The following is a 142,745-nucleotide window of genomic DNA, read 5'->3' on the forward strand; positions in this document are numbered from 1 at the left end:
ACGTAAAATCGTTTTACATACGTAAACTCGTAAAATCTAGATTTTACTTAAAATCGTAAGAGTTTACTTAAATCAATATTTATTTATATTAATAATTAAAAATTAAAAATTTAAAATAATATATAATCAATTTATATATAAAAAAAGATATTTATTTATTTTAATAATTAAAAATATAATTTTTAAAATAATATATAATAAATTTATATATAAAAGACTAAACATAATTATTAAATAAAAAATTAATACGCTCTAAATTATTTAACAAATTTATATTTTATCATATAAATATATTATTTATTAAAAAAAATTACCTAAAATTTTATTTACAAATATTAATTTCTAATTAATTATGTATAAAAGTTAAAGATAAATAATTTATTTATTAATTTTAAAAAAATTATCCATATTTATGAATATATATATATATTAAAATAATAAATAATTAAAATAGAATAATAAATATATATTTTTATTTATTATGATAAAGGATTATATTTTTGCGTAAGAAAAACCCTAATTAACATTTCTTACTATTTTCATTCTCTCTCCTTCTTTCTTTCTTTTTCCACGTCGGCGGCTCACCTTTCTCTCACAGATCTAACTCTTCTATTATTAACAATGACAACTAGGGATGGCAACGGGTACCTTACTCGACGGGTAGTAAAGTACCCATCCCCAAACCCGATTTTCATTTCACTACCCGACCCCGAACCCGACGGGTATCTCTACTTCTATACCCATCCCCGATTCGTTGGGTACCCGATCCCCGACGGGTACCCCATTACCCGATTAAATTATTTATAAGATTATAAAGTTTGAAAAAAAATAAACACAACTTTAATAAATAATTTTAACATAAGTAATATATCAAAATATTAAAAATAAAAATAAAACCATGACTTACCTACCTCATAATTTTTGTAAATCTTGAAGAAGATAAACTAGAGTGAAAAAAAAGTAGAATGAACATTGAAAAAAAACTAGAGATTGAATATGAAAAATTATGAGAGAGAATAATATTTTGTTATTAAAATAAAAATTGAAGTTATATAGAGAAATATTGTTTTGGGAATATAAAATAATAAAGTTGGAGTGTAGTGTATTTATGATTATGGTTAGAGTGAAGTGTGGATAAGATCAAATTAAATGATGCATATTTATGATACATTTGCAATGATGAAGCATTTTTGAAAAGTCACACATTAAATTTTAATAAAAAAAAAATCAATAATATTAATATAACCGGGTATCGGGTTTGGGTTTCGCACACTCCTCATCCCCGACCCCGTACCCGACCGGGTACCTTCTCCCTCTCCCCATACCCGACCCCGACCCCAAACCCGATTTAAAATACCCGAACCCGACTATCGGGTACCCACGGGTATCGGGCATACGGGTATCCATTGCCATCTCTAATGACAACTCTTACCCTCCGTAACTCTTACCCTCAGTCCTCTCCTCTTTCATTAACAATAGTCAAGATTTAGAAAGATACAAGGTAAAATCGTCTTACTCTTCTTTACAGATTTCTGTACATCCCGTTCACAAATCTACAAGCAATCGATTCAGGGAGATATTAGGTAAAATCGTTCGATCAAACTGATTTTACCGAGTTTATAGATTTCAACGAGTTAAATCGCGTCTTAACTACGATTTCGCTTCTGAACGAGTTTCTTTGACTCATGACTCGTTTTCGTGTAGTCGACTCGCAAACTCGGACGAGTTTACGAGTTGACTCGCGATTTTGACAACTTTGAGCAAGTGAGACATTATCTTTGAAACAACATATCCGAATTCATATTTTTCAGACCTGAATACTTAAAAAACTATATATATATATAATGATATAAATGTGCAATAGATTAAATTATTTATATTATATAAATGATACTTCAAAATAATTTTATCTAATATATATATATATATATATATATTTATTTAAAAGTTATATATATTAAAAAAACCGTTCAAGCAAAATTACAAAAACATATCTTGAAAATAAAAAAAATAAAAAAATGGTACTTAATAAATTATCGAGCTCGTAAATTATCGAGAAGAACTATTAACTCTCTAACAAACTCTATTGCTTTCCTAAACTAATTTCAGAAAACGTCATAATAATAGTATAATGAATGATACGCATCGGACGACTATGATCATTAAAAGTTCATCGATTTATCTTCAATCATATAGTTCACCAAAAAATAATTAAGATATTAACCCAAATATGTAGGTCTGACATATCAGTCGTATCAATCCAAACTTCTCAGCAACTATCCAAAGATTCAGGTATCACCCAATGAATCTCAGTACTACTCCACAAAATACTTCAAATACTAGTCACCCCTCAATAAGGCAAAAGTAAGTGAGTTGTCGATTCAACCTCTTTGTAACACATACGACAACGACTAGCCATAATATAACATTTTCATGCACATATCCTCTGTTAGAATTCCACCATGAATAACGTTTCATCCAAAGAAAAAGATCTTATATTGAATATTTGACTCTTAAAATTTTTCCCAACAATAATTATATGCAATCATCTTAGCGGACAACTTGTATGAATGCCTCACATGGAAGATATTCATATATTGTCAACGCATAACGACTTGTTCAGATTGTGACACTTAATTATGTCCTATCAAAAATAAAATTATATTATGGGACAAAGTCTTCATAATGTTTAATCTTCTTTTATATCTAATTCGGTTAGCGAAACCACTAGACAGATGATCAAAAATATCATTAACTGTGACATTTCTACGTACAACAATAGAAACAAGTTCAAGATATGTCGTAGCTAGACTTTTGACACTACATCAAATGTCGTCATAAAATCTAATTGAAGAATCATCCCTCACAATGAATCTAGATTATCACAAAAACTTTTCCACATGAAATAAATTCTCCTCTAAATGTTACACATCGCTGAATAATTAGACATTTTTGTGAACCAACCAGACCAATTATTACCATACTTATATTTGATTATCGATGCCCAAAGACTATTCAGCTCCATTACAAATTTACTACAACATTTTGATAGAAGAGCATTATTAAAATAAATAAGATCTCGAATATCTAGACCTCCTTAATCTTTAAAATATTTAACTTTATCCCAACTAACTAAATGATAAAACGATGAGTTAGAAGATGCTCATAGAAATTTACAGATTATTCTCTCAATTTTCACCACCACACTCTTAGGGAGAATGAATAACGACATCATATATATGAGCATAATTGACAACACACTATTATTGAGATTTAACCGGACCCTTTTTGAGTTTATTTTATTTTTACATCTAGACAATTTATATTCCATTTTAGTGAGAATCGGGTCCCAAGACACTTGGATAGTAATTTAACACCTAATGACATACCAAAATATGTTGACGTAAGACCACTAATTCTGAACCCCAAGATATTTGTCAACCTCATTCTTCTTCTATTCGAAATAGAATTTAAAAAAAAAAGATGTCTAACTTATTAAAATTAACTCAAAGACAAAACACATGCACCGAATAACCATAAAATATTTCGAAGCGGTTTAAAATTCCTATAAGTAGCCTAAACCATGACAAATATTTATTTTTAATTATAGTATAAATTATATCATTGTCATACTTAATTTTGAGAATAATTAATATTTAAATAACTCATTATCAATTTTATTTTATAGTTTAAAATATATCAAATAAAATAATAATAAAATTGAACAAATTTATATAAATGAGAAACAAAGTAAATATGATGATTCTGAATTTTATAAATGTCAAATGGTATTTAATTTAACTAATAATGTTAAATGGTATTGGACAAACTAATTATGAAGAAAATAAAAGATCGGTATTAATAGTGGAAAAGATATTGCATCAACTTAATTTTTTTTTTTTAATTCATACATATAAATATTATTTTTTGAAAGATACACCGTGGTAAGACATAACCATGGGCTGAGCCCCACCTAAATTAAAATCCTAAAAGAAAAACGGTTATATATGTGTTTGACATGTAAGTCTTAGCCCAGTTGGCTATGTTATTGAAATGTGAGTATGAGGTCAGGTGATCAAACCCTGGCCTCACCTTTAACAAATTATATTTATATAATAATTATACATTATTTTTATTTATTTCAATATAAAAATAATAATAATAGTGTTTTATATTTCTTAATTTTAAACTATTTTAAAAATTTATAAGAAAATATAAATTAATATTAATAAACAAGTTAAAATAAAGAATTTGATATCTCTACTCAAGAACTTAACAAATCTCCTAGAATTGATGTTGATGTAAGTTCTCTTAAACTTATCCAACATTACGTATTCCGATATGGAAATATCCTTTTAATCAAATGGATGAAATTAGACGAGCTTATATCAAGATGGGGTCATATCAACCTATTAAGGATGAGTACCCGCCGACCAAATTTGGAAATCAAAATCGACTGTTCCAAAGTCATTGGTTTAAGAAATTTACTTGGTTAGAATACTCTCATTTGAAAGATGCTGCTTTTTGTTTTCCATGTTTCTTGTTTTAACATAAACAACCCCCAAACCTACATTTACAATAGATGAATTCAAATATTGAAAGCGAGTTAATGATGAAGATATATGCTCTTTTGTTATGTATATAAGATATAATATTTCACCACATAATAGGGCAGTTGAATATCTTGATAATCTAATGAATATCCTTGTCATATTGACAAAATACTAAATGCACAGTCTTCAGATGAAAAACAAAATAACAGATTACGGCTTACAACAATTATTGAAAGCACTCGGTGTCTTACTTTGCAAGCGTGTGCATGGAAATTTTATTGAAAAAAAAAGCGAAACATAGAAAGTTAATTCTGAGATGTAAGTTGGAGTCAGCCACAGGTAATTTTTCATCCTGGCTCCGCCCTTGGACATAACTAATTTATATATTTAAATTTGTTGAGTTTGAATATTCACTCGACTATTTACAAATAAAATATATATATATATATATATATTAATAATAATAACAATTAAAACCAAATTATACTTTGTACACACTCTTGATTTGGTAAACCTACGGTTGCAAATGGTTCAGTTCGGTTGGTTTTTTCACTGAAAAATTCATTATAATCGTTGTTGTCGGTTTTTTCAAATTTTTTTCCGTCAATTGACAATTAAATGTCGATTAAATTTGATTGGTTATAAAATCGGTTCAGTCGGTTTATACAATACAGAGAAGTGATAGAATATATATATAATACAAAGAAGTGAGGGGGAATTTTGGAGAAGAAATGTGATGTCTAGTGTTTACCCTATCACTTCACTTGGGTCACTGACTAGATGAGGAGAGAGAAATAGAAAAAAATTGTTATTTTTTCAGCAAATCAAATTACGCCACGTCATTAAATCTTCCAAATTCTCTCCCCGTAACTTCTCACATAATATAATATAGTAAAAAATAAAAATATAATAAATATATATAATATAATAAACTAAAACATTGAAAAACTGATTAATAAACTTATTAGGAATAAAAAAGTAATAAATTAATAATAAAACAAATATATAACTTAAAAAGAAAATATAATAAAATATTAATTAAAAGTATATATTTACATGTTAATTTGGGTCGTTATTTTACCACCAACATATTTATTGAAACCAAAACAAGGACATACACAACCCAAAATAGCAAGCTCAAAATATTGGAGCCATAAAATGTTTAAATGACAAAAAAATCCTAAGAATTATGGAGTTTCAAAATATACAATCTAAGAAGTGCCTCAACAAAAATTAGAACAAATCAAAGTACAATTACAAATATACCAAAATAAACTTAATACTTGCAAGAAAACATAAGAAACGTCTATAAAATAAGAAGACCACTCAATAAAATATTACCATTTTCGTTGCACTTATCCCAAGAGGTAAAAGGAAAGGTCACTTGATCCATAAAACTACCCAGCAACCACACTTCATCATTTGTTCATTGCGAGCCAAATAAATGCATACCAAGTGTTATTGAAAGAAGACCACACATCACACATTTCTCAGTATCCTTTTACTACATGATGTGCTTGACCCATTTAGAAGAAAAGTCTCCACTTTTTACCTTCCTTATTAACACGCAAAGCAACACAAAAGCTCTTCACAACTATCCCATTTGCTCTCCAAAAAATACTCTTGCCTAATTAACCAAATTGCAGTAACATTTAAAAATACAAACAAACGTTACAAGAAAATAAAAGTGAATGACATAACAAAAGAGATGATATCTTGACAGTGTAGAATCATGTGAGACATGAGTTATGTTTGAGATATTATTGATTTCGAATCCAATTAATAAATTAAGTGATCTAATAAAGGATATTTAAATTATTGGTGTAACAATCAGGTAATATATCTATATATATATATTATATATTTTTAAAAAAAGTGTTGCCAATTTATTTAATGTTATTGAGTTTAGGCAAGGGTGACCTTGACATAATATTTTATTGACTATATAAAGTATTTTCATAGAATAAAGTAAGGTTAGAAAAAAATTAAGAGGGAGAGAAAAGGAAAATAATGGGCTTGGCTTGAGTGAGGGTTTGTCTTTTAAGTTAGGCAAAGAATAACGCAAAGCAGTTATGAGAATTTCATTATTTTCTTAGTTTTGAATAAGTTACATTATTTGATTTTAATAATAAATTGTTAAAGAAGACTAATAATGCATGACAAAATCTTAGACAATGAAGTATTAATAAAGAAAAATATATTTAGTGTTGAGGCATTATTTTAGGAGAGGCAAAGTGATGAAGAAATGATAGATATGGTTAGCATATATGAAATGTGAAGATGAATAGATTGATTTGACGAAATTATGTTGTTTAAAACTGTTTAAAAATAATAATGAAGGTATATATCAGCAATAGGACAACACAACCATTAAGAAGCTAGACAGAGTGTTTTTTATGAGCAAAGAACAAGTGGATGCATCTAATGTAGTGGTTTCAGGTACGATTCTCATATCATCCGTTTATGCCTTAGTATTGCTTAATTCTAGTGCGACAAATTCGTTTGTCTCTCAAACTTTCGTGAAAATTCATGGTTGGATTACAGAACCAAAGGAGATTGATATCATTATTTAAAATCCATTAAGTGACAAGATAGTTGTGAATTTAGTTTGCAAATCTTGTGATGTGTATATAGAGAATAAGAAGTTACTTGTTAATCTTATGGTACTTGATATGTGTGGTTTTGATGTCATATTGGGAATGAATTGGCTATCAAAAAATCTTGCTACCATTGATTGTCATAAGAAAAAAGTTGTCTTCCAAATTCCTGAACATCCCACCTTATTTTTTGTGGGTCGAAGTATTATCACTCCACCCCGAATAATTTCCACTTTAAAAGCAAAACGTATGATAAGGAAGGGACACCAATTCTACCTGGTAGCTCTTTGGGGATCCGAGAAGATGATGAAATTTATAGAGGAGGTAGCTATTGTGAACAAATTTTATGATATTTTTCCAAATGATCTATCAAGATGCCCCTAATCAAGAAATAGAGTTTTCTATCGATATTGCAACGGAGATTTTACTAGTAACAAAAACTCATTGTATGGCCCCTACAGAGTTATTAGAAAATATATATATTAGGCTAAGTGTTTCTCCTTGGGAGCCCCCAGGCCCAGTCCTATTTATAATGAAGAAAGATGGGACGACACGTCTTTGTGTCGACTATAAAGGAATTAACAAAGTGACGATAAAGAATAAATATCCACTACCTAGAATTGATGATATGTTTGATCAACTAAAAGGGACTCACGTTTTTAGCAAAATTGACCTACGGTCAGGCTATCATCAACTTAAGATAAAGTTAGACAATATATCTAAGACTGTTTTTCAAACAAGGTATGGACATTATGAATACCTAGTATGTCATTTGGATTAACTAATTCACACAATTTTTATGGATCTCAAGAATATGGTGTTTAAACAAATCCTCGATAAATTTGTGATAGTATTTATTGACGATATATTGGTATATTTTAGAGACATGGAGGAACACTAGAGTCATCTAAGAATAATACTACAAGTTTTAAGAGAAAATAAGTTATATGCTAAATTTTCTAAAAGCGAGTTCTAACTAGATAACATATCATTTTTAAGTCATATTATATCTAAAGAATGATATATGTAGATCCAAAGAAAGTTGAAGTGGTACAGGCATGGCCCAAATCCTCTACAGTTACAAAATACGTAGTTTTCTCGGTTTGGTTAGTTATTACATAAGGTTTGTGAAGGGATTCTCTTAACTAGAACTCCCATTAAATCGTTTGACACAAAAATACGTGAAGTTTGAATGGTCCGAAGACTGTGAAAATAGTTTTCAGAAATTGAAGAAACAGTTGATTACAACTCCAATACTCTCCCTTCCATCAAAGGATGAGAGTTTTAATGTTTATTGTGATACTTCACATCAAGGTTGCAGTAATTGATAATCGGACATTAATCGACACACACAGATTAATGATTAATTGGATTAATCGGGATTAATCAAAATTAATAGAATTAATTGTTTTTATCCTAAACACATTATTTTTAAAGAATAATATTAAATTTCATTCATAAAAAGTTAAAAACACACCCAAATTCATACAAAGTCGCATTGAATACTAAAATTATCGTCCAAAAACATATAAAGTTATAAACTAAAGTCTAAAAGTCTAAAACACATTCACAAACACATCAATCTTCATCCCATCTACACTGATCATCATTATTTTCATCAATGTCTTATTGTTTCGATACAAAATCTTCTTCTTCGCAAGGTTCTCTCAATTGGACATCATCGTCATCTACATATCTTGCGCTCCTTCTAGGTTGAAGTATTTCATATTTGCATGTGTCACCCAACTCCATATGTGTCGCTTCGATATAGATCCTGTTTGCATATCCTTAAATATGTTGCATTTGGACAAACTTTAACATTGTTTCCCACGCCAACAATATGTTGTTTTAGCCGATATATTCTCAAAGTGACCACTTTTGGGCAAAGCTTGCATTGATGTCTATTTTTGTCTTTAGGATCAATAATATTTCCGTAGTTCTAACCAACATCGTCAGAATCAAGTTTGAAAGGATTAGAACCACTCACACTTGAGTTGGAAGCCGCTGATGATGCTTCTACACCACTTTGAGTCATTTCATCAAACATTTTGAGTGCACAATGAGTACAAAAGAAACATTTGTAGATTTCTACTTCACCGTAAATAACTACCTTTTAATAAAAAAATCCTTCCATGTGAAAACTTAAGCATTATAGTAAAACAATAGCTTCTTTAGCTTTTGCATCGTTTTTTAAAATAAAGACATAATGAGATACATCTTACAAATATGGAAATTCATTAAGTTCTTTTGTAATGTATATCCACCCTAATGAGATACAACTTACAAATCTAAGTAGATCAAAATTGTATCATCATTCAACAACATAGAGCAGATAGTAACTTCAAATTTGTCTAGAAGCATCTCAAGCGCAATCATCAAAGTAGAATAACATAAAGAATTATAGATTATACAAAAATGTTGAATTAACCTAGAATAACAGCAAACTTGTGATATCTTTGTGTGAACTTTTGCAAAAGTATAAAGAAGTAACCACGGAGATGTTTCGTTATATAGTGGATCCTATAAACATATTTGTCTGAAACATTGATATCTACGATTGATGTATTAACATTATCTAAAGAATTAAAGCGGTAAAGAAGAAAATAGTGTCAAGAGTAGGCATGAAAGACTTAAGAGAGAAATATTTACTAGTGAGAACACGATTTGTATTGGAAGATCAACAATGGCGACGCCGGTTTTAGGCTAATAAGAACAAAAGTGAGAAAATGAAATTGGGAGAAAATTAGAATATAATTTTTACATTTTAATAAAAAATTAGACCGAGTTTGACCCGAGTTAACCGGGTTCGACCCGGGTTGACCGTTGACCAGACCTAGTTGACTGTTGACCAATTTTTGGTTACCGATTAGTAAAAAACGGGACGTTTTTTTTTCGATTTCTGATTAATCACTAATTAATCCCGTTTTTTGCAACCTTGCTTCACATAGTGAATTGAGTTTTGTTTTAATGCAAAGAGATCATATTATTTCTTATGCATCTCGACAATAAAAGCCACATGAGCGAAACTATCATACTCATGATTTGGAGCTAGGAGCAATTGTATTTGTTTTAAAGATTTGGCGACATTTTTGTACGGGCCTAAAGTGAAAATCTTCATTAATCACAAGAACTTGATATATATATATATATGGCCCAATTACCTATTGGGGCTCGAACTTTGAGCATTTTTACCATATGAGGTTCGAACTTTGATTTGAGCCATATGGGGCTCAAACTATCAAAGTTTTTCCCATTTGGGGCTTTTTAATAAACGGAGGTTATGTCCGTTAATTTAATATGACATGGCATTTTTAATAAAAAAAATATATGACAGCTGTAACTTGCACCCACACCCACACAAAAAGAACAAAAAAATCTCATTCTTATTAGTCTTTCTCTCTCTTCATTTCTTCTCTATTTTCATTGTTCTTCATTTTTTTTGGCCGACCTTTCTTTCTTCATCTTCTTCAGTAACTAGTCCGTTCAATCAGGGAATCGTGTGAATCTTCCATGAAATATTACGACTAACTATTATGACAACGAAGGTTAGTATTCTTTACTCGTCTCCCTCTCTCAATTTAGGGTTTGATTTGGCAATATTGAAGACGTGTTTTAGGGTTTACAATGATCGATTCGTATTTTAGGTTTTACAGATTGTTTGAGTAAAAATCATTTTGCCATTTTTAGCTCGGATGAGATTTATTTGAAACACTATTTTAGGAGAGGAAGTCTTTTCAGAAGGAAGAACTTAAGAGGTCTGGTTCATTGTTGGTTAGGTTTATATTAAATTCCTAAGAACTCATTGTTTGTTTGAGGATATACAACAATTTCCTTGTTATTTATTCTAAAAGGGCCTTAACTGATGAAAATTTATCCCATGACCTGTTCCCATATAAATTATACAAGAATACTTATGATCTGAAAAGTTGAAGCATGTTTTGAAATCATGTCTTTATAGTTGTTCTTAGACATATGTATTTACTACTTTTTAACTGTTCTTAGACTGTGATTTCTTTGGTTTTATTCTTAAGATATTTAAGCAATTGGAATGAAATAGAACTTGGTTTTATGGGAAAATGATGGAGCAAAGTTTTTAGGGGTTTCTAGGGGTGACAATCTATGCCTCAGTCCATAGCTTATACTTTGATGGTTTGTTTGTCCTTATAATTTGATTTGATTCAGATATTGATAAATTGTTGTATTTTTCTCATACAATTAATTTGTTTTATATTAGAAAAATGAAGAATTCTAGAGGTGAAAGCTCTAAAGACAACCCTTGTAAAAATACAATTGTTGGTCCAGATAAACTTTCACAAATTCCAAAACGGTATTACATTTTAACATATACAATTTATTTACATGACTTTTAACATTTTTAGCTTAATATTTACATTAATATTTTATTTTACTTTATTTTTTAGATTTGTTCGACTGTTGCACTATGGAAAAGAACATCTAATGCCAATTAAGGATGTTGATCAATTTTGTTTATGGGATGTGATGGATTTTGTGGTATCTTTGGGATATAGAAATAAAGAACAATTTCAGTTCTGGTATCGGAAATAGAGAAATTTTGTTCTCATAAAACCAAATTCTATTTCATTCCAATTGCTTAAATATCTCATGAATAAAACCAAAGAAACCACAGTCTAAGAACAATTAAAAAGTAGTAAATACATATGTCTAAGAACAATTATAAAGACATGATTTCAAAAAGCCTAATGATTTCAAAACATGCTACAAGTTTTCAGATCATAAGTATTCTTGTATAATGTATATAGGAACAGGTCATGGGATAAATTTTCATCAGTTAAGGCCCTTTCAGAATAAATAACATGGAAATGGTTGCATATCCTCAAACAAACAATGAGTTCTTAGGAATCTAATATAAACCTAACCAGCAATGAACCATATCTCATAAGTTCTTCCTGCTGAAAAGACTTCCTCTCCTAAAATAGTGTTTCAAATAAATCTCATCCGAGCTAAAAATGGCTAAATGCTTTTTACTCAAACAATCTGTAAAACCTAAAATATGAATCAATCATTGTAAACCCTAAAACACGTCTTTAATATTGCCAAATCAAACCCTAAATTGAGAGAGGGAGACAAGTAAAGAATACTAACCTTCGTTATCGGAATAGTTAGTCGTAATATTTCATGGAAGATTCACACAATTCCCTAATTGAACGGATTAGTTACTAAAGAAGATGAAGAAAGAAAGGCCGACCAAGAAAGAAAGGCCGACCAAGAAAGAAATGAAGAACAATGAAAATAGAGAAGAGATGAAGAGAGACTAATAAGAATGAGATTTTTTTGTTCTTTTTGTGTGGGTGTGGGTGCAAGCGACAACTGTCATATATTTTTTATTATTAAAAATGCCATGTCATATTAAATTAACGGGCATAACGTCCGTTTATTAAAAAGTCTCAAATGGGCAAAACTTTGATAGTTCGAGCCCCATATGGCTCAAATCAAAGTTCGAGCCTCATATGGTAAAAATGCTCAAAGTTCGAGCCCCAATAGGTAATTGGGCCATATATATATATATAGATCTCATTCAAGATTTTAATTTATCAATAAATTACCATCCTAAAAAGGCCAATGTGGTTGTTGATGCTTTGAGTAGAAGACCGTCACGAGTAGAGTTTTTTTTCTGATTTTAAGTTTAATGATTCGTTCTACTCTAGTTAAGAAAGTTAAAAGTGCTCAACAAAATGATTATCACTTAATAAATGTTAAAAGAGATTTAACAAAAAGGGAAAATACCAAATTTCGATAGAATAATGATGGAATATTGCGATTTCAAAATAGTCTCTGTATTCTGAATAACAAGGTTGTGAAGAAGGAAATACTAGAGGAATCACACTATACGTTTCACCGGGTAACACAAAGATGTATCTAGATTTGAAATAGAATTATTGGTGGAACAACATGAAAAGAGAAATAAATGATTTCGTCTCTCAATGTCTTACTTGTCAACAAGTAAAAGTAGGACATCAAAGACTAGCGGGATTGTTATAATTATTGTTGATCCACAATGGAAATGGGAATACATTTTTATGGACTTTGTGTCGGGATTACCAAAAACAAAAAGGAAATACCAGAGTATGGGTGATTATTGGCCGATTAACTAAATCAAAACATTTTTTGACAATAACAATGGGACTTTCATTGGACAATATAGTACGCTTATACTTTAAGCCTTCGTTTGGTTGGAGCTATAACTATCTAGATATAGGATAATAATATGTACAGTAAAGTTAATAAGTTGTTTGGTTATAAAATTTTATATCTATAGTAATTAAAATAAGTATAAACTATAACTCAAATGCTGTACAAAAGTATAACTAATACAAGTAGGCATAAAACTTACTAATATTTACTTTCCATATTTAACCTTAGATATAAATTCCCCTTTTCAATAAACCCTTTCATTTTATCTCTCTTCAACCTTTATACGTTTCTTCTTCTTAACCTAATGTGCAAATCTAAGATGAATCAATCCTAAATCAAACGAAGAAGAGGCGATTGTGGTTGAAAGTCTTCATCTTCAACCTAATCAAACACATATACAGTAGTAGTGAACGAAGTGAAGCTTTTGAAACCTAATCTGAGGACGAATATGAAGAATAACAAATTTCTATCTACGTCAAAGCTCCTCACATCATCAAGTAAACATGTTTTTACAGTATTTCTTTATATATTGAATAACATCTTCTTGTATTTGCTCAGAAATTAGAGATTTACAAAATTTTACAATACTTAGTTTAGATAATAGGGCACAAAACTAAGTTTGATATATTTAATTTGAGTTGAGTTTAACCAATACATCATTTCAAAAAGGTTGATTCATAAAAGAATACAAGATATTTAACTTTAGTATTACAGTATAGGTATTTGTAAATAGATGATGATATATATAGGAGTAAATGATCTTTACAGTATCTAACTATGTGTAATAGATAACTTTAGTATTACAGTCTCAAACTATGTGTAATAGATGTTGATCTTTATAAGGGTAACTGGAAATATATGTGTAATGATGATGACCTTTATAGGAGTAATTGATATTTACAGTATCTATCTACGTATAATAAATCATTTTAGTATAATAGACTCTAACTATGTGTAATAGATGTTAATCTTTATAGATGATGATCTTTATATGAGTAATTAATCTTTACAATATCTAACTATGTGCAATAGATAACTTTAGTATTATAGTCTCCAACTATAATAAATGTGATCTTTATAAGGTAACTGGAAATATATGTGTAATGATGATGATCTTTATAAGTATTTGTAAATAGATGATGATATTTATAGGAGTAATTGATCTTTACAGTATCTAACTATGTGTAATAGATAATTTTAGTATTACAGATTTTAACTATGTGTAATAGATGTTAATCTTTATAGGAGTAACTGGAAATATATTAGTAACTATTTGATCTTTATAGGATTAACTGTATTATCTTTATAGGGAGTAACTTGTAATCTTTATAAAGTAACTATATGGTTTTTATAAGAGTAATTAAAATATATGTGTAATGATAATTACAACAACCTCCAACTATGTGTAACTACAATCTCCAATTATATGTAATAGATAACTTTAATAATATTATAGTCTCCAATTATGTGTAATAAATGTTAATATGTATAGATAACTTAATATCACGTTGTTTTTTTAATAATATTTTACTTTTTAATTCTGACTAATAGATGGATGCTAATGATGTTGAATATGACAATAATGAAGCAGGTGATTATGACAATAATAATACAATGTGTATAGTTTTCAAACTACAAAATGAACAAAATTTTGTTGTTTGCTAAACATGGTTATGATATTTGCCTATGAGAGATATCAATCTACATTTTATTGTATTCCTCCATCTATCAATCATTCACAACTTATAACAACCATAATAAATAGGATAACAAAACACAATGATACTACATGTATTGACTTGTTAATAATGGATAGAAGGACATTCCTTCGTTTATGCAACCTTATGAAAATGTCAGGATTATCTCACTCTAAAAGTGTGTCTCTAGAAGAAAAAATAGTTATATTTCTCTATATTCTAGCCATCACATTAAGATAAAAAATGTTTCATTTACATTCCTTCGTTCTGGATGAACTATTAGAAAATATGTGCATGAAGTGTTAAAAATTCTTATGCGTCTTCAAGTTGATCTTCTCAAAAAAATCAGAGCCTTTGCAAAATTCTCATACAAATGAAATGTGGAAATTGTTTGAGGTAAATAAAAATGTTTCATTCTTAACAAAGACATTAAAGTTTTTAATATTTTTGTATACATTAAATAAAATTTCTTAGGAGCTCTAGATAGAACATATATTTTTATAAATGTAGGAGAAGATATGAAAGCAAGATATAAAAATTGAAAAAGAAACATTATAACAAATATGCTTGGAGTTTGCTCTCATGATATGATGTTCATCTATGTATTACCTGGTTGGGAATATTCTGCTAATGATAGTAAAATTCTAAGAGATGCAATTAATAGAAATCGTGATTTAAAAATTCATCGAGGTAAGATATATATTTATATACAGTATATATGACTGTATACTACTACAAAGTTTTAATAGAAATATTAAGCGATAACTACATTAACACATGATTTTATTAGTTAGTAGATGTTGGATACACAAACGGAGAAAATTTTTTAGCACCGTTTAAAAGTTATAAGTATCATTTAGGATCTTGAACCCACTAATTTTGAAGAATTTTTCAACATTAATGATTTTGCTGCAAGAAATGTTATTGCAAGAACATTTGGTTTGCTCAAACTTAGATGATTTGTACTAAGAAGCCCTATGTTTTATCCAATTAAGACACAACGTTGTTTAATCATTTCATTTGTCTATTACATAATTATATAAGAAGAGAAATGTCAATAGATTCTATGGAAGAATTACTAATAGAAGAACTTCTACAACATTTGAATCCTCAAATTGGAGACAATGTAAGTGCTATAGAGACATTTGATGATTGAACACAATGGAGAATTGAGTTATCCAAGACAATGTTGGAATTTTTAAACTAGTTCTATAAATTCCATTAATGAATGGAAATTAGAATATGGATAATAAATTCAAATCAAATTCACATGAAATTCAAACGTGAATTAAAAGGTGAAATTTGATCCAAATGTATAATTTAAATCAATTAATTTAAATTAATTGATCTAAAATGCCTTGATGACCAATTAACAAAATGTTGTTAATTTGTAGTGTAACTTACATGAGTTTGTTATTATTATTATTATTATTTGTTATGATAATTTATATTATTATTAACAAATTGGAAAACCATGTAATGTTAGTATTGAATTGTAAATGCCTTAATTGTTTTGGCAAACAATTACTCTATAATGAAGAGAAAAACGTTAAGACAAATGAAGAGGCAAGCAATGCCAACCGTTGGATCAATTGATGATTTAATTAACAGTTTATTATTTCAACAATCTAAATAGACATTTTATCTCACACCATTCGATGGACAAAAAATACACATCACTTCTTCATTTTCATTCTTTCTCACTCTAGAATTCCAAGAGTCTTCTTCTTGTTTTTGTGAGTGTTCTTCGAGTTCTTCGCTCGATATTTTCCGTTGAAACCCGGTGATAGTTCAGGTACTTTATCAAGCTCGTTGTGTAGTGATTTCGATGCTGAATCACTACTAGATTCGTTGTACCCTGGGAGACAGCCATCTGTGATAAGCTTTAGCACATGGGGAGACGGTGGAACTGTTTTAAGGGAAATGTGTCTAACACATGCCTCGAATCAACCATCAAATACGGTGATATTGTTCTTCGTATATCTTATTTTATTTTTATTTATTTGTAACATCGTATGTATATATATTTTTCTGTTATTTCAAGACATTATTTCTAACAATCTTAAAACAGTTTCATGTGTTAAGTTATTTAGTAGCTTTTTCCGTTGAAAATCTTTGTCTTTGATGTTTCAGAAATACGAGTCACGATGTTGCAAAAGAGATGATGACTCATTTCGACAAGTTGAAATTATTCATCTTAATAAGAAGAAGAATCGACTGATAAAGATAAGTCTTTATTATACACGTATAATGTTAATTATTAATATTTTTCTTGTATTATTAAAAGCTTAATTTTATAAGCTGATATATGTTTGACATATAAATTTTCTCAAGAAAAAATTATATATTCAATATACAAATGTTATCTTGAAAATAATTTAGAAAACAATAATTTGTTTTCTTTTTCATTAAAAGTTTGAGAGTTACTAGAATTATTATTATTAATAAATGAAAAGGTAACTAAAAGGTTAACTTATAATTTTCAAAATAAAATAAAATTTGTGGTTATATTTAATAGTAATTAAAATTAATTATAATTGAAACATATGATTTCAGTTTTAAAATAATTAATTATAATATATATATATACATTCTTAAATTAATTAAGTGTGATGATTAATAAGAATGTGATATGTTGATTAATAAGAATGTGATATGTTGATTATTAACTAAATATAGTCTATTTATATATGTACATATAAATTGTCTTATATATTTACCGTTTGAGTATTATACTAAGTTATCAATTTTGTTTGACAGAGTTTAAGTCAAAAATAAGAGAAAAATAAGTTTCTCTAAAGAGAAGACAAAAGGTCGTAAACAGTAATACAATAATAAAAGGGCGCTTTGGCATAGTGGTTCAAAGTTCAGACGCAAGGGTGTGAGGAGGCGAAAGGTCCCTAGTTCGAATCTCATTCAGCCAATGATTTCTTTGATGGAACCATTTAAACTTCTTTTATAGAAATTATTAGATGAATGGAGCCAATAATTTCTTGATAGAAATCAGACTAGTTAAAATGACTTTAGTCATTGATGTTGAAACCATTCGAATTTCTTGTGTAGAAATTATGAGATGAATGGGTAGTCAATAATTTCTTGGTAGAAATCAGACTTTTAAAATGACTCTATCCTATGATGTTGAAGATGAATGAGGTCGATAATGATTTCTTATAAAAAAAAACATGATTTGTTTAAATGACATTAATTATGAATGTTGAAATCATTATAATTTCTTATGTAGAAATTATGAAATAAATTGAGTATAGAAATTTTAATTTCTTAAGATTAAATAAGTTGTTTGTGTTAGAACTTATTCTAATCATACATTGAAAGAGACAATTATGTAAGTCGAAATATTTTCGCAAAAATTATCTCGGTGAGAATGATCCACCTAGATTTGTTTTGAGCATTGTCGTTTCACGTGGATTATCGTTCATAACACGATAATATAATTACTTCGATTAAGACATGAGGTACGTTTGTAGTTATGTTTTATTTGATTATATTGCTAAGTGATTATTTATATATATCATGCATATTAGCTAATAATATGATGATTCATGTTCATTCATAATAAGTATGATTATCTAAAAATTTATATACATATATAAATAAAGATTTATTTTTAGTCTATTTTATTTTGATAGATAGTTTTGAATTTTGTCACAAAACTATGTATTTTTTGATTGACAAATATTTGTTATAGAATGTTAAAGGTCATCTAATTAATTAAGAAACAAATAATTGATGACATGAATACTTATAATTAGTTAGTTAGTTTTATATTTGATTAAAGTTAAACGGTCAACATTCTAATTAATTATAATAATTAATTATTATGTATTTTATAAATATAAATATATATATATATATATATATATATATATATATATATATATATATATATATATATATATATATATATATGAATATAGTTGTTTTTGTCGTGGTGACTAAAATTAAAGAAGCAATAATATATAATATCATATATATGGATATATTAAATTTGGTATAATATAATATATTTGATATACATTGTTTAATTGTATCATAAATATTTATTGAATTTGATATTTTGAAATCAAATAATTACAAGAAAAGTCTTGTTTGATTTGAGAATAATGTGGCAAACGTGCCGATATTGCGGGATGCAAACGTGCAATCGAAAATAAATATTTAAGCGGCTTCGGTCAAAGATGCTTGAAACATTATGATTTCTTTTGTAGAAATCATGTGATATGGTGAATATTTATTTGATTAAATATTCTAATTTTTTTATAGAAATTAAGTGTTGAAATAAATATTTTAATTGATTAAATATTTTAATTTTTTATGTAGAGATTATGTGAAGAATGATTTATATATGAATAAACATTCTAATCTCTTGTATAGAAATTATATTTTATTCAATTAAATATTTATGATATAGTTATCTTATTCATTGTATGATAAGTATAACAAAAGAAATTTGTAAAAAAATTGTGTGACAATTTCTTGATTAGAAAATTATTGATTTAAATCATATAAGTGTGTGATTTAAAAAAGGGTACCAACACGAATGTGGGGGCAAATATTTTTATTGATTATAACACAAAAATAATTGGGTATATTATGATAAATAAAAAAATAATTTATTGTTAGAGAAATATGTTCTCTATAAAAGATAAAGTTGCGCAACTTTACAAAAAGAAAGAAAATAACAAGAAAATGTCTTGTTTATATTTGCTGAGTTGATGTTCAAATCGATATTTTAGATTTGAGGATTTTGAAATCAAGAAACGTGTCATATTTTGACATTATTTTCATAAAACTATGAAGAACCAATGTCTTCAAAATGATTTTATGAAATAAATGAAAAAGAAAGTTTATAAAGTCTTGATATGACTTATAACAAATTTTATAATAATGATATGAAAATTTGATCATACTTTTATTAAAAAGTGGATGTGAGAATTATATATATATCATGAAGACAATGAAAATTATTTCATTACGTGTCTTTTGTATGATATTTTTATCGTTAAAAATTACGATAAAAATGATTAAATACATAAAGGATATGAATTGCACTAAACGAAATATCATGTTATTATCAAATGATATATTGATATTATTAAATGAAAGACTTTACGTCTTAAAGTGAATATGTTTACACTTAGAAGTGCAATCTACGTATGGAAATCTTCTAAGAAATTTATAATGGATAGATTAAACATTATAATCTATATTTTTGACTTATGTCGAAAAATAAAATATTTTTATGTAAAATATATAATCGTTTACACGAAGGCAGAATAGTTCAAAGACATTTTGTCTACTAGTTAGCCAAGTAAACAATATTTTCATAAAAAATTAAATGATAAGCATGTACGAATGACTATGCTTCTTATTAGAAGATGTTCCAAGGTTAACTAAGAATGTAACAACATAAATTTCTAATTATTATGATAGTAATTAGAAATTGGACAAGCTTAGAGTCAGTGACAAGTCTAGACATACACGTCTTAGACATAATGTCATTAGATTATACTCTCTAATGAAGTTATCAAATTTGACTATGTAAGTCAAAGATAACATTGTGGATCCACTAATCAGATTATTGAATAGAGAGATAGTTTGAAGTCTTGTGAGACATTAGCCTACTATAAGTTGGTATGAAGGAAAACACAACCTATGCAGACTGGAGATCCCAAGAACTAGGTTCAATGGGACAACCTAATTGTACTAACTTGGAAAGTTATTGTTGAGGATTAATCCTATAACGAAACAATATATATTTTGACGAGGATAAGCATATCGCTTTTAATGATTCTTTGTGAGCAAAGAGATCACCTATGTGAGGGAGAAGTTGGGCCGCTTCGAAAGAATTGTACGGCTTAATTCTAGACCCTCTCACAGAACCAGACGCGTGTTCCATGGCCAAAATGGACACATCCATGAGAGTTTGACATGTATCAGGGAGAATTCTATGTGAAAGTGTGTAATCGTTTACACAAAAGGCAAAATAGTTTAAGGACATCGAGTCTACTAATCAACTAGTAAAGTTATATGCTTTCGCAAGGGAAGGTTCAAAGGGTTACACCTACCTATCCTATGTAGAATTCAACTGTTGAACCTTCACCGGGTTAATCTTTCAATTTCCATTAATGTGGGGGATTGTTGGAATTTTTAAACTAGTTCTATAAATTCCATTAATGAATGGAAATTAGAATATGGATAATAAAATCAAATCAAATTCACATGAAATTCAAATGTGAATTAAAGGGTGAAATTTGATCCAAATGTATAACTTAAATCAATTAATTTAAATTAATTGATCTAAAATGCCTTGATGACCAATTAACAAAATGTTGTTAATTTGTAGTGTAACTTACATGAGTTTGTTATTATTATTATTATTTGTTATGATAATTTATATTATTATTAACAAATTGGAAAACCATGTAATGTTAGTATTGAATTGTAAATGCCTTAATTGTTTTGGCAAACAATTACTCTATAATGAAGAGAAAAACGTTAAGGCAAATGAAGAGGCAAACAATGCCAACCGTTGGATCAATTGATGATTTAATTAACAGTTTATTATTTCAACAATCTAAATAGGCATTCTATCTCACACCATTCGATGGACAAAAAATACACATCACTTCTTCATTTTCATTCTTTCTCACTCTAGAATTCCAAGAGTCTTCTTCTTGTTTTTGTGAGTGTTCTTCGAGTTCTTCGCTCGATATTTTCCGTTGAAACCCGGTGATAGTTCAAGTACTTTATCAAGCTCGTTGTGTAGTGATTTCGGTGCTGAATCACTACTAGATTCGTTGTACCATGGGAGACAGCCATCTGTGATAAGCTCTAGCACATGGGGAGACGGTGGAACTGTTTTAAGGGAAATGTGTCTAACACATGCCTCGAATCAACCATCAAATACGGTGATATTGTTCTTCGTATATCTTATTTTATTTTTATTTATTTGTAACATCGTATGTATATATATTTTTCTGTTATTTCAAGACATTATTTCTAACAGACAATATTACTTGAAGGAAGATCGGGAAGAAGTAGTGGGAGTAGAAAATTGATGTTTATGTGTAATTTTATATTCGAATGTTATAACTTGAATTTATGTTTTGTTTATATTATGTGTTTTGATTATAGTGGAAAAATTATATTCTATTTTGTTTAATACTATCTATTTTTATTATGTTTCATATTATCTTTTATGTTATGAATGCATAGGTATGGATAGTCAAGATGATGATGCACATGCTCATCAAATTAATAAAAAAAAGGAAAAAGAAAGTTATTAGTAGAAGAAGTTGGACGGATAATGAACAACAAGCACTTATTGGAGCATTGAAAGATATCGTAATCTTAGGAATGAAGATAGATAACGCGTTTCAATCAGGATATCTAAATGTTTTGTATGACAAAATGGTAGTTGCGTTTTCTGGTATTGACCCGCGCCCCACGTCACATATTGACTCAAAACTTAAGGTTTGAAAAAGAATATACACTGATGTGGAATGAATGCGTACTTTATCAGGATTTGGATGGCATGATAAACAAAAGCATTACTTGTGATGCTGATGTTATTTGGGAGTCACATGTAAAGGTAAATCATTTTTAGTTAATATTGCATTTAATTTTTTTAGTGTAGTTTTATATTTTATAAATTTTATTTTGACTAGGTTGATCCTAATGCACATGGAGTGAGAGACGGACTGGTGTATTGTGTTTGGAAAAGATAGAGCGACTGGAGATTTGCTGAAGGACCTGTAGAAGCAATGACAACAATGAAGAATAAAGTTGGAATTGATGATATGGAGAATCAAAATGCTAAAAAAGAACCTCTACCAGGATTAGTTAATGTAAAAACTAGTGATGTGGAAGAAGGAAGAAAATGTAAAAGAAGTAAATATGATCCTATGATGGCATATATGAAGGATCTTAATGTCACATTGAGAGAATATTTTACAAAGTCATCATAGAATTTAGCTGCATTAGTTGCTAAACAAAGTTACCACCATGATTTATCAACGAAAAAAGTGCAAATATGTGAAATGATTTCTCGACTAACTCTTGATCCAATTGATGGGATAGATGCAATTATTGCTATCACGACTAAGTCACAACTTGTGGACGTATTTGCATCCTTGACCGATGTTGCTGACAGGTTATTGTTCATCGAAAGGTTTTCTCATTTGACTAGTTAAGAAAGAATAAACTTGCAATATTTATTTTTGATAATATAACATGTCACTTCTATTTTTGCAAAATATGCACTGTTGTACGGTTTTTAGACCATTAGATCATATTATATATGACATGTAGGCATATATAATATTTTTGTAAATGTATAACATGTCACTTTTGTTTGTACAAAACATGCATTGTTGTATGATTTTTAGATCATTAGGTGATATTATATATGACATGTAGGCATATATATATAATGTTTTTTTAATTATATAATTTGTGAAACTTACAAATCATGTTATCTAGTTTGAATATAATATATTGTGTCTATTTTATATACAGAATTGTGTACAATAAAATGAAGTTTATAGATATGTGAATGTGAGATTATTTTCTGACCATATGAAAATGAGATAATTAACTTGGTGTAACATACTTGTGTTTAGTGATGAATGAAGAATATGACCCATAATTGTGACATGATTAACCTAATCCAAGCCTTTCTCTGTCACAAATTCTCAAGTTGATTTTTCAGCTAGTCTTGGAAAGTGAATCATAACTAAATACAATAGGCAAGAGAAGAACATCATAAATGACTTGAGCATAACTTTACCAACAAAAGCTAATAAGAACGACGACAATGGAAATGAGAAAACCACAAACAAATTTCATCACAGTAGTCAACATCTGTTCATCAATTTATCCTTCACCTCATTAGCTAGCCATTTTGGGCTAGGAATGATAGCAGATACAGATGAGGTAACAACCCCTCGTTGTATATCGTTTGTGGTCATTTTTGTTCATTGTAACATATTCAATCAATGACATGTGGACTATATTTTTCTGGTTATTCATAAAACACACATGATGCGATAAATATCTAATATTTTTGTTATGATGCCACTTGATTTATGGTCATTTGTTTTTTTAAATAAAAAATTAATAAAAAATATATAATCATATAATAATATTATTATTTTTTAAATATTCATATGATAATTAAATATTATTTTAAATATAATTAATATTAAAAACTAAAATAAGATTAATATTAAAATAATAATTAAATATGATGCTATTGTTTATTATGGGTAAAAACCATATATTTTTTTATTATTTATGACGAACTAGATAATAAATAAGAGACAATATAAAAAGTTTTGGTCCTAATAGACACGACAATTTTTATTTCTCATAATCTTCATCGTTAGAGGGAAGGAACATATATTGTCTATAAAATTGAAAGAGCCAACATATGGTAAATCGAAAACTTTCGTTAGTGAATACGTTTTTCGCTTACTTATTCATCTCGGCTAATTGACATAGAGATTAAATATCTTGTTTATGATATTGATTTAAGATCAATACTAAATATTGTGTTTAGGATTATAAATCAAGATTAAACAGTTATATGTTAGAATAATTCTTCAAATAGACCGACACCAAAATTAAAAATGGCTTACCGATCCATGATTTATTCTAGAATGTCAATAATTTATCTAATGCACACGATATACTCGAATTGGCCTCCACAATTATAACGAGAATGAAACTCAATATCAAGGGATTCATATGTGATTTATTCGAAGAAAGTGCTCATGTTTCATTCAATCTATATCATCCAACAAACAAATAAAACTTTTACACTTATCTAACCAAATAGTTCAAAATGAGATGAAAGAGTTAAGCATTACTCCTCCGATAGATACATAGAGGACATTGGTGTTGTTATAACGGAACACGTGAGAATGACGTAAACAATAAATAGACAGAGATTTAACGTGGTTCACCAAGATAAAACTTGGCTACGTCCACCCAGAAGAGAGAAATTATTATTGAGAAGATTGTTTACAGAGATGATATAACAAACTAGGGTTATAACACGAGTTTATATAAGAAGGCCCTGAAACCCTAATACAGAAACCTGACAAATAGAGAATTGGATCGGCCCATTAAGAAGGCCCAACTATTCTAGTCTATTCAACAGGTGTGTTAAGTCAAAAGAGAGACATTCTCATTTAATTTCCCAAACTATCTACCAACTTTTTTTTGTATATTAAAATTTATTAAAATCGTTTGAACACAATGACAAAAACATGACAAGAAGAATAAATAAATAAAAACTAAAAAACTAAAAAATAAAAAATAAAAACGTTACCCAATAGATATCGAGTTCGTAAGTCCTAGAGAAGAACGATTAATTCCCCAACGGACTCTACTGACTTTCTAGAATGAATCTTAGAAACATCATAATAATAGCATTATGAATGATACACACCGGACGACTACGATTAGTGAAAATTCGACAATTTATCTCCAACTAGATAGTCCACCAAAAAATAATTGGGATGGTAAGCCAATTATGTAGGCCTGCCATATTAGCCGCATCCAAATTTTTCAACAACTACTCAAAGACTTAGGAATCACCCAATGAATTCTAGTGATACTCCACAAAAAACTTCAGATACTAGACACCGCTCGACAATATAAAAGTAAGTGAATTGTTGATTCAACCTCCTCGTGACACATACGACTAATCAAAATACAACATTTTCTCACGCACATATTATCCATAAGAATTCTGCCGTGAATAACGTTCCATCCAAAGAACGAGATCTTAGATGGAATATTTGACTCTCAAAGTTTCTCCCAACAAAAATTATATGAGCTCATCTTAGCGAACAACTTGTAACCATACCCACATGAAAATTATTCATGTATTGTCAACGCATAACGTCTTGTTCAGACGGAGACACTTGTTTGCGTCCTACGAAAAGTAAAATTATATTATGAGACACTCTCTCCATAATGTTTAATCTTTTTTATATCTAACTCGACTAACGAAACCACTAAATCGAGGATCAAATATGTCATTAATTATGGATTTTCTACATATAGCAATGGAAGTAAGCTCATGATACGTCGTACGTCGTAGATAGACTTTTGACACTACACCAACTGTCTTCCCAAAAACTGATTGAAGAATCATCCCTCACAATGAATCTAGATTGATCACAAAAACTTTTCCACATAGATTAAATTCTCCTCCAAATACTATACCCCGCTGGATAATTAGACATTTTGTGATTCAATCAAATCAATCGTAACCATACTTACATTTTATCATCAATGCTTAAAGACTATTCGGTTCGATTGCAAATCTATAACACTATTTTGATAGAAGAACATTATTAAAGGAAATAAGATCTTAAATATCCAAACCTCCTTGATCTATTCCAAACAGGATTTGAGAAAAAAAATTATGACTATTAAGATTCACTCGAAGACCAGAACATGCACCGAATACCCATAAAATATTCTGAAGGTGTTTAAATTTCCTGTAGGTAGCCTAAACCATGTAGAGTGTGTCATCAACGAAAAATAAATGAGATATAGAAAATGATATCTTTTTGACCCACAACTCACTCCACGGATGAGTCTCGAGTTTTCTGCGAACGATATCATTTTTTAGAGAGCTTCCATAACAATAATGAACAAGAAATGAGAGAGTGTATCACCCTGTCTAATCCCTCGGGAACTCTCGAAAAATCTCTAAGAACTACCATTAACAGTGACAAAAAACTTAGTCGCCGAGAGACAAAATCTAGTCGACCCAATCCATTTAGCATCCATTCTCATTTTGCCCATTACATCAAACAAAAATTCTCAATTGACGTGATCATAAACTTTTTCAATGTCTAAACAAACACACATTTGTCACTTCTTGAATTAGCTGAGTCAATGCATTCATTATTAATACACCATTATATATATTTGACGACATAAACGCAATCTGATTAATAGATATGTCTGTCTCTAATACCTTTCTCAATTTGTTAGTTAAACATTTTGCGACAATCTTATACAAAGATGAAACAAGACGAATAGGTCTAAAGTTTTTACACTAATAGTCCTTAGAACTTTAAGAATAAAATAAAATAAGAATTAATTTATCATTAAACTAATTAAATAAAATAAGAATTATTTTTAATATTATATATTAAAATAAAATAAAATAGATTATATAAATATTAAAATAATATATATTACATAAATATCAAAATAAATTATATCAATCTTTTTTTTTTATCATTAAACAAATAAAATAATAATTAATTTAAATATTATATATTAAAATAAAATACATTATATAAATTTTAAAATAAAAGAATTACTTTATTTATATTAAAAAATTGATTTTTTTTAACATGTCTAATATTAACCTATAAATGTGACTTTGCATTGCAACAATAAATTAGCGGAATTTTAATTTATTTTGTATTTTAATTTTTGTTTAACGACTTTGACAACCGTTGAACTGCGTTGATTTTTTTTAGAAATAAATAAATAAAATAAAATGTAGCACAATTACTATTTAACCCAATTTTTTCAGAAAAATTACTATTTAACCCGCTATAAATAAGATTGAAAAAAAAAATATCGTAGCAGGACGATAACATTGTCACATTAGGGTTTTAAGCTTTTTTTTCTGGAGGACTCATATCTTCTTCTCTCTTATCATCTGAGCGGCCATGGCGCAGTACGATCTCACACCGCGAATAGCTCCCAATTTGGATCGCCATTTGGTTTTCCCACTACTTGAGTTCCTTCAAGAACTCCAGCTCCATCCTGATGAAGACATTCTCAAGGCTAAGATCGAGCTTCTCAACCATACCAACATGGTCGACTACGCCATGGACATATACAAGTCCCTCCACCACGCTGAGGATGTTCCCCAAGGTCTTTTCCACACTTCTTTGTTCTCTAATTAGGAAGCCAAACATATATGTTTTTGTTTTCATTTATGTGTTCTTTCTCAGATATGGTGGAAAGAAGAGCTGAGGTAGTTGGAAGGTTGAAATCTTTGGAGGAAGCAGCAGCTCCCTTGATTACATTCTTGCAAAATCCAAATGCAGTTCAGGAGTTGAGATCTGATCAACATCATAATATTCAGCTGCTCAATGATAAATACCAGGTCTATTATATGCCTGCATCAATTTCTGATTGCTTAATCTTAAAAGAGTATTAATAATATGTGGTGTTGTTGGTTGCTTCTATTTAGAGGTTAACATTGGAGTTACGTTTTTCTATCACAAGGGATTTACTTTGGGTTATCTAAATGAAATGACTTTGTAAGGAAAATTCTCGTAGTTGTCTCTGTGTGCAAGAAATAACCTTCTCTAATTTCTAATAAATTGCAATATCATATGTTGCTTACAAATAAAGTGTGGATGGCTTTCACTTCATTTAGCTAATACATCATATGTTACCAAGGTGTTTGTAGACTCCGCGGAATCAGGGACTAATGGAAAAGCGTCTCATTTTTTCAAAAGAAAAAGTTTTTAGTATGATTAGGTGTAGCTTAAACTTCACTTCTGTTCCAAGGATCTTTTAGATACTACAACCATAAAATCGGTTCTCATCTAATGGGCTGCGGTTCCCTTGTGGTCTAATTCAAATTTGTTTAAATGTATTCAAACGCTTGTATATGTTAAAAGTGCGAAATCTTGGATAAAGAAAACAAATATTTGAAGCTTTTAGACATCCTGTTATAGGATTTTTTTTCCCATGCCTGTCATGTAATGTGCTATTTGAGTTTCTTTATGTCTATTTAAAACTAACCCAGTGTCATTTTATCAGATTGGTCCTAATCAGATAGAAGCCTTGTATCAATATGCTAAGTTTCAGTTCGAATGTGGAAACTATTCCGGTGCTGCTGACTACTTGTTCCAGTATAGGGCCTTATGCACTAACAGTGAGAGGAGCTTGAGTGCATTATGGGGAAAACTAGCTGCTGAGATACTGATGCAGAATTGGGATGTTGCCCTCGAAGAACTAAACCGCCTTAAAGAAAATATTGATTCAAAGGTTTTTATCATATGTCCAACTGTGAACTTTGTGCTTAATGTATATTTAAGCATTATGATGATCTCTCTGTGATGGTGATATATTTTTGTTGTTGTGCAGAATTTTTCTTCTCCAATGAGTCAAGTGCAGAGTAGAATATGGTTAATGCATTGGAGTTTATTCATCTTTTTCAATCATGAGAATGGAAGGACACAGATCATTGATCTATTCAATCAGGACAAGTATGCAATTTATTCTCATTTTTTATTTTGTTTTTCTCTAGTCATCATTTAGCTAACTTTGAAACAACCATTAAAATGCGCTATTGTTGATGTTGGTTGAAAATCAACAGTTATTTTTTTCTCCCTTACTTAGCACTAGTTTCTTCTTTTATTATCAATTTACACCCAGTTAAAACTCCATTTTTGCTATTCATTTACAATATCTGAAAAAGGTAAGTGATTTTTTTCCAGATACCTTAATGTTATTCAGACAAATGCACCTCATCTTTTACGGTATCTGGCTACTGCATTCATTGTGAACAAAAGGAGAAGACCTCAATTCAAAGATTTTATAAAGGTAATCCAGCAGGAGCAGTACTCTTACCAAGACCCCATCACAGAATTCCTGGCATGTGTATATATCAATTATGATTTTGATGCTGCTCAGAAGAAAATGAAAGAATGTGAACAGGTAATCTCCTTTTATCTGTGATTTCTGTGTTTCTATTATTAACCCATTAGCAATTTTAAAGTGTAGTCCCATTTTTATGCTCATTTATGGCAATACATTAGTGCAAGGACACGAGACAAGCTTTTGTAGCACATAAGCTTGAATGTCTGATTTGGGTTAAATTTAACAACTTCATCAATATAATCATTCAAATCATCAACTGAAATGCTAAAATATGCTTACATTATTTTTGTATAATATTTGAAAACATTGAACACATAGGAGGGTATTTATAGTCATTTAATCCAACTAATCCACTTTTCATAAAAAAAATGTTGAACTTTTTATTCAAATAATCAGATTATTCAAAACAACCCTACTTCAACCAAGCTTTAGATTTATATATAAACAAAGGAGGCATGTTTGGATAAACTGTGATGATTTGAGTAGGAAAAAAAAGATAGAAGTAATAAGCTATGACAAAGGAAATAATTTAATTATCTCTGGCACTTATTTTTCTTTGATATGGTTATGCTTTTGGCACAAATGATGGCAGTTAAATTGAGGAAGGTTGTCTGATTATCGTTTGTAATATTATTCTTTATTGTCTCATGTTTGTCATTGTTGTCGCATCTGCTGTGTAGGTAATTTTGAATGACCCATTCCTTGGCAAACGGGTGGAAGAAGGCAACTTTTCAACTGTACCGTTAAGGGATGAGTTCCTTGAAAATGCTCGCCTTTTTATCTTTGAGACCTATTGCCGCATACATCAGAGAATCAAAGTGGGGTAAGTGTTATTTGGTTTGTGCAACTTGGCAAAAACACTAGAACATTTATTAGATAAAAAAACCTAGGTAAATCCTTCTTGATTACATATCCATTTTTTTTATATATATAAATTTTCTGCCACATGTTTGTGCGTTTGTGTGCAGGGTACTAGCTGAGAAACTAAATTTGAACTATGAAGATGCGGAGAGTTGGATTGTGAATCTGATCCGAACCTCGAAGCTTGATGCTAAAATAGACACCACATCAGGAACTGTCATCATGGAACCCACTTATCCTAATGTGTAAGTCAGCCCCCTTGAAGTTAAATAATAATTTCTTTGGAAATGAAGTTAAAATTCATATAGAAGACAAGAAAAAATTATAGAAAAATGGGTGGTTGGTGCAGGTATGAGCAGTTCATTGAACAAACGAAGGGACTATCAGTAAGAACATACAAACTAGCAAGTCAGGTCCTTGAGCGCACACAAGCTCAAGGCGTGTGAAGTTTCAGGAACTTGAAGATTTTATCTTAGGACCGAAACGACTCTTTGTGTTTCTTCTTCTTCTATATATTAAACTTCTTGAGTTGAAGACCTTAACAAGAAAAAGCTAGTCAGCTGAGATTCTTGAGATTCTACTTTTTTGGAATTGATATTTTATTTTCTGCCAAGACATTATATTTAATACTTTTTTGATTGTTTCCATTCTTGTCTGTTCATTGATTGATGATGAATCTTCTTACAGTTAGGGGTTTAAGTAAGGTAAATCAATGATGGATAATCTTTTTTTTATTATCTACTTCAATCTTTTGTTGAACCAAACAATACAAATTCATCATATAGACATGACAAAAAAAATTACTGAGTTAGATATGATTTCTTTACAAATTTACCTCCTGACTCGCAAAATAAACCAACCAATACAAACTGTTATTATATTTCTAATTTGAAGTTTTTTACTCTTTAAACAATCTTTTAACCTTTAATTTTTATCTGATTAATATTTTTGACATTTAAACATGAAATATTCAATTCAAAAGGGTTAATATAATAAAGACTTGTTTAAACTGTTGCCCTGCCAAATTGGCATGCTACCACTATATCAATGTTCTAAGGAATAAAATCATGAGATCACTGGAAGAGTGTAAGATTGGATTGATGGACGATGATGCCTAATAGTCACTAGAAGAGTGTCGGCTTTGACTAATGGATCTCCTCTTACTCCTGCTCCTACTTCTCCTCGATGTTGTTTCATCATGAGAACGTTTATAGTGCTTGTGTTTCCTGTCCCCGGTTTGTTCTTTTTCATCATGAGAACGTTGATAAGTCTTTTCTTCATTATCGTATCTGCTTGATGAGTGTTGTTTATGTTCATCCACAACAACCCTTTTTCTTCTCGGAGGTGACGGAACCTAAAAATTAGAATGTTATTGTAGCAATTTTGTTCACATAAATAAAGAGAAAAAAAAAACTTAGGCATTTGTTTCGTTTGATGTAGGGTAATGAAAATAGGGTTATTTGAGTAAAAATACATTATTAGAGGAGGTATAAATATATAGCGAAAAACTTTTATTTTCTTTCATTTCAACAAAAGAGAGGGTACTTGGATTGTTGTTGATTTGAATTGGATAGTGGGTTATTTGAATATGATGAGTTTGTTTAATCCTAGAACATCAATCTGACCAATTAATTAATAAACAGTTACTCGGCATGAGATCTGAAGTTTACCTGAAAACGTGACATGTATCTTCCTTCTGGAGGAGGTGAGATGCCAAGTCTTTTCAATTCCTCCACGGGAATCGGCCGCCTGATCATCCATCATTTCCCATTCCAAACAAATTAAACGATTTAAGTTCAAATTGCATCACATTATTTTTACTTTTTAACCACTAAAAACCAAATAAACATTATTCAGCTATGCAAATAGACAGACACCTACAGTGGTGCTCGAAATGGTCTTTCTCGTCCTCCAAAACGAAGTTGCCCTGATTCTTTCCTACCACCGAGCCCCCCTCCTGTTTCAGAGTATGTCATAATAAATAATCTAAGAGAGAACCAAAAATATATTCTCAAATGAAGAAGAAAAGATGACTAACTAACCTAACCTTCTCGGAATCCAGCCTGACATCAACTGCTGTCTGTTGTAATCTACTGTAATTTCAGAATCATCGATTACTGTGTGGTGGGCTTCCTATAAGAAAAGTAAAGCCAATATCATGTTAATCGTCAGATTAACTAACTACCAGCAATATGGGATTGCAGACCATTTGGAAAGGAAACCTTTTTTTATTAATCAACCTAACTTCTCTATTAAAGATTGATGTTTAAGGGTAGACAATTCCAATGTTTAACCTCAAAGTGATACAAGAACTAAGGAAAATGGAGGAAACCTTCTTTATTTCATTATCCAATAATACATATGGGCCAAGGGCATATTAGTTACACAAAATTCTAACAATTTATCCCAAATGAAAAACATGGGGTCAAGCCCTATTCATTCACTTGTTTGATGTAGTTTTGTTTTTAAACCTTGTTTGGTGAAAAAGTTGATTTTTAATATTTTTACTATATGATTTAATTGATGAAGTGATTCATGATGGATAAAGGGTTATTTGGATTAAATCCCAATAACCCTTCATCAATTATGTTGGAAATGATTGTATAATCCCTTGTAATGTGATTATGATTAGAGAGAACTTCTAAGCTACCTATGAATGCTCGGTACAGGATGAAGATTAAAAGCAAACAAAGAACAGTGGTACCTCGTAAGCGCGTCGCATCTCTCTTTCAGTTTCAAATTCAACAAAGGCATATCCACGTGAAGCACCAGTAACTAGAGAACAATATGTAACGACAAGTTAGAAATAAGTATATCTTCATGTTGACAAATGAGACAGTAGTAATAACTAAACTCTGTTTTGGTATGGGACCTTATTCCTAAGTTTTGGCTGTGATTTTGATTCTCAATTGACACGATCAAATGAAACTATCATATATCATCATGGAATAGCTAAAGTAGAACACCTGTTTAAAGTCCATACCAACAGAGCTCTATACATAAGCATGATATACAACTAAGCAAACACAGCAATTACTTTTTCTTTTTCTCCTAATTGGAGGAATACATTCTTAAACTTTTTTTGTGAAATGTAAAAGATTCTTAACCTTCAAACTCAATTTGATAAATGATCAAAAAAGGGACCACAATTTTGTTAAATTAAACAAATCCAACTGCCAACTAAGCAAAAACTGGATATCTTTTTCTGAGGAACATAATAAAATACACTATAGTAGATTGATATAAATCCTATGTCAGCAAAGCAAAAACTTCCATGATTGTGTGAGCATAACTACGAGCATAACCATTGTCTGCCCTTAAGAAATGCATAAAATGCTATGTAATTAAACAAGCTTCAGACTTCGATTTAAAGAAAAAGGTCTAAACATAGCAGAAACAAAAAATTGAAGGGTACTTACTATCTGTGCCTAATATAACTCCACCCAAGTTCATGGAATTCGTGTTAGTCTGATAGAGAAGATATTGTTTAAAGAAGAACCACCAGTTTATTGTGACCAGAATGATGTTGAAATATAGTTTTAACATTAAGCTCATATGGGTTCAAAATCTGGTCCAGAAATCATATGCAAGATGTGATATTATTCAACTATGCTTTTGGTGCAAGATATCTAGATGGGAATCACTACACAGTAACATGGAATGCTACTGCCATCAGAAAATAAAAACTTGGACATTGTACCAGTTTTGAAGGGAATAAGGGTCAGGTTTATGTGAAAAAAGCTTTTTGTCACTGAGCCAACCAGTAATTCTTTTAGATAACGAGACTTCTTAGTAATACCGAAGCAAACAATATCATAAAATAAAAATAGTATGAGCTTCCAAAACAGCTTCAAACAAAACCAAGCATCATTTTTACATTCATATGAGCTTCAAAAAGGAGCGCTACTCTGTGTGAAGACACAATGTTTCCTCACTTAACATTATGACCTTCCCATCGATCCTTGCAATTAATTGTTCTAAGCATTTCTAAGGATCCCTGCTCAGTGTGAAGAGGAAATGTTTTCCTCACTATATGTTGTTAACCATCCAATTGAACTGGTTGGAAATACGTTCATCCTTGTTGGAACGAGTAAAAGACAAGTTTCCTTAGGCTCGGAGAGATTAGGATCACATAAACTAAAACCAAGCACTCTGAAAGGTTGAGAAATATCTACTCATCATGTCATATCCTAGAACAAGAATGATCGGCAAAGTTGCAGCTTCTCTAGAGGACTTCAGTAAAACCAATTTTAAGCTATCCAACAACTAAAACAAAACATAATCTATCGATTATAGGACAAACCTAACTACTTCTCTTTCTCAGAATTACTTGGATGTTCAAATTTACGACAACATTCTGTCTTCACTAGTCTGCAGCTTGGCTGCTCTCATAAATCCGTCCTTCCTCCAGTAATGCTCAAACTAGGAGAGAAAATATAACAAATACTCTTCTCTATGTCAAGAGTTGATTGCTTACAAATGAGGACTCTTCCCTCTAAAGGATGATGGATGCTAACATGAATACTCATCAATGAAGTGATTATCTACACACTCTTTAGACCATTCCATCCTTCTAAAGTTGCTATACATTTTTAGGTTAATTCATTCGAAGAAGATGAAAAGGCAAACATACCAATATGTCGAACCAACCGCAAGCTCTTAACCTTGCCGTATTTGCTCATAACCTGAAATAACGATATACATTTAATTATAGAAGAAGGAATGTGAAGTTTCTGTAATACGAGTAAGAAATAGCACCTTGTGAATTGTCTCCTCATTGGTGAGGTGAGAGAGGTGACCGACGAAGACGATACAATATGGATCTCCAGCAACCTTGGGATCGCCGAAGGCATCGTCTGTAAAGAGTAAACAGAGGAGAAGTAAGAAGCAATTTGAAGTCTGGAAAGATGTAAATGGAGAGAGTAAAAAGTAGTAAGGTACAAAGGCCAGCTTGTGAACAAAGGAGGGCTCTGTAAACGCCGTTGTCGTGAGGAAGAGTGTCGGTCCCGTCGATGCTACCGGACTGAATCGGGTGATATGTATCGGCGTAGAACACGGAGTTTATTTTGCCGCCACCGGCACCGCCAACGCCACCGCTCCGGCTACTACTCATCTTTTACCTTTCTCCCTCTCTCACACACACGGCGTCGGAAAGGTATCGTTGCGCAATGTACGAATTTCTTTTAACATTTTTTTTAATTAGCAAGAAATAAATAATTAATTAGTATAGTTAATCGAATCACATTTGTCGTCTCGAATTTTTGTAATTCGAATAATATTTTCATTATATGATGAACAGTATGTTATTCATACATTTCAATCGTATTTGTGATAATTTTTCGAATCCATATTCATTTCCTTCTTTGCAGAGACGATGTTGTCGAATATGTAGTTCTCAAGTTTTTTTTGTTTTTTTTTTCTTATAAGGAATTTTTGGAATATAATGTTTTTTTTAAAATAACTTCTTATAAATAATTTGGTTTTAAATTGTTCTTGAACATTTACTTTTTTTTTTTAATAGTTAAGCTCTTCTAATCTATAAAAAAAAAATTAAACTTTAAATATGAACCACTCTTATTTCAAATTTGAACTTTCTTAATAACTAATCTAAAATCATAGTATAAGTTCTAACTAAATTGTGTTTCTCATAGTTAAGTTAAGAATTATTTCGATTAACAAATTTACTTCGTCTTCAAACTATTTTTACTCTTGTTATTTTTGTGTAAGTTTTGTCTAGTCGACCAATTCAATACTTATGAATTTTGTATTACTTACTCATATTTAATATTTAATCTCTATCATATTTTTATATTTTAACTATATGACTATCAAACATATTAATTTCTTTCAATTTTAATATTTTTTATTACATAAATATAATTTTGGGGGCACAATACAAATACACAATATTTAAATATGGAGGATTGAGTTTAAGTGAGGGGTATGACTGTAGAATGTAATGCTAGTTTTCTTTTAATTCCAAAAAATAAAAAATAAAAAATATGAAGGAGACGAATGAACAATAACCTCGTTATCGTCTTAGTCTGTAATGTTATGGTCTAGAAATAGAACGGAACAAATGCTTCATCGTTTGATAATGGAGTTGAAAGATTCATTTAAAAACGAATATGAAAGGTTTGTCCGCAGTATGACTAAAAAAATAAAAATAGATATAGTACATATATATAAGGAATTTGTGCTTATTTTTAACACAAATTAACAATGTTATAACCCCGTAAAACTCTTTTAATTTCGAAGTTTTACGTAAAATCTCGAGATTTAAGAATTTCAACCTCAATTTGCGTGTCAGAAATTTTCTTTTAAAATAAAATATTATTTAAAAGATTTTTAAATTATCCTGACAATTTTTAAAATAATTAAAAATAATTAATTTTGGGATCCAATTTTAAATAATTTATGGATTTACAGTAATCAAATCACAATTTAATATTTTAGAAATCCTTAAGTTTAAATTAATTAAATATAACTAATTTAAAAGATTATTTATATTGAATTACAGTCGCTAATTGATTATTTTAAATCAATAAAAGTTCGCATACGTATACAAATGTATTGGCCAGAGTTTCTTTTAGTTTGCAGTTTGTGATAATCAGGAAAGTGCTTTCGCGCCATCCTCCGTACCCGTTTTAAAAGGGTCTCTACTTATAAATTTAGTTTTTAAAAATCGATTGTATCATGTTTCATTTTCACCCATTACTCTTCCGGTCCTAAGCATTCATAAGGTTTGTGCGTTATTTAAAATATTGTAACAACAATATCTAAAAACGTTGGTACATGTTATTAATGTCGTTGACTTAGAGGAAATACTTGAAAAATGTCAGTAATTTTTAAAGACATTAGGGTTTAAACATAAATCTCAAACGAGTCTTTATCAAAATATTTTGTGTAAATATTCCAAAAATATTTTAAAAGAATTTTCTAATTTTTTGGGATTTCTAGAAAATGAGTTGACATCCCAAAATTATAAAAATAATTTTGAATTTTAAAACGTAGAACCAAAAAGGCCTTAGGACCGGAGTCATATTCTTTGGGTTTAATTTTTTATTTTAAAGTTGTTTTGAGGAGAAATGAGTTATTCAATATTTTCCTTATATCTCATATACTTGATTAGTACCAAAATAAGAATACTGACTGTTCATTTTAACCAAATTAAGAACTCAAAATTATCAATTATTTTGAAAATTTTGATTTTGATCAAACATGATCGAGATAGATCAAACATGATCCAAAATGTTGCCTAACATGATTACAATCATGTTGGGAAGTTTTTAGGCTATGATTTAAGAGAATTAGCCCAAGAACAACAAATACATTTTTTTTTTAAATTCATATTTGGAATTTTTTGTTTTAGCTTGATTGATTATTTTTAACTTATCTAAAAAGTTCATAAATGATCCAATGATAGATTTCCAACCATAAAACACCATAAACAACAAACATACAAGCTTATGCAATTTGAAATATAAAAATTTCACATTCAAAATGTAAATATGAATTAGAGGGGGTTGAAACCTTGTCAAAGATTGGAGAACACTCCTTGATCCTTAAGGGAGTTTTTGGGATGCTCAGATCTAAACTTTAGAGCCTTATACGAAATTTTCAAAAAATCAAAAAGCTTTGAGCTTTAATGACAGTTTTTTGATTTTTTTTATTTAGGGCTTGAGATGTTATATCTTACATTCAGAATGACTCGTGAGATGTATTTATAGCATCTCTGAGTTGATGGAGGCTTCAAGTGGATTGAATCAGCCAAAATCCATTTATAGTATTTTGGTTGTTCTTCCTCAATTTTACCGGAATATGGATGAATCATCCATATTGAAGTAGCAGAAATGATCACCGAAATAGGGTGATCATTTTAGCTTTCAAATCAGCCGAAAATGTGGACTATCGACTGAGTTCCAAATTGGCAAAATCAAAGACGGGTCTTTGATGTTTATCCCTCCGGCGATCGCGATAAAGACAAAGGTGGCGATCAAAACAACGTCGTTTCGAGTGTAAACGCGGACGCAAAGCGTTCTGTCGCGTTCAGTTGACGGATATAACGTCTAGTTAGATGATTCGGTGCACCTCGGGCGTGCGGTTCCTCAGCTGCAATGGGCTATGCGGACGCTCCTTGGGTGTTGGATGAAAATCTAATGTCCATCTAATGGCTGCGGTTTTGGTTGTAGCCTTTTCACGGAATTTTGGCTACACCCGATTACAATTTTTTTTTTTATTTTAAAACCTTAAAGGCTTGTTTGAAATTGATTTTTCTTTCACCTTTTTTACTTTAATTTTGATCCTTTTAATTACACAAAATATTAAAATAAATATGACAAATATTTTACCAATTTTTTTTAATATTTTAGGGTTAAATAAATATTTTTTAGGGTAAATTATTTATTTTAATCCCTTAATTTTTTTAAAATTATTTTAAGAGAAATAAGTACAACATCTACCCTAAAAAAATATTCTATTATTTCGACCATTTTCTTTAATTAATTAGGCTTTAAATATCACAATAATTAGTCTAATTAATTATTTGATCAGGTTTTGGTACGAAGTTAATTATTTTAATTTTATTTATTTAAAATAAATTAAAATAATTTATTTTAATTTTATAAATTAATGTGTAAATTTTTAGTGCTTACAAGTGATATAACATTTAAATTGTTTTAAATGTTTAAGGTGTAAATTCAAACAAAATAAAATATATAAAATGCAATTCAAATAAAAATAAGTATATAAGAAGTAATTTCAAACAAAAATAAATATACAAAAACAATTTCAAACATGATCATACATATGAAAATATTTAAAAATTCATGAAACATTATATTAAATACCCAATAAAATTTATTAAAGTACTTAAAAAATAATTGAGATTAGATCAATATTTAAATTTTAAATTAATTTATTTATATTATCAACCCACTAAAGTGGTCCGTTGGAAATAGTTGACTTAAAATATCAAAATGTCATAGATTAGATTCTCATTAGAAGCGCTTTGAATAAGGAGTTGACTTAAAATATCAAAATTTTACAGATTCAATTATCACCGAAAGCGCTTTGAATGTAAGCGGATGTTATGACTGTGGGGTGTCTAATTCTCTTTATTTTCATAAAAAATAAAAGGATGGATTTATATTAGGGCTCATTTAGTTTTTAACCCACCTCAAAAGGGGAATTTGACGAAATGACCCTAAAAAAGCCTTAAATGCGTTGGTGAGCGCATAAATTAAATTGCGATGATGACCACTTTATATTTTTTGACGAAAATACCCCCTTCGCGTAATGCGAAGGGGAGAATCGCGCGATGGGAAGACCTATAAAAAGTCCAGAATACCCTTACTATTTAATATAACTTCCCATTTTTTTTTTCATTTCTCTTCTCCTCCTTCTCTCTAAACGAAGACCTAAACGACGGACAACCACGACAATCTTCAACGGACAGCCACGACAGCGATCTTCAACGGATAGCCACGACAGCGATCTTCAACGGACACAACCATGAGCACGAGCACGAGCACGGTGGCAACTGGTACTCTTCTTCCTCGATCTGCTTATTGTTTTCGTTAAAAATGGTATGGTCGTCTCGCGAATGGTGAAGGAAACAATCGTCTCGCGAAGGGGACAATTGTATCGCAAAGGGAACAATCATCTCGTGAAGGGTCTTCTAGTCTCGTGATGGGCCTTCTCGTCTCATGAAGGATCTTCTTATCTCGAGATGAGGAGATGAAGTGAAGTATAATAAAGATGAGGAGAAGGAGAATGAAAATGAAGAGATGAGGAGAATGAGAATGAAGAGATGAGGAGAATGAGAATGAGATGAAGAGATGAGAAAAAGGAAGATGAAGAGATGAGGAGAATGAGAATGAGATGAAGAGATGAGGAGAATGAGAATGAGATGAAGAGATGAGAAAAAGGAAAATGAAGAGATAAGGAGATGAGGAGGAGTATGAAGTGATGAGAAAAGGGAAGATGAAGAGATGAGGAGATGAGAAGGAAGATGAAGAGATGAGGAGATGAAAAGAAGAGAAGATGAGAAGAATGAAGATGAGGAGAAGGAAGATGAAGATATGAGGAGACGAGGAGAAGGAGAATGAAGAGATGAGGAGATGAAATCACATAAAATTTGTTATGATTCATTTTATTTTGTTAAAAATCACTTATATGTTTTATGATAAAATCACTTAAAATTTGTACATGATTCATTTTATTTTATAAATTTTACCAAATGATGATCCAAATTATAGGTTATTTTTTCTCTTTTATTTTGGTATGAAGAATATTTTTGAATGATAATGTATATTATAGTTTGATTTTTGGCTTTAATTAAACAAACATAGAAATGGACATAACATCTTTAAAATAGACATGACAAACAAACAATGCTAGTTATACAAAGGAAACAACACATGAGATTACAAGAAAAACTGAAGGCAAATAAATACTTGGTCAGTCTTTTGGCAAAAATAAGATGAGATTTGTAAACAAGAAACGCAAACAGTGTTGATATCATCGCCTTCTTCTTGTAGCATCAAATATGACGCACTCTAACCTACCAATTTTACAACCTTCCTTCAATAATCTAATGGATTTCAACTTCCCCATCCATGACCAAGTCCATATGCATCCATAAAACCACCATGCCCATGATCATCGTGAACATGGAGGTGTTTGTTATCAATCGCTTCATCATTAATCTTCTCCACACGCTGCTCTACCAAAATTTTCTCACTCTCCTTAACGGATTTTGGTAAACTTGACAAAACCCATAAATACTTTCAGCTAATTCATCAGCATTATCATCCTAACCATCATTCACAACAACAATAAATCAAGTATGAGATTTAGCCCATTTCTTAAACCATGTTTTTTTATCAACTATTATTAAGTAAGTTAGTTAATTACCTGAGGCCACCTTCCTCCCGAATGTGTAAGAATCGACGCATGTGATAAAAAATATATGTCAAACACAAAAGGGTCAATCAAAGCAATTCAATTCCTAAACAGTTCAACAAAAAGTAAAATCATACCAATGGACAATAAGAGCATCCCCATCCTTGTACCCATACATAGGTACAAATATGTGCCACATCAGCAGCCACATCACAAATAAATTATACCTCTCAATTTATACATCTATTCTCCAACCATCTCAAGTACAATTGTGGTCCCACCATCCACATCATCTAATTCATACAATATTTTTTAATTCAATAATTCAAGTAATCTTGTTTTATTTTTTATTATATTAATTTGTTTAAATTAATAAAACTAATATTTATAAATTATATTAAAAAATTTTAAAAAAATCAATAATTTTTAAAAATAATTTAGGAAATTATCATCACAATAATACTTGAAAAAAATAGACTACTAAATCATATTTTGTTACTAATTCTGGTAACGCGCCCAAACATGCTCAATCAAGTCCGATCGAAGTTGTTGATGCATTTGCTTGTCATGTAGTGCAGCCCGTCTCTGGCTATACTCATTAAATCCTCCGACGGGACCTTGAAATATCTCTATAATTGTATTGTTGTCATCGGGTTCCTCCAACCAGTTGAATGCTGTATCTCCTTCATCCTCAATTATCATGTTATGCAAAATAATACATGTATACATGATATCCTTCAAGTTACTCTGGTACCAAAAACGCCCCGGTCCTCTAATGATCGCCCAACGAGCTTGTAAGACACCAAATGCCCGCTCGACATCCTTTCTTGCAGCCTCTTGCATTTTCTTAAACAATGTTTTCTTGGGATCATGAGGGCACTGAAAACTCTTGACGAAAGTAGCCCATTCAGGATAGATTCCATCTGTAAGATAGTACCCTCTGGTATATTGTCTATCATTCACTTTGAAGTTGATCTCTGGGCCCTTTCCTTTTAAAACATCGCTGAAGAGGGGGCTTTGATTAAGCACATTGATGTCATTGTTGGACCCCGCAACTCCAAAAAAGGCATGCCATATCCATAAATCGGCAGATGCTACCGCTTCAAGCATTATTGTTGGTGTTCCATGATCACCTCAAGTAAATTGTCCTTTCCATGCGACTGGACAGTTCTTCCATTCCCAATGCATACAATCGAGACTACCCAACATTCCGGGGAAGCCGTGCCTATGCTCATGCATAAGGAGCAAACGTTCGCAATCAGTAGTAGTTGGCTTTCTCAAGTATCTTTCGCCGAAAATGACGATTACACAACGACAAAAATTAAACAATGATTCAATGGCAGTAGTTTCAGCAATACGTAGGTACTCATCGAATTGATCTCCGGGTCCTCCGTATGCCAATTGGCGGATGGCAACCGTGCATTTTTGAAGTGGTGAGAAACTTTGCCTTCCAGTTGCGTCGACTCTCCATTTAAAATAGTCATCACGAGACAAGGCATCGACTATGCGTGTGAAAAGGCCTCTTCTCATCCGAAAACGACGACGAAAAATATCACTCGAATATGTTGGATTTTCGGAAAAATAGTCAGCAACAAGACGACTATGACCTCCTTCACGATCACGCTCTACAACTCTTCTTTTTCTTCTTGTTGTTGCACCCCAATTCTTTGCAATTTCGTCACAAAGTTTTTGATGTACTGCTAATTGCATTGCCGACATCCCCGTGGTATCCTTCATGATAACATCATACTCCCATTTTTTGTTGTATTTTATTTGTTCCTTCAATTTCTCATTTGTTATCCTTTTGTATTCCTCCATGTTTTTGTCGATGCTTTGTTTCATCTCCTCGTACATGATATCCTTCGAGGGATGATTCATCTTACCCTTACCCTTACTCTTCGCTGCTTTCTGCCCGATCGGACGTACGCGTTCTTCATCGGCATCTTCCGGATTAGAAGAAGACATGTATCCTCCTTGAGCAGATGTTTTTGTCTTCTTCCTGCCACAATAATCACGATCCTGCTGGTTAATCCACTTAGGACTTTCCTTAAGTATATTCCACATGCCCAAGTGAGTAAACGCAGAGTTGTTGTGCGTTTGTGCCCACTCTTTCATTGCATGCATTAGTATGTCAACATCACTTCGGCCACTTCCCCAATCCCTCTTCATCTGATTGTACAATCCGTTAAAGGCACTCACAGACCTTTGCAGCGTGTAAAAATGCGTTTTTAAAAGGTCCCAACGTCTCACTGGGCAGTTTGCTGGTCGTTCTTTATTATAAACATCGGCAATCCTCTTCCACATGGCATCCAATCTCTGAGCATTACCGATTTCTGCATCTTCGCTAATATTCACCCAACTTTGTGCAAGGATCTCATTTTCTGGACCTGTGTACCTTGCAACATAAGTACGACTCTTTGGGCCCGACACATTTTCTCCATCATCAGTATCTTCACTCGCATCTAGATTAATTGCATCAATACCCGGTGGAGACGATATGAAAGTCATCCCAGGTGCTCTAGGAGGACTAATTCCATAGATCGGAGATGGCATATATGGATGTTGATATATTTCGGCAGAATACATGTAAGGAGGGGTGAATATGTGAGAATTCATTTGATGGCTCGGATGAAATAATAAATTTTGGGCATGAATGTTTGAATTTATTGAAGGGAATGTGAGATAAATTAGATAGTGTATTAACCTCTATTTATAGATTTTATTTAAATAATAAAAAAATAATCATATGTATAAAAAAATAATATAACGGTCATATTTTGAAAAAACGGTCATATTTTAAAAAACGGTCAATTTTTTAAATAAAAAATTAAATAAAACGATTTATTTTTTAAAATTTTTAAATGTTTATTCTTTTTTGCATAAAAAAGTGGGGGTGGGGACCACTTTTTTTGACTTTTTCTCATTTGTACCTAGTAGCAAAACTTTGCTACTCAATTTTCTCTCTCCTGATTTGTACCCATCTCCCCATTAGTGTACTTAGGTACAAATTTTGTCCACATCAGATTTGTACCTACCGATGGGGATGCTCTAAGAAATAATGTTTAGCAACATACACACATTGGAGCATGATTAAATGAAGGATCTTTGTAATAATCATGAAAAAAATTGAAACAAGTACTTGTCCATGGTACACAAAAGGCCCATACGCTGATAGGAAGATAGTAACAACCAAAGTCCCCATAGCCATTAACTTCCCAAAGCTTCTAAGGATCCCTCCACGACAATAATGGCGAAACAAGTAGACAAAATACATAGGCGCAACCACGAAAAAGAAATGTTTAAAGCAAAGAAGACCGGTAAAAAGAAATCCCCTCATCAAGTCATTCCCTTCTTCAAGAAAAGACAGGGAGAGTAATAATAGTGTGCCCTAAACCCTAAACCCATCGCGAGAAGCCCCATTGCGAGCAAGAATCACATGAATCTTCCCTAAAATGGAACCGAATTAGAGCATCATCTGCAAATATCACCATCGACAAGATGAACAATAAGAACAATCTAATCTGCATGCATCTACAAATATCATGGTTTAGGGTTCCATCTACATCCAACCTGCATTGAAGATGAACACAAAAATATTTAATAAAACTATAATGGAAATAAGAAATAAATCGATCCAATCACATGATACTAGAACAAGTTTTTGTCGTTAATTTGTATGATGTGTTCGTTAAGGGTTCTACCGCCGCCGCGAGAGAGAATGCGGAGTAGAGAGAGAAAGGAAAAAACGAAATGGAAAAAATTGAATATTTATATAAAGAATTATGGTCATTCGCCTGACGATCCTCTCATTCGCTACGCAAAGGGGTATTTTTGTCAAAAAAAAATAAAATATAAAGTGATCACCAGTGCAATTAACCAGCGCATTTAACCCCTTTTTATGGTCATTTGGTCAAATTTCCCCCTAAAAAAACATTAATTTTTATTTATTTATTTTCAATTTTAATTCTATATTTGTTTCTCTACTAAAAAAAAAGAAAGAAAAAATCATGTTAATTTATTAGTTTTATCATAATTTCTCTTTATTTTCTTAAGATTAGCCCAAAATTTTTTTAACCCATCTTCTATAATTATATTAAATTTAATTTTTTAAGAAAAATAATATAGATTATTCTCAATTACAATATTCATTATATATTGAATTTTAGAAAATTAAAATGACTCATGTTCTAAACTAGACATTCTTAATAATAATTGAAACTAGCATCTTTTGATCTCTAATAAGTTGATCAATCTCAATTATTAAAACTACTAAGCCTATAAATTCCAACAAATATTATTTGGTTTGAATTATTCAAATCAAACCAATTAAGAAATGTAGAATTACATCAATCTTGCATAATATCAACAAAATATTCTTAAGATCTGAGTTAAAACTCCCCAAAATATAATGACCATTTGCAATAACATATACAAAATAAATATAAGAAGTTATCAAAGTTACATGTTTTCAACTAAAATCATTAACACTAGATCTTTCATCTTTGATAGCCATAAAGTTTGTATTAAATAATTTTGTAACATGCCTTGTAATAATACAAATATATTATTTATTAGAAATCAATAATGCTAACATTATTTCAATATGTACACAATTAGTCACAAACATATGATCAGCCTCTTAAAGTGACTAAAGTCAAACAAAAATTTGTTTGTTAAATAAGGATCATCATCATCATCATCAATCAATCACCATTCCTTCTTCTTCTTCTTTTCTGTCATCTTCAATCACATTCAATCATTATTCAACCACAAACATCCATGTCCAAGCCAGAATCCCCAAATTAGGCAGCAGAAGAAGAAGAACAACAACCATGGGATTATTATACATTTCCAAAAATGAAACTTCCTCCCTATCTCCCTAATTGCATAATCTCACAGTACATGCCACAGCCTGTGCCCAATATTTCAACCTAGCTTTCACATCTTGTGGATCATCACCTGGAAGAATACCCACAACATATAATCAGATCACAAATTCACTCAAATCATTGTCAATTTCTAAACTAAGAACCCTAATATGCACATTAAATCTCAATTAACTTGACCGTACATACTCACCAGGACTAGAAATCTTCCAATTGGCAATCGGTCCAGACGAACTAGTCTCGGCTGCACGAGGCGAAGATGATTCCGGCGATCTCTGTTGTTCATCGAGGAACCTCTGTGTAACGGAATAACAAAGCTCAAGCGCAGGTAAGGTGTTACAGAGTTCTGGAATTTCTTCGTAACTGAAACCGAATCCTAGATCTAAACATCCTTTCAACTCTTCCAAATCGTCATCAGTTAGACTCTTGGTCCTCGATAGATCGTCTTCGTCAGCTGATTCGACATAGCCTTCGAGAAGAACTTGATTCTTCTTCTTCTTCGTCTGCAGTTGGTGCTGGAGATTGATCTCGCTCCAGAGACTGTCGTCGGTACCATTGGTGAAGAAACCGTTTCCAGATTCAATGGAAACTTCGTCAATTTCTTGTGTGAATTCCTTGGTTGATTGATGCTCTGAAGAAAAGTCGTCATAAGAAATCATGGATCTCCCCATAGCTTGCTTGATTTCTTTTTTTGTCTCTGGCTGTAAAATTGCTTAGAAGAAGGGCGTTGCTAGGTATTTAAAGGAAACCTGGAGTATGTGGTATCTTTTCATTTCAGGCCCTCAAAGGTTAGTAAATCCATAAACACGCCCTCAACTATATCACAATTTTAAAGTTTATCCTTGGATAATTATTTCTTATATAAAAGGTATTGTTTTAATATTTTATTTTATTTTATTTCCAATAAATTGAGACTACTTATCGGAGTCAATAAGGATTTCGAACATTTTTTTTTCAAACTTTATAATTTGAGTCTTCTTATTATTAAAATTATATTAAACGAGATTTTATTTTAACGATTTCAAACATTGTTAACTTATTATTTACGTAACATTTATAAATAAATAAAACATATATGTCACTAATTTAACTACCTAATTTCAGCGAACACTACTAATTCTATAAAATTCATAGTCAAAACTTTTCAATTTGCTGAAATTCGGTAGTTAAATTAGTGACATAGATATTTTATTAATTAATTTATTTATAAATTTTACGTAAATAATAAGTTAACAACGTTTGAAACAATTGAAGATAAAATCTTGTTTTATATAACTAGGGCGGCAAATGAGCCGAGCCGAGCTCTAACTTGCTAAAGCTCGAGCTCGACTCGAACTTGAGCTCGAGCTCGAACGAGCTTATAAATTTGAGTTCGAGCTCGACTCGATTATATTACCTACAAGCTCGGCTCGAATATATAATATAACTTTAACAATAATGAGTGAAGTTTAAAAAAAGATGTCTAAAATCTCAATTCTTATGTAGATGATTGTTAGAAAAAAGAAAAAGTAGTTGATTTATTGATGTTTAATTTTTCTTTTAAGGTTATTATAAACCTGAATTATTATAAAAGAAATATTCAAACTATAGTGTCTTAAGTTCATGAATCCATTCTTTAAAAAATAATAAAAATGCTTACATTCATTTGAATGCAATTTCGAAATAATAGTATTTCTAAAATATAAACGATAATGATGTAGACTCTACAAAGCACCGAACTTTATCTCTTTATACTTTCTTTAATTTTCTTAAAATATTTTAAAATTAAATTAAATTATAAAAAAAACAAAACAGAAATGTCCAGATAGAGCATATCTCTTTTATATTTATCAATCACACCTCTCTCCCAATCATTATCCAACCAATTTGACGTTATCTAGAGAAGACAAAAATTGGAGGCAAATAATGAATTATATATATATTTAATTAATTTTGTATACAAACTAAATTATTTTGAAATAACATTACACGTTTATTAAATTATATTATATTGGATAAATACATTATTTGGAGCCTATTATGATTCATCACATTATCACATTAAATGGATGTCATTTGTGTGGTTGTCAAAACAACACATTATAACAATTTGAAATCTCATATTCATCATAAGTTTTAAATGTAATAAACAAAAGTTTTTGGGTTGAATAAGTATGATCCTCATCATAAATTACTTTAAGAAACGAAAAATGTAAGTATATTGAGTCGATTAACGAAGATTATCAATAAGTTGAATAATGGACATCTGTAAAGAACATAAAATATGTATTAACTCATTTGTTTCGATGCCCTAAAAGAATAATTGGTAAGGTATCTGCTTTGAACACTTGTCTAGTTTGCACGAGTGATTTAGCTTTCGATTTATTCCTTTTTTTTTTAAATAGTATAGTGATCTTTTAGCGAAGATTCTCAATGAGTTGAATAGTGGACATCCTTAAAGAATATAAAAACGATAAGTTATGCTTTATGATTTTTATTATAATCTCTTTTGGTGTACTAAAGAAAATAATTGATAATAGAATATTATCTTTGAACACTTGTGTGGTTTGTTAGAGTGACTTAGCTTTCGTTTTATTCCTTTGTTATGCTTTATTTTCTTTATAATAAAATGATATGAAAAAAAGGGTTATTTAATTATAAAACAATAAAATAAAATAGAATTAAAAATACAGATAATAAAAAAGAGTAAATTAAAAATTAAGATAATTGTTGTGGATATGGGTGTGTTTAAAGAGAAGAAAAGGTAATGTTTATCTGCGCCGACGTGGTCTTGGGGGTAAAAGAGTAAAAAATGGATAGTAATGGACAGCTGTTGTCCAGCTGGACAACAGCGATTGGGGGTTGAAGAAGACACGTGTTTAATGTTTTGTTTGGTTCCCACCACAAGTTTATTGTCTGGATGATTCCTATTGGCTAGCTGTTTTTCTAATAGCCATGGGTTGTTGTCTTCAAGTAGGGACCACAAAAGAGCGGCTGTGGCTACTTTTTATTTGGTCTTTCTCTTTTTCTTTTTCATTTTTTTATTCACACTAATTTTATTTAAATATTTATTTTTTTAATTATTAAATTAAAATGATTTTATTTAATTTTATTATATTTAAATTTTAAATATAAAAAATATTATAATAATTTAAATAATTAAAAATTTAAATATTTTTACTTTTTATCAAATAATATATTTTATTTAAACTAGGAAATAAATACCCTTTTATAACCAACATCAAACAAGCCCTTAGCCTTAATTGGTTTTGTATAAATAATTTGTCAAATATCTATTTTTGTCCTCCAACTTTTATATCAATTTTTTCCATTATGAGTTAATTTTGTTAATTTGTAAATTTCCTTTCTTTGTTAGAAGTTAGCACAACTCTGATATTAATGATTTTAATTCCAACTTTATAGGTTTATAGGAAAAATTGAATTTGAAATTTTTATTTTTTTAAACTAGACTTTTGATACTTTATTTATTCTAATAAGTTAAAATTAATGAAGGTTTCAGTTATTTAAATAATTTAAACTAATTAAATATCATTTCACTTGTGTCTTTTGTCCATCACTCAACTCATTTATCGAAATACTAAAATATTTTTAATTCTAATTTATTAATTTTATTTTATTATTATATATTAATACTTTTAAATATTTTTTTTTTAAATCTCTACATTTTCTAAATTATCATAAATCAACTTATATGTCTCTCAAGTTCCCAATGGGAACTAACCTTATTTTGTTATCTAATACACACCTGTCTTTTTTGATAAAGAATTAAATATTTACATTTGATATGGAAAGATTTTGTAATTTGATATATACAATTATTTATTTTGGAGAAGTCAATGCATGTTTAGTCAAAAAAAAAACAGGTGGAGATTTACAATAATAAATTATAGAAGATTATGGAAGACCAAATTTGAGCATATATAAATCAAATATGAATGGGTTAATGACACGAGTTTATTGTTTAATCTTATTCACATATAAACATTTGATATTTTAAATAAGAACATTGAAAAATCTTAAATATATTGTATTCACAAGGAAATTGATACGGTATCAAGTCTGTATACCTAAAGACTAAAGTAACTTTTACATTTGCACAAGGTGATCACCTCTTAAAAGAACATGTAAAAAAAAAAAAAAAAACTTTTTCACAAAATTGGATCCCTTTATCCATTAGTCATTAAATTTACATAAAAAATAATTCACCAACTAAACTAAGTTAATTTTGTTATATATAACATTAAATTATTATATTGTTTTTAAAAAATGTTAGAAAATGTTAAAAAATAAAAGTTGCATAGAATCTCTCTTTATATTCTTTAGCACTGGATCTATTCGATATCTTTAAGAACAATTTTTAAAAAATAAGTAACTATATAATGTATTTTAATCAAATTTTTTTATAATGGTTTTAATTTGATTTTTATTTCGATTCTTATTTTATATTTTTAGATAATATAATAATGTAAGGAATATAAAATGTGATTTAACATAATTATAATTAATTGATTATCCTATCAAAGTCAATGAGGAATTATTTTAAAAAAAATAATACGTTGAGACAAGCTCTCTCTCTATATAATGATGCTTAATTTTTAAAATGTTCGGATTGTCGAGTCGAGAGTTGTGGTTAATTTGGATATATATGTGAGAATAAATGAATACTTGGGTCGGATTGTGGGTTGACCCGCCCATAAACTTAAAATGGTTAAAAATATAATTAAAAATACTATAGGTGTGATTCGAACTTGCAACATAGCAAAACAAGTACAACCATTTAACCAACTAGACTAATAACACTTTATATTTTAAATTCAACACCAAATTTGATGAACGCCGGACATTTTAACAATATAAGTTCAACTTTTTAACTAACTAATCTATATATAATAATCTATATATATAATGATGCTTAATTTTTAAAGTGTCCGGATTGCCGGGTCGAGAGCTGTGGTTAATTTGGATATATATGTGAAAATAAATGGATAGTTGGGTCGGATTGTGAGTTGACCCACTCATAAACTTAAAACAGTTAAAAATAAAATAAAAAATGTTATAGGTATGGTTTGAACTTGCAATCTAGCAAAACAAGTACAACAAGTACAACCCTTTAACCAACTAGGCTAATAACATTTTATATTTTAAATTCAACACCAAATTTGTTGAATGCGGGACATTTTAACAATATAAGTTCAACTTTTTAACTAATTAATCTATATATATATAATTATGTTTAATTTTTAAAGTGTCCAGATTGTCGGGTCGAGAATTGTAGTTAATTTGGATATATATGTGAGTATAAATTGATACTTGAGTCGGATTGTGGATTGACCCGCTTATAAATAATTTTTACTGTAATATTTTTTTCACGTTTTTTATATTATTACTCGTGTAAATGCACGGGTTACATACTAATTGTATATTATTTTACTTACTATTTATTGTAAAGTTTTTTCGAACAAAATTACATACAATACAAAAGAAAAACAATTGTTATTTGTTTATATTTATTTATAAATTGCAATAAATGACTTTTAAACAACAAAATAAATAAATAAATAGTTGCGCGGCTGGTAGGGGTCCACCTGAATTTCCAATAAAAAACGTACACGTGATGTATGTATGGGTGTGTATCATGCATGTGAGCCGTGACCAATCATATCATGACATGTGGGACCTTTCAGATGGATGACCTGTCAGGTCACAAGACGACAAATATTATAGGCCAACTACCCATGTGGATCTCGTCTCTATCCTTATTTATTTAATTCTTGCACTTATATGAATATAGAACACTAATGAATATATATGAAATAAAAACACCTCTCAACTTTCTCAAATTATTCATTGTAGCTTAACAATAGTGTCATTTTATTATTTTTAATAATGATTGGGCAAAAAAACTCATTCTCATATCTATTTTCTCAAAATCAAATCTCAATAATTATGAGATGAATTGATCAATCAATTTTCCATTTGTAGTTGCAATTCTTCTACGTGGGTGATTGCGATATGACCACATAGTTGTTTATATTATATTAACAATTAACATCCTATCATATATATATATATATATATATATTAATGATTAGATTGATTAAAAATTGAGTGAGATTGAAGTTTATTAAATATTCAATTATATATATATATATATATTCAATAATTAATATTCAACTCAATTAAATAAAATTAAATACAAAAATATTAATATAATAATAATTTAAATTTTTTTTTATTAGATAAATATTTAAAATTATGGACAACATTGTCTTTGCACCAGTCCAATAACGAGAGAAAATAAATAGAATTAATAAATTGATTAACCCGTGTACGCTGTTTAAAATATTCGCCCAAAAAATTTTTTTTTGACTTTTAAAAAATTAATTTTAAATATAAATATTAAAATAAAATTAAAAAACAGTGTATCACTAAAGAGGCAAGAATTATTAAAGGGCTATAATAGGAAGTCAATTTCACCTCGAGTGGCTTTTAAGGTGGATATTAAAAAAAACTTTTGATTCCATTAAATGGAGTGCTGTTCAAGAGTTTTTAACTATTTCTGATTTTCCTTGCATTTTTATTGAGTGAATTATGTAGTGTGTTTCGACTCCTCTCTTTATTGTCAACGTGAATGATATCCATGAATTTTTCAAAGGGAAAATGAGGTTAGACAAGGGGATCCTTTCTCTTTTTACCTTTTTGTCCTCATCATGGAGGTCATTGAGTGCATTGTTAAAATACTTCTAAAGTACCGTCCATTTACTCACCATCCATATTGTAGGGAAGAAATCATCACTCATATCTGTTTCACAGACGAGTTATTAATCTTGGTGCATGCTGATGTTGAATCCGTCAAGGCATTAATAATCTTTTCTAGTGAAACAAGTCTTAGAAATAATTGAAGTAAAAATTTGCCCTTCTATGGCGGTGTGAATAAGGAAACAAATGCAAGCATCTTCGACATCATGAGAATCAATGAAGGGTCATTACCAGTTCGTTATCTTGGTATCCCGCTCTCGTCAAAACAACTTCAAATCTCTCATGCAGGCCATTGATTGAAAATGTGAAGAACTCTATCATGGAATGGGCTACAAAGAGATTATCTTATGCATGACAGATTGAATTAGTCATGAGATTTGCTATGGGAATCATCGAATATTGGGCGCAGCAAATGCTCATCCCAAAGAAAATTATTAAAGGACTTGATCAATTGATGAGTAACTTCATATGGGGGACTCAAGGGCACGAAGACAAAAAGGTGAAGTGGCTTGATGTTTGTAAGCCGAAGGAATAAGGTGGAATTGCTATTAAAGACTGCATTACTTGGAAAAAAAACTCTCACCTATCGATATTTTTGGGCATTAGATAAAAAATAAGACTCGTTATTTGAGGTTCATTAGAAAGGAAATCAACATCTGGACATGCAAGATCAATATGGAAATGGCATGGTCCCTTACAAAAATTCTGAGGTTCAAAGATAGTGCTGGTAAGATAATTAAACTTTAGATTGAGAATGGGAACGCAACTTTGTTTTAGCAAGACCTCTAGTTCGAGGATCACCCTATTATTCATAATAACGTCTTCTCTCTTATTCGAATAAGATGGAAATATCAACGGACTATTGTCTAACAAGTCAAAAATGAGGAATGGAATAACCTTCTAAGGGGAATTCCAGAAGTTATGAGGATCCTCAATACTTTGTTTTCATATCATTTTAATAATTGTGAGGATTCTCGAGTTTGGAGTGTTGAAAATGAAGGCAGGTTTGACTCGGGATCAATATGAAATATTGTTCACGATAGAGGGGAGGTGGTTCCATAGTCCCATTTAGTGTGGTCCACGAAAGTTATTCCTAGATACAATTTTTATTTTGTGGTTGGCGTTCCGTGAAAGACTTAACATGCGCGATAAAATTAAGAAGTATATTAATATCCCGGATCCCAACTGCCTTCTTTGTATGGGAAATAAGGAGACCATTGATCATCTCTTTGGGGACTGCCAATTTGCTTCCTTGCTTTGGGGTAAGTTTTCCACATCAATGAGTCTCATTAACTTCCCAAAAGAATGGATTGCTATCAAGGAAATTAAAATCATCAAAACAAAGGGTAATGACTTTAGTTTAAATGTCTTTAAGTGCTTATTTGCAAACATTGTTTATTATATTTGGATGGAGAGGAATGCAAGAGCATTTTCAAGGATTCGAAATGATGTTTAAGTGCTTATTTGCAAACATTGTTGATCATATTTGGATGGAGAAGAATGCAAGAGCATTTTGCGTCCCACGAAAAATGCAATTTGCGTCCCTCGTCCCTCGAATACTGCACATTGTGACCCATGGAAAATGCAATTTAACACTTTGCATCCCCAACGCCATTAATCTAACAAACTGTTTCTTTACAGATGACACCAACCAAAACCATTATTAATAATTTTGTTGGTCGTGTTTCATGGAAATCCACTAACACCAGCTTGACAAGGATAAAAGAGAGATTTACTCACTTTGATCTTTTGGATAGGGCTTTGTAGACCCAATTCCAGCATCTATTCAAAGCCCCGACAATATTTTTCTCAGAAACAATACTCCATCAGATGTTGATCAGGAAAATCAACTAAAATTCGAAGGAGATAAGGTTCCTAGACAATGGTGAGGAGGTCTGTTGGGGCATGAATGATTATGCCTTGATGACATGACTCAACTTTGGCAGATTTCCTTTGGTGAAAAACAAGCAAGGTGAAGAATGTCCACCTTGGTCCAAAAATATTTTAGTGGTAAAATGATGGTTTGAGTGACATAGGTTGAAACATGTTTCCTTCAATGCTCTGATAAGGATGATGCATGGAAGATGAGGCTCATATACCTTATTTACAAGTACCTCTTCGCAGCTAATAATAAGAGGATGGTAAGTATGGAAATCTTCCGCATGGTGGAGGACATGGAGATGTTCCTCCAATTTCCATGGGGAAAGATGTCTTTTAGAGCAATCCTGAAGGGTATTGACAAAGATATAAAACACTTTCAGGAGGTATATCTCGCCAAAAGGAAAACTTGGAAGGGGAAAGGCGTTTGTGATGTCGCTTATATTGTACATGGGTTCGCACTAACCTTCCAAGTGTGGACCTATGAGTTATCAAGACATTTGTCCCCAAATCTATGGAAAGGACGGTGCGACCAGAGCCTACATGCCCAAGGATATTGCTCTATACATGCTTTAGGAGTTATTCCGTCTAGGAGGTAGACACTGCCCTCCAGGAGTGCAATATTTTCACCAAATTGATGAGTCTGAGGAGGAGAAGAGGCGGTACTCTAGGGAGGACTTTAAAGATATGTGAGACAACATTTATGATGAATTCTTTTAATTGGATGGAAGGAAGAGAAATAATTAAGATGAAAGGACTACCAAACTGCCGATCAAGAAGAGGAGACTTATTAGTCCCCAACTCATTAACCTTGAAAACTAGCAAAGACACCCCTCGGTCATCTCGGCTAGTCCCTTCTACGAAAACTCCCCAAACTATTGAAGACAATTCTAAATCTAGTGATGCACCCAATCGAGTGTTTGAAGCCCATACTGATGCCAAACTTGATGAGTTGATAGAGGATGTAAAGTAGCTTAAAACTGAAATGAAACTCATTAAAAAGAATCAACATCTTATAATCACATTATTGGGGGAAATAAAGGAACAAAAGAATGTTAATTTAATGTAGAATGAGGATGGGAAGAAGGAGGATGATGATTTAGCCAAGACGAAGAAGGAGGATGGGAAGAAGGAGGGTGTGAATAAGGAGGATGATGATTTGGTCAAGACGAAGAAGGAGGAGAGGAAGGAGAGGCTGAAGGAGTTAGCCAACAAGAGGAAGGAGGCTGAGTTGAGTAAGGAGGAGGAGAAGAAGGAGGTTGAGTTGGGGAAGGAGGAGGAGAAGAAGGATTTGACCAAGAAGAAGGAGTTGGCCAAGAAAAGGAAGGTAGAGATGGCCAAGACGAAGAAGGTTGATTGCGTGCCATGCAAGATGAAGAAGGTTGATTGCATCCCACGCAATCTCCATTTGTAGTTCTCATTCACACATTTCACAAACCAAATATCTTTTGTTGACTTATCCATTTTGAATTCAAAATGATTAGACATCGCATGTCTATGCAACTTCAATTAAAGTTCTTTTTTGTCTTTAAAAAACGAACTCACTTCCAATCTGTTTTCAAGGGTTAATTGAGCAGGTGTTTCAACCTCGATTGGTTCATATGAATTAAGCCACTCACTATGGCTAGATGTTTTCCTCATTTGGGAAGTGATTGGTTCCTGGGCTGCAATAGAAGGAGCGACGACACTAGCAACCAATTCACTCGGACGCAAACTAGGGCCTTGTTCTCATTCATCTACATGGTTTACTAATATGTCATTTTAACTTTGGAATACATCCTACTCAAATATAGGGAATTCGTCAAGATCAAGAACCTCTTCCTCTCCTGATATTTTTTTCTTTCTTGAGTTGGGTGTGAATTAGTGACTTGTCTACTAAAGAGACACACAAAGGAGTGCGAAGTTGGGGGAGTGAATTCTAAATTTCTTTTAGATAGAACATCACATCCCTATCTAGCCTGAAAAACAGTAGGATGAGCATTTGTCAAAACCATATTATACTTGACTCTGTTCACACTAAATCCTATTTTAATCTGTCCGCACGAATAACATCATAGACAATGTTAGTTAATTCGTCATATGTAATATTTTTGGATAGAGTCACACCCACACATGAATTTGAGACAAATGAAGTAACACCATCATCATCAACTTTCCACTCTCCATCATAGAGGACAAAACAACTAACAAATAAATTGTGATCTATAATTGATAGAAATTGACAAAAGTGAGTGGAGTGGAAAATACAATGTGTTGCAACTTTGCGTCCCACGCAAATTACAATTTTGCGTGTGGACGCAAGATGCAATTTGCGTGTGGACGCAATGTGCAATTTGCGTGTGGACGCAATGTGCAATTTGCGTGTGGACGCAAGGTGCAATTTGCGTGGAACGCAGACTGCAATTTACGCGTGGACGCTGATGGTACTCTGCGTCTTTATATTTCAGCTAATAACAAACATTTCAGTTAATACCAAACATATAAAGAACATACTCATTTCGATGGAGTCGCCTTGCCTTGCTATCGTTGTGGTCTCGTGGTGCGGCGATGTTACTGGAGTTGGGGCTCGCAGGGAGTCGGGGAGGGATAGAAACGGTCGCGTCGCCCGTGGAGAAGAGAGAAAGAAGAACTAAGAAATGGGGAAACGAGAGGGAAAAGAAAAAAAAAGGGAAATAAAAAATATATATATATTAAGAGTAAAATGGTTAAATTTTTTTAAAAAAAATGTTAGTTTTTGAAATATTTGTTAAGTTAGGTTATATTTTAAATAAGACTTCTGTGATCAAATTTCCCTACTCCATTCAGAGAGAGAAACTTGCAGAAATGGAAGAAGCTGTTATTGAAATGCTCTCAGTCTATTCATTGCCGTCTTATTCAGCCTTCTCCTCAATGGAATATTCCGATTACGGTGACGGAAGCACCGGTGTTTCCACCATTATGCTCTGTCGTTGGATTCGTCGGGAATGGTAAGTCCGGCCAGGCAGAGAACCGACCGAAAATGAAGTTTCTATATTATCCGGTAAGTTTGAATGAAGAATCTCAGTTTTGACGTCAATAATTTAAGGTTACTTAGTGTTTAGCACATCATATTTGATTAGTTTGGAGTTCGAATAGTTGAAATCCGTCGCAGATGGTAGTTTGTTTATCCGGTGAGTTTGAATGAAGAATCTCAGTTTTGACGCCAATATTTTGAGGTTACGTAGAGTTTAGGGCAACGCATTTGATTAATTTAGAGTCTAATACTTGAAATCCGTAGCAGATGGTAGTTTGTATATCTTCCTATAACTCTGCATTCATGGAATAAAATCTTGCAAAAGACATCTCGACATAATATGTTTTCCCTCATCTCTCCCTTGATTTGTTTGTTTGTATAATAATGGTGCCTGCATTATAGTGTGATGAAACTGGAGATGTAACACAATTCTGATTTAGCTACAGGGATACAACTTGAACTAATTTGAATCTCAACAAATTAGTTATGAAGCAATGTTTATAATCAGACAGCAAACAAAAGTCCTGGTATTAGATTAGCGTCTAAGAATACATATCTTTTCGGAGGATCTCTTAACATCGTTGACTATGCAAGAAATGATTTATTCTTTTGTTGTATGCACATGTATGACGAATTTGGATATGAATTTGATATTTGCTGGTATAGTGGTATTGAGAATCATCAGAAGGAAGAGGTGGATGAATTCCTTAACTACCTGTCTGAAAATTTTATGTTGACATTTAGTATAGGTTTTATTAGGAAGGGTACTATGAATTCCCCAATCATTATGTCAGATCAAGGCTTATTTGGTTGTTCATAATTGGACTATCACTTTTTCCTTTTATTTTCTAGCTTCTTTCATTATTAAAAACACAACATGTATTTTCTTGTCTTTATTGAGGGATGTGTATTTTTTGTTTGATGTGTCTAACATTGTTATACATAAACTTATAAAGAAAACCAGTTTTATCATGATCAGATATGTTGGGTACAGAAAACAGGTACCAGTCACCAAACATGAATGGAATGTTTGGAAACTGCTTGAAGTCTTGGAGAGTTTTCAAGTAGACTCGAGAGTGGGAGGAGGAAGGAGCTTGAAGGGACATGGTAACTGGTAAGGTATTTTTGTTATATATCTATCTGCTATTTTTTCAATAGTTTATGTATCTTTTTGGTCTTTTTATCCTTGATGGAATTTAACCAAGTTATAAGGTGTAATAATCTTGCATGCATAGTGATAACTGATAAATTCCCCATATCGATATAGGCTAAGTCGCTAAGAATTAGTGTGAGCATGTATGTAAGGGACATTAAGGTTATTGTGATAGTGAAGGCCCGGTGAGGAGCTTGGAGGGACGACATGGTAAGGCATTTCTCTATAATTCTTTGTTTTGTGTTTTTATTAAGTTATTGATCAAAAGTCATATAACTTTATAAAGGGGTTAAAATTGTGGCATTTTGAGATTTAGATTAAAAATAAGGACAAAAGTAATTGCACCAGCCGGGAATTGAACCCGGGTCTGTACCGTGGCAGGGTACTATTCTACCACTAGACCACTGGTGCTTATATAAATATCATTTTAAGGCGTCTAATATACTTGGGGTTACTTGTTTTTTTTAAAGTGGCCAATTTCTATTGCACCAATAAAGTTAGATTATTTGTTAGAAAAATGAATCTTTTTTTTTTTATATATTTAGGTATATACAACTCTTTTATTTTCATTGATTTTGGAAAACTAGGGTTTGTTCCAAACATATCATTATGTTTATCAAGAAAATTTGTTTTTTTTTTATAAATGGTGCTTGAATAGTGATAAATTCCCACATGGATATATTAAAAGGTGTAGAGTTAATACTTTTTTAGCTGGTGATTTTATTAGGAAGGGTGATAATTTGTAAAGAATAACATTGATATATTAGAAACTTAATCCTATGAATTTAATGGATTAGAACAGAGAAATAAAGTGATATGCGCAAAAGTATTAACAGTTGTTCCTTGCCAGTTGTTTTTTGCAACAGTTAATAACTCAATTAGGGAAGATGGGATAAACAAACATTTTCTAATTTTGACAAACAAAATCATTCATTTCAGAATTTAGGCAAAATCAATCAGTTCCATTTTCTGTTTCAGATGAGTTTTATCATCCAGATTTTGTTGAAACAAAAACTGGAGCTGATTCTGAGACATCTCATGAGCCTCCTCAATCTGAAGAAAATGAGATTAGTAATCAATCCTCCTAATGTAAAAAAAAATCCTCAAACTAGAACAGTGGAGATATAAAACATGCAGGGAGAAAGAGTGGCTAAATGATTATGTCACAAATAATTCTATTTATTGAAAAAGAAAACAAATTGTTGTCTGGAATTGTAAACTGACTAGGCAGCCTTCTATCTGCTATTTTTTCAATAGTTGATGTATCTATTTGGTTTTTTATGCTTGCTGGATAACATCAGTTTTCCCTTTATTGAATATCCATACATGAGATATTTTACATCATATTTGTGTTGTATGTTCAACAACAACCAATAGGTTTATTATGTTTGAGTAACTCAGTGATTTCTCATGTATTATTTTGTTTAAGATCTAATAATTCCGTGTTCATTGTTTGAACCCAGTCCTTATTCAAGCTCCCCTACTTTAAATTAAAAGGTTCAAATGAATTATTTACACTATTATAAAAGGAGGATTATATTTTGAACGAGTACTTTTAAAATGCCAACATTAGTTAACAATACGATCATTTAGTCATGTGGGTGTATGTTTTCTTTAATTCCTTCTCCCAGTCTGATTGTCTTGGTTTTGTTCATTCAATGATTCAGTAGCTCTAATCAATCGTGACATTCTGATAAGTATTTTCATATTTTGGAGTAAAAACGGAGAAATTTGGTGGTACATAATAAGGTATTTATCTTGAATTTCTTGTTTTTTATTTTATTTAGGAGTGTGTTACTTATTGATGGGTAAATTATGATTAAATATATTGACGAAAACTCATATATATATATATATATATATATATATATATATATATTTCTAGAATATGGTTAAAATTGTGATATTTTGAAATTAAGATTAAAAGTTTAAGGACATAACAATATCATTGCACCCAAATCAGATCCTCTGCTACCGATTCCCGTGTTCCCCTGTTGCGGACCAATCAAATTGCAGCATTATTATTATAATAATAAATCAATCTGGGTAGGAGACGGAGGAAGGGAGAATCCGGAATCCGGGTTTCATTCCAGGTTCACACCAGACGCCGTTAACGGCAGCGCTTGTTAACGCCAGGAAATAATATAATATTCATATGAAACCCGGATAAGATATCTTCGCTCCGGGCACCGTGTCAGAGGGAAGGGTGAGAAGCGATGGGAGCGAAGATTTCCACGCCTAGGAGCCCTGACTCTCATGTAAACCCCCCATACCCAGCCATGAGAAGACAACTTGCCTTTCATGTAAATACACTTACCCGTCTATGTAAAGACCCAAATTTCATGGATTTTATATTTACGTTTATTAAATATTAATTCAATTTATTAAAAATGACATGCATGAAACGAACAAATATTCGCTTTAATTACTTCACTCTTATTTTTTATTTTTTTATTTAATTTTTTTTGCGGGGAGACGCTGAGGAGCGAAGATATATTCGCTTCAATTAATTTTAATAAAACCTCATGTAAACCCCCCAACCCACCCATGAGAAGACCGCTTGCCTGTCATGTAAATACACTTACCCGTGTATGTAAAAACCAAAATTAACATTATTTTTATATTTTCATTCTTTAAATATTAATTCAATTTTATTAAAAATCACATGCAACAACCGAACAATCTTCGCTTCAATTACTACACTTTTTTTTTATTATTAATTTTATATTTCCGTTTATTAAATATTAATTCAATTAATTAAAAATGACATGCAGGACACGAACAAATATTCGCTTTAATTACTTCACTCTAATTTTTTTTATTTTTTTTACGAGGAGACGATTGAAAACGAAGATTTCTTCGTTTCAATTATTTTTAGCCTGACGTTCATGTAAAACCCCCTTCCCTCCCATGAGAAGACCGCTTGCCTGTCATGTAAATACACTTACCCGTGTATGTGAAGACCAAAATTAACATGAATTTTAGATTTTCATTCTTTAAATATTAATTCAATTTATTAAAAATCACATGCAGCAACCGAACAAATATTCGCTTCAATTACTTCACTCTTTATTTTTTATATTAATTTTAATTTTTTTTTTTGCGGGGAGACGCTCAGGAGCGAAGACTTATTCGCTTCAATTAATTGATTTTCATAGAGAATACCCTTTTGCCCAGATTCAATGGAATGAATAGACGCCTTGTGAGAGAATATTTGTTCGCCTAGACCATGTTCCATGTAAAACGGATTGAATAGTCGTTTTTCGAGAGAACAATTATTCACCCCTGGTCCAGGTGTCATGTGAAATTGAATGAATAGTCGCTTTTCGAAAGAAGACTTGTTCGCCCAGGTTCCATGAATATATATACACCCTAATATGATTATTTTATAATCATTTCCGCCCGATTCATCTCTCTCTCTTCCTGCCTTCTTTCACGGCGATTCGCAACCGGCTCCCCGTCGACCAGACCAGAAGCAACATCTTCACGTCTCCACAATGGTACGTACTCCTAAATAGTAACTTTTCAAATTTAGGATTATGAAACCACTAAATCCTAGATTATGTTATGTGATATCGTTATCTCGTTAATCTTTAGGAAACCCTACTCTCAAAATGTCACGTTCAATGAAAATCCATCGTATTTAGGAAAACTTACATAGTGTTAGGGCTTAGGATATTATTTCCATGAAACCCTAGTAAATACTAACAAAGACTGTTTTTTTTCATGCATGTGTAGGCAACCGCATAAGCATCCGTCCAAAACTTTGGCAAAGACTGGATTTTATGCCCAAATCAATTAACAAGTGAAGATATAGTACTATTCTTCACATATATCCCTTTTTTCCCATATTTTTTAAGTTTTCATCCTGTTTATTTTAAATATTTATGATTGTTCTTAAACAGGACTTGATGCAACAATATGCTAACACATGTGGTGCCACAGTGACAATGAGGTGGCGAGACGATGTGACCCACGTCATAGCATCCACCGATGCTAATGGTGGATGCGGTCGCACTATTAAAGTATTGAAGGCAATATTGAACGGGAGTTGGGTCCTTACCATTGATTGTGAGACTCTGTTATTCTTAACTCTTTACTCTTAACTCAATATTCATTTTCACATATATGAAATTAAAAATATCAATTGCTTTGTATAGGGATAAAATCATCAATCAGAGCTAACTGTTACGTGGACGAGGAACCGTACGAGGTGCAGCGAGATAATCATGGGACTGTGGGCGGTCCAAGAGCTGGCAGAATGCGGTATTTGAACAATGTAAGTTTTGTCTTATTCCTACTCCTCCTCCATATGATATTCAATTCTCCATGATTACTAAAAATGTTTTGTATTTTCTTTCAGCTGCCGAAACTGTTCGACAGTTACACCTTTATATTTGCAGGGGAATTCATCCCGGCTTACAAACTGGATCTTATGGGGTTTGTAATTGCTGGAGGAGGTACGACTAAAGAAATGGAGAATCCATTTGTTAAGCCCGAGAATGACAAAACTATAGTTATATACGACAAGTCTCGGCACGATGTTAATGAACTTGTTTAGGTATTTGAGGCAATGAATCCTTTGACGACATATTTGGATGTATTTGGTGTTCCTCACACAAGCTTGCTTGAATCCATTGCTGCTTGTGATTTGCAGCATTTGTTTACATAGACATGTGTTGGTTGAATTTGTTACTGAATATTTGAATATTTTACATTCTTGAATTTGTTAATGTTATTTTTGATTTCAGATTTCTCTTTTTTGTTCTTAGAATTGTATTTTTTTAAAACATCAGCATTATATTAAAACATCAGCATTTTTTAAAACATCAGAATTGTAGTTTAGAAATATTATTTTGACAATTGTTTTCGTTTAATATAATGCTGATGATCTGAACGCTTTGAGAGGGCTTTAAGATAAGTGGTGCTATAATATTTTTGTTAGTATGTAACCATATGGGGGCATTGTGAATATATTAATTAGAACTTAAAATTGGTAAATTTTTTAAATTTTGAGTTTAATTTAAAAAATATTAGTTATATATAAATAATTATTTTATACTTAACTAATTTTTTTATATATATTTAAATATAAAATTGTTTTAAAAATAACATTATAAGAATTTATTTTTAGAAAATTAATTATATTAATTTATTTGAATAAAAAATAATTATTTTTTAATGTAAAATATAATAAAATCGTAAAATCGAAATTATTTATAAACTTGTAAAATTTTAAAAATATTATTATCATAAATTTAAAAATTTACCTATTTATTTAAAATTATACTTGTTAACATTTTTCAAAATTATAAAATCGTAAGATTTTAAAAATCAATTTGAAATTTTAACAATCTTATGTGTATAATCTTATATAAATTGTTGAAAAAATAAATTCTAAATAAATAAATTGTACTAAAATATACTTTTTGTTAAACAAAATAAGATTTTATTTTTTGTAATAAATTATAATGTCATTTTTACTTTTACAATAATTTTTTTTTAAAATCATAAAATAAATATAGTAATTCAATGGGTGATGCTCGAGTCTTTGGAGGATAGTTGCGGAGAAATTTGGACTAATACAGTTGATAGGATCACAAACCTGTATATTTTAGTTAGCATATCAATTGTTTTTTTGATGAATTATCAGATTGAAGATAAATCGTTAAATTTTTAATGAAGTATTTGTTCAATGCGTGTAATTCATAATGATATTATTATATCATTTTTAATACTCTTTTCGAAAAGCAAATCGAAAAGCAAATAAAGTCCGTCGGAAGTTCATCATTTTTCTCGAGAACTTAAACGCTCGATAACATATTTAGTAACTTATTTATTTATTTTCATGTCAATTTTTTTTGTTACACTTAAGCAATTTTTAATATACATATATATTTTTTAAAATAAAAAATAAAGCTAGTAACAATCTCATGTCATGAGATACAATTTATTATATTTTATTTATAAAATTTAGATTCAAGTTAAAATATATATTTTTAAATCAAAATTTATTCTATAAAATAAGTTAAACACAAATACTTATTTTAAATCATAATATTAAAGAGACTTTATATTTTAATTCCAAGTTAAATAAATAAAATTTCCTTAATAAAACAATGTCTAATCACAAGTACAAATGAAAATAATATAAAATAGCTTAGAACAAATCAGTTTTTTGACAGGCGGAAAGCGTTATAAATTAACATTAAATTGAATTAGTAACTAGTGATAAACATGTTTTAATATTTTATAAGATTTGGACATAATATATTTTCTTATTATATACATAGAAAGAAAGAAAGCATTATCTATTTATTACAATGAATTGATATTTAACTATATTAGAACCAGACAGAATGAATAAATAAATAAATAAATTGATTAAATTTCAGGGTCAATAAAGCTGCGCGTTAATTCCAAGTTATAGAGACGAGAGAGGAAGCTCTCTCCTCCACCAGATATCTCTCTCCAATCTCTCTCTCTCTCTCTGAAATCTTATTTGTACTCTTTGATCGCCATTTTCATTACCATCTTCCATTTCTCCGCTTTCTCTCAAATGGAAGCGGTTCAGATGGAAGAACTTACATCCGGCGCCAGCAGTCGGATCATTCCGGTCTTTCAAAACTTCAGACGATCCTTCCTCTCATACCGATCTCTACGTCGTGTATTCATCTTCATACAATCGATTTTCCTTTGGTTCCTTCTCCTCCTTCGACAAAGCCGACTATTATCGCTTTCTCTTCTATCATCCTCCTCTTCATCTTCTCAACCTCTTTCTCCCACATCCACATCCACATCCTCATCCTCATCCTCATCGTCTTCCTTTAAACGGAGACCTGTTCTAAAGAGAGAGGAAGAAGATACTTTAAGGCGTCGAGCCCTCGCTGAGGCCTTACAGATGGTAGTGGAAACCGATGATGGAATCATTCAGTGCGAATGGAGCACCTCTTTGTTCTTTGGAGTTAAAAGAAACGCCTTATTTTGCCGTTCCTGGTTTCCTGTCTCCGGAGAAGTTAGGTTTGTTACTTCAACACATTTTTTATTTATTATTATTTAGGGTTTGAAATTAAATTATCATCATTACTGTATTGGAATTTCATTTGATTTTCCCTATGCATATAGGATCTTGTTCTTAGTTTATTATTATTATTTTTATTAAACCACATCATGCCTTGACATTTCCAACTCAAATGATAATCTAGAAATTCATTTGGTATTGGACTGTTGTTTCATTCTCTGTTTAGTTTAGACTTTTGTTATCTTATAATAGTAGCTTGATAGGAGAGATCATCAAACTGGAGTTACTGTCTTCTTCATTTATTAACATTCTCATGATCCATGTGTTGTTACAAGTTAGGAATCAATAAACTTGTCTTGCTTGTGTCTGCCACCCATTCTTTATTGTTTGATTCTATGCATCTTCAAGTTAACTACACCAATGCCTCTAAATGCAACATTGACTATAGAAGGTAGACAGAATGAGAAGCAAACTGTAAAAATTATCTTATTATGGTGATGTTCATTCTGATTTGTCTTTATAATTCATGTTATTTCAGATTCAAGACTGTAAATTTTTCTGTTTTGGAATTGATTTGTGCATGTTTATTGAGAGTAGATACCACACTTGATTTTCTAATTTATTTCTTTGCTCTGTAATGACAGGGGGATTATAGTAATTTTACATGGGTTGAACGAACACAGGTAATGCATGACTTAGATTCTCTTTGATAATTCATTTTTTGTTTCTTCGTATGTGTTTTAACTAAAGTTTAGATACATTCCTTTCTTTTATAACAGCATTTCTAAAATTAGTATCTATATATATACATTGCAGTGGGAGATATGCTCATTTTGCAAAACATCTAACTTCTTGCAACTTTGGAGTCTATGCAATGGATTGGATAGGTAACTTCACCTGCTAAATATTTATCTATAGTTTAATGGTTCTACATTTACATGATAATAAATTTTGTGCAAGTAACAACATCAAACTGATCACTGACATGTAAAATGGTATTATTTCCAATAGTGATCGACTGTTTAGGGGTTGTGCCTTTTGAGACAATTTGGGTGCGTGTTTTTGATGATTGTAGTTTATATTTTCAGTAAAAGAGCAAAAGAATAAGGCATCAATGGTTTTCTAAAAAAAAGGCATCATACGAGAAGACAGTGTCAAAAGAAAAAATAATAAGTGTCCAAGTTCAAGGAGCTAAAACAATTTAAACTGGGATCTGATTTTTGAAGGATTCACTTGCTTGTTTATGAAATTGATTGATGGTATGATATATGTCTAATTCTTTCAACAACCAAAGTTCATAGATTCTAAAATGATGATTCTGATTACCTTTTGTTTCAAATCATTGGGTAAAACTTGAATGTTGTTATATGGGAAACAAAAACATGTCAACGAAAATAGGTGAGACTTAGATTAAAGGAAGGAGAGAATAGCCTTTTAGCTTCAATTTTCACTTTTCACCCTACCCTAACTCTATTCCTTACCCACAATATACCCATTCTCTAATATCTTAAGTGGGTTACAATACCCAAACCCAAAATAACATTAAATAATCACATTAAATTATCCATTGGCCTTGTGGAATATAATAACATGCGACAGTTTCATATCCCGTTTTTCTAGGCTGTGTATTTTGAAGGGAACCAACCATTAGAAATATTCTTATTGTATTATCTTTATAGTAATTTATTATTGACTTCTTAGGTCATGGTGGGAGTGATGGACTGCATGGATATGTGCCTTCACTTGATCATGTTGTTGCTGACACTGTAAGTTATGCTGCTTTTATCTGGTTCATAAGAGGTTTTTATGCACATTTTTTTCAACTAGAATGAAGTTTGTATGTTGTTGTGGGTTGAAATGAACATCTCGTTACACAACAGTCACATCTTTAGACTTTTCCCAGGGTTGAAGTTAATTGCATAATGATCAGCCAAATTTCCACTAGCTTTATGCACTATTCTGGACTTCATTTTTTATTTCAACTTTAACATCTTCCTGGATTTTGTTATTTAAATGCAGACTCTTTCCTTGTCTTTTTGGCCCTACAATTGGTGAGCTGATATTTGATGATTCATTTTTTCATTCTAAATGTCTTTGTTCAACAGGGTGCTTTCTTGGAGAAAATTAAGTCAGAGAAACCCGCAACACCATTGTTTCTCTTTGGTCACTCAACTGGTGGTGCTGTTGTTCTAAAAGTAAGGCCTTTGTTTGATGGGTTATTTGTATAACTAGGTGGTTATTTTCAAATAACCCCGTTTCATGTAGGCTATGAAAAAACAGGTTATTTGAGTAAAAAGACCATAATAGGGGTATAAAGGTTTTAGGGCTCGTGGCCTGGTGCAGTCAATCCTAGGTATGGTTCAGTTAAACTCAGGTTTGTGTCGAGACACTGTCAACTGCCCATGACTATCGAAGGCCCTTAGGATAAACATGTGTTTTTCAATCTTGGCTTGGTTTAGCATCGACTAAGCTTGGTTGGGCCCAGGGCCTGTCAACGCCAACATTTTTTATTTTTTTATTTTTTTATTTTTTATCTACTACAATCTTTTGCCTATAAATCTTTTACTAATTGAACTGCATTATTTGTCCATAGGCAGCGACATATCCTCACATTGAGGAGATGCTGGAAGGAATTATTCTCACTTCACCAGCTTTGCGTGTGAAGCCATCTCATCCTATTGTTGGTGTAAGTTTCTTCTTTCTTGGTTCACAATCAAAAAATTTCTTCCCGGGGTTTGTTCTAAATAGGATTTTTAAATAACCCATTTCACATCCCAATTCAAATAATCAGTTATTTAAGGGTGTTTTACCAAATTACCCACAAGCCCCAAGTGCCGAGATATGTTGATCTTGTGTTATTTGATTATTTCAAAAACAACTCAACCATCAAATAATTTAATTCATCAACCGAAACATCTAAATATTATTCTTGACCATTTGATTTTGCAGGCTGTGGCACCTATATTTTCTCTTGTGATCCCCAAGTACCAGTTCAAAGGAGCAAACAAAAAGGGAATTCCAGTTTCAAGGGATCCAGCTGCCCTCTTGGCCAAGTATTCAGACCCATTAGTCTATACAGGACCAGTGAGGGTCCGAACAGGCCATGAAATACTTAGAATTTCATCTCATCTGATGCGAAACTTCAAGACCGTGACAATCCCATTCTTTGTCCTACACGGGACAGCAGACAAAGTTACAGACCCTTTAGCCTCTCAAGATTTATACAAAGAGGCTGCGTCTGAATTCAAGGATATAAAGCTTTACGAAGGTTTCCTGCACGATCTTCTTTTTGAGCCTGAGCGAGAAGAAATCGCTCAGGACATCATTGATTGGATGGAGAATCGATTGAATAATAATAATAATGCTGCTGCTGCCGCTGGTAAATCTTGAAAATGTTTTATTGGCCAAGAATGATTTGCGATTTTATATTTTTTTTTGGGTTTTTACCACATAAACAACAAAGACAGAAATATTCTTGTTTGTCTTTACTTATATATTATATTTTGGGTGAAACACAGTGACAAAGCCTCTTCGATGTAATGTATGTATAAAGTGGGGGAGGCTTTGTCTTAGAATTATAATATTATCGAAATAGAACTTGGTTTTAATTTTCATCTAATAATTATAAGATGTTTAATTATGTCTCTTCTTTTATATATATTTTTTATTGGCTAATATTTTCTCTTATTCAGTTTACTCTTAAATTAATAAACTCCTGTTATTTTTAATGTAATTTTAGTTCTAAATTTATATTTGATTTAAAAATATATTATTGTTTTACATAAATGATTTATATATATATATATATATTTGGTTTAAACTTAATTCGATTTACACTAGACTTACTTTTTTTAGATAGATAAAACATCATCTCATTTGTTATTTGTTACGTTTACATTTTGGACTATTTTTTTAAATTAAGTATTATTATTGAAATTTAAATATTTTAATTTGTAGAATTTTGTTTGAGTGACTAAAAAAATGTGTAATCTAATTAAAAAAGTTGATTTTTTTTAATAGAGACCGATAATTATGTGTATGGTCTACTAATTTGGACGTATTTATGTTTTAAATTAAATATTTTTTTATTAAGATATATATTTTAAAAACGGTTAAATACGGTTTTAATGTTATAAAAAATGTGTAGTATGTGAAAAATAAAAAAAATTATTGCATTGTTTTTACATGTGATAAATTATTTTAAAAAATAAAAATATTATATTGAGTAAGGAAACACAGCGTACGTCTCCAACCGTTTCTCCATTTCTCTCTCCAAAGTCCAAACACGCATTCATACGGTAGACAGTTGTATAATTTTTTTTATTTATATTTCAGTCCTTAAATTTTTATTTAATTAAATTTATATATTAAATTTATTTATATAATTAAATTATATAAGTTATTTACATTTTAATTTATTTATATTTTAATTTATTTATATTTTTATTTATATTCTATATTTTATATTAAACTTATTTATATAATTTAATTCATTTATATATATATTTTTTATATAACATAAATTTATTAATGTTATAATAAATTTTTTATATAACTTATTTATATGTATTTTTTTTTGTGTATTATAATTTTTGAATTTTTATAATTAATTTATAATTAAGTTTAAAATAATTAAATAATATTATAATATTATGGTGTAATTTATAAGTTGGTAAAATATATAGGGTAATATTAAAAAGTTATAAAAGTTGATGTAAAAAAGAATATTATTTGAATATTTTTTTTGAATTTGAGAATATTGATTGGTCGAAAAATAACTCCTTTGTTTGATTTTACATTTACATCAAAAATAAGTTAAAAAATGGGTTTGCTATTTTGATTGCCTTTGTTCGTTAAAATAAAAATTAGTTAAATATGATCTTTTAATCATTAGGTAGCTAGTTAAATATGATCTTTTAATCATTAGGTAGCGTTTGATACTTAAGAGTTCATCTTGAAAGACTAAGGGATAAAATATTGTTTTTTATACATTTAATTTTTAATTCTTATTATTCTTTTTTTAATATTATTATATAAAATATATTTTATTTTATTATTATTATATATAATAATTTTAATATTATATTTTTGTTTAAAATAGTCCAATACTATAATTTTATAATTAAAAAATATATTTATAATTATAATGATAATTCTATTAATTATTACTATTATAATTTTTTATATTTTAATTAAAATTTTATTATATATATTAATTTTATTTTATTACAATTATTAATAATATTTAAATTAAATAAATATAATTAAAGTTTATAATATAATTAATTTTTATATTTTAATTAAAATTAAATTAGTTATTAAATATAATAATTAAAATATTAAATAATAATAGTATAATAATTTGTAAAAATAAATAAATTAATTAAGAAAATAATAATTAAATAATAATTATATAAAAATAATATTAAATTCATATTTTCAATTTAATTAATTAAAAGAATAAAATTATCTTTTTATTATTTTATTATATTTTATAGCATATACCAAACACAAAATTATGAATCATATACTAATCATAATAACTATACAATTTATATGTATAGTACACTATATTATTTATATCTCTTTTAAATTTATGTTTCTATGTAAGTTATATGTTATATAATGTGTAAGACATACCAAATATTACTTTACATGCATTATATATATTATTTGGTAGGACATATTTTAACCATTAATGGTTTGAAATTATAAAATAATAATAATTTTATTATTTGAATTTTATTGTGAGATTGAAACAATTTTTTAAAAACATACTTAGTTGTTTAAATAATTTATTTATAGAACTTATAATATATATATATATATATATATATATATATATATAATTATAATTCGATTGCAAGAATTAATTAAATAAATTATCAAATATATACGTTATATTATAATTTAAAAAATATATTTTCCAATTAAAATTAATAATCAAGATAACATCTTAAATTATTTTTTTAATAACTATTCAATTAAATTAACAAATCACACAATTGAATAATTATAGTACATAAATAAATATTTTATCCCATTTTATATGAATTTATAATATTAATTTTCTAATATTCTAATTAACTATTTAAAATTAACATAAAAAAATATAACAAAAAGGATAAAACATAATAGCAACATTCAAAAAAATAGTCACATTAAATTTATATTTGTTCTATTTGACAAAAGTTAAAATGTCAAAATTTATAAACATTTGTTTTAAATATTTTGAATGTGTTTATTATTTTCTCACTATCTTATTCAAAATTAGGTGAGACTCAAACTCTAGTCTTAATTTGAAATGTTAATTATTTAACCATTAAATTATTTGGGATTGTTGAATTTTATTTATAATTTGATGTATATATATTTAATTATTTTAATTAATAACAAATAAAAAAAATATAATAAATAAAAAAAGTAATTATATAAATAATAGATATGTAGAGAGTATATATATAAATTATTATTTTTTAATAAATTATTTATATATTTAGATTAAAATATTTTTAAAATTATATATATAATTATATATTATAAAATAATTAATAAAAATAGAATTATTAATATATATATATAATTTATTTAAAAAATTAAATTAATAAAAAGAGTTAAAATAATGATTTATTTAATAAATATTGAGATAAGTAAAAAATATTTTAATCTAAATAAAAATATTAAAAATCAATTTAATAAATATATATAGTAAAAAATATGTTAATACAAATGAGAGACAAATAATTAAATCAAATTTATTTATTTATTTTTAAATATATTATGCAATTAATTTTTAATTAGATTGTTATATATATATTTAATATATAATTATTAATATATATATATATATATATATATATATATATAAATATTTATTTATTGAAAAAAATATAAAATATAATTAAAAGGAAACAAAACCTTTTAAATTTTATTAATATAGATATCAGTTAATGGTCAATTTTTGATTTAAATCAACCTATTCATTTTTTTCTAACAAAAGATTCAAATTACTCAAAACGCCGGACTTGTTAGTCCCTGTAAATCTAGAATTAAGTGTTATTATATATATATATATATATATATATATTTATACTACTCTGCAACTTGAAATTAATATTGTTTACATATTATTATCAATTATTTTATTAATTTTCTTTAAAGAAATCTGTACTATTCTCAATAATCATAATTAATCACCCCTTTAGTTTAAGGGATTAATTAGTATATATATATTAACTGATGATGTAAGAAAAGTTGGGCCGATTATGATAAAATAAAATTAAATATTTGTATGCTTCTTAATTAATATAAAAATGAGACGAGTCTTCATTACACACAGCCATCCACACAATCACGTCACCATGATAATTACACGGTCAATGATGATCCCGGCCTCCAAGGTGTTTTCATTGTTGACTTCAAATATGTAATAATTTTTTAATACTTTTCTTTTATAAAACAATGGTAATATATTGCAATTGTAAACGTAACTTCATTTCATATGAAATACCAAATTGCATAATATTGAATACAATGTACAGATGACAATTTATGTCGAGTTTTAACGAGATGAATGATACTAACCTGAATCTCATTTTGTTTAGTAATTCAGGTTAAAATCTCTAATATAAACATGTACCTGATTAACCTGACTAAACTCGAACGTAACCTGATTTAATCCGATTTAATTAATACCACATATCTTTATTTCATATTAAAATGACATTAATACACAAGAACAATGAAGCTAAATTTTAAACCCCTTTATAGAAAACTCTAAAAAAAAAATGAGTGGGTGAATAGGAAATGACAAACACAAGATCCTACAAGGAAAAAAATTATAAATGGATTAACGGGTCTACTTTGGGTCATTTCAGGTCGACCTGATTTTTGACATGTTTATTAATAATGTTAAATGAGTCGACCTGATTTTGACCCGAACAAAAAAATATATAACTCTAACCTATTTTTTTTCTTCTTCGGATCGGATCGTGTTTTCGTATCGGGTCAGAAATTCATGGCTCTAATATAACCTGACTAGTTAAAGCCGCAAAACAAGTTGTTTTATTCTATATTTGTCAAGAAAATCCAAAATGTTCTATACAAATAAAACAATGTACCCTAAATAAGAATAATGAAATAGGATTTTTCAAAAAAATTTACATGTCATGTCCCCAACAAATTATCTCACTTAAAAGATAATAACCAGTGCTCTAGTCCTTTGACTGCTTTAAAATATAATGATAAAATAAAAAAATAATAATTTAAAATAAAAAATATTTTATTTTTTATTTTAGATAATAAATTAAATAATGTTATTAATAAAATAGTGAAATAATGTTATAAAATTATAGTAATTTGAATAACTCTAACTAATAGAATGAATAAAAAAACAAAATAACAGCCAAAAAAAATTCAGAACTTCAAATTTAAAAGTGAAAATTCGATAAGAAACTTTCATTAAAGCTGCAAAGTTCTAAAGAATGTTTCAAAAATCAAAACACAAACATTTTAATTAGGCCAAAGCACACAACCTTTTAGCATTGAAATCCCAATAAAAATGTTGCCTAAAAGCCCGGTAGCTCTTTTTAGTCCTAATATTTTGTTATTTATATTTCTAAATCACACATATATATATATATATATATATAACTATTCATTTTTTAAAAGGATAAAGTAAATTTGATTCATCCACCTAATTTCAATCTTTATTATTAAATAAATTATTTTAGTTTTTATATATTTATATATATACCAAAAATAAATAAATTGAAACTCTTATATGGATATGTTATTAATATTGGATTCAATGCTTGTTTTCCTTCATGGTGCTAATTGAAAAGATAGGTAAAATTGAAAATATAATGGCATATATAAAAAAAAAAATTCAACATGGTGAGATAGAAGGAATCTCGAGATTCCATGTCCCTTCACAAGAAAGGATAAAATGGTCATATTTGAAAAATAAAAAATATAATTTTTAAATCATTTTGCTCTTCACCTGTTATGGCGGAACAAAGGAATCCCGTAACATAGGATCCCTTCTGAAGGTAAGTATTCGATGTTCAATTTCAATTGAGTACTTCTCATTACACATTAGTTATATTCTAGCTGGGGTGTTCATCGGTTCAGTTTCGGGTTATTCAAGTTCCTCAATTCGGGTTCTTTGAATTTTTATATTTTTAGCAAATTCAAAAATCGAACCAAATATTGAAATCTGAATTCGGTTTATTTCGAATTCGGTCGAATATTCGGTTTAGACCAAATATTGTACACACCTACACAATTGTACTCTTTATTATAATTATTGCAAATGCACTTTCTTTTACTTTCAGTATCAACCAACTTTAGATATTAGAGTCTTATAAATTTAAAAGGCTAACAACTTACATAATTTAATATATAATTATTTAATTATATCTAATAAAATATATAATTAAAATAAATAATAAAAAATGAATTCGATTTTTGGTTTGGTTTTCGAGTTGAAATCACGACTCGAAAACGTATTTAAATTCGAATGAGTTTAAAACTCGATTCGAAAACCAAAAATAAAATTTGAATTCAGTTAAATGTTCGGTTCAAACTAAATATTAACCCCTAATTCTAATTCTAGCTTTCTTACTTTACATATTTACATTCTTTAATTTTCTTAACCCATATAGTGACCCTGTGAAAGAGTTGACATAGTGATCAAAATCATGGGTTTTATTTCTAGTGGAAGTAGATGGCCACGAGTCACCGGCTAGTTTTCCTTAAGTTAAAAAAATACTTTAACTTTTTATATTTTGTTTTAATTTTATCTTTGCCAGTCATATATAATATGATATTTTAAAGAAAAAATCACAAATTTTGTATGAATTTTATAAATGTTTTTTTCCTTCTTATATTAAGAAGTTAACGTGACCTTAAAATTATGAAAGAATAACTTATTATTTAGTTAGAATTCTATAAAACCTTTGAAACTAGATTAAATATGATTTTTTTTTTGGATTGATTAAGTTGACTTTTTATGCACATTATATATGTATATATAATAATTCTAGAGTTTATTTTATGTCAAATTTTTATACGTATTTTTTTATTTAATTAGTGAGAATTAATTCTTTAATTAAAAAAAATGAGAAGAATCTAACTTAAAAGATCAAAATTTTATTATTAATTTTCAAATATAAAGATCATTTATTACAACATATGTTGAGTCAAACGGTATGAAACTGGAAAAATGATATGAATGCATGAACATATTCAGCAAACCTAAAGAAACATCCCAAATTTGATTTAAACTAAGGAACATTCCAGCTCATATGTACAATGCAGAAGCATTTAGCCATTTCGCTAGTCTCTTGAGAAATCATTGTATATGGACCCAATAAAGGAGGAAAGCGAACACATCACATATGCTAGGATAAACATTGAAGTGCATCCTAGAATCACTTTAACAACAAAGATGACAGTAGTTGACAGAAGAGGCAAACCCACATACATGGATATTACGTATGAATGAAGGCCAAACAGATGTGCGTTCTACAATACTTTTGAACATCCAAGTAATAAATGGTCAAAAGTAATTGAAGAACAATAAAAAAAACTAAAACTTCAGGAGCAAAATGAGAAAGTTGAAACTGAAGAATCAGGAAATCAGATTAAGGAAGCTAAAGATGGAGATGCAGATGATGAGAATGATGAAGAATCGAAGGAAAAGAAAGATAAAGAATTAGAGAAACAAGAAGAAGAATCAAATGATGAAAAAGAAGAAGAATCAGAAGAAGGAAAATGGGAAGAATTAGGGACTGGAGCTAAAGATGGAGATGAAGTGGAGGAAAGTGAAGATGAAACTTTGAAAGTAGACCGAAGAAAATTATACAAAAACGAAGCAAATAAATGTGCAAGTAAATGTGAAATTCCTAAAATACTGAAACATAATTCATTTTATCAAATTAGTGTTGGGTCATCTAAAACGAAACTAATCAAAGAGAATGAGGTTAATGCTCACAAACAGTCATCATCAAATGCAACAGTTCAATCACTAATAATGAAGCTTAGAGCCAAACAGGTGATTATGCAAAGTAGGTGAACTGCGAGAGTAGCAAATTGAGATCCGAAAGTAGCGAAAATGATATTGGCTAAATTGAACAAGAATGTTAAGTAGTAGTATTGGTATGTTTTAGTTGTCTGTAATCTCTATTTTTTTTAATCAGATATTTTATGTTCGTTTGATTTTTTTAATCAAAGTTAGAGTTTGTCTAGTTTTGATAATTGACAATTTCTCCAACTTTTGAGTTTTTAGTGAAATGACGTTAATCGGTTTAAAAAAAAGTATAATATTTTTTTATTAAAAAAAACCTTTTTAGACAATTTCTATATTATTAAGAATAAAAATGATACTGGATTCTAGAAAGCAACAAATTGTATCCCCACGAGCTAAAAAGGATAAGATTCCAATTAAGATGGGCCATTTGTGTTTCATAATAGGAGCAAGGAGGCAACTAACTTGAGTGTGTTTGGCTGGCTAGGGGCTATATACACACATAGATCAAGCTAGATAGTCAAAATCTAACATATTTTGACACCAACTTACATATGTTCAATAACTTTTTAAAAAGTCAGTCTTATAACCGACATTATAACCCTAAATGTCAACAAAAAGCAATAAGTCATCAATATGAAAATTGTGCAACACAAATTAAAATAGGTCAAAAACAAGGAATCTTAGGTCTAAACAAGTTATAAGATCATTCCTAAATGAAAGTACGAAATTATTTATTGTTGTGTTTTTTAGTTTAGAAAACTAGCACAATTCTATAGTCATGACTGAGTTCGTTCAACTTAAGACGGTTTTTTGATATAAATTAAACTCGTGACCTAATACTATAGACTTGTTTTCAAAACATTCATCTATTCATTTTTATAAGAAAAAATTAACCGAGATGGAAAACCACTATCTAAATTGTTTTGTGTATCAAGTCAAACTTTCAATAGCCCATAAATGATTTTGGCACACTTTATTCATTTATTTATTTATTAATATAATAAAAATAATGTTTATATGGTTATGTATAAACTACTTAACTTATTTATTTAACAACTTAAATATTAAATCGTGTTAAATTAAATTAATTTTCAAAAATTTATAATTTTAGAAAACAAGAAGAGTAAAATCAAATTTCACTAGAAAAAAAACAAGGTAGAGGGAAACCAGCTAGAACAAAATGGGCACAAACTGTAAAAAGAAGTGACTATATACATTACAAACTTTTGGTGGGGGTTTTTCAAAAGATTCAAAATGATACCAATAAAAAAAAAGTAGGAGCACCCAAACACAACTTAGACATATGGGTGATGAGAGTTTGAATAAAGTTCATATAAAAATAAAATAGTGATAATTTATGAAAAATAAATAACAACACAAAGATAATTAATGTGTTAATAATTTTTTTCTAAGTGTAAGAAGAACATAATAATGTTCACTTCAATTTAAAATATTTTAAATAAAAATTAAATTGATTTTTACAATAATACAAATATTACAGTCTTTTAAAATACACTGAAAAATTATTATTATTATTATTATTACTAATTAACTCATTAATTATTAATATAATATCACTTTATTAATAATAATTAAAAAATAAAATAAAATAATATTATAATAAATATTTATTTATTTAAATAAATATTATATATTTATATATATAATATATATTAGTAATTGTGAAAATATGTTTAATTTTCATATAATAATAAGTTATAAATAATATTATTGATAAATAAATGGTATAATTAGAAAACACTTGTATTTGATTTAATGATGAAAAACATTGAATAGAGGTTGAAATAGAGTAACAGATTATTACACTATTTTTTTTGTTACATTTCTATCAAATAAATTATACATTAGAATAGATATTAATTGAGATTATTTGGAAATTAATATTTTCTCACAATTATAATCATAATTACAATTTTATTTTTAAATTTTGTAAAATAAAATGAACTAAGTAATTTTGTTGTTATTTGATATGAAAGATATATTAAATTAAATGATTTATTTTAGATATTTTATTTTTAATAAAATTTTAGTTCAAGTTACCAATAATTTTAATCATTTTTTTATAACATAACATGATTATTTTGAATTTTGACAAATTCAAAAATTTATTGTATAAACAATCTTTCAAAGGTTTCTATTATATATTTACCCTACTTTGTTTCTCATGGAAATCTCATTTTAATTTGTTGCTCTCTATAATCTTAAATTAATTAAGGTTGTTTTGAATGTTCATCAATGTTTATGTGGCTATACTAAAAGTTGACACAAATTGTGTTTCTAGTAGAAAAAAATGGTTTCACTCTAAATACAAGAAAATGTAAAAATAAACAAGAAAAAATTGCTTTTCAAGTGGTACCCAAATAATAATAATAATTTTGTTTTTAAATTTAGAAAAATTAACCCGACTCTCAAAGTTATGAGTCACACTTTAATTTAAGACGTTATTAGTTGGAATTGAAATTGAGATCTTTGTTATATTAAGCAACTTGAGTGGAAGGCTTCAAATTATAATAATACTAAAGCAATTGAATTTAAAAATAATAAAATGTTTGACAAAAACAAACACAAAACCTATATCTTTGTGCAATGATATACTAGCTACAAAAATACTAAGAAATAACCAACAAAGTCCTAAATTCTAACCATGAACTAGTAAAAATATTTTTAACTCAAATTGAAAATAATTTGGTTTAAGAGATCAAAATTATTGACTTAAATTCTCACTAAATGTATTATTGTAAAGTGTGAATCATGACTATGACTATTATTATAACTTTTTAAAAAAAAATTACTATAATTTTATAAAAAGAAACAACCATTTTTTAAAATAAAAATAAATCCATAATAATCACTAATTGTATATATGGTTCAAATTTCAATCATATTACAAACTCTAATAAAACCAAACATATCATATTCTATTAATATTTAGCTATAATTATCTACACATTAGTCTGAAACCCTAATTATTAATTATGATCAACTAAATATACATACATACAAATCACTCCCACTAATAAAATGATCTGAAATAAGCTAAGGCACTGATCCAATCCCACACCAAATTGAGCCAAGTTTTGAGCACTCAATAACACTTGTTTAGCTCTATCATGAAATAACATATTATCATCATGATCATCATCTTCATATCTTGAAGTAACATTATCTATTTCTACCTTGGGAGATCTAAGAAATCTAATATGACTCTCCAAATCATGGACACAAGATGGATTTTCCATGTTGAAGAAATCAAGAGCCAACTCAGTTCCCACATGAGCATAACATGATGAACTATCATGCAAAAACCTAAAATTCTCATTCAAGAAAAATCCTGGAAACTTAGTGATTGGATCGTTAACATTAACAATTCTCAATACCTTTACTCCCAACTCCTCAAGCCTCTCCTTAAACGCTAGATTCCCAACTCGTGGCCCCGCAAAAGAGAATACCTTGATCGGAACATCTTTGTTTAGTTCGAGCTCGGCTATATCATATGCTAAGAGCAAAGCTAACGAACTCCCCATGCTATGACCAGCGACAGTTATACTCACTTCTTCTCCTTTATACTTATTTAGAAGTCTGGAAATTTCGGCTAGGAGCTGCTCACGACAACTCTGCAAGCCGAATTTTCCAACCTTCTCACTTGAAGTATAAAGGCTTAAAAATCCAGCCTCTACTTTCACCTCCGGCCGGGGATGATTAGGGTTAAGCCTAGCCGGAGTTAAAGAGCTCATGAAATTGACTAACCATTCATTGTAGGTAACGGTTCCCCGAAATGTAATAACAAAATCCCTCCGCCCGAACCTTTGGACTTCATCGTCCGACGAAACCGCCACATAACCAATCCACCTACTTTCACACGATGTACTAATGTTGACATCTGGCGTGGCGTAGATGTATTTGGTTACATCGTAACCTAAGTTTCCCAATCCAACCTCCTCCATCATTGTTTTTTTACCATATTTGCAATTTAGATGTCTTTTCGAAGATGGATCGAGATCAAAGGTTTTGTAACATGCAATTACAAGGTCCCCATAACGAATGATCTCTTGTCGGAGTAGAGGATCTAACGAAGGATGAACCATTTGTTCCCAATTTGTCGAATTGTGAACTTGCCTCCACATTTTCGTTATGCAAGAACGAGTTGTTTCCATTGCATTTGAAAGTGTTAGGGGCGTAACCGGGATTATTGACGAAGGAAATGAAGATGAGAATGTGGATATTCTTGTTGTGAGTGTGGTGGCTTCTTCAGCACTAAATGCATGGAGCTTTGAAGTTAGCACCATTGCACATGAAGAAGAAGCCATGATCATGATCAACAAGAACAAGTAGCTAGAGAGAATAAAGTGATCCAACGATCTATGTAGCTAGGGCATATATATATATATATAATTAGTTGATCATTATGTGCCCCCATTGATTGAGAATGATCAACATTTAACAGTAGATCCAGAGTCTCCAAAGCGAGGGAGGAACTGGAGGCATGTTTGGCGAGGATTTGACCAAACAATTCTATAATATTGTAATTAGCCCCACAGTTCCATTTTTTATTGACATGAGTGGTCGGTTAGGGTTTATATATTCATGCGGGACCCAGATTTTTGGATTATGTAGCATATTAGGTTTGATATTGGTGCATGATCATTGGATTGGTACAAAATCAAAAATTAATCCCTAAAGTTAAGATAATGATGATTCAAATCCTTTATTTATTAAACTAAATAAGTTAATATATTATTTGCTAAGTTAATCAAATGAAGCAAAATAACATTATGAGCAATTAAAAAAAAGATAATTTGATGTTCAGATGTGTCAACACAAATCCAAAAGTGAATCAAAATGATTAAATGATAAGGAATGAAGAGAGAGAGGAATTTAAGTTTAAATGTAACAAAATAAAATTAGGATTTTTTTTTTTTTAAAAAAAAGAGACAAATTTAAGATCAGATCAAATCAACACAATCCCAAAAGTTAATTAAAATGAAAGAAATAAAATTATGAAGAATTAAAAAAGAGAGACAAATTTAAGTTATATATATAAACATAAATCTAAGTTAATCAAAATGAACATAAGGAAATACAAAAATAGAAATAAATTTAAGTTCGAATCACATTAATAAAGACCTATAAATTAATTAAAATGAAGCAATATAAAATTAGATAAAAGAACAATTGGTCTAAAAGTAGTTCCTTTTTATATCTCAATTTTTAATTAGATGTTCTTACTTACAAATAATGTCATGCTAATTTTGTAGTAGTTTTGTTTTCTACTTTCATACAATTATTGTAGATCAATCAATTAAAAAATTATCATTATTAAAGAAAAAAGCTATATTCAACGTGCACTTGAAGGACTTGTTGACATACATTTTATACTTATTTGTTGACATACATTTTATCAATTTATTGACTTACATTTTTTTTACTTTTCTTTCTCCAATAATAAATGTTACATTTATCAATTAAACTTAAATTTGGTGATGTTTATCATGAGTTTTTTGTTTTGTTTTTTCTTTTCTCACGTAGTCTTGTTAATTTGTTAATGAAATATTCATCGCATCTATTTCAATCAGAAAAAAAAAAGTAAATTAAAATAATTATCGACAATAATATTCCTTTGAGTATTAATTGGACTCCAACTAGACTAGCTATTAGGTGCATGATATGGTCATCCTTGAGGGTTCCCTCATGGGAGTTTTAATTTCACTTTTGTCACATGATTCATCCTTGTTAATTATGAATGGGTCATATGAGAGATCCTTCTCATGTGTTAAAGCCCTCCAGTCCCAATTTTAATCGACAGGAAAATAGAAAGGCATGGATCTTATAACGTGGGGTCACAATTGGAGCTCATTGGTAGTCTTATGTAGGCAAAAGGCGAGTTACTTTATACCTAGTCTCATCTCTTAATTCAAAATGAACATCATCATGTATAGTGTAAGGGCCAACCCAATCCAAAGTAATGCAACATGTGTATCTGCATAGCCCTAACCTTATAGGGTTACGTAAACAAAATTAAAAAATGTGGTTGTTGAGTTATGAAACCTACACTTATAATAAATTTTATATAAGTTAATTAAAATTTATTGAGTTTGTGTTTGAATTTGAATTTAGGCTTGGGCCTAAACAATAGTTATTTAGGTTTTATTACAGGAATGTTTTAACCTATAAATATGTTATTGTTAAAGGTTTTATAGATAAAAATATAATTCTAGAAAGATAAAGTGTGATGCAAAACTATGTATTCATTCTTCTTATTTATAATGATATTCGGTGGCGGCTGAAGTGGACGTAACTCATTTGAGTGAACCACTATAAATCCGTGTCTTCTTATATTATTTTTTTACGTTTTTACAAATCGTTTTAAGCAGTTCAGATTTGAGGCATCCAAATCCTAACAACTGGTATTAGAGTTGCTAGGCTAGATTGGAGCATTAGAAACTATGACAAACAAGAATAGTATATGAGACTGGATTGGAAAATTTTGTGGAATTATGCATTCTAGAGGATGCATATTGAGAATTAATGATATGAAAAGAAGCTTCATGTTCCTTTGAGTGAGAAACCAGAGAAGATGGATGAAGCTGAATGGAAACTCCTTGATAGACATGTTTTGGGAGTTGTTCAATTGACGCTAACCAAGATTATTGCTCACAATGAAGCAAAGGAAAAGACCACCATGAGTTTGATGAAAGCTCTCTAATATGTATGAAAAACTATACTCTAACAACAATGTAGATTTAATGAAAAGACTCTTCAATTTAATAATGGTTGATGTTACTTCTGTCACTACTCATTTGAACGAATTTAATATAATTACGAATTAACATATATTTATTATGAATAGTTTTGGAGACGAAGTTTATGCCTGATTTTGTTAGCATCTCTATCAAATAGCTGAGAACATATGATGACAGTAATTAATAACTCTGTTAGAAATTCTAAATTGAAATTTATTTAAGTTAGAGATCGTATTTTTATTAAAGAGGTCCGTAAAATTGATTTTGATGAAACATTCAAAGGTTATGCCCTGAATATTGAAAATAGGGGCAACGGTAATGATAGAAATTTCAATCGAGGTAAGAGCAGGTCTATGTTGAGGGATAGGAGGAGTCAGTCCAAATGTGGGCGAACATTTAATTTTTGGATTTTTGGTAAGTAGGTCACTTAAAGAGGAACTATAAATCACCGAAGAAGAACGATGATGATAGAAATGATGCAACTAACGTAGTTATAGAAATTATCATTGATGCGTTGCTTCTGTCAGTTGATATCCTGAAGGATTCATGGGTTTTGGACTCGAGAGCGTCTTTCCACATCATTGTTCACAAAGAATTAATGGAGAATTACATAACTAAAAACTGATGGAAAGTTTATCTTATAGATGGTGAGCCATTAGATATTGTGGGCATGGTGGATATTAAATTGAAGATGGTAAACGATTCTGTTTAAAAGATTAATAATTTGAGACACATTCCGGGTCTAATGTGAAATTTGGGTTCTGTTACATATTTTGATGACGAAGTTCACAGTATTAATTGTGGAAACGGACGTGAAAGGTGATAAAGGAGCAATAGTTATTATTTGATGTCCGACTTCAACATATAGAGAAACAATTATTGTTGTAGTTGATGACTCGAAGAATATTGAGCTATGTCATTGCAAGTTAGGCCATATGAGCGAAAAATAATAAAAATTCTTTTTAAGACTGATCAAATTTCAAAACTGAAGTTTGTTTATTTTATGAAGAACAAATTTGATGTATTTGTTGTTTGTAAGAAGTGGAAGACTTTAGTTGAAATGAAAAAAATCCTAAAGTTAAGTGTTTGAGATCCGACAACGGAGGAGAGTACATCAATTCAGATTTTAGAGATTATTTTGTTGTGAATATGATTAGTATGGTGAAGATTGTTCATCAAACGCCTCAAGAGAATGAAGTAGTTGAACGAATGAATCTGACATTGAATGAGCATGCTAGAAGTATGAGATTGCACATCGGACCACCTAAAACTTTCTAGGTAGAAGCTATCAACACTACTGCCTACTTGAAAAATAGATGATCATATATTCCTCTTAAATTCAGAATTTCAGAAGAAGCCTAGAGCAATAAAAAGGTAAGCCTTTCTTATTAATGAATATATGCATATTAATGATTGTGATAAAAACAAGTTTGATCCAAAATCTAATAAGTATTTTTTTCATTGGTTATGGTGATATAGAGTTTGGTTATCGTTTATGGGATAATCAAAATCGGAAGATCATTCATAATATAAATTGTATCTTCAATGAACATGTTCCCTACAAAGATTGTGGTGGGAAGACATAAAATGGTTATTCCAAATTGGAAGAGACTGGTATGGTCAATTTGAGAGATTCTTCAGTTGAATATGTATCGACTATTGAAGAAGACTAATGTGTTATTGAAGATGAAATTGTTGAGAATGTTGGCCCAATGACAAATCAGCAAACACAAGTTATACAATTGAGAAGATCGCCAAGAAATCGAAAACTAGTCGAGAGGTGGTTCCCATCTTTAAACTATATCTTGTTGACATATAGAAGTGAACTTGAATACTATGAGGAAACAATACAATCTCATGAATCGTTTAAGTGAAAGTCTGCGATGAAAAATGAGATAGACTCTTTGATGTCAAAATAGACTTAGGAGCTCACTAAGCTACCAAAGGGAAGGAAAGCACATCATAACAAATGGATCTTCAAGATTAAAGAAAAACATGATAAAATTATGAAATACAAGACAAGGTTGGTTGTGAAAGTATTTTAACAAAAAGAAGGTACTGACTACGACAAAATCTTCTCTTTAGTGGTAAAATTGATGTCATTCAGAACTATTTTAAGTTTGGTTATAAAGAAGACCTTCATCTTCAATAAATGGATGTCAAAGCTGTTTTTTTACAGTGATTTGGATGAAGAGATTTACATGCGATAACCTTAAGGATTTGAAATCAAAGGAAAATATGAGCTTGTGTGTAAGCTTCAGAAAAGTCTGTATGATTTGAAACAGGCTCAAGACAATGCTACAAGAAATTTGGTAGTTTCATGACAAGTAACAACTTTATGAGGTGTGAATCTGATCATTGTTGTTATATCAAGAGATTTGATAAATCATACATTATTTTGATCATTTATGTTGATGACATATTGATTGTTGGAGCAAACTTTATGAAATTAACAATCTAAAGAAAAGTTATCTAAGAAGTTTGCAATGAAAGATTTAGATGATGTAAAATAAATTCTTGGGATAATAATTTTCAGAGATAAAGAAGTTCTTAAGCTTTCACAAGAAGAATATGTGAAGAAACCTCTTAGAAGATTCAACTTGTACTATGAAAAATCAAGTATTACCCCATATCTTTTGTGAAAAAATGATATAATAAAAGAAGAAACAAACAAAAGAACACACTAAGAATTTGATAACGAAGTTCGGTCAAATGTTGCCTACATCTCCGAGCACTAATGCTATCAACTAATAAGGAAGAAGAGATACAAATATTGGGTGCAATAAACCAAAGGGAGTAGAATAAGAACTTTTCCCACTCCCATCATCTTCTGATGTGGGATTCTAATTGTGAGAAGATTTTTTTTATATACTAAGAAACTTTCCCCACTCCCATCATCATCCGATGTGGGATTTTAATTGTGCCAAAAAACAACGAATATCCACATTGGCACAATATCCAATACAAATCTTCATTATTAAAAAATAATTCTTAAGTGCTTCAAATTGACACTCTTCAGCGCTGACTCAAACGCGCAAGATATTTATCAAATCTAAACAATGTTTAAATTTGGTTTTCCCCATTCATGTGTTTCATCTCGAACTCTCTACTCAATTGAGCCTTTAATTTGTCAATTTCATATTGACTCTTTGATTCTATCACATATCATCAACGTACAAGAGTAGATAGATATAAGACTCATTTTGCAGTTTACGCAAATACACACAAGAATCGAGTTTACTTTTTGTGTACTTGTGGTCCATCATAAACTTATCAAGTCGCTTGCACCATTGTATCAACGATTGCTTCAATCCGTAGAATGATTTGTTCAACTTGAAAACCAAAATCTCTTTATCATCAACTTTGAATCCATTTGGTTGAGACATGTAGATTTTCTCGTTCAAATGACCGTGTAAGAATGCGGTCTTCACAACTAGTTGAGCTAACTCCAAATTCATCTACGCTACCAAGATTAACAAAATTCCAATGAAAGAGTGTTTAACAACATGAGAAAATACCTCATTATAATTTATTTCTTCCTTCTAAGCGTAGTCTTTAGCTACCAATCTTACCTTGTAGCGAACATCAATTTTTTCAGAAAATACTTCTTTCTTAGTCCATTTACAACCAATAGCCTTCTTCCTTTTTGGTAGATGTGTCAACTTGTATGTCTCATTCTTATGAATAGATTACATCTCATCTTCCATAACATCTTTTCATTTTCCATTTTTAGTACTTTGAATGACATATGAAAAGGTGGATGAAACATCATTTACGACTAGAAGTGTATATGTCTTCATGTCAACCAACTAAATTGGTTTTCAAATAACTCGCCTTGGTTTGTTCATAGAAATTGATTCACATGATTGTGAAGGTTCCTGGGTTGAAATTTCTTTTTCATCTAACTCTTCGCCTGTCTTCGGAGAGTCACTTGTAGTTTCACTTATCTTTATCTACTTAAACTACACATGTTGTGGAGTACAATCAATCTTGTCTGATTTTACCTTATTCAATATTAAATAATCGTCAAAAGTAACATGTCTATTGATAATGATTTTTTTTGCATCAAAATACTAGAGACGGTATCATTTAACTCTAGTAATAAATCCCATAAAAAGAGTCTTATTTACTCGTAGATCTAACTTTGATTCAACTACATGGTAATATATTTTAGAACCAAAAATATTCAAAGAATCATAATCAATTGCAAGTTTTTCAGACCATACCTCTAATTATGTCTTGCCACCAAGTGTAGGCGATTTACCAAATGTTGAAAGTATGCCATAGCTCCTGTCCAAAATTTACTGTCTAACCCATCATTAAACAATATACAACGACATTTCTCCACCAATGTCATGTTCATATATTATGATACTCCATTCTACTGTGGTATTTTTCTGACTGTGAAGTTGTCGAACTATGCCACATTGTTGACATAAATTTTGGAATTGATCATTCTTGTATTCTCCACCGCTATCAGTTCAAAATTTTTTTATCTTTCTTCCTGTCTCATTTACAACTTGAGTTTTCCATTTAAGAAAAATCCCAATCACTTCAACTTCGTTCTTCATAGTAAACATTCATACTCTTTTGGAAAAATCATCAATAAAAGTAATAAAATAATGTCTACCTCCAAGAGATGGGGTTTTGGTAGGTCCCCAAACATCTGAGTACACATAATCCAAAATACACTTGGTGTTATGGATGATAGTGCCAAATTTTATTCACCTTTATTTTCCCAAAATACAATGTTCATAAAAAAAAAATTAAATTTACAAACTTTTATATTTTTCAACAATCCTTGCTTAACAAGAGTTTGTATAGATTTCTCAATAGCATGTCCCAAACGTATATGACATAACTTTGTTGCCTCTAATTCCTTACTACTGTCGGAAATTGATACAGCAGATGTTGTCTCATTAAATATATTACCATGATAGTAGTACAAATTATTACTTTTCCTTGTGACTTTCAACATCACTAGTGCTCTCGAAATTATTTTGAGAATTCCATTTTTCATTCTCACATGTAGTCCTTTATCATATTCGGTATGTACCGAATATCTTTAATAATTCTGGTGGATCCTTCATCATTTCTCAACTTGATTGAACACATCCCTTTTATTTATATGTATTAGAATATCCCATGTAAACAACTCTACCATCTAGTTCTTTAAAGTCAAAGAACCACTCTTGAATTGGTGTTATATGATAATGCAGGCTGAGTCCAATGTCCACGCGTCAAGATGTGATGTTGTGTGTGACATCGACAAAGAGATTCTGAATATGCATCACCTTTATTTTTTTTACAACATTTTCATCTTCAGAATCTTTCTCTTTCTCTTTCTCCTTCAACTTTTGGATGTTAATCTTCCAATGTCCTTTCTCACAACATAAAGCACATTCTTCTTTGGCAAGCTTTTGGATCTTCCTCCTCCCCCTTTTGATTTGCTTTGTTGACGGCCCCTAACAACCAATGTTTCACCTGTTGTAGCTATTTTGTTTTTCTTTTTGTCCTACATTTCAATTCGTGAATATATAAAGCATAACTCACGTCATCAAGAGATACATTTCTCATCCCATGAAGTAACGTTGCCTCTAAATGCTTAAATTCACCAAGAAGGGATGATAACAACATCAATGCTTGATCTTCATCCTCAAATTTCACATCAAGATTTAAAAAATATGCTACTAATTGATTAAACTTAGTGATGTGTTCATTCATGGTGGTACCTGACTGGTAATCAAACCGGAACAAGCGTTTTTTCATTAGGAGCTTATTCTGACCACTCTTCTTCAAAAATTTATCCTTCAATTCTTTCCATAGTTTCTATGCAGAAGTTTTGATCTTTACGGTATACTTCTTCTCTTTAGACAAACATGGTTGAATTGTTTCGTACGCCAATCCATTCATGATACTCCATTATTTTTCTTCTATACCATCTGACTTTTTGACCTCAATATAAACATTTAGATCCTGTTAGAAAAGACAATCTAGAACATCACATTGCCACATGCCTAAATGCCTTGTTCCATCAAATATTTTCACCGCAAACTTCAAATTCGACATTGGGTTCCTCGTCCAGGATGAAGAAGGAGTTGATGCCCTTTTGAAGACTCAGCCGCCATGTCAAGGAAGAACCTTCAGCTCTAATATCACTTTTTGTGGAATACTGACAGAATAAAAGAAGAAATAAACAAAAGAACACACTAAGAATTTGATAATAAAATTCAGCTAATTGGTGCCTATGTCTCTAAGCACTAAGGCTATCAATTAATAAAAAAGAAGAGATACAAATATTATGTGTAATAAACTAAAGGGAGGAGAGTTTCTTTTATAGACTATGAAACTTTCTTCACTCCCATCATCATCTGATATGAGATTCTAATTGTTAGGAGAGTTTTTTTTTCTATATACTAAGAAACTTACCCAGTCTCATCATCATTTGATGTGAGATTCTAATTGTACCAAAAAAACAACATTGTTAGTCACTTTAGACTATACAAAGATTAGTTGCTTTCAACAGAGGATGAGAAAAATTACATAGTCAATGTTCCGTATGCCTCTACTATTGATTGTATTATGTATGCGCAGTGGAAGTTTTTAATAGATTCATGAGCAACCCGGGTAGACAACATTGGGAAGTAGTAAAGTGAATATTACAACACTTAATAGGAAGTATAAGTCTCGCTTTATATTTTTCGAAAGTCTAATATGAGTTTTTAGAATGATATATTGATGCTAACAATGCTGGTGATGTTTTTTTAGAACGTTGGGTTCTATTTGTCCTTTGGAGTGTGATTAATCTCCGCGGGTTAAGCACATAGCACGCAAACACACTTAACCATTTAACTAGGCATAGAACTTGTCGCCTGACGGGCTCAAACCCAGGACCTTAAGGAGGATAGAGATATCCACCTCTTGTTACCACTAAGCTAGAAGGGGGATGATGGCGATGATGTTGATAGTAAGAAGAGCACAATATGGTACATCTATATTCTAGGAGGTACTACAATTAGATGGGTTTCAAAATTGTAAAAGATTATTGCTCTTTCTAATTTTAAAGTAGAGTATATTGTTGTGACAAAAGTTATTAAGGAGATGATGTGGTTGTAACCCTTTTTGCGAGAATTGGGTCAAGACTAAGAGGGAAGTGTGTTGCGATGCGATAATTAGAGTGTCATTCATTTGGCGAAGAATCCGGTTTATCATGGCAGGATGAATCATATACAGGTTTGTTAACATTTAATTTGATGAGTTGTAGAAGATGGAGTGTTAGCTCTTGAGAAGATTCTCAGGATTGAGAATCCAACTGATATGTTAACGAAAGCTGTGACAAACGAGAAACCGAAGTTGTGTGCAACTTCAGTTGATCTTCTTCGTTAAGACACCATATGGAGAGGCTCAAACTATTGAGAGAATATGAAGTTAGTCTCTAAGTGGAAGATTATTGAGTTGTAGAGCCTACATTTATAATAACTTATACAGAAGTTAATTAGAGTTTATTGGGTTTGTGTTTGAATTTGGACTTGGGTCTGACTAATAGTTATTTAGATTTTATTATCTAAATGTTTATCCTATAAATATATTATTGTTAAGAGTTTTAGAAATTAAGATAAAATTATAGAGACATAAAATGTGAGGCAAAATTTATGTATATTCATAGTGAAATTTGGTGGCTACTGAAGTTGACGTAACACATTTAAGTGAACCACTATAAATTTATGTTTTTTTTTGTGTTTTTACACCTCGTTTAAAGCATGTCATAACTAACAAAATTTTCTCTTAAAATAAAGATGACAACTAACTAAGACCCGAATTTGCTCCCACATATTGGGAGGGCACCCACACAATCTTATGCGGACAATGTTCTAACAGATCGATGAGGTGGTGTCAAAGTCAATTCACTTCCTAGTCTTCTCGAGATAGATCCAAATGCCTCACACATTTTTTAGGGCCTTAGGTCAAATAAAATGGAGTTTTGAATCCTAATAAGTATATAGAAGGTTATTGAACTTTCTTCACTTTACAAATGTATCAAACTTGTTGGATATTCATTTATCATAACTTTTTTAGAACACTTTCCTTACTTATCTAAAGAGCTAGATATATTTATAAACATTTTTTAATTGTAAAAAAGTAAAAATATCTCAAGAGGTCAAATTTCAATACTACATGAACTTATAAACACGTTTTAAATATATATATATATATATATATATATATATATATATATATTAATTAATTAATTGTTGATTCTAAAATTCTCCTTTCAAATTTTATTAAAAACAATTTAACATTTTTATAAAAAAAAAATCGTTAAATAGTTTAAATTGAAAGAGTTAAGAACATTATTAATTTTATCATCATTGTGAAAGTCAATGTTCTCTGTTTTTTCGATGTAAATAATTTTTTTTTTCTCTTTTATATGTTTAGATAATAAAATTTCCTATAACAAATAGTATGTCCTAGAATATATATATATATATATATATATATATATATATATATATATTATGAACAAAAGTTATATGAAGAATAAATAAATTAAACAAACAAAATATTTTATTTTATTTTAGTATCAGTTCAAGATTTAGACAATAGAATCCTTTTCGATTCAAGTTCTAGTGGTACAACAGATCACTTTTATATATCTCAAATACCTACCAAATATTTGCACACCCAATTATACAAATATATTTGATTAGGGCTTTCGATTTTTACAATGATTTTAAATGAATGAGACTCCTATTTAATGGGAAAGAGAAATAAACAATATTTGTCCTCCCCTTTTAGACTACATTTTCTCTAAATTAGTCTTGACATATTATTTTACATATTATCTTATTTGTCCTCCCTTTTAGACTACATTTTCTCTAAATTAGTTTTGATATATTATTTTAGAATTGAACTGGCCATTTAATTACTGCTAAATGTTGAAAATTTTAAAGAGAAATATAAGGAATGAGAATAATATGACAAAAATGATAGTCATTTTTTAGTGGATTAAAAGTTTAATAAAAAATAATTTTAGATTTTTAATCACTCAAAAAATAAATAAAGTATCTCAATTTTTTTGTTATATTATTTTGGTCTCCTATATATATATTTTTTTAAATTTTTTAGAAGTATTTTCTTTGGAACTAACGCCATAATCAATACGAATAAAAAATAAAATTATTAGTCCAATTTGGTATTTCTGGGGTCATGAGTTTTATGTTGCGGCTGTATGTTGAAATGTGGGCGGTTGAGAATTAATTATTAAAAAAAATAATTTGTCTACTTTTTAGAGGTTGACTTTCAATTCAATTCATATCAGTGGGGCTGCCCGTGTTTTATTTATTTGATTGAGTACAATTAACAATTGTTATATCATCGGTTCTTTATACTCATAGGTTTATTTTCTCATGAAATATTTTGTATTTATTTTGGAGGATCTTGAATATATATCAAGAGAGTTTATAGTATGTATGATGATCAATTATATAAACAAATTGTTGATCATGAAATAAACCCATTTGAATAATAAGATTATATATATTTGTACATGATAAAGGTGTCCTTATTTGATGTGAGAATTTGTTTAAGTTTGTATAATGGTTGAATATTTATCACTCAACATTTATATCAACAAAATTTGAAAAAATAAATTGATCCAACGGTTATATGGTCATAGTGAATTAGTTAGAGGTCATACAAGCCCCTCGGTTTACCTTAGGTGTAGTATAGAAACTATGAAGAAGACTCGTAAGCAACGACAACAAGTTTGGATGGCTTTATTGGATTCAGCGAGGCAGTTTTCTCGAAGTCAGACGACGGGTATTGGAGCAGTTTCACGGGCTCTCTTGCTCTTCAACTTGTGGTTTCAGTAGATCTTCATTAGTTAAATGGTTGGTGAAGGAATCCCAAACTTATATTTAGTGAGGTAGAACTAGGCCTAAGGTTTGAGGCCCAATTTGATTTGCCTCAATATTAAATATAAAAAGAGAAAAAAGATATGTGTGATTATTTGTTATATATATATTATTGTAAACGAGAAGAGTATGTGAGACTAAAACCTAAAACAAACAGAGAGATATTGTTTGTAATTCATATTATAACTTTATTGAATCGATTATCCAACAGTATGACGTATGACATTGTTGGTCCGAACCTGAGTAAGATTCTTGTGTTGTTATTTCGTTATTTTTTACTTTACGCTATTGTTGTGCAATCCACTACGGTTGCTATTATTCATCTTTCATTCATAGGATGATAGTTTTCACCACGAACTGGTATTAGGGCGAAGTTAGGCTAAGGCTGCCACGTTTCGATTTTTTGTGAGTTTTTTTATTTGATTCTGTCAATTATTTTGAAGATTTGAGATGGGGTCGACTTCTAGAGTTGATATCGAGAAGACCGATGGGCCGAAGGACTTTAGGTTATGGAAGATTAAGATGAGGGTACGCTTAGGCAACATGTAAGTTTTTAAAGCACTCAATGGGGAATCGCAATTACCGATATCAATGGACACGAAGAAAAAGATGGAGATGTTGGAAAGGACTTATGACATCTTGATTATTAGTCTTAGTGATAAGGTGCTACGATAGGTTGTTAGTGTCACGACGACAACTGAGGTGTGCCTTCAGTTGGAGTCTTTGTATATGACTAAGACACTATCGTCTCGGATCTACATCAAGTAGAGATTTTTCAAGTTTAGAATGGATGAGGGGAAGGACTTGCAGACGCATCTCGAAAAAATTCTCCTTAATTTGGAAAACATCGGGGATAAATACAAGGATGAGGATAAGGCGCTGATAATTTTGAATTCTTTACCGAAGTCGTATGAGACATTTGTAGACATACTTAAGCATGGGAGGGAGGAGCTTACCCTCGATGATGTGATGAGTGCTTTGAGATTGAAGGACCAAAATAAGAAAAATAAAGAGAGCAATGTAAGTGGAGATACTCTTGGTTCGAGGGAGAACCAAAACGAGAGACAATAAAAGTAAGAAGAAGATATGTTTGAAGTCTCTCAAGAAGAAATATACTAAGTGCTACAATTGTGACAAGGAGTGGAACTTTAAGTGAGATTGTCCAGATTTGAGTAACGACGGAAGAAGAGCAGAGAAGCGGTGGTTGTTCAAGAGATCGAGAATGGGTACGAAAGTGCGGACGTTCTCGTTGTCTCCACTAATTAGTCTAACAAGCGTTTGATTATGGATTCTATGTGTTCGTTCCATATGACATCTAACGAGAGTTGGTTCGAGACCTGTGAGAAGACTTCGATGGGCGATGTTTTATTAGGTAACAACAAGTCTTGTAAGGTGATGGAGATCGGAATAGTGCGTTTGAAAACACATGATGGAATCGAGAGGGTATTGACAAACGTACAACACGTCTTAGACCTTCGGAGGACTTTAATCTCTCTCGACTCACTAGACCAATTTTTTTTTGCATGGAAGGGTGAGAAGAACGTATTGAGGGTCACAAAGGGATCATTAGTGGTAATAAGAGGCATGCGAGAGAAGAGTTTTTATGTCTTTTAAGGCAACACCTTGGTTGGTGATATGGCGGTAGTGGTGGAGCCTCGAGATGTATCGTCCACGAGTCTATGGCATAAGATATTGGGGAACGTGAATGAGAGGGGTTTGAAGGAGTTGAATAAGAGAGGTTATTTTGTCAAAGAGAAACTTGATAATTTAGAATTTTGTGAGAACTACATATACGGTAAAGCTACGACTCGGGAGATGCTTAGTTATGTTCGCTCAGACTTGTGGGGGTCGACAAGGAATGCAACTCCGGGTGGAGGTCGGTAATTTTTCACCTTCATTGATGATTGTTCGTACAATGTTTGAGTATATATCTTGAAGCACAAGGATGAGGCATTTGTTAAGTTCAAGGACTGGAGATGTCACATAAATCACATAATCTTTACCCTAATTATGAATTCTAAAAGCCTATATATATAAATTGTAAACGAGAAGAGTGTGTGAGACTAAATCCTAGAACAAACAAAGAGAGTTAGAGTTTGTAATCCCTATTATAACTATATTGTATCGAATCTCCGAAAGTATGACGTAAGACATTGTTGGTCCAAACCTAGGTAAGATTCTTGTGTTGTTATTTCGGTTTTTCTTACTTTTATGTTATTGTTCTGCATTCCACTACGGTTGCTATTATTCTGATTTCATTCTTAGGGTGATAGTTTTCACTCCAAGTACAAAGGAATATTTTGGTATTTTAATCAAAGTTTGGTCTAACGATTTTTTTTGGCCGAAATGGGTCATGACATTGGACCATTTGGGCTGTTCTTGGGTTCGTAGAAAAGCCCAGACTAAGGCCTACATGTTTCGTTTTGATTTCATCTCAAAACAGAAAGCGTAGCTCATGTCATATTGATATGAAGTTTGCACTTGTATTTGGCTCGTCTAGTTGGATAGAAAGTTTGTCCGAGCTCTCTCGGTCGACTCAGGTCGAGACAGTCGAGTGACAGGCTGGACTTGGTATCATTGGAAATGTATGTTCAATAGATACACTTTCGGTTGAAATTCATCAAACGAGGTGGTTTGTAGGTCTCTCAATTTTTGATGGAAGACATGTGGCTCAAATCTGACTAAGGTGGTTTATGGGCGACCTCGGGATTGATGTGGATTGAATGGTATGTTGTGCTTGGTACCAAAAGAAAGGTTACTCAAAAAACTTTCGATTTTGATTGGTACCAAGTAGAGCCCAAATGGTTGGGTTTAGCTCGAGATATGACCGAATGAAATCGAGTTTATCACCTATTAGCTCCTATGACTGAATATGTTCATCGCTTATTCAAGGCTACTCGCGATGCATTAACACTTAATGATGCATTGAGATCGATGGCAATCTCTTGCTTGTTGTCTTAGCTTTAATTTTGACACCTTATAGGCTCAAAGGTACCCTACAACTTCCCCAATCATTCTTTGAACTCGTTCTAGCTCTTGACTTCTTTTGAGATATTCTTTTTGAGATTTCTGGAAAATTTGAAGTTGAATTTGGAAATCGGTCTGAACAGGATTATAAATATTCTTTGGTTCTTTTAGTACTGAAATCATCCAATTTAGTTAAGAATTTAGCATATAAAATGTGTCATGAAAATTTCCCTTCAATTCTTGATGCTAGAAATGAAGAACAAGTGAAGAACACCTTAAGGTATTCTTGAGCTAAAGCAATTTCCGGTTGAAGACCGAAAAGCACCCGACGATGACTCGGTGAGGACTCAACCGAAGAAGGAACAAGATAGCCTCCATCCTTCCGTGTTTGACCTTGAGTGAGAACGTTGATCAGCTAAGTTTTGGGTTGACTCGGGCCTAAACTCGCCTAGTTGACTCACCTATAGGTCTGCCGGCTGTCGCCCGTCTGCCTGGCGCATGCTACCTCCATTCCAGTGCCGGCCTTCACGCGCCACCATGTACGACGGAGCTCTGTCGGTTTATTTTTTTTAAGAAAAAATATATATATATATATTTTTTAATATTTTCCTAAAAAATGTAAAAACACAAAATATTAATCTCAATACTTTTCCAACGTTCACATTATCAACTATATTTATGTATATTTTGAATTATTTGACATTTTTTAAAATTTATTACGTTTTAATCAACTCAAAATGGGTTAAGAGATATCCGTTTTCACGTTAAATTAATAGACGACTCATATAATTATTATTGTTTTATGCGGTGTTATTTGGTTTGATTAATTTAAAAAATTAATTATTTATCATAAAATATTATTAAATATAAAAAAATTAAATACAACTTGAGACATAAAAATACCCATAAATTATAAAATATTTAAATAATTATATCAAATAAACCCTAACAAAGAATTATATCTAAGTTATTAAAAACACTTGCACTCAAATAACCCAAATCAAACAAACATTAATATACTTCACAAAATATGATAGGGGTGGGTTTAAACACGTACCTCTACCAGCCCATGAGTGACTCGGTCATATACATAGATCAATCTAGATAGTCAAAATTTGACATATATTAAAACTTACATATGTTCAATATTTTTTTTACAAAGTCAGTCTAATAACCGACACTATAAAGCCTAAATATAAAAAAAAAAACAAGTCATCATTATGAAAATTGTACAACACAAATTAAATTAGGTCAAAACAAGGGAATCTTAGGTCTAAACAACTATCCAACTATTAGGAGATGTATTTGAGGTGCCAAATCTCGTTGGTCTTTCTATCCCAACTTCACTTTTTATAATATTTTAAATAAATTGGGAGATTTGAATTTGGTTGTACTATGGATTTGTATGTTAACTATCTAATTTTTTAGGAAAATTTGAAAAATATTTTATGTATTTAAATATATTTTAGAGATTTTGTATTGCGATCTGGGGTTTAGTTACACTCCGAAAATGACTTTAACGTTTTGTAGTGTTTGTCAGGTTGATGGTCTCTGATTTAAATTTTTGAACAACTTTTAAAATTTTGTTTTTACACTTTATAATTATTTTTTTTTCTCTATCATAATTATTTAAGGTATTAAATTTAATAATTTAAATCATGTTGATAGGATTATAACAGATTTTGAACCTAAAATATATTAGTTTTTAAATAAATCACATAAAAAATATTTAATTTTAAAATTGTAGAATATTTTTAGAAGTTATTTGTATATATAAATGCCTAATAACGACTCTTAACCGTAGAAAAAAGGTCTTCCGTAACGACTCTTAGTAACGGCGCTCGAACGCCCTTACTAATACATTTTATCAGTAACAGTTATAATAAACCGTTACTGTTAAGATTACATCAGTAACGGCTTATTATAACCGTTACTGATAAAATGTATTAGTAACAGTCATAATGGATCACCGTTACAGATAATAGCGGCTTGATTTTTTTAATCGAATTAAATGAATCAATAACGGTTTTTGAGAAAACCGTTACAGATATGGCTTCAGTTCATTATTTTGAGTGGGATATTAGTAACGATTTTGAAGAAAACCCGTTACTAATAGGGTAATTGTAACGGTTCTCAACATAACTGTTACTGATAGTGGTTTGTCGTTTTGTCTTCTTATCGAGTATCTGTAACGGTTTTTGAGATAGCGGTTACAAATATGGCTTCAGTTCATTTTTTTGGGGTGGGATATTAGTAATAATTTTCCTCCAAAACTGTTACTAATATGGTAATTGTAACGGTTCTCAGCATAACCGTTACTGATAGTGGTATGTCGTTCTGTCTTCCTATCAAGTATCTGTAACGGTTTTTGAGATAATCGCTACAGATAGTTAAATAATATCAGTAACGGTTTTCGAAAACCGTTACTGATACTTTGATATAACTTCATCAGCGTCGCTCTCTTTCTTTTTTCTTTCTTCTCTTCTTCCTCCGTGCTCCCGTTTTCTTCTCTTCTTCCGCCGCCCGTTTGTTGAAGTCGTCGGCGGTAGAAGACGCCAATCAGGTAAGTTTTCTTCTTTCTGTTCTTCCTCCCGTTCTCTCTACCAGTTGAATCCGATCATCCGCCTATTTCTCTCTGTCGGTTGAATCCGATCACCTCCCGTCGCCGTCGCCTGCAATCAATCAGGTAAGTTCATCTTTTTTCATTATCTTCTTGCAATCTATTTCTAACACTATTCTTTGATTGTCTTTTGCAAAAATTTAGAATTTTCCCGTTTGAACTGTTGAATTAGTTCTTCTCTGTCGTTTGAACTGTTGAATTAGGTATTCATATATTTTTTTCCATTATATTCTTTCAATTAGGTTACTTTTTATGTTGAACTGTTGAATCGGGTATTCATTATATTAGATTTCCGTTTGAACTGTTTGAACTATTGAATCATGTTGCAAAAAATTTAATTTTCGCCGTTTGAATTTGCCCTTGTCTTTGCTGTCGCGGATTGTAGTTTGGCCTTTAAAATCCAGGTTAGTTCTTATTTACAATCAATTGTAAGATTAGTAGATTATTGATGTTAGGTTAGTGGATAATTTGTATGTTAGGTTAGATAATATTGAATGCTAAGTTAAATTATTTGATGTTAGATTAAGTTAGATTATTTGAATGTTAGATTATTGGATTGGTAGATTAAGTTAGATTATTTGTATGTTAGATTATTTATGGATTAATATTGGTTTATTTGATTAATTAAGTTATATTATAGGATTGTTAGAGTAATAGATGATTCATATGTTAGATTATTGATGGATTAATGTTGGTTTATTTGATTAAGTTAGATTAATAGATGATTTGTATATTTGATTATTGATGTTAGGTTATTTGATTATTAATTTGTATGTTAGGTTAGATTATAGAACTGCTATAGAAAAAGACTCGACTAGGAATGACCTGCAGTTGGCTGAGTATGCGTTCGGGTCTCAAGGACATGGGCGAATCGTGGGTATGGGCTCAGGTGTCACACCTACATCTTTTAGAGCAGATGCTCGTGGGGGTTCTAGCACACCGCGTAGTGACACGCAATAGATCCGTGAAGAAAATCGAGTTTTTACTTGAGGAGATGTAGAGAATGCGAGAGGAGCGTGAAGCTGAGAAACTTCAGTCACGGAGAGAACGCGAAGAAGCATTATTGGAGCGTGAAATGGAGCGTCAAGAAGCACAAAAGGAGAGACAACAATCAAATGAAGAGCGTGATCAAATACGGGATGAGATGATTGTGATGAGGGAGCAGATGAACTTCATATTATCCCTGATTCCCGTTAACTCTCGCCCTCCACGTCCACCTGCCCCTCCCACTAGAGATGATGCCCCTTCCACTTGAATTCTGGTTAGTTGAAGGTTTATGTAGTTTTTGAAGTCTAGTTAATTTTTTTTGTTATGTGTTCTTTGAAGTAGGTTAATTTATGGTTTTTGTGGATTGATGAATTATGGATTTATAATTGTATTTTGTGAATGATTGTTGTTTTGAATTGATGATTGTGGTTTTTGGTTATTAATGATTTTGCAAAATGGATAATTATTATTATTGTTGAATTGATTATATAGGTACAAATATGAAATATTAAAAAAAATAAATTTTTTTTTTTTTAGTAACGGTTTTATGCATTAGAAAACCGTTACTATAAGTTTATTTGTAACGGTTTAACAAATAAGAAAATCGTTACTGAAACTCATTGAATAATAGTAACGGTTTTTGAAAACCGTTACTGAATGTCCTTGAACAATAGTAACAATTTTCGAAAACTGTTACTGTTGTTGAATGAGTTTCAGTAACGGTTTAATAAAATAGAAAACCATTACTAATGTAACTTTATCAGTAATGGTTTAACCTCAGCTAAAACTGTTACTGTTGTTTAAGGAGTTTCAGTAACGGTTTTTGAAAGTCATTACTGATACTTGAGAAGTATCAGTAACGCTCGTTTCTGTAATGAATGGTAACAATTTTATTCGCCGTTACAGAAAGTTATCAGTAACGACATTTGATGCTTTCAGTAACGGTTAATATCCTTTTTCTACTAGTGTAAAATACTTAAAGGAACCAACTAACCCAAGCCAACAACTTTTTGATACTAAACATTTACCTGATTTAGTCAAGTTTCTATTTATTTTGTTTGTTTCTATTATATTTTGTATTTGGAAACAGTCCAGGTTTCAATTATTTTAGAAATTGATAGATACATATTATTTTAAAATTAATTGTTTATTTTAAATCCATATTAACGAGCCAATATAAGAATTTTTAAATTTAATTTTGATGACTTGAGATTATTTAAAAATTATAAATTAGAGATATAAAAAATTAGTGTCTAAAATGTCATTCAATAAATAAAACTGATAATTTAATTTATAAAAGATTCGTACTTATTTATTTATTTTTAATTTAGAAAATGAGCATAGTCGTATATCATGATATTATTTTCCGTTCAAATTAAAACGTTTTTAATCTAAATTGAACTCGTAACCTAGTACGAAACTTGTTTTCAAAACATCATCTATTAATTTTTATAAAATGAATTATTCACTGTAATAAATAACGGGATATTGTTTTGTGTATAAGTAAAGCTTTCCAAAACCAATAAGGGTGTGTTTGGTCACCCTGGAATTGACATTGAAATTAGAATTGGAGGGTCCAATTCCAATTTTTATGTTTTTTTAGATAATTTAATATTAAGAATTGAAATTGAAATTGGAATTAGAATTTCAATGGAATTCAATTTAGTGTAATTTAAAAGTTCTCAATTTCAATCTTTTTAGGTCGGAATTGTAATTCTAAATTAATACGTTTTTCACGTTTTTGACATGTTTAACATGTTTTTCACATATTAAACATGTTTAACACATTTTTCATACATTAAACACGTTTAACACGTTTTTAACACGTTTAACATGTTTAACATATTTTTCATACGTTTAACACGTTTTTGACACATTTAACACATTTTTCACTTCCTTGACACGTTTAACATGATTTTCACGTTTTTAACAGGTTTTGACACGTTTAACACGTTTTTGACACGTTTAACATGTTTTTCACATTCTGGCATATTTTGCACGTTTTGGCATGTTTAACAACTTTTTCACATATTTGGCACGTTAAACACGTTTTTGACACGTTTAACACGTTTTCGGGTTTTTGACACATTTAACACGTTTTTAACACATTTAATATGTTTTTAACACATTAAACACGTTTTTAACATATTAAACATATTTATCATGTTTTTGGCACGTTTTTGACATGTTTATTAGGTTTTTTTACGCTTTGACACGTTTACCACATTTTTGACATGTTTAACACGTTTTTCATATTTTAGCACGTTTAACAAGTTTTTCATATATTTGGCACGTTTAACACGTTTTTGACACCTTTTCATGTTTTTAACACGTTTAAAATGTTTTTTAACACATTAAACGCGTTTAACACGTTCTTGACATGTTTCACATGTTTTTTACGTTTTTGACACGTTTGACATATTTTTAACACATTTAACACGGTTTTGACATGTTTAATACGTTTTTAACACGTTTTTCACGTTTTGACATGTTTAACATGTTTTTCACTTATTTGACACGTTTAACACATTTTTGATACGTTTAACACATTTTTACATTTTTGACACGTTTAATACGTTTTTCACATATTAAACACGTTTATCATGTTTTTGGCACGTTAAACACATTTTGATATGTTTAACACATTTTTCATGTTTGTGGCACGTTTAACACGTTTTGGTATGTTTAACACATTTTTGGCACGTTTAACACGTTTGATAAATTTTGGCACATTTACCACATTTTGAATGTTTAATACGTTTTGGCCCATTTAACACACTTATGACATGTTTAAAATGTGTTAAACATGCCAAAAATGTGAAAAATGTGTTAAACATGCCAAAAATGTGTTAAACTTGTCAAAATGTGTTAAACATACCAAAAACGTGTTAAACATGTTAAAAACATGTTAAACGTGCCAAAAATGTGTAAAATGTGCCAAAAACGTGTTAAACATGTCAAACATGTGAAAAGATGTTAAACGTGTTAAATAGTCAAAACGTGTTAAATGTGCCATAAACGTGAAAACGTGTTAATCTTATCAATACGTGTGAAAAACATGTTAAACGTATTAAAAATGTCAAAAACGTGTTAAAAATGTCAAAAACATGAAAAATATGTAAAAACGTGTTAAACGTGAAAAATGTGTTATATGTGCCAAAACGTGAAAAACGTATTAAACGTGTCAAAATGTGTAAAACGTGTGAAAACGTGTTAAACATTCCAAAAACGTGTTTAACGTTCCAAAAACGTGAAAAACATGTTAAACGTGTGAAAAACGTGTTAAACGTGAAAAACATGTTAAACATGAAAAACGTGTTAAACTTGTCAAAACGTGTGAAAACGTGTTAAACTTGTCAAAACGTGTGAAAAACATGTTAAACGTATTAAAAATGTCAAAACGTGTTAAACATATCAAAAACGTGAAAAACATGTTAAACATGTGAAAATGTGTTTTAAGTGTGAAAACGTGTTAAACATGTCAAAAACGTGTTAAACGTGCCAAAAACGTGTTAAACGTGTAAAAAACGTATTAAACGTGCCAAAAATATGAAAACATATTTAAGAAGTTAACATTTTGAACCGATATTTTATTTTACAAACATAGGAATTGAAATTTAAATTACAATTTTATCATTTTCCCAAACATAGAAATTTAAATTAAATTATAATTATATAATTTTTTCAAACGTAGGAATTAAATTGTAATTCAATGCCAATTCTCATGAAATTGGAATTAGAATTTCAATGCCAATTCCAATTCTCCCTCATCAAACACACCCTAAATGAAATTTGGCACTTTTTTTTTGGGGAAAATATCCCGAATTAGATTAGAGTTTAAAAATATATATTAATTTAATAGTATTTTTTTTATTAATATAATAAAATTAATGTTTATACAGTTCTATATACACTACTTAAAGTTATTTATTAAATAAAATAAAATTACACTAGAGACAAATAATATAAAGCTAGAACAAAAATGAGCACAAACTAATAAAGCCAAAAAAATGTTACTATAATGGTCTTTTAAAAGATTCAAAATTATACCAATAAAAAAAATAGGAGCACAACACAAATTAACCATATTATGGGAGACAAGTGTTTGAATAAAGTTTATATAAAAATAAAATAGTGATAAATTATGAAAAATAATAATATGATAACACAAAGATCATTAATGTGATAATATTTGTTTTAAGCTAGAAAATTAGTATTACCCTTACAATTATTTTCACTTAGGGTGAAAATTTAAACATGTGACATTTATTCTATTAAACATTGATATCACTTTATACTAATAAAAATGTTATACAGTTTCAAAATAATATTGAAAATTTATTACTAATATTATCACTAATTAAATTATTAATTATTAGTATAATATCACTTTATTAATAATAATTAAAACAAAATAAATAATATTATAATAAATATTTATTTAAATAAATATTATAATCTATATGTAATATATATTAGTAATTGAGAAAATATATTTAATTATCATATAATAATAAGTTGTAAATGATAAATATAAATGGTATAATTAGAAAACAAAAATTGATAATTATAATAAGAGAGAGTTTAATTATTAGATTAAATGATGTGAGGCACCAAACAGAGGTTAAACTAGAGTACTAGACCATTACCCTTTCTTTTGTTACATTTTTATCAAATAAATGTTTATTTGGAAATTAATATTTTGTCACAATTACAATCATTTTTTTTTAAATGTAAGTAATTTTTTTTTATGATATGAAAGATATAAATGAATTTTTTTAAGATAGAAAATGAATTGTTAATAAATTTTTAGTTTAAGTTAATGTATTTTTTATCATTTTTTTTATAACAAGCCTTATATTTTTTTTTTGACAAATTCAAAAATTTATATAACAAATAATCTTCCAAAGGTTGTTTCTACTGTATACCCTATTTTGTTTGTTTTTCATGGAGAGATTTTTTTTTCTTTTTTTAAATTAAAAGATAAATTAATATTATTCAAATTTAATTAATTTAAAATTAGTTTTAATTTGTAAAAATTAAGTTTAATTTAAAATTTAATATTATATATATTTTAAAACTTATTAAATATTTAAAATTCAAAATTAATTAATTTTTTAAGTTTGAAAAACACTTTAAAATAATATATTAATTTCTTCTTAATAATAATTAAGTCAATTACACAATTTATCTAGTTAGTTACTATATATCTGTCTAAAGATTTAATTACACAATTTATCTAGTTAGTTACTATAGATTTGTCTAAAGATTTTATTTAATGTTGTGTCATATATTTTGCACGGATAAGAATATAAACAAATATTATTTTTCTATAAATATTTTAGATAAAATTAATATTATTCAAATTTAATTAATTTAAAATTAATTTTAATTTGTAAAAATTAGGTTCAATTTAAAATTTAATATTAACATATATATATTAAAATTTATTAAATATCTAAAATTAAAAAAATTAATTAATTATATAAATTTAAACACCACTTTAAAAAAAACATTGATTTCTTTTTATTAATAATTAAGTCAATTACAACATTTATCTTGTTATTTACTTTAGATCGATCTAAAAAATTTACTTATGTGTCATACATTTTACTCTTATCAAAAGTAATGTTAAACATGCTTAACATATTATCGACTTCTTATTCATTACCGTGACTTTTTTTCCCACCAATTCGACAAACCAACCACCAATCACATAATTCACATCGCATATTATGACTTCACACACTTTCATACACCTATTATCTCTCATCAAATCAACCAATCTCAATAGACCTCACATATCATGACCTCACATTTCACATGCCTCTTATCACACTCGACAAACCAACCGACCTCTAGTATCGTGAGCTCACATATTTTCACATTTCGGTCAATCAAAATTTCATTTATATTATTTTTAACCACTGATATCTTATTTATTATTAGTCTCTTATCCCCACAAATCTCACCTCTCATCTCATTAATTTTAACTCTTATCGTGGCTTCTTTACCACCAATCGACCTCTTATCTTGTGACTCACACTTTTTCATATTCCTCTTTATCCACTCGGAAAATTACCTACAAATCTCAATCAACCTTTAATCTTGTGACCTCACACAATTTTACAATTCGATTAATCAACATTTCATTCATATATTTTAACCATTAATATCTCATTTATTACCATCCTTTTTTATTTTACCGTGACTTCTTTTTTTACCCCCATTTTGGTAAACCGACCACAAAATCTTAACCGACATCTCATCTTGTGACCTCACACACTTTCACACACCTTTTATCTTGGTCAAATCAACATATATTTTTAACAAATAATATCTCATTTGATACCAACCTCTTAAATTATTCTTCACCTCCGGCAAACCAACCACCAAATCTCAATCAACATTTCACCCCATCTCATGACCTTACACACACTTTCACACACATCTTATCCCTCGTCAAACCAAACATCAATTTCCCCAATCAACGTCTCATCTTGTGACTCACACTTTTTCATATGTCTCTTTATCCCTTTAGCAACCACTCATCAATCATAATTTCAACCTCTAATCTTGTGACCACACACATGTTTATACTCCAGTAATTCAACATCTCATTTATATATTTTTAACCGTCGATATCTCCTTTTATTATTGGCTTCTTATCCCGACAAATTAACCACAAATCCTCACATCGCATCTCATCATATTTACTCTTATCGCGACTTCTTTTACATCTACTTCAACAAATCAACAACCAATCATCGACTAATTTTGTCAATCAACATCTCATTCATATATTTTTAACCATTAATATTTAATTTGTTAAGAAGACCTCTTATATTTATCCTCACTTCGGCAAACCAACCACCAAATCTCAATTGACATTTCATCTCGTGACCTCATACAATTTCACACACCTCTTATCCCCTCGGTAAACCATCCATCAATTTTAGTCGATCTCTTATGACTCACACTTTTTCATATATTTTTTATTCACTCGGCAAACCACCTAACAAATCTTAGTCGACCTTTTGTGATACACACTTTTTCATATGCCTTTTTATATCCCTTTGACCACCCACCAATCTTAGTCGACATATTTTACCCTCACTTCAACAAACAACAACCAATTACAATCGATTACACACCTCTTATCCCACGTCAATCAACCATTAATCCCCCAATTGACCCTCCTGTAGTGACTCACACTTTTTCATATGACTCTTTATCCCCTCACACACTTCATATCCCTTCGACAAACCACCCACTAATCTTAGTCGACCTATTGTGATTCAAACTTTTTCATATGCCTCTTTATCTATTCTGAAAACCACCCACTAAATCTTAATCGATCTCTTATGACTCAAACTTTTTCATATGTCTTTTTATCCCCTCATCAAACCACCCATCAATCTTAGTCGACCTCTTTTACCCCCACTTCAACACATCAACAACCAATTTTAATCGATCACACACCTCTTATCCCTCGTCAAACTAACCATTATTCCCTCAATTGATCATCATCTTATGACTCACACTTTTTCATATGCCTCTTATACACCTCATATCCTCTCGGTAAACTACCCACCAATCTTAGTCGACCTCTTATGACTCACACTTATTCATTTTCATATTTATCCACTCGATAAATCACCCACCAAATCTTAGTCGACCTCTTGTGACTCATACTTTTTTATATGTTTTTTATCCCTCGGTAAATCACCCATCAATCTTAGTGGACCAATTGACCCTCATCTTGTCAAACTGATTATTAATCCCCCAATTGACCCTCATCTTGTGACTCACACTTTTTCATATGTCTCTCTACCCCCTTGGAAAACAACCCACCAATCTTAGACGACCTATTTTACCCCCACTTTAATAAATCAACAACCATTAAAAATTGATCACACACCTCATATACTTCGTCAAATCAACCATTAACCCTCCAATTGACCATCATCTTGTGACTCACACTGTTTTTATACGCCTCTTTATCCTCTCGGCTGACAAACCACCCACCACCCGACCTACATCTCGTGACATCACACTTTTAAATGTTCATCAAACCAACCAAAAATTTGACATCACACTTTCACATGCCTCTTATCCCTTGTTTAAAAGTTGTGTTGTCATATATTATAATTAAGAATGCATTCTTTAACATTGATCCCTCAAATATTTATAATACTCACTTTTAAATTTGCAATTTTGGGGATTCAAACTCTGGTCTTAAACATGAAATATGAACACCTTAACCGTTAGACCACTTGAGATTGTTGAAATAATTTTATAATTTTGTGTATGTGTATATATTTTGTATTTAATATTTATTATCAATTAGTTAATTTGTTGACATCTTGTGACTCATAGTTTTTCATATGTCTTTTTATCCTATTTTCACACGCTTCTTATCTCTCGGTAAATCAACCACCAATCTCAATCACATTTTTAAACGTCTATTATTACTTAGAAAACCAACTACCAATCTCAATCATAGTTTCGCACGCCTCTTATCTTTCAGGAAACCAATCATTAATCGACCTCTAATCTCGTAACCTCACGATCCTTTATTACCCACCTCTTGTCATTTGGAAAATCACATCTCAGTCACACTTTCACACATCTCTTATCACTAAGAAAATAAATCATCAATCTCAATCGACATTAACCTCGTGACCTCACACTTTAGTCAATCAAATATTTGATTCATATTTTTTAACCACTCTCATTTGTTATCGACATATTATCCCTCGGAAAACCACACTCGGATCACACTTGGTTAAAATGTTGTACTTGTTTTGTTAGATAGCAAGTTTGAAACATATCTATAGTATTTGTTATTTTATTTTTAACATTTTCAAATTTATGGACGGATCAATCCACGATCCAACTCAAGTATATATATTTACTCTAAAATATATATCTAAATTAACCACAACTTTCACCCCGGTAAAATAAGCAAAATAAAGTTAAGTATTATTATTTATTATATATATATATAATAGATATTTTGAAACTCGTCTTTTGACTGTCAAGTTTTCATAGATATTTATGTTGATATACCAAAAAGTTGACACAAATTGTGATTCTTATAGAAAATAAAATGGTTTCACTCTAAATACATAAGCAAGTAAATAACCATACTCCCACTTTAATTTAAAGCTTTATCTTTTTGTTTAATTTTTAAGAAAACTTTATTAAAAATTCCAAAAAAAAAACAACAACCTGAGTTTATGGATTGGAGCAACACAACTTTTAATCTAATTTAGAGAATCAACTAACACATGAAGAGGAGTAAAGGAACAAACAACATACAAACATCCACACAAACAATCAATAACAAAAACAATAGAAAATTTCTCGCGCCTTGAAGTTAGATAGTTTGGTGACTTCCTCGTAATTGATTAACCATTCTTGACATAAGTCACAATTCTCTGGAGTTGTAGGAATTCGCCTCCATGTATGTATAAGCGCGTGTCCATCAAGAACAATAGACTGCTAAGTCCGATCTTCATTTCTTTTAACCCTAGAAAAATTCCGCATTTCTTTCAATCCACAATTGATAAATGTTGTTGGAATTGAAGTGATCGGGTCTTTCTTATTTTAGGCAAAACTCTTTTAACTTGAATTATTGTGTAGGTTTCAAATAATAATAATAATTATAATAATAATAATAATAATAATAATAATAATAATAATAATATAGTTGAATTTAAAAATAACAAAATGTTTGACAAAAACAAACACAAAACCCATACGGCATTGATCATATATAAGAAACCAAGAAAAAGTTGAAAAACCTACATTCAGCTTAATCGTATATTGGCTACAAAAAAAAATATTACTGAACCAATAGTCCTAAATCATAATTATCTACTAGTAAAAATATTTTAACTCAAATGAAAATAATTTGGTTTAATTGATCTGAATTATTGAATTCAATTTTCATCAAAAACATCTCATTTTAAAATTATTAAAAAATAAAAATAAAACGTTAAAAAGTACATAATAATCACTAATTGCATATATATAGTTCAAAATTTCAATCATATTAAAAGCTCTAATAAATCCAACCAAACATACAATCATAAATCATATCAATTAATAGTTCTGTACAAACTAAACCGAATTCATATTCTATAAATATTTTTGATTAAATAGCTATACATTGGTCTGAAACCCTAATTATTAACTATGATCAAATATACATACATATATACAAATCCCTCCCACTAATAAAAGGATCTGAAACAAACTAAGGCACTGATCCAATCCCACACCAAACTGAGCCAAGTTTTGAGCACTCAATAACACTTGTTTGGCTCTATCATGAAATAACATATTATCATCATGATCATCATCTTCATATCTTGAAGTAACATTATCTATTTCTACCTTGGGAGATCTAAGCAATCTAATATGACTCTCCAAATCATGAACACAAGATGGGTTTTCCATGTTGAAGAAATCAAGAGCCAACTCAGTTCCCACATGAGCATAACATGAAGAACTATGATCATGCAAAAACCTAAAATTCTCATTCAAGAAAAATCCAGGAAACCTAGTGATTGGATCGTTAACATTCACAATTCTTAATACCTTTACTCCCAACTCATCAAGCCTATCCTTAAACGCTAGATTCCCAACTCGTGGCCCCGCAAAAGAGAATACCTTGATCGGAACATCTTTGTTTAGCTCGAGCTCGGCTATATCATATGCTAAGAGCAAAGCTAATGAACTCCCCATGCTATGACCCGCGACAGTTATACTCAGTTCTTCTCCTTTATACTTATTTAGAAGTCTGGAAATTTCGGCTAGGAGTTGCTCACGACAGCTCTGCAAGCCAAATTTTCCAACCTTCTCACTTGAAGTATAAAGGCATAGAAATCCAGCCTCGACTTTCACCTCCTTCCGGGGATGATTAGGGTTAAATCTAGCCGGAGTTAAAGAACTCATGAAATTGACTAACCATTCGTTATAGGTAACGGTTCCCCGAAATGTAATAACCAAATCCCTCCGTCCTAACCTTCGAACTTCATCGTCGGACGAAGCCGCCACATAACCTATCCACCTACTTTCACACGATGTACTAATGCCTACATCTGGCGTGGCATAGATGTATTTGGTTACATTGTAACCTAAGTTTCCCAATCCAACCTCCTCCATCATTGTTTTTTTACCATATTTACAATTTAAATGTCTTTTCGAAGTGGGATCGAGATCAAAGGTTTTGTAACATGCGATTACAAGGTCCCCATAACGAATGATCTCTTGTCGGAGTAGAGGATCTAACGAAGGATGAACCATTTGTTCCCAATTTGTCGAATTGTGAACTTGCCTCCGCATTTTTGTTATGCAAGAACGAGTTGTTTTCATCGCGTTTGAAAGTGCTAGTGTCGTAACCGGGATTATTGACGACGGAAATGAAGATGAGAATGTGGATATTGTTGTTTTGAGTGTGGTGGCTTTATGATCAGCACTAAATGCATGGAGCTTTGCACTTAGCACCATTGCACGTGAAGAAGCCATGATCATGATGGATCAACAAGAACAAGCTAGCTAGTAGAGTGGATAATTAAAGTGATCCACAGATCTAAGTAGCTAGCTAGGGCATATATATATAAATTAGTTGATCATTATGTGTCCCATTGATTGAAATTGATCAACATTTAACAGTAGATCTAGAGTCTCGAAAGAGAGGGAGGAACTGGGAGGCATGTTTGGCGAGGATTTGACCAAACAAATCTATAATATTGTAATTAGACCAACAATTTCATTTTTTTATTGGAATGAGTGGTCGGTTAGGGTTTATATAATCACGCGGGACCCATATTTTTGGAGTATATATATTAGGTTTGATATTAGTGCATGATCATTGGATTGGTTCAATTTCCAAGTTAGCCCCTAAAGATAATATATAACGTACGTACGGTGATTCAAATCCTTTATTTATTTAACCAAGATATTATTTGCCAAGTTGATCAAAATGAAGAAAAACAACATTATGAGCAATATGTTCAGATGTCAACACAAATCCAAAAGTTAATCATCATGATGCAAAATGAAATTATGAGGAATTTTAGGAGGAATTAAAAGGGGGGTTAAACACATTTAAGTTCAGATCAAATCAATAGAATCCCAAAATTATGGAAAAAATAAAGAAAAGAAGAATGGCAAGTTAAAGATATAGAAGTTAATCAAGATGAAGCAAAATAAAATTATGAGAAATTCAATAACAGTTTAATTTATTTATATTTTTATTTAATCTATTAAGATAGTTCAAGTAATAAAGAGTGATTTCTAATCAATCAAACATATTTGATTCTCTTTATTTAAAACACATTAAGGTCTTGTTTGATTCAGCGTTTAAACGTTGCGATTTGAACGTTTGCCTAATAAGCTGCTACAATAACTTTACGTAATAAGCTCACACAAAAAAATTATAATCAAACACATTTTTGCGTTTAAGCTTATAATCTGAGTGTTTTTCTTTCTCATTAATTTTAAATATTTTTTTATTCATTCTCTCTTATATATTTCATTTATTTCTAATTATTTTATTCATTTTCTCTCATATATTTAATCTCTTTCGAATTATTTTATTTATTCTCTCTCATCTATTTCATATATTTTTAATATTTTTATATATTTATATAAAATTATTATAATAATAAAGTATACATTTAAATACATTTTTATTTATTATTTATAATATATGTATCTTAATATATAAAATAATTAAACAAAATATAAATACATTTTAATTTTTTTAATTTATAAATATAATTTTAAAAATCAAACTAGCCTTAATTAATTATCTAAAATTACATATTATAATTGAGATGAATTTAACCGTCACCTAAATAAATCATATAGAAAGAGTGTGAGATGGCCAAAAATAGAATTGATAATTAAAAGATTTAGTAGAGGGGAGTGTGAAAAAGTAAAAATATATATAACAATAACAATAAATTACTTTTCTTTATTGGATGAATCATCTAAATATTTTTTGAAAAAATTAAAAATAAAAATGAAGATGGAGACAAAAGAGTGATTTTCAAATAAGATAGAGGTTTTTGGAAAATTTAAAATATTATTAAATATTTTTATATATAATTATATATTTTTTATATCATATATATTGAATATATTTAAAATTATATATTTAAAAAAAATAATATATTAATATTATTTATTTTAAAATATATTATTTTTTAATTTAAGTCATTTATTAATATTTAAAATTATATATTAACAAAAATTAATATATTAATATCATTTATTTTCAAATAAGTTATTCTTTAATTTAAATTATTTATTAATATTTAAAACCAAATTAATATATATATAATATTAATTATTAAATAATATTATAAATATAAAAAATAAATAAATTAAGCGTATAAACTAAATCAAGCATACTCAGAATAAGCTAAATAAATTGATAATAAACTGAATTAAACTCGCCCTAAATAGAAGTGAAAGTCACCTAAGATCCTGGTGATTTCCTAAATGATAATAATAAATCACATTAACAAAAACCTGTAAATTAATCCAGATGAAAGCAATATAAAATTAGAAAACAATTAAAGAAAAATAGACAAATTTAAATTTAGTTCAAATGTTAATCAAGAATTTTATAAGAGAACAATTAAGCTAAAAGTAGACCTCCACTACTGTTATGATCTTTTTTAGCCTCACTTTTTTTATTAGGCCTGATTTGGATTACAGTTATTTGAATAACCTAACAGGAGAAAAGAAATAATGACAGTTGATGATTTTGAAGAGATAAAGATTGTTTTTGATAAAAATACTTAAAGTGTATTAATATATATAAATAAAAAAATATAATAATTTAAAATAAATTGTATTTTAGTTAATGAAATGAGTGATGTGATTTGTAATATGTGATTGATTGAAAAAATAATTTCGTATAGGTTAATTAAAAAACTTTGGCCAAACAAGGTCTTAGATGATCTTATTATGTGACAAATGATGTCATGATTAATTTTGTAATAGTTTTATTTTCTACTTTAACATTTATTTTAGGAAGAATGTCAATTTTATTACTAAACTATAATGGAATATTCACGTATATCACTGAACTAATTTTTGTTCGTTCATACAACTGAAGTTGAGATTAATATCCATCTATGTCACTACTCCATCAAACCTCTAACCCCGTTAAGTTTCTGTTAAATGAGACGAGAGGTGGAATTAACATGTCATCTTTTTTAATTAATATATTGACATGTCATCTTTTTTAATTAATATATTGACATATCATATTTTTTAATTATTATATATTATATATATTTTTATTTATTTAAAATTTTAAATAATAAAAAATTTACAAAGTCATTAATAATTTTCTTCTCCTGCACTAATTAACTAAACCCACCATTCTTCTTCTTCGATTCTTGTTCTTCAAAGGATTCGATTTCTCAAATAAAGGAACCGAAGGGAGACTGACGAGTCAGCGAGAAAATTGAGGGCAATGTGAGATGAGATTTTAATTTTCAGAACCCTACCACGACGAATTTTGACATTTAGCTGAGCCTTAGACCTCAACTTTTTCTTCTTACTTCGACCAGTCTCAAACAAAGTTCACAATGAACAATGATGATAGGTAATAAAGTTTACAAATCTTCTTCTTTCTGTTGAAAAGTTATTTCTGGATTATTGTTCTTGTTCTCTTCCTATATGCTTCCTTATCTGAGTTTGTTCTTCTTTCTCTTCCTATATTTCTGCATTATTGTTCTGTTTTAAAAAAATGAATTTATCTGATTGATTAGGGTTTATATTATCAACAAGAATGCATTATCAGGATAGCATTTATTTATCTCTGTTTTGTTTTAGGAAGGTGAATATTGAAGGAATTGTGTCCTTTAATTTAATGTGCAATGACTAAACTTGGATAGGACAAATTAACAGATATAACTTAATCCGATTATTTTAGGAGTCGTAGTGCTTTGCTAGAAGCCAACTACGATTATTGGGGTTAAACCTATAACTATTATAATCGGGTTCTATGAGGTCACACACTTAGAGTTGACCGACTAGATAAACGAGAAAGATGGTTAATTATTAATACATATTAGATATTATTAATAATAAGAAATATTATTTATTTGTGAAATAAAATAATATATAATTAATACATATTAAATATTATTAATAATAAGAAATATTATTTAATTGTGAAATAAAATAATATATAATTAATGGTTAATTATGGAGTTAAGATTGTGAAATAAAATAATATATAATTAATGGTTAATTATGGAGTTAAGATTGTGAAATAAAATAATATATAATTAATACATATTAGATATTATTAATAATAAGAAATATTATTTATTTGTGAAATAAAATAATATATAATTAATGGTTAATTATGGAATTTTATTTAATACAAAAGGATTCACTTATTTGCAAGAAAACGGAAGTGAATAGAGAGAGAATTGTTCCTCTTTTAAAACGGATTTTGCTATATTACGGTGAGAACTCCAAAAGAAAGAAATCATCTTTTAATCTTGCAATTGGATTGCTTCCCCTTTGTCTTTTTCGTCCTAGCAGTCGAAAGTAAAGAGATCTAGTCGGGCTCGTGTGGACCAAGTAGAGGAGCAACACGTGGGGCTCTCGATTATTCATTACTACTAGATCTGATCCGGTTCACGCATTAAAGGTATATTTCTATAAACTATATATCATTAATTCTATCAATTATGCATGATTATATGATTAGATGTTTATATTAGATCTATAAATTATTCCGCTGCGAACATCTAATTAACCAACAGTGGTATCAGAGCGCAAGGTTGCATATATTGAAAGGATCAATAAATTAACTGTTAATTTTGATGCGGATCTATATCGATGATATAATTTTACATAGATTAAGATGTAAAACTATCTTTAAGAAAATAAAAGAAATATTTATTTTAATTGGATTATATAAATATTTGGATCAAATAAATATGATATATTTGTTTTCTAAAAGTTAGAAAATCTCACTTATTAAAGATTAATATTTTTCTAGTATGGCCCAGAAATACGATCTGAGCATCGTTATGTTTTCTTATAACACGATCTATGTATCGTTATGTATTTTGTAATTTATTTTGATAATTAGATTATTATAAATAATTATGTAATACAAATAAGAACCATGAAGTTCAAGGATAGAGATCCATGAAGGGTGCAAGTATGGAGACCAAAGAAGTTTAGTTCTTTATATATTTATTTTTTTTTGCATCTTAGGGGCCATACTAGTATCACAATTTTCATTGCATTGTTTTTATTTATAATAATTTTCACTAATAAATAAAAGACAATCAAAACTTAAGTTCCTAAAGAAAATTGGGGCAATGTCTTTCCGTGTCATGACCCATGAAGTTTATGGTTTTGGTTGGATAGGTTTCGCAAAAGCGAGGGTGTCTTTTCTCAACCTTAGGCTCCTGAGGATGAATCTATACGGGGATTCATAAACCTTGATACGGTTGTACCCAACAAGAGACCAAAAGGCAAAGTTTTGGATCTTGAGGCATGGGGATGAATCCTACATTGGATGTGGATCATCAACCAAGAATTATAAGAAGTTATAATTAGTAAATGTTACTTACCTTGAACACACAAGACCTAAGGCAGTGTAAAAGTACGTTGGGGATTGTCTGTAATGGGATCTTGGAATCATTTTATTCATAAGGGACTATAGAAACTTGAATAAAATGTGCATTCACTTATTTTAAATTGTTCAATTATAAGTATTTTGCAAATTTCAAAACATAAACTGATTTGTATGTCATTTATATTCTGTAGAATATGTCGAACGATAATTTGAAATTCTCTCTGCGCTCAATTGTTGAGAAAAACAAGCTCAATGAAACGAACTTCCTTGATTGGGAAAGGAATCTGAGAATTATTCTCAGGTCTGAGGGACGTGAGGACTTTCTAACTACCCCTATCCCTACTGTGACCGGAACCTCATCAGATGAGGAGAAGGCAACATCAACTCGGGTGAAAATTGAAGTATTACATGTTACTTGCCTCATGCTAGCTGCAATGGAGCCTGAATTGCAAAAGAGGTTTTTGCATTCTGATGCTTATACTATCATAACTGAACTGAAAACGCTGTTTTAGGATCAGGCAAGGATAAAGCGATATGAGACTCACAAGGTTATACTTGATAGCAAGCTTGTGAAGGGAAAACCAGTGAGTCCTCATGTGATTAGCCTGACTGGGATTTTCAAGAGGATGGAAAATCTAGGGACTTCATATGACCAAGAGTTGGCCATTGATATTGTTCTTAGATCCTTACATGATGGTTTTGCACCATTTAGAATGCAATACCATATGAATGGTCTAAAGCATGATCTGAATGAGCTCCATAACATGCTTAAAAATGTTGAAGGCAATATTATTGATGACAAGAAGAAGGAAGTTCTAAATGTCAACAATGGGAAGGGGTTTAAGAAGGTGGCTAAGAAAAAGAACAATAACCAAGGGAAAGGCAAACAAGTTGCCAAAACCAAGGGTGGTGAGAAGCCAAAGATGGTTGCTGATCATGATTGTTTTTACTGTAATGCCAAGGGACACTGGAAAAGAAATTGTCCCAAGTACCTAGAAGACAAGAAGAACGGGACTGTGAGTTCCACTTATGACAACCGATATTCTCACATTAAATAATGGTCTTACTTGGGTATTAGATACTGCATGTGGTGCTCACATTATTTCATATGTGCAGGGACTTAGAAATAAAAGACAAGTGAAGAAAGGAGAGATAGACCTGCGCGTTGGAAATGGAGCAAGTGTTGTTGTACTTACCATAGGAGATTTAAGTCTATCTTTACCTTCTGGTTTAATATTAGAACTGAATAATTGTTATTATGTTCCTTGCATTACTAAGAACCTTGTTTCGGTTGATGTATTACATTCTGAAGGTTTTGAATTTAGCATTAAAAATGGAAATATTTCTGTTTTTAAGAATGATATTTTCTATGCGACTGCTCCAATGAGTAATGGACTCTTTGTATTGGATATCAAATCAGAATTGTATAACATAAATAACAAAAGACAAAAATTAAATAGTTTGAGTGAGGCCTACCTATGGCATTGTCGATTGGGTCACATTAGTGCGAATCGCATGAAGAAGATCCACAAAGATGGGCTTCTAAAAGACATGGAATTTGAATCCATTGATACATGTGAATCATGTCTGATGGGCAAGATGACAAGGTCACCTTTCAAAGGAACGTTTGAAAGGGCTACTGAACTACTGGGCGTAATACATACTGATGTATGTGGTCCAATGAGCACTGAAGCTAGAGGTGGCTATAGATACTTCATCACATTTACTGATGACATGAGTAGATATGGGTATATTTACCTTATGTCACATAAATCAGAGTCCTTTGAAAAGTTCAAGGAATTTCAAAACGAAGTAGAGACTCAAAGTGGCAAGAAAATAAAAGCACTTCGATCTGATCGTGGTGGTGAGTACTTGAGCCACGAATTTGATCATCATTTGAAAAACTGTGGGATAGTCACACAGTTGTCTACCCCAGGAACACCTCAGCTAAATGGTGTGTCTGAAAGGAGAAACAGGACTTTGTTAGACATGGTCCGATCAATGATGAGTTTTGTTAATCTTCCGGTATCCTTCTGGGGATATGCCCTCACTACCGCTGTACTTACACTAAATAGGACTCCATCAAGAACTGTAAACAAAACTCCATGAGATATGGACTGGAAAGGTTTCAAAGTTGTCTTTTCTGAAAATATGGTGATGTGAAACTTATGTAAAGCGTTTACAAACAGAGAAGCTTGCCCCAAAATCAGATAAATGCTTTTTTATAGGGTATCCAAAAGGAAGTTTTGAATATTACTTCTACAATCCAACTCAGCAAAAGGTGTTTATTGCAAGAGATAGTGTCTTTTTGGAAAGAGAGTTCCTTTCCAACAAGTCAAGTGGGAGAAATATTCATCTTGAAACAGTTCAAGATGATGAAGAGCAACAAACTCAACAACAAAATGACATGGATGATGTCGATGCAAAGATGATTACTTTTGAAGGCTCAGGGCCTCAGAACATCCAAGAACCAGAACAAGAGGATCTACAAACAGTTGTAGATCATGTTCCGGATTTAGTTGTTGAACAAGTTGAACCCACTCGTAGATCGGAAAGGCCAAGGGTACAACCAAGACGTTATGATGATTTCATCTTAAATGTAAGCCTTGATGTTCTTATGCTAGAACATAGTGAGCCTTCGACCTATAAGCAAGCAATGAAGGGTCCAGACTCCAATAAATGGTTTGATGCCATGAGGTCTGAAATGGATTCGATGTTTGAAAATCAAGTATGGGACTTGATAGATTTGCCAAATGGGGTAAAACCCATAGGAAGCAAATGGATTTTCAAACTCAAAAATGACAAGGATGGAAATGCATCTGTTTACAAGGCAAGACTAGTTGCCAAAGGTTTTAGACAAATTCATGGTATAGACTATGACGAGACATTTTCACCAGTTGTCATGATTAGATCCATTAGGATAATCCTAGCTATTGCTGCATATTATGACTATGAGATATGGCAAATGGATGTCAAAACCGCTTTTCTAAATGGTTTTTTGGAAGAGGATGTGTACATGACACAACCTGAAGGTTTTGAAGATCCAAATCATGCTGGGAAGGTATGCAAGCTTAAGAAGTCCATTTATGGACTTAAGCAAGCATCCAGGAGTTGGAACTTTCGATTTGATGAAAAGATCAAAGAGTTTGAATTCATTAGATGCGAAGAGGATCCTTGTGTTTACAAGAAGTTTAGTGGGAGTAAGGCAGTCTTCTTAGTCTTGTATGTGGATGACATACTACTTATTGGGAATGACATTCCGATGCTAGAGTCCGTAAAAGAATGGCTGAAGAAATGTTTCTCAATGAAAGACTTAGGAAACGCCGAGTACATACCTGGAATTAAGATCTATAGAGATAGATCTAAGAGGCTTCTTGGATTAAGTCGAGGAACTTATATTGATAAGATTCTTAATAGATTCAAGATGCAAGATTCCAAGAAGGGATTTTTACCCATTCAACAAGGTGTATATCTCAGCAAGACGCAGTGTCCTAAAACACCTGATGAGCTTGAGAAGATGAACAAGATCCCATATGCTTCTGCTATAGGATCTAGCATGTATGTCATGGTATGTACACGTCCAGATGTTGCATATGCTTTGAACATGTGTAGCAGATACCAATCAAGTCCTGGAGAAGCACACTAGAGTGCAGCTAAGAATATCCTGAAGTACTTAAGAAGAACAAAGGATGATTTCTTAGTATATGGGGGAGATGAAAAATTGATTGTACAAGGTTATACTGATGCAAGCTTTCAGACTGACCGAGATGGCTTTGATTCTCAATCGGGTTATGTCTTTATCCTTAACGGAGGAGCTGTGAGCTGGAAGAGCTCCAAGCAAGGTACTATAGCAGATTCTACAACAGAGGCTGAGTACATTGCTGCTAGTGAAGCAGCAAAGGAGGCCGTTTGGATGAGGAAGTTCCTAGATGAACTCAGTGTTGTTCCTAGCATTTCAATGCCTATCGACATCTATTGTGACAATAATGGTGCCATAGCTCAGGCAAAGGAACCAAGTTCGAGCTCCAAATCTAGACACGTTATGAGAAAGTATCACCTTATTCGACACATCATCACTATGGGTGATATTAGGAAGTGTAAGGTGCATACTGATGACAACATTGCAGATCCATTAACCAAACCTATGCCTAGGCCCAAGCATGAGAGTCACACTAGGGCTAAGGGTCTCAAGCACATTGGAGAATGGTTTTGAGTTTGCTTTTGTATTACATTATGTATTTATGAGTATTAGACACTAGTTTTATGTTTGACTTGATGATTTTATGATATATGATATTTCATCCTTATTTTTATTATTTTTATCGATATTGAATAATATGTCCAAATAATTCATTATTAACAAATGGGATCACCTTAAGTGTTCTGGTGAATGAAACCCCATTAAGTGAAATGAAGTTTTGAATTATTAAAAGTCTATAGTTTGAAATCATCAAATGGACATAGATGATTTTATAAGTTACTATATTGTAAGCTGACTAATAGCGTCAGGTTTCATGGGCTATAAGGACATGGAGATGTCTAGTCAATTACATATATGTGTATGGATGATACATGTAAGACTGACCCACCTTAAGACTCTCCAAAAGAGATTGTAGAGCTTTAAGTTAAACCATGTTTAGTAGATTCCTCAGACATGAGTATGTTGTGGCCTCACTTGATGATTGTTATTTCTTTGACACTATTAAACGCTTTCCGTAAAAGGCAGTTATAAAGGCAGTAGTTGGGATTGCTAAAAATTGAGTGCGAGCCATAGTCATACAAGAATGGAGAAGTCCTCCTACTTCATGTATACTGTGATACATTGAACAGGAATAGTGAAACGACCACTTGAAGAGCGAGAACTGAAAATGCATGGCCATGCTCGGATGGATTAATATGAATCATCCGTTTAATTGACAGTTCAAACTCAGAGTTCAAGAAACATATTTGATAGAAATGTATGAATGTTACCATATCATCAAATAAGACATTTAGAGACAAAGGTATCTTATATTGCACACTTGTTTAAGGACAAGTGGGAGATTGAAGGAATTGTGTCCTTTAATTTAATGTGCAATGACTAAACTTGGATAGGACAAATTAACAGATATAATTTAATCCGATTATTTTAGAAGTCGTAGTGCTTTGCTAGAAACCAACTACGATTAATGGGGTTAAACCTATAACTATTATAATCGGGTCCTATGAGGTCACACACTTAGAGTTGACCGACTAGATAAACGAGAAAGACAGTTAATTATTAATACATATTAGATATTATTAATAATAAGAAATATTATTAATACATATTAGATATTATTAATAAGAAGAAATATTATTTATTTGTGAAATAAAATAATATATAATTAATACATATTAGATATTATTAATAATAAGAAATACTATTTATTTGTATAATAAAATAATATATAATTAATGGTTAGTTATGGAGTTAAGATTGTGAAATAAAATAATATATAATTAATGGTTAATTATGGAGTTAAATTGTGAAATAAAATAATATATAATTAATACATATTAGATATTATTAATAATAAGAAATATTATTTATTTGTGAAATAAAATAATATATAATTAATGGTTAATTATGAAATTTTATTTAATACAAAAGGATTCACTTATTTGCAAGAAAACGGAAGTGAATAGAGAGAGAATTGTTCCTCTTTTAAAACGGTTTTTGCTATATTACGGTGAGAACTCCAAAAGGAAGAAATCATCTTTTAATCTTGCAATTGGATTGCTTCCCCTTTGTCTTTTTCGTCCTAGCAGTCGAAAGTAAAGAGATCTAGTCGGGCTCGTGTGGACCAAGTAGAGGAGCAACACGTGGGGCTCTCGATTATTCATTACTACCAGATCTGATCCGGTTCACGCATCAAAGGTATATTTCTATAAACTATATATCATGATTCTATCAATTATGCATGATCATATGATTAGATGTTTAGATTAGATCTATAAATTATTCCGCTACGAATATCTAATTAACCAACAAATATATCTTATTGATTAGGTGAATCAGAGAAAAAAATTGTAGGTTTAGTTAATTAGAGTAGAAGATAAAAATTATAAATGACTTTGTAAATGTTTTATTATTTAGAATTTTAAATAAATAAATATATAATATATATTAATTAAAAAAGATGACATATCAATATATTAATTGAAAAAAATGACATGTCAATTCTACATGTCATTTCATTTAACAGAAACTTAACAGAGTTAGAGATTTGATAGAGTAGTGACATAGATGAATATTAATCTCAACTTCAGTGGTATGAGCAAACAAAAATTAGTTCAGTAATATACGTGAATATTTCATTATAGTTCAGTGATAAAATTGACATTCTTCCCATTTATTTTAGTGTAGTCAATCAATTAAAAAAATATCATTTATTAAAAAAAACTGATCAACATGGACTTGACAGGCCTAGTTGACATAAATTTTTTATTTTACATATTTGTAGTTCTCCCCCATTATATATGTTATAAATTCTTATGTTAAACTTAAATTTGGTGACGTTGATAATGTTTTTTTTTCTTTCACATTCTTGTAAATAGTTTAATTAGTCTTGTTAATTTGTTGATGAAATATTATTTGCATCTATTTAACCAAAACAAAGTAAATTAGAATTTTTATTTACAATAATCTTTCTCAACAACAAGAGAATTCCTAGAGAAAAATCAATATGCATTAGACTCTAGATCAAATAATCTCAATTCAAGTCCTAGTCTTCTCGAGACAGATAAATTATCATTACTTATCTAAAGAATAAGAAATATATATATATATATATATATATATATATATATATATATATATATATATATATATATATGTATATATATAAAAACATTTTAATTGTAAAAAAATAAAATGGTCTTATGAGTTCAAATTCCAATACTATATGCACTTATAAATTACATGTTATTTTAAAACATATATACATATAAAGATGTTAATTAATTATTAATTCTATAATAATTCGTTTCAAATTTTATTAAACAGTTTAGCATTTTTATAAAAAAAAAAAACACTAAAATAGTTCAAATAAAAATAATCTTACAAACTTTGTTGGAACAATACTTTGAAAATCAATGTTAAATACTGGTTTTTATGACTTTTGCATGTTTAGATAATGAAATTGCATATAAAATTATTATGTCCCAGTATATGTATTATGAACAAAATTCTATGAAGAACAAATAAATAAAATAAAACAAACACAATATTTTTTATTTAATATGAGGTCAAGATTTAGACAGAAGAATACTTTTCAAATTTAAGTTATAAGTATGGTACAAGAGATCACTTTTATACATCTCAAATAACCCAACCAAATATTTCCATTATATATTTGACTTTTATACATCTCAAATAACCCAACCAAATATATCCGGTCCCCTAATATATTTGACTTTTATATATCTCAAATAACCCAACCAAATGTTTTGGTTGACCCTAATATATTTTATTTAGGGCTTGCTTGATTTTTACAATTATCTTAAATGAGTGAGATCATTTGTGGTAATTTTGAGTAGGCATAGATTTTTTTTTTTTATTATTATTATTTTTTGTAAAAAGACTTAAATGATGTGAAAGTCAAAAGTGTGAATGAAATGATGTTTTTTAGATTCAGATTGATGTAAGAATTTTTGGATTTTTTTTTTCTGATTTTTATCCCAAAACATATAACTATATATCCTTTCATCCATTTAATTATTTTCTTTTATATATTTAAATACGAAATTACCCTTTATTTAATCAAATAAAATTAGTTTATTTTTAAAAAATAAATGATATATTTGGCACTTAACCCTAAAAAAAACTTTTTAAAACATTTAATCTAACTTAGTTTTTTAAGAAAAAATCAATAACCCCCCCCCCCCCATAAAACGAGCCAAGAGTTGATTTAATATAGGTTTATTGATATTTTGTTTTGAGATTGTATTTGTTTTTTTTTATAAATTCTCTCATTGTCATGTTACTATTTTTCTAATTATCAAATTTCTCTTTTAATCAATATAAATACTTTTACTTATTTTTAAAAAAATTAAAAACAAGACATTATAGTATTCAACAAATTAAAAATCTAAATAATTTACATTTCTTTTATTAAAAAAAATTAAATTATTATACAAAATCCAATAAAAACCATCTCATAACCTCTTAAACTTAAAAGGAGAAAAAAAAAAGTATATTATCTTATTTATGGGAATTAAAATTTGGTCGCAAGGGGTTGAGCACATAGTCGCAAACACACTTAGGGCATGCTTGGTACGTGGTTTTTTGTACTCAGGAATGGGAAAGGGAATGAAATGAGATGTTTGGTTGGTGGTTTTAATTTCAGGATATTGATTTAATTCCCGAATAGTAAGAAATCATTCCATCCTCTCTAAATTGGGAGGAATGAATCCCATTTGGGAGCGATACACTTTCTCTCTCATTATCTTCAATCTCCTATTTTCTCTCTCATAATTATAATTATAATTATAATATCATATATATATATATATATATATATATATATATATATATATATATATATATATATATATATATATATATATATTATAATTATATTATACTAGTTATTTTATAATTAACATAATAATACATTTTTATTTATTTATAAATAAATAATTTTAATTATTTAAATAATATTAAAGAATTATTTAAAATAAAATTTTAATAATAATTACAATAACTAATAATAATATAATTAATTTTAAATATTATATATTAATAATAAAATTAAAAGAAATTAATTAAAATATAAAACTAAAAATAAAATAACAATTTTATATAAAAAAATATTTAAAAAAGTTAAATATGAAATATTTTAATAAAAGTTATTATTAAAAAAATTATATTATGTTATAATATATTATTAAATAAAACATTATATTTAATTTAAATGTATTTATCTACTATTAATATATAATATTTGAAAGATTTTGTCTTATATTATTTATATTTAATAAAAAATTATTTATTTATAATTAGTAAAAAATTGAAATATTCAACATTTTTTTGTTATAAGTATTTTTATATTTATTTTGAAATAATATAATTAATATTAAAAAATATTAGATGTTTTATTTTATTAAATTATGTTAATTAAATATTTTATATATTTTATATATTTTAAATAATTTTATAAAAATAATAATATTTTTAATTTAATAAAAAAAATTAAAATTAATCATAATTTTAATAACAAAATTATATTTATAATTTTTCTCTTATAAATCCAAACGTTATTAAAGGGAATGAGAATGATTAAAACTTTTAACCAAATACTACACTTCTATCAATCATACTCATTTCCATTCCACACATCTATCAATCTCAATCATATTCTCATTCCTTTATTTGAACCAAGCACTCACTTAATCATTTAACTAGGCACAGAATTTGTTTCTTACGGGCTCGAATTCAGGACCTCTCAAGTGGGTTAGGGATATTCACTTCTTGTTGCCGTTAGGCTAGAATAGGGGATTAAATTATCTTATTTGTTCTCCCCTCTCAGAGGACATTTTCTCTATGGGCAAAAAAATCGAAAAAACGATAGAACCGAACATATAGCTTACCGATTTTATTTTACCGGTTTATCGATTAACCGGTTCTAGTTAACCATTTTTTAGTGGTTATTAACTGGTTCGATTGAAATATTTTCTACCAGTTTAAACTGTAAAAATTTAATTATATATTTCTATTTTATAATTTCTATTAATTAGTTTATTAATATTAAATATATTATAAATAACATTTAATAATATATATTAGTTATTTTTATATTTTAAATTATAATTAATAAAAAATTATTTTTTCTTAAATTCTAATTAGATATTGGTTTAGAAATAGAGACTTTTAAAATATATTATATTATTATAATAATATAATATATTATAATATAGAGGAAAAAATGGATAATAACACAATAGGTCAACAGCGCAAATAAAGATTTGAAAAAAATAATTTAATAAATTTAATATTTAATTAATTTAAAAAAATTAAATTATCGGTTCACGGTTAAATTCAGGATTCCAACCAGAACCGGTAAAATCGATACTAATACTGGTCGATTAAGTGATTTGTATGAGAAAAGGTAAAATTGGACTTAATCAAAACCGAGATTAACGATTGAAAATACTAATTTTCTAAATTAATGTTGATATATATATTATTATAGAATTATTGACAAAAGAAAACTGAACTGACCATTTAACTGCCAACTTTAGACATTTTTTAAATTGTTGTAAATTTGTTAGCCTAGTATTTTTTGAATCGAACGCGCGCCCTAGCTAATCAATATGAATAAAAGAATATTAATACCAATTTGGTATTTGGGGATTATAAGTTTTATTTTGCGGCTGTAGGTTGAAATGTAGGGGTGTTGAGAATTAATTATTAAAGAAAATAATTTGTCTACTTTTTTATGTTGACTTTTAATTCATTTCAAATTAGTGGGGCTGCTCGTGTTTTATTTATTTTATTGAATACAACTCAACTATCAATTTGTTATATTATCAGTTCTATATACTCATGAAATATTTTGTATTCATTTTGGAGGATCTTTAATATATTTTCAGAGAGTATATATATATATGATGATCAAAATTATATAAACATAGTACTGTTGATCATAGGGCATGCAATTATGATATATATATATATATATATATATATATATATATATATATATAATCAAAATTATATAAACATAGTGTTGATCATAGGGCATGCAATAAACTCATTTGAATAATGAGATTATATATATATATATATATATATATATATATTCCAAATGAATTTATACATGATAAATGTACCATTTTTGATGTGAGAATTTATTTAAGTTTATATTTCGTTCTACCGTTATATCAATCAAATTCGAATCGGAAAATATTTGATGTTTGGTTATAGGATTATATATAAGATTATTCATATAATCAAATCAATTTGATGGGCATTAGTAATATATTAAATTCATAGTATGATTTTAAGATTTTATTTAATAAAAAAATTGTTTGAAATTATTATTAAATTAATATCTTTAGACTTAATTTTATTTAATTAATTGTTTGAAAAATGTAAATAAATTATTAGTATATAGAGGTGAATATTAATTTATTAGATATATAGAATCAAATATTCATAAAACTGTGAAACTATGCAATATCTATATGATATAAGTTGGGATGTAATTTATTAATGAAATATATCCAAATTTAAATTTATTCAAAAAATATAAGCATAGTATTGATTTATTTGGATTATTTTAATGTCTATTTTATAATGTAATGGCATAACTTAGAAGAAAAATAAAATTAATTTGATTTATTTGTTTATATTTGAAAGGACATTGATTATTGATAGTATGAATTGGATTGTGAAAGTTGACCTTTATTAAACACTATCATTTATTAAGTAATAGTGGGATTAATGATTTTCATTAATTATGATAAACATAAATATTATTATATTTTATATTGTTAAAAAGTAACCGATACACCACCAACAAAAGACAAGTTGTTCAAGAAATATTATACATTAATACAAATACACATAAAATCAATATTTTTTCTCAAATATATAATTAGACAATTGCATAATTTAATTATAAACTTTGAAATTCACTTAACTCAAATATTAAAAAATTAATTTAGTTTAAAATAATATAACAAACTCGTCTAAAATAAAACAACCAAATAAAATATCCAATAAACAAAAAAAATTCAAATAAGCACTACAAATCAAATAAAAAAAATGTAAGAAAAAAAAAACTAAATGTCTGTTTATTCTTATTTATTTGAAAAGTTATTTATTAATATTTAAAAAAATATATAGCTTAATATAAAGTATATTATTTTAATTTTTAATGATATAAATTATTACATCCAATAATATAAATAATATAGAATAATAAATTTCATATATTTGAAAATAATCTATTAAAAAATAATGTAAAATTAATTGATAATTAATAATTTTTTGAACCATTACAATGTAAATGTTTTTAAACAGTTTTATTTTTATTATTTTTTAAAATCTTAACTTTTTACAAAAAAAAAAAAAAAATTATATATATATATATATAAATAAATAAAATAATTGTAACTTTTATTTTATTTTTTATTTTAAAATTTTTAGTTTTAATTATTTTAATAAATTATTTTCAAATATTTTTAATATATTTTTAAAATTATTTGAAAGATTAATTTTAATATTTTTTATTAATTTAATTTTACTTTTTAATTAAAATATCCAATTTTTATAAATTTTAGTTTTTTATTTAAACTTTAAAATAAACCAATATTTTGTTGTGTCTATTAACATATTAACAAAGTTTAAAATAATATAATTAAAATTGTTTTAGAAATAGTAAAATTTTAATTATATAAATCAATATAATAAATTAAAAAAAAGTCATACTTAATATTTAATATTTGAAAAATAAATAAAATATTCTTTTAACTATATCATATAATTTAATAAAAGAATATTATATATTAATTTAAATAACACCTCAAATTAAATAAAAAATATCTAACTTTTTTTTAAAACAAATTCTCTCATATATATAATTACAAATTTTTACAATATTTAATTAATTGAGTTATTAAAAAATAAAAAAAATATATAAATTTCAATAAAATTTAGGGTTAAAACAAAATTCATTAATAATTAATATTTATATTTCAAAAATATTTTATTATAAATTATTTATTATAAAATTAAAAATAAAATTATTATTTTAAAATATTTTATAAATTATTTATTAGTAAAATTTTGATAATAATTATAAAAAAAACTTATAAATAAATTTATATAAAAATTATAATTTTAATCGAGAATTTAAACTTTTACAAATGAAAAATAAAAAATATAGTATATATATAAGTTATTAATAAAATATAAAAGAAATTATTTTGAAATTGTATTTTAAATTTTCAATAAAATTAAATAAATTTTAATTTATATATATTTGTTTTAAATTTATGAAATAAAATGTATATAATAATTTAATTTTAAATAAAAAAAACTAAAATTTTAATTTGTATAAATATATTTTTAATTTATTTATAAATTTATTTAAATTAATTATTAAAATATTTACTATATAAATAACCAAAATAATAATAATTTTAAATAAAATATTTAAAGATAAATTTATTTTGAAATCTTTTTAATAGGATTAATACTTATAAATATATCTGAAAACCGACATTAATTATTATTATATATATATATATATTATATTTTCTTATCATGTAAAAATATAATCATTTTTATCATTAATTTTAATTTGGTTTTAAATTTTAAAAATTAAGTTCAATTCAATTTATTGTTAATATATAATTTTGATTAATTCAATATCTACAGTTAAAAAAATTAGGTTTATGTGATTGAGATTTAATTTTTATTTATTTATGAAATATTTAAATAAAATATTAAATATATAAACTGTAAGTTTATATAAAATTAGATAAATGATGGAAAAAGAAATTTGGATTTGAGAGGAAATTAATTAATGGATTAATTAAATATTTAACAAAAATTTTTTTTTCTATTAATCCTTTATCTTTTTCTACACAACATTCATATTTATCTTTTTCTACACAACATTCATCTTTATCTTTTTCTACACAACTTCTCTCCCCTTATCCTTCTTTAAAATTAATAATAAAAAATATTATATATTTATATTATAAAATTATATAATGATTTATAAATTTTGTTTTTATTTATATTTAAAAATAAATTCTCTCCCCTTATCCTTCTTTAAAATTAATAATAAAAAATATTATATATTTATATTATAAAAATATATAATGATTTATAAATTTTGTTTTTATTTATATTTAGAAATAAATTAGGAGAGAGTTTATTTTAATTGGGATAGGAAATATAATATTTTTATTATATATGAAAAGTTATATATATATATAATTATTAGAAAAAATAATATTTATATTATAATTAAAAATAAATAAAGAGATTGATTTAATATGTTAAACATTTTATAATAATAATAATAATAATAATAAGAGAAATAAATATTTAAATATTTATATAAAATTAAGAATGAAAATGATTATATATTTATATGATAAGAAAATAATATATATATATATATATATATATATTTAATAGTTTATAAAATATTAATTTATAAATATATTATATATATAAATATAAAAATTATTAATGAAATAATATATATTTTACATGATTAATTAGAAAAATAATATATTTATAATAAAGAGAAATAATTAAAGGTTCTAATGAAAGAATATGAGATGAAATAATTTTAAGTAATTTTGAAAAATAAAATAATTATTTTTCATGTTAAAATTATATATATATATATATATTTTTTTAGTGAAAAATAAAAAAATAAAATTATTTATAAAATAAATAAATTATTAGTTTAAGAGGGAAAACGATGAATATATTTTTATCAAACTACAAATTTATGAATTAAGTGCATTATAAATTTTGTTACTCAGTTAATTTATAATATAAGTTTATATTAATATAAGTGTTATGAGTGATTTATAAAAAATATATATTATTATTATTATATATATTATTGATGATACAATAAATATTTTCTATGATTATTGTGAAAATTAATTTTATATAAAATTATTAATGAAATAAAATATAATATATATATATGGTTTGAAGAAATAAAAAAGATAAGTTGAGAAAAAAGAAATTAATTATAGGAGAGAAAAAGGGTTTTAGTCTAAGATTTCTCCATCTCTACTTTGATTCCCGGCCGTTCTATCTTCGCAGCTTCCATCTTCTTCTATCAGGCAAGTTTCTAATCTTCTGTGTTTATGTTGCATTTAGCTTTAGATTTAATTTTGTTTCTCTTTCTTCACCTCACAAACCCTAACTCTGTGATCGCTAAAGACAATTGCTTTTTTTAGTTTTTTTCAAAACTAGACATTGATTCATCCTCATTTGATTTTTGGGTAATCCCTGGAACAGTCTTAATTTTGACATTGGAATACCGAATTTCATATCGACCAGGAACTTTTCTACTGCAGTTCGAACAAAAAAATCTGTTCTTTGTCGATCATTATGAATCCAAACTCTGGCGATAATAAATCTGGGCAGAAGCAGAAGGTACCTATCAATCTCTTCTATATCAAATTAGCTACTGAGTTATAAACATTGAGTTGTAAATTTTGAAAAAATCTTGACATATTAATATGAACTGATGTAGGTTAGGTTTGCTCCTAAGGCTCCTAAAAAATTGCTGAAACCTGTGGTTCCTAAAGTGTAATTTTCTTTCTCCTACATAACCTATATTATTTGGTTGCTCAAAGCAAATCTATGTTAAAATCTGTTTCAATTATAGTGAAAAGGTTGAAGCTGTTGATTCTGATGAGGCTCATGCACAAGAATTATTGCGTCGTTTCAATGTAAGTATCGTGAGTTGGTACAGTGGGTTACGACTTCCAAATAAAAGCACTGCTAATTTTCACATTATTTTCCAGGAATCAAAGTCTAGGGCTAAAACAGAAAAGAAAGGTGATCTTTTAGCTTTCTCACTTGTTTACTAGCAATTGATCATGTTCTTGTTACAATGTGTAGTATTGGGTATATATCATTAGTAAACACAATCATATCTTTCTATTTCTTGTCAAACCTGCATCAGTTGATTCACTTTAGGAATTCTATTTGAACTGATCTCTTCGTTGACATTTTACAGGAACAAATGTACAAGTTGCATTTGGTTTTGGTGGTACCACATCTTCTTTTAGGTCATCTGGAAGTTCAAAGAAGAGCGAAAATACATCCTCTGGTGGTAGGTGTTCTTTGATTCACCCCTCATGTAGAATTGTTGATTAAAATTATTATTATTTTATACTACTACAGGTGCGTTGAAGACTGAGAAAGAATACATAGAACCATGGGTGGGTAAACTAATTGATATGATTTCATATTCTGCTAATTTACTTAAACTTTCTTTTCTTTTGTTTCCCCTTGTCACAATCTCTTTGAACATAACTAATTGCAGGATTATTATAGTAACTACCCTGCATGTCTTCCTCTGAGAAGACCTTATTCAGGAAATCCAGGTAAAATTGTTGTTATAAAATCCATAGAAAGTATTGAGAATGAAGTAAAAGATGGTATAAATTGTCTGTGTAGAACGTCTGAATGAAGAGGAGTTTGGGGAAGCTTCAAGAACTTCACGTATTAATGAAAACACTCCATCAAATGCTGCAACTGACCTTGGTTTGATGGTCAGTTAGTTAATTAATTTTTTTTTGTCAAAATAATGTTTGTTTCTTATGGTAGTTTAATGTTGTGTTTCTCTAGGACGAGAATCCAGAAACGAAACTTTTACTGATGCAATTGCCAAGCTTTATGCCTACATTAAATAATAGTCAAAGCTCAGCTGCTTCCAGTTCTTCTAGTAAGGCGGAATCTTCAGAGAAAACGTGCAAGTTGAATGATTTACCTGCTGGCTATATGGGAAAACTGTTGGTTTACGAGAGTGGTGCTGTCAAGCTTAAACTCGGTGAAACCATTTTTGATGTAAGATTTTGAGGCTCTTTTTTGTTAGTTAATTCGAATTGACCCGATACCTTTGTAATAATGTATTGAAGTTAATTTTGCAGGTTTATGAAGGGATGAAGACTTCATTTGCTCAAGAAGCTGTTGCTGTCAATACAAAAACTGCTCAGAGTTGCTCTATTGGGGAACTCAACAAAGTTGCCATTGTTGTTCCAGATGTTGAATTTATTCTGGATAGTATGGCCAAAAGTAATTTATCATCTTAACATTTTTCCTCTGATTTATTTACTTTTACTCTATATTCGGATTCTATTGGGAGAACAACGATTTTAGTATGCTTTTGAAGAATAGTTTGTTTAACGAAGTCGAGTTTTATCACATTTTTGTCAGGAATTTTTATCCCATTTTGAATTTTTTGATTGTTTAGAAAAAAAAAAAGATATACTCAATAAATTTTAGGTTTAGGTTAAAAATAAATTATACAGTTGGATAAACTCGTATTACCAATTTGATTAACCTATGATTTTTTAAACTGTTTAATCTAATTCAGATGTTCAGTTTAGGGTCTCTTAAATCAGTTGGAGAAATAATTATTAAGAATGGTTCAAGTTTTTTTTCTTTTTTTTTCTCTAAATTATGTATATTTTTGAAATTTTAATAATATTAAGTTGGTAGATCATCAATCAAATTTTTAATTCACTATTTGTTTATATAACTATTAAACAATTAACAAAAAAAAAAAAATATTTATTTACTTGGTTTTGTCCAGAAATGAGTGTTATGTACCTAGACTAAGCATAAACTGGATGTCAGGTTATGTAAGATCATGCTCACTTTTCAAAATTCAAAAAGAAAAAGAAAAGTCAATTTTGGATAGGATGGGCAATTTTGGACCTGACACGAAAACACGACCCAGGCCGAACACGAAAACCAGGTTAGGGTTATGTATCTTTTTTGTTTGGATCAAAATAAGGTCGACAAATTAAACAAATTTAAAATTTTGGATAGATAGGATGGGCAATTTTGGACCTGACACGAAAACACGACCCAGGCCGAACACGAAAACCAGGTTAGGGTTATGTATCTTTTTTGTTTGGATCAAAATAAGGTCGACAAATTAAACAAATTTAAAATTTTGTGATTTAAAGTAGATCCAATAACCCGTTTTTAAGTTTCTTTTTGAGTTTTGTGTTATTCTTTCTTGTTTAATTATTCATTTTATTTTGTAAAAAAAAATTATAAACGAATTTGTGATTTAACTTCATTCTTATATTGTGTTGATGTCATTTTAATTTGAAACAGAGAGATTTAAATTAATTATATCGAATTTGAATCGAATTAAATTAGATAAATCAGATCAATTTTGAGTTAATCATAAATAAATATGTCAGGTTCATATTATAAATGTTAAATAATTCAAGTTTAGATTCATATTATTTGAACGTAAATAGAAAACCTAAAACTGACCCAAATTGACCATCATAATTTTGGAACTTCTATAACTCAAAATCGTATGACCTTAGGCGTTTTTCTCTCAGTTAATTATGGTGCTATTCTTAAGAAGACATTAATTACATGGCCGGTGGTTTTAAAAGTAGTCGAAGAAATATAAATGGATCAGATTCTCTAATGTACTAATTAATTAATTAATTAATTAACTAAACGTGTGTTGTTAGCAATAAATAAATATAAATTATATAATTAAGTCAACAAGACCTAATTATTTCGCATTACGGCTGGTCAATGAATGACCATTTAATAACTTTTATCTTATTTCTACATATCCAACCAACCCCCAATTAATTAACAAAAATATATATAAAAAAACAATTATATAAACATGTTTACTCGTATAACTAGTTTAAATTATCAAGAAATTATGTACTATTAACAATGAGTTCCTTATTACATATTTTATAGCTATACTATTCAGTTCACTTTTTTTTATCAATATTCTTTTATAATATACAGTATTATTTTTATTATAAAAAAAATCCTACCCATTTATATGAATAAAACATTCAATTTTATATTTTCAAATTATTTAAATTTAAATCAATTTAAAATTCAAAAACTATTTCTTTCAATATTATAAAATATTTTAATAAAGTATTCACAATTTATTTTTTATAATTAATTGGCTCTGATTTACCATCCAAATAAAAACCAATTTCTATTATTTATTTATTTGGACATTTAATCTCTTAAAAATTATAATTTTGTTTCAAAGCTTTGATGCAAAATTTAGTTAAGATGTGAGTAAAACAAAACTTGAAGTATTTTTTTAGTTTAAAGATGATTTGATTATAATTTATTGAAAATTAATATATTTTATAAAACTAAACAACTTATAAGAGATTCTTAGTAGAAATAAAAATAGAGATTGATGGAAGAGAACAACAATCTTTTATTTATTTAGTTTGATAACTCTATTTAATGTTTTATAAAATATTTATTAATTTATAAAATGATAAATAAGTCAAATTCTAAGAGTATATATCTAAATAAATCTAAACGAAGTTATATATATATATATATATATATATATATATATATATATATATATATATATATATATATATATATATATATATATATATATATATTTATTTTATTTCCTACTTTACATTCAAGTTTAAGATTTAATTTTTTTGAAGGCATTAGGAGTAAAATATATAAAAGATATGATAACAAACTTGTTTAAATATTCCAATATATAATTTCTTAATTTTTGAAATAACAAATTTAGTTTTTTTATAATTGTTTATAGGTGTCCATAATATTAATATTTAATTAATTTGTTATCAAAGTGTCAAAATGGACCAATGGTAGATAGAAATAGGACTTAAGGGCAAGTGATAATAGTCGACCTAAAAGACCAAAAGATCAGGAGTCAATGAAAAGAGTCAATATAAAATATCAAGATGTTTCGAATATAAAGAAATACAATTCGTTGTTCTATTCATTCAACAATGTAAACTATATACAATATTATAACATTGAAATTCACTAAATTAGCCACTAATCTAGAAATCTACAATATATTAATTAGGCCAACCATATATAGAAAATTCAAGAAAACTATTAATTAATTACATTTATTACACTCCCGCAATCGAAGTAGGTGGGCGAATGTTGAGATTGAATCAAAATTCTTCAAAAAAACTCTCGAAAACCCCTTAGGTGAAGATATTAGCAAGTTGAAAGCGAGATGGGACATGAAGAACTCGAATTTAACCTCGTGAACCTTCTCACGAACAAAGTGAATGTCCAACGAGATTACTGGAGAAGTAAATTGTACTCATATTATCACAATAAATAAGAATAGGGGTGAGAATCGGGCAATGAAGTTCTAGGAGTAAATTTTGTAGCCAACAAGTTTCCGAAACCACATTTGCAACCGCCCGGTACTCAGACTCGACACTAGAACGGGACAAAGTGGTTTGACGCTTAGCCGACCAAGAGATTAGACTATATTCCAAGAAGACACAGTAGTTAGACGTCGAACGACGTGTGTCCGGACACCCACCCCAGTCAACATCAGTGTAAGCCAAGAGGGATGTAACAGAGGATGGATACAAATGAAGGCCAAAACCAAGAGTTCCCTGAATATACCGGATAATTCTCTTTATAGTCTCCATGTGTACCTCCCAAGGATCATGCATGAAGAGACAAACTTGATGAACCGCATATGTGACATCACAAAGAGAAAACGTCAAATATTGTAGAGCATCAGCCAAGTTGTGGTACAAAGAAGAATCTGACACAAGAGAAGAGATTGAAGCCCCGAGTTTCGGTGTAGTATCAACCGCGTAGTCGACGCCTTACAATATGACATACATGCACGGTCTATAATCTCATATGCATATTTTCGTTGAGAGAGGAATATACCATTTGCATGAGGCTTTACCGAAATGCCTAAAAAATGATGCAAGGGATCTAAATCCTTCATAGCAAATTTCGTACTCAAACTGGAGATGAAGAATCAACGGAGAGAGTTAGAGAATATCGTCAATATTATATTATCAACATACAATAATAAATATGCCATGTTCTCCCTCTGACAAAATATAAATAATGAGTGATCTAAAATAGTCCGAGAAAAAACAAATGTGGATACAAAATCAGTAAAGCGTTTGTTCCAAACTCGAGGAGCCTATTTCAAACCATACAATGATTTCTTCAAACAATAGACATGATGAGGAAATGAGGAATCTCTGAACTCAAGGGGATAATGCATGTATACAACATCATCTAGTGTGTCATGGAGAAAAACATTTTTTACATCAAGTTGGTGAATTAACCATTTTTTCGATAGGGAAAGACTGAGAACCAACCGAATAGTGGTCGGTTTGACAACAGGACTGAAAGTCTCCCTACAATCAACGCCAACCTATTGAGTTTTTCCATCACCTACAAGACGGGCTTTATGCCTCTCAAAAGAACCATCAACATAGTCTTTATAAGTAAAGACTCATAAAGAACGAATAATATTAACATCACTTAGACGGGGAATCAACTCCCACGTCTTAATAACAATTAAAATATTAAACTCTTCTCACATGGGTAACTATTCTTTCTACTGAGATTTAGACCCAGTAGAAAAATGTTAAAAATATGTTTGGACTGAAACACCCGCCGCTGACTTTGAGTGACCGATCGAAGAGAAGAGGGAGGATGGAAGTGGGGGGATGGGGAATGGGGAATGGGAGAAGGTGGAGGTGAAGATGAAAGTGTAGACTGATGATGAATTACATATGCTGTTGGAGGATCATCAAAAAAATCATACGAGAGTGGAGATGACTGAATTTCAACAAAAGGAAAACGATACTAATCAAAGATGACGTGATGACAAATAATGATTTTATCATTTGATATGTCAAAACACTTATAGCTTCGGTGATTCGGTGGGTATCCAAGAAAGACACATGGGGTAGAACGTTGAAAATGTTTATGAATCGTCGTGGATAAAAATAGGGTAACACAAACACCATAATTAATATATTGAAGATCTCTAGCTAGTTTAGTGGATCTCAATGTTATAATTAGACCGACCATATATAGAAAAAAAATCCAAGATAACTATTAATTGATTACATTTATTATAATCAAAAATAAATTGTTATACTAAATTAATATTAACAGCGATCAGAAAATCTATTTTAATATTCCATGTCTTTGCACCATTTTGTTGGTTGCGATAGTATGTTGAGGTTGTTAATGCATTAGAAAGAAGAGGATGAAGAATAAACGTTAACTGGTGGATTGTTGTCCTATTTCAGCGAGAGGTATTTCCATCATCTCCTACAACTATTTAAGTTCCATTTATTTATTTTTTTGAGAAATGATTTATTGACATTTTAATTAAAGCCCAAAAAAGAAAGAGTACATTAGTTTTGAACTAGGAAAAACAAAACTTTGTCCTAATTTTAAAAGAAACAAACATTGAATAACAACAAACCACAAACACCACAAATGAATAAAAAACCCAACACAAAACAATTAGTTCATCTCACCTTAAACAATGACAACTTCATGACTTTTTCAAAGGTGATACCCCAACTTAGACAAAACTCCCAATTTACCAAAGTAATGGAAGTTCTTCTCCATGTATGAATAAGAGCAAGTACATCAATACATTGTTATTTTACACTTTGTCTTCACCAAGCTCTTGAGAATATTCTAGCAATCCTCTTCATCCAAACTTGATATATAATAGTTCCATAAAAGCAATTGAAGACATTAGCATGAAACGAATCACCCCTAGTCTTTATGAGCATTAGGTCCTTAATGTGGCTCTAATCATCCGGAAAACTATGAAATTTAAAAAGTTCTTGTAGGTAAGGGCCTGCTACGGTCCAAAAATAAAGGTTGCGGTCCCAAAATAATTCAAGCACCCTCCATCGGTCCTAGGGGTGTAAATGAGCTGAGCCGCTCACGAGCGCTCGTGAGCGGTTCGTTCAAAGCTCGATTCGAGTTTGGCAAAATCGAATTCAAGCCGAGCTCGAGCTAGCTCGTTTAAGATTCGAGCCGAATTCGAGCTTAGGTAAGACTCGCTTGATGGCTCGTTGAGCTTTGTTGAGCCTAATCATATAAATTTTTTTTTTTATATTTTATTTTTTAATCAAAATTTGAAACACCCATAAAACTATTTATGGACTTATTACTTAGGATATCAATACCAAAATTATTGGTACGTAAAAGGTATGAGATTTTCAATATTTTAGTATATCAAGATATACTAAAATAACATATATAAATTAAAGAATATATATTATATAATACTTATAAGAAAATAAATAGATTTGATATTAATTTAATTACATAAACATAATTTTTAAAAATTAAATAAAAAAATATAATTGTATTATAATATTATTTAATGTATGCAATCTCAATATATTGTATTTTATAAGATATAAAATTATTTTCATTTCATTATAAAGTATTTTAACAAAATAAACCTAATTTAGTCTAATATGTTTTCAAGTTTATCTCAATTATAATACATGACTTTCACAACCATTTTGCATGAAAACCATATTGATTACCAATTGATACTTTTTCAACAAACTTATATCTCATTTCGAAACCCTAAATCTCGCTCCGATAAAACATAAATCTTGTTTAGTTATTTTTTTTAATATAAGAAATTAATATATAAATATATTAAATTCGAGTCTTTCGAGCCTTTCAAGCCGAACTTGAGCCTATGATTATAAGATCGAGCCGAGTTCGAGCTTAATATTAAAAGCTCGATCGAGCTCGAGCCAATAAAAAACGAGTCGAGCCGAACTCGAACCAGGGCTTGTTCGAGCTCGGCTCGGCTCGTTTACACCCCTAATCGGTCATATGCAACACTTGGGCCAGATCTATTTTTTTTGTTTTAATATTCTGTTTTGTTTTCCCTTTCTGTTTTTCAAACTGAATTCTGTTATTTTCTAAGTAGTTGTTGTAATTGAATATTTTGGGATAAGACAACAACTATATAAGGCTGATCTCTCTTTCCCAATGACCTATGAATGAAATAATGAATATATGAAATTACTTGTGAAAGTTCTTCACCCCCATTGTCTTTTATGTTTTGATTATTTATTTTGGACTGTTTGGTATAGACCAGCAGTATTTCTCTTCTCACCCTTGATTCTTCTTTACCCTCATCCCAAATTCTTTATTACAAAACCCTTCCGCTGCACTTTGATTATATATTTCTACCCAGTCCTAGAGATCAAGAACTCGATTTTTGAGATTAAAAACCCATAATTCTAAGTTACAAATTAGGTTGTATCAGGGCGTTGTTCCATTCAATACAGTTTTAATGTCAATGCCTTATTCACTAGGAAGCACAGATACGGATGCGTGAGTGCGGGTGCGCAGTGCGGGGATACGCCGATTCGGCAAAATTTAAAAGACAAGGATTCGAGTGTGGGGATACGTCATATAAAATATAATTATATAATTATATAATTATATAAATTATAAGTACACAAAGTTACAATCTGACTTCCATATTGCCAACAGTCTTAATCATCTTGTAAAAACATTGTTTCAAACTCCGGCTCATATAGTGCATTATAACAAGGAGGAACATAGCTCAGAATGTTGTTGTTGGCAGCAAGTGTATACGACTTGATGTAGTGGGGATTTCTAGCAAAATGGAAAGGTAACCCCCTGAATAAAATGCTCTTGCAATTTCGCCATCCACTTGTGCTCTCACCTCCTGATTAAAAGCTTTATTTATAGGACTGTTCTTGTCAACTGCTTTTCTTTTGGAACCTTGTTTTGGCAGCATTTCAGCTCCTCTCCAGGCAGAATCTGATGAAACATAACTCAATGGTGGGAGTGGAATCACAACCTGCCTTTTTCTTTCTTATGCATATGCCATCTCCCTTCGAAGTTGCAACAAAATATCAGAAGTGACTCTGGGACACACTGAAACTCTTTCTCCCTTGATCTGCAACAGGTGTGCTTTAACCTTTGAATACGAACCCGTAAATTCCAGATTACAGAAGTTGCATTTAATTTTCGTATTTCCACCTCTCTCTTTGATTTTCACTAATTTTGTCACATGTTTCCACAGCGGGTCCTTATCTACTGAACTTTGTTGGCTTGGAGTGGCTGTCGTACTTGAAGCTGAGTTAAAGGAAGCCATTGATTCCATCTTCTATAATCTCTCTCTCTCACACACAGAAGAAAAAGAAGAACTAACTTGATAGTCGAAGAATGGTAGTGGAAGACAGGCAGCCGAGAGAGAAGTACCGTAGAGATTATGTTTTTTAATTTGGGGGTTGGGGCTCATAGTCATATTTAATATTTGGGGGGTTTTTTAATTTGAGGTTTTTTTAATATTTTGGAACTCATATTTACTGAATATGCCATTCCCGCACCCCCGCACCCCTCACCTTCGATTCTGGGATACGCCACGTGGCGCACCCCGTACGCACTCCCAGCCGCACCCCCACACCCCCGAAGCACTCGGTGCGCAGTGCGCTACAGAAACGAAGCACCCATGCTTCCTAGCTCATTCATTTTGGGTTTACACATATCTTCCCATTATACTTTATTTCCCATTTTACACACATATGAAATCTCTCACCAACTAATCAAGATCTTTCATCATCATCTTGTGAATGACAATTTATTGAGCCTAGAATTCGACGCTTTCCATTGTAACCTTTATAATAAGTTCAATTCTGCCCGCATAAGATAAACTCTTTAAGGCTCAATCGCTGATTGAGTTTTTTACCTTCTCAGTTAACATTCCGCAATGAGTGATTCGGAGATGTTTGGAGGATAGAGGGATTCTCATATACAGGACAGGTAGTTCGCCGTCCTTAATTCTAAGTATATTGAAGAAATTCTCTTTAGCCGTCTCATCAACACCTCCATAAAACGCAATGTTTTTTTCTTCATTAATGTGAAGGCCGGTAACATTAGAGGTCATTTATTGCTTATTACTATAATAGCTTCTATTAATGATGATAAGATTGGATGAAATGAAATTCTATTGATGTTAGATATCATGCCTACTATGTGTTCGAATAAATGTTAGTTTGAGTTAAGAAAGAAGATTCAATGATTTGAAGATTGATTTAAATTAAAATTG

General features: G+C 29.5%; 9 protein-coding genes, 1 non-coding gene and 1 pseudogene across 11 annotated transcripts; 4 read left to right on the forward strand and 7 right to left on the reverse strand.

Annotated features, from left to right (window-relative positions):
- Positions 1-27,686: 27,686 nt before the first annotated feature.
- On the forward strand, positions 27,687-31,208 carry LOC124921075 (eukaryotic translation initiation factor 3 subunit E-like). The gene is made up of 8 exons (XM_047461679.1): positions 27,687-27,957; positions 28,038-28,192; positions 28,858-29,085; positions 29,185-29,306; positions 29,538-29,757; positions 30,381-30,523; positions 30,669-30,806; positions 30,911-31,208. Exons 1-8 carry the CDS (start codon positions 27,750-27,752, stop codon positions 31,005-31,007), a joined length of 1,311 nt encoding a protein of 436 aa, XP_047317635.1. The 5' UTR covers positions 27,687-27,749; the 3' UTR covers positions 31,008-31,208.
- Positions 31,209-31,500: 292 nt separating this feature from the next.
- LOC124920734 (U11/U12 small nuclear ribonucleoprotein 35 kDa protein) lies at positions 31,501-35,724 on the reverse strand. Its single transcript, XM_047461288.1, has 8 exons — positions 35,503-35,724; positions 35,320-35,417; positions 35,195-35,246; positions 33,266-33,336; positions 32,604-32,694; positions 32,443-32,518; positions 32,232-32,310; positions 31,501-31,915 (listed from the first exon to the last, which is right to left on the reverse strand). Exons 1-8 carry the CDS (start codon positions 35,672-35,674, stop codon positions 31,676-31,678), a joined length of 879 nt encoding a protein of 292 aa, XP_047317244.1. The 5' UTR covers positions 35,675-35,724; the 3' UTR covers positions 31,501-31,675.
- Positions 35,725-41,871: 6,147 nt separating this feature from the next.
- Positions 41,872-43,107, reverse strand: LOC124922747 (annotated as a pseudogene).
- On the reverse strand, positions 43,092-44,019 carry LOC124919108 (glutathione S-transferase T3-like). Its single transcript, XM_047459271.1, has 2 exons — positions 43,175-44,019; positions 43,092-43,131 (listed from the first exon to the last, which is right to left on the reverse strand). The coding sequence occupies exons 1-2, from the start codon at positions 44,017-44,019 to the stop codon at positions 43,092-43,094; spliced, it is 885 nt and encodes a 294-aa protein (XP_047315227.1).
- A 1,998-nt stretch (positions 44,020-46,017) lies between these two features.
- Positions 46,018-47,047, reverse strand: LOC124920815. The gene is made up of 2 exons (XM_047461378.1): positions 46,546-47,047; positions 46,018-46,425 (listed from the first exon to the last, which is right to left on the reverse strand). Exons 1-2 carry the CDS (start codon positions 47,021-47,023, stop codon positions 46,346-46,348), a joined length of 558 nt encoding a protein of 185 aa, XP_047317334.1. The 5' UTR covers positions 47,024-47,047; the 3' UTR covers positions 46,018-46,345.
- Positions 47,048-59,474: 12,427 nt separating this feature from the next.
- Positions 59,475-59,545, reverse strand: TRNAG-GCC. Its single transcript has one exon. It is a non-coding gene; the product is annotated as a tRNA-Gly (tRNA).
- Positions 59,546-65,557: 6,012 nt separating this feature from the next.
- On the forward strand, positions 65,558-69,767 carry LOC124920239 (monoacylglycerol lipase). Its single transcript, XM_047460684.1, has 7 exons — positions 65,558-66,154; positions 66,800-66,838; positions 66,972-67,042; positions 67,857-67,921; positions 68,261-68,350; positions 68,749-68,841; positions 69,105-69,767. Exons 1-7 carry the CDS (start codon positions 65,694-65,696, stop codon positions 69,543-69,545), a joined length of 1,260 nt encoding a protein of 419 aa, XP_047316640.1. The 5' UTR covers positions 65,558-65,693; the 3' UTR covers positions 69,546-69,767.
- A 6,887-nt stretch (positions 69,768-76,654) lies between these two features.
- Positions 76,655-77,232, forward strand: LOC124919118 (histone H3.v1-like). The gene is made up of 2 exons (XM_047459282.1): positions 76,655-76,675; positions 76,759-77,232. The coding sequence occupies exons 1-2, from the start codon at positions 76,655-76,657 to the stop codon at positions 77,230-77,232; spliced, it is 495 nt and encodes a 164-aa protein (XP_047315238.1).
- A 2,945-nt stretch (positions 77,233-80,177) lies between these two features.
- Positions 80,178-81,515, reverse strand: LOC124919128 (phospholipase A1-Ialpha2, chloroplastic-like). The gene has a single exon (XM_047459294.1). It carries the CDS (start codon positions 81,513-81,515, stop codon positions 80,178-80,180), a length of 1,338 nt encoding a protein of 445 aa, XP_047315250.1.
- A 29,118-nt stretch (positions 81,516-110,633) lies between these two features.
- Positions 110,634-111,974, reverse strand: LOC124919136 (phospholipase A1-Ialpha2, chloroplastic-like). The gene has a single exon (XM_047459306.1). The coding sequence runs from the start codon at positions 111,972-111,974 to the stop codon at positions 110,634-110,636; it is 1,341 nt and encodes a 446-aa protein (XP_047315262.1).
- Positions 111,975-131,807: 19,833 nt separating this feature from the next.
- LOC124921627 (DNA-directed RNA polymerase III subunit RPC4-like) lies at positions 131,808-134,019 on the forward strand. 2 transcript variants are annotated; one of them, XM_047462299.1, is made up of 11 exons: positions 131,808-131,917; positions 132,135-132,238; positions 132,339-132,394; positions 132,474-132,537; positions 132,613-132,646; positions 132,828-132,923; positions 132,995-133,032; positions 133,137-133,197; positions 133,271-133,365; positions 133,442-133,660; positions 133,744-134,019. In XM_047462299.1, the coding sequence occupies exons 2-11, from the start codon at positions 132,194-132,196 to the stop codon at positions 133,903-133,905; spliced, it is 870 nt and encodes a 289-aa protein (XP_047318255.1). In that variant the 5' UTR covers positions 131,808-131,917; positions 132,135-132,193; the 3' UTR covers positions 133,906-134,019. The 2 variants fall into 2 exon arrangements, with proteins under 2 accessions (XP_047318255.1, XP_047318256.1); XM_047462300.1 differs by having other exon boundaries at positions 131,827-131,922; positions 132,143-132,238.
- The last annotated feature ends 8,726 nt before the right edge of the window (positions 134,020-142,745 follow it).

The sequence above is a fragment of the Impatiens glandulifera genome, chromosome 1 (genome assembly GCF_907164915.1).
Source record: "Impatiens glandulifera chromosome 1, dImpGla2.1, whole genome shotgun sequence".
Classification (NCBI taxonomy): Eukaryota; Viridiplantae; Streptophyta; class Magnoliopsida; order Ericales; family Balsaminaceae; genus Impatiens; species Impatiens glandulifera.

Coding starts and splice junctions, on each gene's coding strand:
- LOC124921075 (XM_047461679.1), top strand. CDS start 27,750: ATGGCGCAGTACGATCTCACACCGCGAATAGCTCCCAATTTGGATCGC. Junction 29,307..29,537: donor GATCTATTCAATCAGGACAA/GTATGCAATTTA, acceptor ATTTTTTTCCAG/ATACCTTAATGTTATTCAGA. Junction 30,807..30,910: donor GAACCCACTTATCCTAATGT/GTAAGTCAGCCC, acceptor TGGTTGGTGCAG/GTATGAGCAGTTCATTGAAC.
- LOC124920734 (XM_047461288.1), bottom strand. CDS start 35,674: ATGAGTAGTAGCCGGAGCGGTGGCGTTGGCGGTGCCGGTGGCGGCAAA. Junction 32,519..32,603: donor CTGGATTCCGAGAAGGTTAG/GTTAGTTAGTCA, acceptor ACTCTGAAACAG/GAGGGGGGCTCGGTGGTAGG. Junction 32,311..32,442: donor AGACCATTTCGAGCACCACT/GTAGGTGTCTGT, acceptor ATGGATGATCAG/GCGGCCGATTCCCGTGGAGG.
- LOC124919108 (XM_047459271.1), bottom strand. CDS start 44,019: ATGCCATCTCCGATCTATGGAATTAGTCCTCCTAGAGCACCTGGGATG. Junction 43,132..43,174: donor ACCACGGGGATGTCGGCAAT/GCAATTAGCAGT, acceptor GAAATTGCAAAG/AATTGGGGTGCAACAACAAG.
- LOC124920815 (XM_047461378.1), bottom strand. CDS start 47,023: ATGGGGAGATCCATGATTTCTTATGACGACTTTTCTTCAGAGCATCAA. Junction 46,426..46,545: donor TTGGAAGATTTCTAGTCCTG/GTGAGTATGTAC, acceptor GTATTCTTCCAG/GTGATGATCCACAAGATGTG.
- LOC124920239 (XM_047460684.1), top strand. CDS start 65,694: ATGGAAGCGGTTCAGATGGAAGAACTTACATCCGGCGCCAGCAGTCGG. Junction 66,839..66,971: donor CATGGGTTGAACGAACACAG/GTAATGCATGAC, acceptor TATACATTGCAG/TGGGAGATATGCTCATTTTG. Junction 67,922..68,260: donor ATCATGTTGTTGCTGACACT/GTAAGTTATGCT, acceptor TTTGTTCAACAG/GGTGCTTTCTTGGAGAAAAT.
- LOC124919118 (XM_047459282.1), top strand. CDS start 76,655: ATGAATGAAGGCCAAACAGAT. Junction 76,676..76,758: donor TGAATGAAGGCCAAACAGAT/GTGCGTTCTACA, acceptor CTAAAACTTCAG/GAGCAAAATGAGAAAGTTGA.
- LOC124919128 (XM_047459294.1), bottom strand. CDS start 81,515: ATGGCTTCTTCTTCATGTGCAATGGTGCTAACTTCAAAGCTCCATGCA.
- LOC124919136 (XM_047459306.1), bottom strand. CDS start 111,974: ATGGCTTCTTCACGTGCAATGGTGCTAAGTGCAAAGCTCCATGCATTT.
- LOC124921627 (XM_047462299.1), top strand. CDS start 132,194: ATGAATCCAAACTCTGGCGATAATAAATCTGGGCAGAAGCAGAAG. Junction 132,924..132,994: donor CGAAAATACATCCTCTGGTG/GTAGGTGTTCTT, acceptor ATACTACTACAG/GTGCGTTGAAGACTGAGAAA. Junction 133,198..133,270: donor ACCTTATTCAGGAAATCCAG/GTAAAATTGTTG, acceptor TTGTCTGTGTAG/AACGTCTGAATGAAGAGGAG.